We start from the raw sequence: 144,179 nt of genomic DNA, 5'->3' as shown, positions 1-144,179 counted from the left end.
TTGACAGCAGACTGGATAATAATAATAATAATAATAATAATAATAATAATAATAATAATAATAATAACAATAATTCAAAGTGAGAGTCCAAGTTTTACAACCATAAAGAACAACCGGTAATATAACTGTTTCCATAAATTCTAACTTTCAGATTTTTTGACAGCAGACTGGATAATAATAATAATAATAATAATAATAATAATAATAATAACAATAATAATAATAATAATGATGATGATGATAAGCCAGGGCGTAGCTCAGTCGGCTGAGACACTTGCCTGCCTATCCGGAGTTGCGCTCGGGAGTGGGTTCGATTTTCGCTTTGGCTGATTACTTTGTTTGACTTTTTCCGAGGTTTTCCCCAACCGTAAGGCAAATCTTAGATAATCTATGTCGAATCCTCGGCCTCATCTCCCTATCACCAATTTTATCGACGTTAAATAACCTCGAAGTTGATACAGATCGTTAAATAACCAAGTAAAAGAAGCAATAATAACAATAACAATATATGTAAGGTTTACAAATTGAAAATCGGCATGTAACAAGCCGAAACCAATTCGTTAACTAATGACTTGTCCGGAAATGTGCAGTGGAAAGCAATGAAGTAACTTTCATATTATCACAAATATTTACTACTAATGTTATTCTTTTATCTTATTTAGTTTTTTGCGTTCCATAATGATGTTTTATGCGTGTACGAGTATAACTATTGTGGCATATTAAACAATGTATTGATATAGTTATGAATCTGAACTAGATTGAACATTTTTGTGCTACAGTATATACTCTATATGTATGTGTGTATGTATGTATGTATGTATGTATGTATGTATGTATGTATGTATGTATGTATGTATGTATGTATGTATGTGTGTATGTATGTAATATGTATGCATGTGTGTATTAGCACTGTAATTGGGTGTACTCCCGGTGCAGTGATATATAATATACAATAACATTGCAGCGGCAAACACAACATTAATTGTTTTTATTCTAAACTATTTGAATATTATGATTTGACTCTATTATTCTAACTGAGATATGCCTATTATACATCTTGAAAACCATATGAAATGTTACAGGTGATAGCAAATTGAATTTTAAAACTTATCTTACGGCATATAAAGTTTATATTCTCTACAGTTTTAATTAGATTATGTATTTACATGAACATATTTCATTCCAAAATAAAGTAATTCATTTTGTGTTATTTGTATTATTAATTTTTGTTACTCACACGGAAATCTTGTGTAACTGCCACCCGTTTGTACAGCCTGCACGCAGAGCAATGTGCAGGATATCACATAATAAGAAAGCACAACATCTCCCTTCTCTAAAACGAAGCTGATAATGGACTTGTTGAACAACACAATATACCGTTCAGAGATTTTAATGGTTGGATAAACAAGTACAAGCACGCTCATATTATGAGGAATGGTATTTTCAGATTAATCCACGATTTAGCTCGTGTTTCGGGCATTGTTTTGACACATATGCCCAGTGGGTTCTCAATTAAATTATTTGAAAGAAAAGGAGATAGTGCTTCAATTGTACAGGAAATTCGTAGAAAGTTCTTGTTATTCATTTTGATAAGGGATATTTCTTTACGCAAACAATGTGATCAGCAGTATATGCGGATAATAAAGTCGGACTATTTTTGGCTAGAATTTGAAGTTTTCATTGTCATTTTGCATGCATTGTGAAGGAATTCGAATAACGCGTTTCACGTTAGCTATTTATTAGTTTTAGCGAAAAAATTTAATATAGGGTAAGCAAGGGTGAATAGGGTCAAAATTCATATTTACTCTAATAACTCACATAACTTAACATCAAAGCTAAAGTGTGATACTTCGTCAGACAGATTGTTGTTTTAGCTATAAGTTTAAATGTCTATATTAGATTTAACTCTGCAATAATTTAGCGTATTTAGAAATTAAGCGAAGTACTGCATGACCCTTTTCACCCTAAGCAGCCAGGATGAATAGGGTCATCAATAAGGGCAAATGGAAACATTCTTACTTTTCATTTTTATTCGTAAGCTTGTACAATTTAAAATACTTATGAAGATTCAGATCCAGACAAATTGTACAGAGTGAGTCATAAGTATGTTTGGAAAACGCGTGAGCGTGCTCCTGGATCAAAAATAAGAACAATTCCTTACATGAAAATTTGTCGGAAAATGTTTCTTTAGTAGAGAAATGGTCATACTTTGTTTTTGTTCTTTGTTTGTTGTGACACAAGTACATGTTGGGAAACTTGTCATTTAACGTTTACAAAAGGCGCTCAGTGTGCCGCCCTCCACTCTTTCACATGCCTGAGCACGATGTACACACGACTGGCGAGTTCGATCAAACACCATGTTGACATCACGGATCAATTGGTATGATTTTCAACACGTTGCAATAGCTCCTGTGCATTATTCACTGGTGTTGAATAGACGACAGACTTCAAGTGACATCAAAGGTAAAAATGTAATGGGGTGAAGTCGGGTAATCTGGGTGGCCAAGGCACCGCGCCAATCAAAACAAAAACAATGTGCTACTGTCTTGTTACTGTGTTTGTAAACAAACACTGGTACAAAATCAAAACAAAAAAACACAATGATATGATCAGATGATTATGAAAACAAAAATCACTGTTTCCGTCAAATTTCCATATAAGGAATTGTTCTTATTTTTTATCTAGGAGCACGCTCACACGTTTTCCAAACATACTTATGGCTCACCTTGTATATTTAATACTAATTCCTCATCACAAGCGACAAATGTCTGTTTTAATTATTCAATGAACATCTTCCACAAATAAATCTCTTCTTACTTTCAGCTCCAACACAATTTTCATGATACCACTCATTCCCCGTTCCCATGCGTTGTACACAGTTTCCGAGCTTAGAGAAGCAGGATCACTCTATTTAACATTGCACATGCAGTGTCACATTCATCTGATGATTCATCTCCTACGACGATGATGATGATGGGCACCTTTTCGAACATCGAACATTCAGGTCAAACCTACAAGCTGAAAATTTAGGCCTAAATATTCTCTTTACAAATTGCTTTTATTGGTCAACTGAGAACACAGTTTGTCCTCCCCTATTCTTTACCACTTGGCTCACCTCATTTTCCAGACGTCTTTTTAGGCAGTAATGTGGTACATTGAAGAGCGCCGCAGCGTGGCGCTGGCTTCCTACTTCACGATAAGCTTTTATTGTCCCTACATATACTCCTCCAATCATGAAAACTGCGTCTTTCTTCTGTATTTCCCCATTTAGGACAAATATAAACCCTATTTCAGTGAAATCAGAAATATTCTGACCCTTTTCACCCTTAAAATAGTGACCCGAATCACCCAAAGAGCAGTAATATTTTGCATCGTAAGGTTTGCCATACTGATTGGTCTTAGAAGCTCAACATATGGGTAACCTGTCCTTTAAGAGTCCACTTTCAACTTAATTACTAAATCATGTAAGTATCACAATAATAACTGGTAAAACGCAGATTAAATAAACACTACAATTCAAGAAATTAAATAAAATATTGCTACTTATCGTTACAATAACAATTTTCTACTTCAAACACCGCACCGAAAACAATGCAGTTATATTGCTTTCCCGCCTTTTTGCATTGAAGAAGTTCCCAACTTCAACGCTAGCTAGCGCACAATCCAGTATTCTTTGCTCTTTGGCTTACAGAGCGGTGTTTTCAAAACTGACCCGATTCATCTGGTGACCCGTTTCACCCTTGTTTACCCTAGTAGCTGTGATGTTTTAAACACATTATCTCCACTAGAAATATCATATTAGGAGAGTTACACCATAATCACTTAGTCACCGCACATAGATATATTATAAAATCTCCCCCATTAACCACTTAGTCTACCAAAGATTTAATATCATATAAATCTCTCCCACAACCACCTAATTCGCCGCAAATATCATATTAGAAGATATTCCCCACAACTACTTCCGTAGCGCTACAGCCCACGAAGGGCCAAGACGACCAGCCGGCTCCTGGCCTCACGCCCACATGTCGAAGCAGAGGTGGACGATCATCCAACCAGAATGGAGGTATCGTGTGGTTAGCACGATGAGGCCCCCAGCCGTTATAACTGGTTTGCGTAACCGGATTTCCCTATCTATCGTAGCTTCCCAAGTGCATCACGATCACAACCACTTAGTCCACCATAAATATCATATTGGAAAATCTTCACCACAATCACTTAGTTCACTACAAACATCTTCTCCACAGTCACTTAGTTCACTACAAACATATTGAAAGATCTTCTGCACAACCACTTAATCCACTACAAACATCATATTGGAAAATCTTCCACACGGGCGAGCATTGTCATGGAGAATCAGTGGCCCACCCTCGAGCAACTGAAGTCGGTTTTTGTGCATTTTTGTGTGCAGATTTTGCATGAAGTTACGATAATACACTGCTGCGACACTTGTTCCACATGAGACTCTGTCATGATGATTCCTTAGATATAATAAGCAAAGATCATCATTTTCTCAATGTCTCTAACCCAAGTTTCACCAATAGAGAGAATTCGACGCAAGAATGCTTGACCTTCAACATCGAATCTTTGTTTCAGCGAGGTTGCAATGTCCACGCGTTTCTGCTTTTGTTCAGGAGTCAAGCTGTGAATCCACCGTTCAGAATTTTTCTCTTCTTTAGATCGTTTGTCAGAATACGGAATACTGACGTTGGTGGAATCCCCGTGGCTACAGAAAGTATCCCACATGTCGCACAACGATCTTCTTCAAGAGCATCTGCCGCAAGTTTCACACTTCGTTCATCTGTTGATGTTTTCAGCCTTCCTGGTCTTGGATCATCGTCTATGCTCATACGACCACCACGAAAACGATTAATCCAACGAGAAACTGTGCTACAGCCCACTGTCAACTCACCACAAACTTCACTTAATGCACTGATGATATCTATATCTGGGGGGTTTTGTCATGTAAAGTTTCGATCTTAATGTACGACCTTTGATCTTCAACAGTAACAGTATCCGAGACACGTGCAGGCTCCATTTCCTGCTCTCATTATTTAAACACTGAGTACGCTATGGATGAAACAAAACACGTTCTTCTTCATGAAGTTTTCAATTACAACTGACGTAATTTTCACTGTTGTTTCATCGCTCAATCTGCTAGTACTGCCAACCTGTGCATTATTTATGAAATGACCTTGTGTTATAAAATTTTCTCCACAGCCACTTAGTCCATCATAAATATCATATTAGAAAATCTTCCCCACAACCACTTAGTCCGCCACAAATATTCTCCGCAATAACTTAGTCCACTACAAATATCAAATTAAAAAATCTTCTCCACAACCACTCAGTTTATCACAAATAATATATTAGAAAATCTTTCCCGCAACTACTTTGTTCACCACAAATATCATCTTCCCAACAACCACTCACTCAACCTCAAGTTTTGTTGCCCTTAACCTCTTCTCAAAAGTACTAATTTGGTAATGTTTTATCGTAATGGTCGCAAAAACCATCGTTAGAATTATTACAAATTTGTACTGCAGTCAATATGGAATACTAAGTAGTACCACTTAATTTTGAATATTTAGAGAATTATGAATTTGAAACACTGATTTTGGACTATATTTACCTATTGCTTCCAAGTCTTCATAAATAGAAATTTAAAGAATCTTGAAATAAATTTTAACCCACTGACAAATGAAATGGTATAATATACAATTTAATGTTTACTTCGACAAATGTTAATAATTTTAGTTGTTACTTATAAGATGCATTCGATAATATGCAAAATCGTTGTATTCAACATTTGGAGAGAAATCTTGTGACTGGCACAAATAAAGAACCAATTGGAACCCAAATTCTCAAATTGTAGACACCCAGTAATGGATTGGAAAGACACAGTTTAATAAACATAAAGAACATTCGTGCCATTGAGGATTGAACATTGTGTTATATTAGCGAAAGCGAAAAGAAACAAATAAATTGTAGCGTAGAATAGCGAAAAAGAAAAGAAAGACGCGAAGTCCATTGCTATACCAAAAAACAAAGCACGCTTGTGATGATCCACAGAGCCTTTATAAAATTAGATTAAGTTTGAGATTAGGCCTATAAAGCATAAAGAAAAAAAAAATTTAAGTAAAGTAACGTATTATTACAATTCTGGTTCAAATTATATAGTCATGTTAGTACGAAAGTATTTATTGCCAAGTTGAACCTTCTAATAGTTACTTACACAGGTGGTACATACAGACACATGGATGGCCAACGTCATAGCTACAGTAGGTAGCATCTGAATTATTCTTCGTTGTTATGAACGCTCAAGATGTGTTTTCTGACACAGTCGTGGAATTTATTTTAACCGTAACTTTGTTAATATATAAATTATAAAAGTACTATGCAACTTTCTTATATTATGATACCGTCATGAGCAGAAATTTCACCAAGAAGAAAAGACCGTATAACGTTCAGACGAAATTATACTAACTTGAAACTTTAGAAATCTTGAAGGTAATAAAACATGGTCACACTCCTTTATATTACAAAATATTTCCCTTCTAGAACTTATGTGTGCAGAAAACATGTGATATGGTAGCGACGTAGCGCACTTTGATATCAATTTGATAATGGAACATGGAACTAACGATTGAGGCATTTATTAAATTGGTGGGGGTTTGCGTTTAACGAGTTTTTGTAAATATAAAGAAAATTATTAGCTACAGCATTTATGAACCCAGTTTCAAACATATCCATAATAATAATAATAATAATAATAATAATAATAATAATAATAATAATGGTGGTGGTGGTGATGGTGGCGGTAGTGCCAAGATAAGTTTGGAATAAATACCTAAATCATACCTGTTATTTTGTCTCTTCACAAGAGCCTTCGAGATTGATGGAATAACTGTTTGAGTTCGAAGACTGTTTCCCAGGTGTGCCGTAGATATAGCCGATTTGAAAGAAAATATACGGAAAATTTGACTAATCTCATTTTGAGCACTAGCCCACAAAACATAATATTGCCCGTGATTAAGGTCAGCGATTCTGACTATTAGAGAAGGTAGTTAGGAGAGGCAATATTCACTCCTTTAGATTGAAATACTATATGCATTTTAGGTACATCACTCAGAGAAAAGAAAATAGTTTGATAAGCTCAACAATTCTTCGTTATTATACTTTCAGTAGCACCACTAGTGAGCGAAGAGTTTCATTAGGGGAGAGTCGGGTAGTATCGGACATCGGGTAATATCGGACAGTGCGTTTCTTTCATCTATCACCATATGGTACGTTTCTCTATGCGACATCACAGGAACGTAACCATGTCAATCAGGTACTATCATCGTGTGGTAGATGAAAGAAACTCACTGTCCGATATTACCCGATGTCCGATACTACCCGACTCTCCCCTACTCATAAAAGCAATAGCTTCCTGAATACCGTAGATACCAATTACTCATTGTAACATCTTTAGTTCAGGGTCGAATCGCTTCTAGAATGTAGGCCTAAGTGGATAGCGCCATCAATCACAGTCACAAGAACTTAAAGAACCGAAATTCGACTTGCGACTCTTGCGAACACTGCGTTAAGCTCAAGGATCTAATAGCCGAAAGAAGTGAATGAAAGCTTTATATAGAAATATGTCTATAGCCAGCTTCTTCTTATTTTTCTTTCGACATTTACCTATGTGCACCATGGAAAACCGCGGAAGCAACCGGCATAGCTCCTGCAGTAGCACGTTTGTCTGTTGATGCGAAGTTGCGCTGGGGTGTGTGTTCGATTCCCTCTTCGGCTGATTACCTGGTTAGGTTTCCAACTGTAAAGCGAATATCAGGTAACTATGGTGAATCTTCGGCTTCATCTCGCCAAATATCATCTCGCTGTCACCAAATCTATCCACGCTAAATAACTAAATAATCCAGTAATCGATACAGCATCGTTAAATAATCAAGTAAAAAAAAATAAAGAAAGAAAAGAAAACCGCGGAGTAACATTAGCAGATTGTGATTCAGTAAAGGTGTTCCTAATGCTTTACGTGTACCAAGACCGGCATAATTTATTTCTGCAGGTAATAATTAAAATCAAGTATTGTGATTCATTTTAATATAAAAAATTCAGTAATACATAACATTGATAGATTTAAGTTGTATTCATCTAAAGTTCTTTCCAGAAGACCGAAAAAATTGAATGTTACAAATGAGATGCAAATAATAGCAAATAAAACTGAAAAATTGAAATAAGATAATGCCAAGTGATTCTAATGTCAATGTATTTGATAAAACTAATAATGCATTGGACAATTTGGCAGATAAGACAGAATATGAATCAAAACTAATGTTATCCAATATAAAGACCCCATTATTCAATTTAGTAGCAAATTTCAATCTTTCAAAAATCAGTTTAATTATCACTGCCGTGACAATAATTCACTTTGACTTTAATGAGGAAAAACCATCCGTAGGTAATAAATACCAAGTCGATAGTGAGACATTTTGATAGCGCGCGTGTTAGTATTATCCTCAAAATTATCGCACTAGCATGACAATAGCTGCGCTCGCTATCAAATACTTTTATAGCCTAGTTTTTATCGTTTCACCGAAACCGCCATGTGAATGTCAGTATCGTTTTATAGGTCAGAAATGTATACAACAGCCCAGAGAGATAATTCTACACAGCGATCAGAGAGAGAAACATTATTAACCCTTTCGTTCACTGCGTCCTCTACAGAGGACAGCAACTTCAATACCGCTTCATGGACACTTGTCGACATGTCCTTTTAGCCACATTATTCTCTTAAGTGGACAGTTCATATCTGGAAATCTAGTCATCATAATGTAAAAATGAGACTGTGGGCAATTCACAAAACCTTAAAAGGAGTCAAGAACAAACTATTAGACTTTTCTAAACAAAAATCGTAATTCGTGACTGAGTTAATTAAAGTTGTCTGCCTGGCATAACAAGTGACCGTAAAAAGATCCAGAAAGAAAAGTAAATAGAAAAATTCCACTTTAAAGAAGAAAAACATAATACAATTTAAGAACTGTTTAAGTTTTGAACGATACAATTAAAACAGATGAGCGATCCATTTTAAACAATATTTCCTTACGCACGTAACCATAAAAATTAACCAATTTTCACATATGTATTAATCTGAAGTCATCATTGCATCTTTGATCGTATTGTTAATCCTGTTTGTTACATTTCACTACTCAATGTGATGTATTTTCCTGTCTCCACAAACTTCTTAAATTTAAGACGCTGTTTTAAACTGCAAAAGATATCCAAAGCTGAAGGGATGCATCTACTAAGATTCTTGGTACGCTACTCTAAAATAAACACCCATAAGAAACCAGCAAAGAAAAAACTTTGATCGTCACTTGAAGAGGTGAACGGAACATTTGACTAGGATGTTTTGACGTGACTATGTCTTTATTGGAGGCATAAAAACGTTAAAGTTGTCACGTTTTATGTGTAACAGGAAGCAATGACGTCATGCAGGGATACGTTATCAGCGCAAATGTAGGCCTAGTACTGTTGTTGTCGGATTATGTAACAGGAGGCAGTGACGTCATTTACTGAACAAACAAAATATAAAAGTATCTAAGATAGAACGAGTCTATATCAAACGAGGGAAGTATCGTCGAAACAAATAAAAGCATAGAACGAGTCCATCACATACCAGGGGAGAAGTCTCTAGTGGCTCAATAAGTGAAGTATAAATTTATTAGACGAACATATTATATCTGTGCAATTATAACATAGTATCAATAAATAATCTACATCAGGGCATTGTACTAGGAGGCTATCATTTAACCCTCATAATTGTCTCACTAAAATTAAATAAAATTTTTATTCAATAAAAACAAAAAATTGAAACTCAGCACGAAATAAATAGAATTTAAAAATTCCCTATCTATACATTTAATAAAATCTTTATTATCATCATCATTAATGTGATACCTATAAACTGCGTTGGCTTACGTAACAAAGATTCTGAAGTGAGCATTTCTCTTTCTTAGTCTTCTAACATTCAAGAAGACGAGTAGTCTTAACGCTATCTATATGATTACTTCAGCTTTGTCTGGTGATTTATTGCCTAAAGTACTTAGTAGATTTATAGTTGCTGTCTAATTTTTATTGGGTTTGACCCATGAAGTACCCTTTACATGATCATTAACTTAGACTATATTACTGTCATTATAGATGTCAGCAGTATTTCATTTAAACAGGCTTTCAACTTCAGAGTTTTGTGTCGAAAGACAACGTGGATGACAAACAGCCCGGCCAATAAATTTTTCCCGAAGATCTCTGTCAGAAAGTGGATTACATTTCTTGCCTTATATCTCCGAGATGATTTCCCAGCATCTCTTCTCTTCCAAAGGAAGCCATGCTAAGGATATTATCGCCCTTCAAAATCTATAGCCTCGACAAGGACTGAACCCACGAACCTCGGAGTCGACGCCTAACGTGACGAGTACTGGTCCACTGAGATTGATGCCATGATATTAGGAACTGAAATATCAAAACTGGCAAATCGAAGTGCGAATCCAGGAAGAAAATAATTTAAAAACAATTCCTCTGGTTGATAGAACGAAATCTGGAAGTGGCACCACTAATGATAGTAACACTGCAAAAAGATTTTTTAATGCCGCCCAGTGTACCAAAATAACACTAATAAATTAAGAACTCGTCCAGTTATTCTGTGCACATCGTACGTATTTGACATAAGTGTACCTTCTACAAATACTTCCTCCACTTATCCTGCATGTGGAGGAAATTATTATACTGAGCAAAATGGAGGAAAGTGAGTACAGTGTGAAGGATCATGCGCTTTCTGGTACAATGAAGAATGTGTTGAGATGGAAAGTGATTCATTTTTCTGTGATGACTTCATGAAATAAATTTAGAGCATTATTTTGGCTTCTTTTGCTTTTGTTCTTAATTTTTTAGGGTTTTATACCATTTGAAATAGCATTTGTCACTACTTAAACTATTTTTCAGTCTTTCTTTCTCATTGAGTGTGTTAAATCAAGTTTAATCTAGTCTCAGTGTTTACTTAAATATTAGTCTTTTTTTTAATTTTCTCAGTGTTCTGTTACTTCACCAATAACTTTATTCTATGAATGGTTAGTGGAGGAAGCATGAAATAAATGTTTTTTGTATTAAATATATGCTTGAAAATTTAAAATGCATTTAATTCCTATACTGCCCCTATTACCAACATATGTGCCCATATTATTCTTACAATAATCCGTGGCGCTACAGCCCGTGAAGGGCCTAGACCGACCAGCCGGTTGCTGACCTCACGCCCACATGTCGAAGCAGAGGTGGACGATCATCCAACCAGAATGGAGTATCGTGTGGTTAGCTTGATGATCCCCCCAGCCGTTACAGCTGGCATTCGCTTCCGGATTTCGCTACGTATCGTAGCTCCCCAAGTGCATCACGATGCTGGGTGGCCATCGGTCTCATACACTGGCCGAAATTTCATGAGAAAATTTCTTCCCCCATGAGGATTCGAACCAGCGCGCATTCCGTAACTCGAGCCCTAGGCAGGATGCCTCAGACCGCGACGCCACGGCGCGGGACATATTATTGTTACAATGCAGATAATATGCCACTTGTAAGGCTCTAGTAAAAAGCTTATATATACGACATAAAATAATAATTTTAACATTTGAATTAATTATATTTTTAGAAAAATAGATATACTCTAAAATGCTTTAGGTTTGTAAGCTGTTATCATTACTGAAGTGCAAGATATAGAGTAAAATGTCTTATGGAGCCCATATTTGCCTAACTTCCTCTATAAGTATCTTCTGTTTCACGATTTTATAACAATGAAATGGTTACAGGAAATGTACCTGTTGAAAACAATAGCATAATTATTTTCTTTATCTCAGATAAGAGAATAACAGCACCTGACTACAGTCCGGTATCGAGATAAAGAAAGCTAGTTTGCTTAGTGCTGGACTGCATACTTCCATAACGAATAAAAGTTTAGTTTTGCTCACAACCCAAGTAATAAGGAATATTACGAAGTCTTTACTTGAAATATAATATTTCCAGACCATTTAACAGACAACCGTCCACACCTGTGGAGTAACAGTTAGCGCGTCTAGCCGCGAAGCCCGGGTTCGATTCCCGGTCGGGGCAAGTTACCTGGTTGAGGTTTTTCCGGGGTTTTCCCTCAACCCAATACGAGCAAATGCTGGGTAACTTTCGGTGTTGGACCCCGGACTCATTTCACCGGCATTATCACCTTCATCTCATTCAGACGCTAAATAACCTAAGCTGTTGATAAAGCGTCGTAAAATAACCTACTTAAAAAAACAGACAACCTTGATATTGAACTTCACACATGATTGACGAATCAGCTATCTGCCTAATAGCCTTAAGTAGAAAGCTTCTGTCAGTTTACATTAAAACTGTGTCCTTGTTCTTGTGAGTTACTGATTACCTTTTTTGCACAATACAGCACGTAATCAGTTAACAAGAATATTCAGGTTGCCATGATGGTTAGATTATTATTATTTTGTAAATATTTTCATGGGTTCAAATCCTAATTGATCCGACTGGATATTTTCCAAGGTTCTTCCAAACTGTAAGACAAATGTTGTGTGACCCCATGGAAAATCGCAGGACTCGCCTCGCCAAATAACAATCCACAACCACCAATTCCATCGACACTAGATTCACTGAGAGTTAATGCAGTATCGTTAAATGAAAAATAGAAAACGGTAAGTAAGTCTATTTATTCGTGTAGTGAAAGGAGAGATAGTTTTCTTCATCGCTAGGTTGAAAATCCAAGAACTACACACTGGAAGTCAGTGAGACTGAAATATAATTTAACCCCTATTGCTATATTAAAAAGTTAAACCTACATATTTAGAGATATCTCACTCTTACAAAAACCATATCTTTTTCTGTTAGTTAATAATAATAATAATAATAATAATAATAATAATAATAATAATAATAATAATAATAAAGAAGTCGTTTTTCAAAAGATTGATTTATTTGTCATGCTAACCATAATTCGTAAAAGTCACATTATTCCACAAAATAATCTGTCAGAAATAAAGTTCTGCAGAAATTTTGGATGCAAAATTGGACGAATGTTTCCTCATCCTTCTCGAGTAACACACCCACAAATTCCACATAAAATTCACACATACAGCCGTCAATTGAAAAATATTATCAACTTCATTACGTGGCCTCAAATAGTGCGTTATCGCCTAAATTGCAATAAATTCTCCATAAAGTTTCTTTAAGAGCAAAAGTAAAAACGAAAAATAAAAACTACGACAATATAACATCATATTTATGCAGTGCTATAAAGTAGTAACAAGAGTACAACTGTGTTATAGCCTATCTGCCGCATTTTTTCTTTGTCATTGTAAGAATAATGTAATGTTGCAAAGCAATCGACTTCGAGGTTTTTGCGGAACTACATGTCTTAATTGTGGTTTTTATATGCTCTCTGTCTGTCTGTCTGTCCATCCTTTCACAGCTATTTGAATAACTTTGTATGCATTGTATCAAAATTCAGTACATACGAGTCAATTTATGGACAAATGGTACACACGAAAAACGATATTTTTATTAAAAAATCTTTTTTTTTTAATCAAAAGCCTTCTCTTCCTCTCAACCAGAGGAATACATAATGATACAATGTCATCACAACAAAAAACTATTATATACCTAAGACAAAAACAAAGTAGCAAAATATGGATAAGCTAGAATACAGATTAATGTCAAGAACTCAAATACTTAAATTCGGTTACAGATTAAATTGAGTCCTCTAGATTCATAACTGACAATATCCAAAAATCTTGTTGTTTGGCAAGTAAACAAAACTTACATCTCATTAATTAACATTTAACAGAATTATTTTAAATGTCCCATCTACCATATTTCTAAATATTAATTACTATTTTTAAGTAAAGTCGTTTGTTCTATACAAGTTTATAAATTTAAAGAATAAGTAATTTTTTTTGGATATTGTGAGTTATGACTCTAGAGACCTCAATTATACAATCGCTTGACAAACTAGTTACAATAATGAATTAGAAGTGGACAGACAGAATAAGAAATGAAGTTGTGTTGGAAAGAGTGGGTGAAGAAAGAATGATGTAGACACTGATCAGGAAGAGAAAAAAGAATTGGTTGGGTCATTGACTGAGAAGAAACTGCCTACTGAAGGATGCACTGGAAGGAATGGTGAACGATAGAAGAGTTCGGGGCAGAAGAAGGTATTAGAGCATAGACGATATTAAGATATAAATAAGAATCATATGCGGAGACTAAGAGGAAGACAGAAAATAGTAAAGATTGGAGAATGCCGGTTTTGCAGTGCAAGACTTGCCCATGTGCACAACACATATGTATGTATGTATACATGTATGTATGTATTTATGTATGTATGTATGTATACCATGGGACGACATTATGCGATGTGAAATAAGACTATTCACTCTGCACTTGAAAGCGTTTAAAGGGTTAGGTACAGCTTAAAGCAGTAAAATTCTTTGGAAATATTCAACATTTTTTCTCTCCATTACTGTATCTTGTACTTAATGGAAATTGGCATGTGTAAAACACTGCTCTTCTGCTATTTGAAAAAAAAAATATTTTACGATTTAAAAATTATTTATATATATATATATATATATATATTTTTTTTTTTTTTTTCAAAATTCAGAATGTTGGTAGTTTACTGTACAGTGCATAACTCATACACTTGTTAACTTTTTCATGTTCTCTATCTTTCAGTTTATTACTGAAACTCATGTTTACAATATCTTGCTCTTTCAACTACATTCCTTAATATATTTTTTTTTATTTTATGTTAGAAGAAAATACTGATATTTGACCATTTTTGAAATGAATTCAATTTTTATTAGAGAATCTGTCAAAGGTAGAAAAGTGATCTTGCATCACATTGTAGATATGACATGCGTAAATGCACACAAAAAATTTTATCACAGAATGTTGGATAGTTTGTGAGTTATGTGGGAAACGCTTCATCACTGCACAGTGAATTGAATTATTAAAAAAATGTAAATAATTTTTTTTAAATCGTAAAAATATTTTTTTCATATAGCAGAAGGACAGTGTTTTATATATAATAATTTTCATTAATGTACAAGATACAGTAATGGAGGAAAAAATGTTGAATATTTCCAAAATTTTACTGCTGTAGGCTGAACCTAACCCCTTAAATCGAAAAATCCCTAACATCTGTAGGTAATGAATTAATGAATTATGTTTTATTTAACAACGCTCGCAACTGCCGAGATAATATCAGAGTCGCCGGTGTACTGGAATTTTGTCCGTAGGAGTTCTTTTACATGTCAGTAAATCTACTGACATGAACTGTCGCATTTAAGCACACTTAAATTGTCGCACTTAAGGATGCTTAAATGTCATTGACCTGAGCCGGGATCGAACCCACAACCTCGAGCACAGAAAGCCAGCACTATACTGACTGCGTCACTCGGGCCGACTAGATAATAAATACCATAGCGTCTATTGTAAAATATTAAGAATACAGAGGGTCTGACAATAGTGTGTCGTGTTGTGACCGAGTGTACAGATTGTGATGTGTTGATAGATTATAGAATCTTGATGTAAGATATTCAGGGTTTGTTGCATGCAAAATGTGATACAGCAGAGAAAAAGAATACAAACTGCCAGCCAACCGAAACCAAGACAATTAGGACATATCAGAGAAACGAATAATATTGTAATATAAAACGAACACAAGCATTGTGAACATGCTGTAATTTTTGGAACAGATCATAGCTCACGTCACTTCATAGAACGTCGCAGTAGTCAAACTGTGGCGTGATAGTGTCTGAAATTATATTTATTTTAATTTGGTGGTAAGAAAGTTGTTTATGCGTCTAAGTCAGTGCATTACAGAAAATTGCTTCTTTCTATACATGTTTAGTCTCTGTAGCATATTTTATCTTATGAATACCCAGATTTTTCAAACTTGCACTAAACGGAATTTCAGTGTCATTTACAACTACGGCTGGAGGAACAGATTTTTTTAAATTTCTGTAGAAATCGCTGATTTCCCCAGTAAGATAGACTATGATTTTTCAGTCAGAATGAATTCAAATTTCTGTGATCAAGAGGTTAGGGATTTTAAATCTGAATTTAATTCAGTTACAGTGACTACTTAACATACAAACTGAGAGAAAAGCAATCCAATTTCCAAATATCCCCTCAAATATGACCGTATTACCCTAGATCATTATATACCCAGATAGCTCGGCCTTATAGGGTTTGACGTTACATTTTGTCAGGTTTACTATGCTGCCATCTAGTTGTTACATAATGAGTCACGTCATAATTCCCATTTGAATTCCATTAGCGACTGTACTGCCATCTCGTGTTCGTTTACGACGGACGGGTGGCGATCCTGGCGGTTGTTCTCTTCAAAGTACTACCAAATTTTAACATAGGGATCGGCTATCTGTTACATATATGATCTAGGATATTACCTACTCAAGACACAGTAATCTCTGCCAGAAACATTTGTCCTCATCAAAAAGTAGTGAATTAAATAAAAATCCTAGTGCTTCTCAAAAGTCCGCGTATCCTATATTTTCAACATTCTGGTTTCAGAAATTGTGACGATGTATTCACGAAATTTTAAAGTAGGTGGAAAATCACACTCTTTTTCTGAACCTATTAAATCTTTCTACATTGAATGTGAACTGCTGTGCTGATTTTTTATTCGCGAGTTCATGTCTAGATATCTGAGCAGGATTTTTTAGAGTGAATAAAGTTTTCGTGAATTTCAAATATCAAAATAATATTGTGTTGAACGAAATGCACAGATTTAAATAAATAATTTTAATAGATAGAATATATCTGTGCGCGTATGTGTGTGCATATGCGCTTGTAACTACATAACTCGTTTTGCTTAAAAAGTATTTACAGGCTTACCAAATTATTAATATAAATGCCTCATTGCATGGATTAATTTACTTTAAACTTCTTTGCATTCCCATTTAAGGAAGTAAACAGAGATAAAAATATTGTGACTCTGCAAAAAATCGATTGCGTGATTTTCGTGATTATAATTTACATGTTTTCATCATCACTGATACCAGAAAAGTGGTTTTGGCCATGCAACCTCTTTGTCTATCTACTACGGCTTCTCCTAAGCGATTGGTAGGAATTTCTTCATATTCGGCATCTACAAGTCGATATTTCTAGCAAATTTTCAAATGAAATACAATAATTATAGTACAAAAATTAATGGATCTTTATTTGAAAACAAAAGCACACAATGACATTCAACTTCAAGATTCTTGAAACTGTTTTCTTTGTCATTGTTTTTGTATTAGACCTATGTATAATTAAATGACAAGTGAGCTAGTACCCTCTGCGAAACTTGTTTATAAGAGAAATGAATGATTGCAGTTATAAACTTATTACATTTCTATTTTTGGTTGCAAATTCATCAAAGTCCATACTACAGAGCAAGTAAAAGAGACGGCTTCTTATCACCGTATTGTTAAGAAGATTACAGTTACTAGTCGTTAAAACATTTGATACGCTTGATAAAACTGTGCCAAAGTATTAAAATGAAATTAAAATTGTAGTATTCTACCTGATGACCACATTGACAGAATCTCGAAAAAATTTGGACTTCATCTCTTTTTTTTTTTTTTCGTCCAAACTTTTCCTCGATTCTATAACAGCACACTTATCACACTTGTAAAGCCCTACCAAGATACTATTTCCTATAATTTAAACTCTTCCAGTAATAAGTGAAATGTACACAGATGAGAAGACTATACACCCCCAAATAATTTTCTTTATATGAAACGATTTAAATTGAGTAATTCAGTATAAATTTCCTAACGTAATTTTCGGACGATTTCAATTTTCTTTCTTCATTTTTTTCTTACGAAAACATAAAATTTATGAGAAGTGAACTGTGCACTGGTGAAGAGACAGATGATTATACAGCTCAAATGACTTCCCCTCCATGAGACATTTTAAAGAATACTATCGTAAACATTTCCAAATGTAATTTTCGGACGATTTCAATTTTCATTCTTCTTATTCTTTTTTCTTATGAAAACAGAAAATTTATGAGAAGTAAACTGTGTAGAGGCAAAGAGACAGAAGACTACACATCACAAATGACTTTCCCTCCATGAGACATTTTAAAATGTATACTACCGTAAACATTTCTAAGTGTAATTTTCGGACATTTTGAGTTCATTCTTCACTTTTTTGTTATTAAAGCAGAAAATTTATAAAGTAAAGATTTCCCATTAAATTTCTTTAATTTTTGTGAAGATATTGAAAGTAATGCCACATTTTCATGAAGTCAGCATTATTAGTGGTTATCTTCATATTCTGTCTTTTTCTTCTACAGCAATCGTCGCTAATCATATGCTGCTGATAAAAGAGTTGAGGAAATTAAAGATACAGTAAATTTTAGTCTCGTCTCGAGATCGGATCTTCATCCATCAGTTCCAAGTTGCCACCTGATATGACTTAAATATCCCTAGAATTTTATTAATGTTCTCTATATTTAATCAAATATTCCTGAACTTCAATAATAGGTTCGGAAAAGTAAGTATAATATTCATTGAAAAATATGCATCAGTTATTTCATTTATCCTACAACAATTATGTTGGCTTAAGACGACCGGAAATCCAAGTTCAATTCTTGGCGAGGCGGGAGTTGTTTTTGTGATGAGAAAAACCAACAATGTGCGTGTTTTACATCAGGTTCTCTCATTTTCCCTTGTCATTCTACCAAAACTCTCCCCCAGTTCCCTTCCTTATAAATTCTGTCTCACCTGTATATTATTGTAATTTTTTTACTTGGTTATGTAACGACACTGTGTCAACTGCTGGATTATTTAGCATTGTTGGGATTGATGATAGCAAGATGGTATTTGGCGAGACGAGACCGAGGTTTTACAATAGATTCCCTGACATTCGCCTTACGGTTGGGAAAAACCTTGGAAAAAACTCAACCATGTAATCAACTCAAGCAGAAATCGAACCAACGTCCGAGCGCTACTCCGCAATAGCAGCAAAATGTTTCATCACACTGAGCTACGCCGGTGACTATTTATTATTGTAATATCAACCAAAATATTCGTACATTATATTTTTTTTTACAGCTTGCATGCTCCATTATTGTAGAGGAATACTAACTTACGTGCTTTGATTTATCTTAAACTATGTACATATAATTACTTTATATTATTCTAAGAGTTATTTTATAGACAATATAGATGGATGAATTTTGTACTTTTCTTTCATTGTAATTTGTCAAATTGTACTATTGTTAGTAAATCTGATCAAGTTCTTCTGGTATTTGTGCACTAGTTTGTCTTTATTCACTGACCAGTTTCCAGTCTTGAGATATGCCGCTTTCAGAATGTCTCTTTCTCTCTGAAGTAATTTACAGTTGTATAACAAATTATGTGTCGTTTGTTCTTCATTGCTGAATGGACATAATGAGTTATCTATAATTTCATATTAATGTAGATAAGATTTTATATTTCCGTGTCTTGTTATTATACTTGTGAACTTTGGGGTTATAAACTTCAATTTTAATAGCAATATTTTAGATGGTGAAACAATGGATCTAAAATAATAATGAATTTTCAGAAACACGAGCCTTTTAAGTAATACAACTAGCCTAGCTGACGTGACCGACAGAGAGGGTGGATGTCATTTAAAATAAAATACAAGTATTTTCTGGAAAAAAAATTCTCGGATTTAGAAATTACAAATTCCACTAAGAGCAGGATAGAGAGGATGGCATACATATAGAGTAAATACTTTTCTCATGGAGACATTATTATTATGCCCAATCATATTCATATAAAACCATGGAATAAAGCATAATAATTATTGTTAACAATTGTCGCTTTTCATATGTTGCAGAACATTGTGCAATGATATAAATTCTGTACAGAAATCCGAAATCAATTAATAATATATTGTAGGAATAGTAGCATGGCTGATAAGATGGCGCATTATTTGCATAAACCTATTAATAGCATTAAAGTGACGAAAGATTGCGGCATGATATAATGCTAAAAAAAAGGGGAAAAAAATTAAAACTAATCGTAGTTTGGTATTTATGTGTTTTGAAGTTAACCGTTACAGTTACTATCTGGAGCTCTTCGCAGAAATGATTATGACGATGTTTGACTTAAAACTATAATCCTTTGTCTTTAATCCTTCCTTTACATGTTTACCCTCGGTGAACATTGGACTGGAGATAAATATAATTCGAAATAAATCGCTGACTCATGAACCACATAAAAATGTTTCTACATTGAGCTCGATGAAATGTGTAAATTTGAGACATATCGTATCTCTGAGTGAATTTATATGCTAATGGGACTTGTAGGGATTTTAATATTGCATTATTTGAATTAAACGTGAAAACATATTTCTCGTGAGATAAATGATATTTCTCCAGTAAATCAAACTTTATATAGAACAATATTTTGCCCCCAATAGAAAATGCATAAACTATTGATCACCCGTAAGGAATACATGCAATGTGAGCTTAGACCTATATTGTTCTTTGGAATTACCCGCAGAGGAAGTGGGCATTCGGCGATAGCCGTGTATATTCGCAGAACAAAGTAGAAAATATAATATGCCAATTAATTTCTTCACCCCGCCATGGAGCTTAAACAATGAAATGAGGCTACTCCTAGCCACAGTCTAGGTTCACACTCCATATAAAGACTAAAACGTAATTTAGGCGTTGAGTTGAAGTTAAGGCCATGATTTCAAATTCAGGCTTTTTTTTTTCGAGGACCTGATCGGAACAGATATTTACATTTGGAGTTGCTTTTCATCACACTTCCATCTCCGGCTTGATCGTGATGGAATTTTTGTCAACAGAGCAGTTAGTTTCTCTCGGGGTACTCCCTCTTCTCTCTTTCATTTCACTAACACTTCTGCCGTCCTCTTATTTCAGCTATCATCTGCAATAATTAAAAATAGACTGGGGTGAAGACTTGGAGTTAGTATGAGTTTCCGTTGCTTGTATGGGAAGTGCCCGGGCTCCGCGTCTTTGGGCTTATAAAGTATTAGTCTGAGGATGGGACCTGTCAACATCTTATTCGCATGTTACCCAAGCTACTTGTTTTAATTCAACAATCATTGTATGTATATATATATGCCTATTTCGCACAATGGACCACCGTAAGCCTAAGACTACGGATCAAACTAAGCTCGGATAGTATCTCCGTCCACATGTCACCCTGCCAAATTTTCTTATGTTCCCTCTAAGAACCAGTTTCCTAGAAATATTTGTTGAATGTCACATAGGCCTACGACAGTGCACTCGCTTATGACGCTTTTGAAATCCGGCGACTTGATTACACTCGTAATACAGTGTGTTCGTAGCTCGGCCGGACCCTTCCGCGGCGGCCTTGGACTAGGTGAAGATTGGCTCGTCTGTCGCCAGAGTTACACGTAAACGAGCGGCAAGTCATGGGTACGGAAGGAACGCTAACTACTCTACTAACATTAGGCTTACTTTTTTTTTTTTTTTTTCGACCGTCCAGAGGCCGTTTTCCAAAGTTATCTATTTTTGTTTTCTGTTTGTTTTACCTTTGGTTCCTTTGTTTTTTACTTATACTAATACAATCACAACACCCATGCCCGAGGCGGGACTCGAACCCACAACCCTTCGGACCAAGCGATAGGGACATACCGTGCCCCTACCGCTTGAGCCATCCGGGCCGGCTACTTGCATCACAACAGATGTTGAAAGTGATGACCTTGAACTCGAACACATTTCCTGTATCTCCGAAAACAATTCTGGTTCACTCGCAAAAGTTCATGTTGACTGATTGCCTCTATTTCTCTAGTGATGTTGTCCTTCAATTCTTTTAACGTGTTCGGATTTGATGCCTACACTTTATTCTTTAACGTTCCCCATAAATAAAAATCGCATGGAGATTGGTCAGGGAAACGAGGTGGCCACAATCCTCGACTAATTATTCTGTGACCAAACACACTTCGCATTTCATGCATAGAATTCGCAGCGGTATGCGCTGTAGCTAAATCCTGCTGAAACCAGCCACTCAATCGTTCACTTCTTGTTAGTAGTGGAAAAAAATTGTGTAAAATTGAAGTTACATAAACGTGTGAATCAACTGTTGTGTCGAAAAATATGAGACCGATAATTCTACTCGCACTCACTGCACATGAAACCCCAACCTTTGCAGCATGGTGAGGAAGTTCATGAAATTTATGGGGATTTTCGGTAGCTCAGTATCTGTTGTTCTGAGTAGAAAGTGACCGTGAAGATGAAACCACGCTTCATCAGTGAAGAACGTTAAAAGTGGGTCCACATCGCCATTATGAACGGACTGCAAAAACTAATTGCAATGATTAACTCTACTTACAGGATCTTGCGGTTGTAAAGCATGAACTACAGTTACTCTGTACGGCTTAAATTTCAGAAGTTTCGTTGCCACAAAAGCTGACGTCTTGGAAATGTTAACCTCTTGTGCTAAACGTCGCAGTGATTTGCGGGGTGAGTGCTCTAACCGGGCCCCTACTTCATTAAGCTTCTCTTCTGTCAGTATACGGCTTTATTGAACACATTTTTGTTCAAAAAATCCTATACGTGTGACTTTATTGACAAGGTCATGAATAGTTGACCTGCTAGAAGTTCGAACACCTGCAAACCTATGTTCAAATTCTCTTCGATAGCTTCTTGCAGAAGAGTATTTCATATATTCATCATAGAGAAAAATACGTTGTTCTAAAGTGTAATCAACCATTATTAATAGACACTTTATTACCACGAGATAACACAATTTTACTCACAACACGCGCACAGACGTCTTTTCCCTTACGACAGAGCCAACTCGACTGACTGGTGCGTCAGCGGTAACTACAGCACTACTCGGGGGGCAGGCGCGCCAATCTTCACCAATTCCAAGGCCACCGCGGAACGGTCAGGCCGAGCTACGAACGCATTGTATATTGAATACCACGTGGAGATAGTATAAACGGAACTTCTAACATTAATTTTAATAACAATTACTACTACTACTACTACTACTACTACTACTACTACTACTACTACTACTACTACTACTATTGATACTGTCACCACTACCTCTACTACAGCTATCACAACCACTAATGTGTACAACATTGATTATGCGTGCAGAATTCAGCTCTCAACCTCTCCTACCTGCCCTGCTTTCACTGACAAGGCTCTTGCGACCGATTCATAGGGGCATACTTAAAATATTACTTATTTAACGACATACGAGGCTGAAACTACACAAAATCCTGGTCAGGCCCAATCTTGTGTATGGCAGTCAAGCGTGGACCCTCCGTAGAGTAGATGGAAAGAGACTAACAACTGCAGAAACGAACTTTACTGTCAGAACATCTGACTACACACTTTTGGACAGGAAAAATCTGAAAACATCTTAAAAACCCTGTAGAATGTGTAATAGATTAATAGTCAGGTATGCCCCTTCTAGCCAAAAGAAGTGTGGGGTAACAGCACGACGATAGATTGAGACCATAACAGACCAATGAAGACTGAAGGTAGAAAGTGTCGTACTACTATGAATAGTTCAGAGATAGAACTGAATTATCATAGGAGTCAAATATGTAAGACGTGAGTTGATTGAGAGCACAATTAGTTGAGAGTTTAAGAGTAATAGATGGTTGTCTTCAGTGAATTCCTACATTTTCCAGCCCTGAATATATGTCAGGGCACTTTTTTTTTTTCAAATTTATCGTGAATTAAAATTTTTCAATTTTAAAGAAGCGTTCTTTATTCTCTATTGCAGTAAAATTCGCACTAGATAAGTTAACTTCGAGAAGTTGGCATGTAACTGAGCCCGATTTTCTTTCCGTAAAATACAGGCATGTTCCTTAATTAAAGCAAACGATGTTATTCGTTAATATTATCTGTATATTACACGAATTTATTAATGTGTGTAGCACATTTTTGCTCCATTGAATTTCAAATACATCTTCGTAAAAATATTTCATCTATTATGTTGACACACGTCGCTACTTTTATTAAATAGGTTTCAAAGTAACAGCTTTATTAATATTTGACAATCCACACAATGCTTGTATTCCTAAACAGTGGATTTTAGATTTTCGTCGCATTGTTATTTAACTAATCTCGTCCACTACTTATGGACTTATAGATATGTACGCATACAAACCTTGAAACGCACCGAAATTTAGCGCAATGTGATAATGAGAAGGAAGTTAGATGAAAAATTGAATTATGGTTTATTTAACGATGCTCGTAACTGCCGAGGTTATATCAGCGTCGCCAGTGTGTCGGAAAGTTGTCCGGCAGGAGTTCTTTTACAATCCAGTAAATTACTGTCATGAGACTGTCGCATTTAAGCACACTTAAATGCCATCGACCTGGGCCGGGATCGAACCCGCAACCTCGATCACAGAAGGCTAGCGCTATACCAACTGCGCTACCGAGGCCGACAGTTAGATGGAAATGTTACATAAATATATAGCAGACATTTCTTTCGTTAGTATTTGTTTTCGTATTGTACGAGACATCAACATATATAAATATGTCATTGTAATAATTAGCAGCATTTAAATTAATACCCACAAAATTAATTTCATGATAACTATCCATAAACAGAAAATATCCTAATCATGTAGGACGTTAGGATTATTTAATGTTGTAGGTACTTAAGCTTATGACTATAGCAACAAATTATAGGAATAATTCGCGGGTGCTGTGTAAAGGGTGTTAAGTCAAATTGTAAGGTATGTAACCTTTTCTTCCCTGGTACTGAACAAAACCTCTTTGTCACAAAATATGGAGCACTGTAGCTGCATCATAGATGGAAGCATGACTTAACCCCTTTAACACAAGAGAAATGTAATTTTGGATAGTTCAAATCTGTACTTATTCCAGTTTAGCCAAATCATACTTAACCCACTTTAAACGAGCACCCGCAAATTATCCATATATTAAATTATATGTAAGGTATATACTAGTGAACAAAATTGTATTTATTACAGTATTTACATACAGAGTTCAATCTCATACATGTAAATGCAATAATACAGGAAGTAATAGTGCATATTAAATGTTATTCTTGTTATTTAGCTGAAATATAACATTTATAATCCAATACACCTTTATCTAAAAACAGACGAAATATAGATTTCCAATAATTACAAACAAATTTTCATAGAATAAGCAGTAAATAGTGCTAATACAACCAACATTCTCAAGTTACGTCTATATTGTGAATTATGTTCAATACTTAAATCCATATTTATTCTAAAATGTAGATTCCTGAACAGAATATCTTCACAAGATCATTCAGATCTTTAACTGTCTTCACTCTCTGACGTATTTTAATTTCTCCTGTAGACTCAGAATTTCTTTTGGTGGATCTTCAATCTGGGGCAGATTTGTTTCGACTGGAGGATCTGGAGAATTTCTTTTGGGGGCTCTTCAATGACTGGTGGATTCGTTCTAAAGAGTTCTTCAGATGTGGTGGCTGTGTTTCAGTAGGTTTCCCACTTTCTATTGAAGTCATTTCGTCGGGGTTCTTCATTCTGTAATGGTTGTGGTTCAGCAATTTCTTCAGTGTCCGGTGTATACATTACAGCAGGTTCTTCCATGAATGGTGGATTTGTTTTGGGAGTCTTTTCATTAGCTCTTGTAGTCCTTTCGGTGTCTGGTGTATTCGATATAGCAGGATCTTCCGTCTGTTGCGAATTTACTTCGGCAGTCTCTTCAGAACCTGGTGGAGTCGTTTCGGTGAGTCCTCGGTCTCTGGTAGTTGTGTTTCAGCAGGTTCTCCTGAGTCCGGTGTATTGGTTATAGCAGAATCTTCTCTCAGTGGTGGTTATGTTTGCGAAGTCTCTCCAGTGGTAAGTTGAGTTGTTTTGGTGGATTCTTCAGCCTTGGTGGTTGTGTTTCAGCAGTATCTCCAGTATCCGGTGTATTCTTTACAGCGGAAACTTCCCTCTGTGATGGACGGATTCGGCAGTTTCTGCAGTGGCTGATGGAGTCCTTTTGGTGGGTTTTCAACCTGTGATGGTTGTGCTTTAGCAGATTCTCTTTCACGCCCTGTTTGTTTATTAGAGAAGGATCTTCTGTCTGATGGGGTTTTGTTTCGGCAGTCTCTTCAGTACCTGGTGGAGTCGTTTGGTGGATTCTCAGTCTGTGGTAGTTGTGTTTCAGCAGGATCTCCTATGTCTGGTGTATTCATTACAGTAGGATCTCACGTCTGTAGTAGATTTGTTTCGGTAGTCTTTTCATTGGTAGGTGGAGACGTTTGGGTGAATTCTTTAGTCTGTGGTGGTTGCGATTCTGTAATTTATCCAGTGTCCGGTGTACCCGTTACAGCAGAATTTTCCGTCTGGTTGACTTGTTTCGGCAGTCTCTTCAGTAGTCGCTGGAGTTCTTTTGTTGGTTCTTCAACCTGTGATGATTGTGCTTTAGCAAGTTCTCCAGTGTCCGGCTTATTTATTAGAGCAGGATCTACTTCATTGATGGCTGTGTTTCGGCAGGCACTCCAGTACCTGATGGAGACTTTTAGTGGATTCTTCAGTTTGTTGTGGTTGTGTTTCAGCAGATTCACCAGTGTGCGATGTGTTCATTACAGCAGGATCTCCCGTCTGTGGTGGATTTGTTTCTGAAGTCTGTTCAGTGGTTGTAGAGACGTTTAGGAGGGTTTTTTTTTCGTCTGTTGTGGTTGCGTTTCAGCAGTTTGTCCAGTGTCTTTTGTATTCGTTACAGCGGGATCTTTCGTCTGTTATGGATTTGTTTGGATAGTCTGTTCAGTATCTAATGGAGTCATTTCGTTAGTTTCTTCAGGCTGTGATGGTTGTGTTTGAGCAGATTTTTATAGTACGATGTATTAATTACAGCAGGACTCTTCTTGATTCATTTCACCGGTTTTGTTTGCAGGACAGTCAACATTGTACGGCCAATCACAAACTAAGAACTTCTGGTTCCAGTACGTCCCTGGTCCGCAGAACTTCTGCACGGCTCCTCCGTGATCACACTGGTAAAATTTGGTGCAGTCCGTCTCATCTGGTAAGTAGAGTGTTCCTGGTTGCCGGCATCTCTCGTGATAACTAGTTGCCTGCGTTCTCCCAGACCCAATATTCGCAGCCAAGAGTGTGGTTACAATTAGAATTGCGTGGATGTTTTCTATTCCTACGCAATCAAATGAAGAATCATGTTACACATTTTGATATACAGCTATAATAATTGTAATATAATTATTAGAAGAGTGCCCTACTGTATAAATTTCTGAGTTCCGAATCCCCGTCCTATTTATTATGTCACCTACAGTACCGACTAGGTCGCAAAGAGGCCTTTGTGCTGACTGCCTTTGCCTCCAAGAAAACACCTTTGTATTGATTTGTGTTGCAGCAAGAGTGACCCCAGAGCTACTATATAACGAAAGAATTTAATAAACGTGAAAAATTCATGATCTCATCAGTAATCGAATCATTAACCATCTGCGTTCCCCTAATATTTTTGCACAATCCAAAATAATAACGCGATATTATAATCCTTGCACTCTGACAGAGAATATGGCTTAATTAATCTATTTAGTAATTTACTTATTTATTTGTTTATTTATTTATTCATTTATGTATATATTTATTATTTTCACTTACTTATTTGTTTACATTTTTATTTATTCACTTACATGATTATTTATTTATATATTTATTTACTTATTTATTTTGATGTAATTAAGATCTTCAAGCGTTCTCATCCACAGCACCATAAATACAAATACAGTAATAGAAAAATCAAACTAAAAAAAAAGAAAAACCTGACGAAAATATATAGTCACACGAACTTGAATGAGTGAATAAGTGTCATAATTATATCCTAGTTCACTAACAAAGCTTATTTACTAACGAATATAAACAACAAACTTGCCATTTTAAATGTAGAGGAAAACACTAATCCACACATAGAAACCATGAAACGAAATTTTCCTATTTACTTTTATATTGTGATAATGTCCGGCAATCACTGACGTCAGTAGGTTAAGAATTCTAAAGTCGAGGTATTTATATGTTAAATATTATAGAAATTACAAAATTTTTCTATGAGCGAGCTATCTTATTTTATATTCTGATACGACATAACGTGTAATATAGAAATAGACAGTGACTGACAGCGTTTTGTTTATGCTGTACGCATTCCTTAAAAGATATGAATCTCCAATTTATATAATAATAATATTCATACCATATTACTCCATTCATTAATGTAGATATAATGTGTAATAACACATTAAGTACAGAGTAAAAGAACTCGATGCACAAACTGATTCGACTGATAGAAGAGCAAAAAAATAATGAAGCACAACACACAAACACAGTCAACAATCTGTTCCTAAGACTTTGTTGTAATTTTGATCTGAAGGCAGGCCCCTTCTAGAGTGAAGCTGAAAGGTCTCATCCTTAAATATGTAACTTCTCAAAAATGGAGATTCCTAGTTAGCTTGGTGCAAAACTCAACGCAAAAACTCAGTTCAAGTTGAATGGTCTTCGGATTCAACGTCCATAGTCTGCACTCTTATATAATACACAGTTTGCAACTTTAATAATGGCAACTATTTATTTATTATAAAAATAAAAGTGATACATCTGTGAAACTTCTACAGTCCTTCAATGTATTAACTAGCATTGTCTACAACTCGTTGCCAGCGATGTGGGAGTCGTAGTATCCTTGTAGCAGCTCCTCTTCTAGTTATGTTTCTGATAGACCGCCCTACTGCCTGCAGAATATCGGGAACAGTCCGGAATCGAACGTCACGAAGTGGTTCCTTCATCTTTGGGATTAAATCATAATCACAAGGGCTTAAGTCCGGTGAATATGGTGGATGGAAAAGCACTTCCCACCCCCAGCGACGTTACAAATGAACTACAGAGTGCGCCGTGTGCGCCCTTGCATTATCCTGCAAAATGATGGGAGGGTTCTGCAAAACGTGTGGCTCCTTTCTTCGCAACGCTGGTCTCAGTTTATGCTAAAAATGACGGAAATACTGTGCATTAACATTCTGTCTTTGCGGAATGGTATGTGATAGGATGGCGCCATCACAGTCGTACACAACAATCAGCATAACTTTCATATTCGTGGGGGTACGACTCATCACTGTTTTGCGTGGTGACCCGTAATGACGCCACTCATTTGATTGGCGCTTAGTAGAGGTTCGTATGACCTGGCCCATGTCTCATCAATCGCAACAATACGCCGTAAGAAGTCGTCTCCTTCACGATCATAACGCTCCAAGTGAGTTTGAGCGGTTTCATATCGTATCCATCGCTGTGCCTCCCTGAAATCCCAGGGAACCCACCGAGATGCAATTTTTCTCATTTTTAGGCGATTCTTTAGAATATGAAACACAGTCATATGCGATATTCCTAAATCCTGGGCTAACTCACGTACCGTCTGTCGTCGATCGTTGTCTAATAGCGCGGAAACAGCTTGAACTTCCTCTTCACTATAGTATAGAATTCTTTAGTTGGCAGAGAAATTTAGACAGAGAAAGATATATTTCTTACCTCTCACTCACTCAGTGGCTGACCGGAACTCTGCGGGGGGGATGGTGGCAAGAGACAGACACCCTCCATGAAACTGTTTGTATGTGCAGTGGCGGATTCTTCTACTTCTACTTCCATGTTGTCGTCACCGTCATCGTCGTCACTATCAGAGTCCAAACTTATTACGAAACGATCCACCGCCTTGTCAATCATTCCATCCCTTTCCCAATAAAAATCCTCTTCCTTTTTAATATGTTCACACGCATTTTTCCAATTCTCTGGTGTAACCTTGGACAACGCTTCTTCAAATAATTTTATAACTTCACTGGATTTGAAAGATACATTGTGTTTAGCGACATCATTTTTCACTTGAGCCCAGATGAACTCAATGGCACTAAAATTGCAGTGGTATGGTGGCAGTCGTACTACGGTATGACGGTGTGGTTCACTTTGAGCTAATGTATCCAGTTCGTACCTTACCATTTTTTCCTTTTTCAATTTTATTATGTCGTACAGTACGATTTTTGTCGCCTTTGGGTCGTACTCTGTGTTGTTCTGACGTAACCAAGACTGCATGTCTGATTTAGAAGATGCAGAAGTGGGAGCTTTATTTAACTGTACAGAATGGTAAGAGGCGTTATCCATTACTATAATGCTGTTTTGTGGAATGTTCGGAAGGAGTTTGTTTTCGAACCAATGTTTGAAATTAACGGCGTTCATTTCCTCATGAGGATCGTTGGTAGATTTGGACTTAAAACTGTGATAGGCTCCTGGTATAAATCCAGAAGAAGATCCAGCATGCACAATAATAAATCGTCCTCCTTTTCCTAGGGGCACGTTCAGAGGGATGTCACCATCTTCACAAATCCAAATTTTGCTCTTCGTGTGATTGATGTTTATCCATGTTTCGTCTAGGTAAACGATAGGGCGGCCGGTTATTCTTAAGTCGCGCATCCTCCTTAAGAAATGGAATCGCTTAGCAATTATGTCGGGTTTCTCTAGCAGAAGCTTCCGTCCGAAGTTATTCTTAGCGTAACGGAAATTAAGTTTTTTTTAATAATTCCCGGACCGACCATTTACTGCCAGAAAATAAGCCAGACTTATCGAGAGCATCACGAATATCTTCCACACTCGGAATGAAATCAGCCTTATACAAAGAATAAATCTGCCTCTTGATGGCGGCAGCAGTGAATGAGTCTATATTGGTTTTCGTGGGCGTTCTTTGCGGCCGCTTTTTGCCCGGAGTTGAAACTCTTCTTCCTGATTCATCTGCTTCTCTCTTTTCATTTAGGATACGGTAAACAGTGCGTTCAGATACTCCACACGCAACAGCAGTTCGCTTTGCTACTTCGACTACGCTTATTGTAGGATTTCCGACTTTCAAGGCATCGTACTCCTCTACGAAAAACTTATGTACATTGCACACTATTTCCCTGGCGTCAGACTGCAGTGGCTTTCCTCTTGTTCCTACACCAAGAATCACAAACACTAGGACAAGTAGGCCTAATATAAAGCACAATACTTCTAACATTTTAATTATAAAATGATTATAGGCACCTTCTCAAACTACACTGAAAAATGTTAACACACAGTTGTAATAACATCCACCACTGACAACGTCTCCAGATGGACTGGTTTGGTGAGGGAGAGGGAGGAAAGAAAGAGGAAAATACTGTTATATAAGTGTCTGTGTCCCAGGATTAGTTCAACTCACCCTCCCTGACCCTTCCCAAGGCATCAGGTAGCTCTGCCAACATAGACCTTCCCAAGTATAACACTCCGACGGCTCGGTCGAGCCATTTTTTCACACGGTCACGCTTCTCGTGGAAGGCTCGAACCCACCTCGCCACAGTCCTGTACGGTAACACCGTCTCTACACATGCCTCAACAAGACCGTCATGACATTGTCGTGCTGTACGACCACGGAAATATTGAATTTTCAGCAAGCATTTCTGTTCCTGCTTTGTAAACATGGCGAAACAAACGCTTAGCGCTGTAACTAAAGGAGACTAACTTCAATTCTCCATTGCGCATGCGCTTAAGACGGACGGAAGAGTCCTTTTAGGGAGTAGGAGGGCAGACACATACTAACCTGTGGTAGAAGTGACAACAATTAACTCCGTCTCGTTTCGCTTTTAGAGCAGTGTTGCCACTATTAAAGTTACACCCCACTCATATTTCATAGAAAGTGTTACTGAATACCGAGTTTCGTAATAAAATTGAAGACTGAACATAAAAAAGACTATGAGTGTCAGTATCTATGAAAATTAATTTTTCCAAAATAGAGTCTATTTTTCCGGCTCAATCCAGTTAGAAAAAAGGGTAGGACCAATTTTAATTTCTTTTAGAATCTAGCTTCTTCCACAGCAGTGCAAAATACAATGATATTTCATTACTATTTGCACAAGAAAACTCTTTTTCCTATGGTTTTTCTCTTTGGAATTTAGAACGCTTTTTATGTCCAGTCTTCAATTGTATGGAATTTGTTCAAAACGTGACAATTACTCCTCAAACTGAGGTCGTCGTCATCATTATCATCATCATCACCGTCATCATCTTCCTTGCCCCTATTAGGCCATGTGGTCTGTTACTGTCTCAGTCAATCTCTTCCTTGACCTTCCCAAATGTTTTTTTGTCCTGTAGGTATATAGCGTATAAGTTGCTTTGGAATTCTGTGAGTATTCATTCGTTGTACATGCTACGTCCATTTTAATCTGTAATCCTGAATGTATCCTAACACTGGTTCCATATATAATTCATCCAACATTTCCGAGCTCCTTTCATGGTCTAGAAGTGAGTACCCAGCTGCTTTCGCATATATCTCATTTCTGAGGCTGTGAGTCGTCTTTCATCTGATTTGAAGCACCTATCATGATCGATGTAAATTGGACTGGGTAAGCTTAAGTGCGCCAGTGCCCTGTGGGTTTAATCGAAATTAAGGTAATGCAAACATACTTTTTCCGGGTTCGGAGCACATTCTCCTACCGTAGCACCATAGACAAAGTGCACGTCCATAATTTTTCTCCATTATAAGTCCCAAAAGTTCCCGTGTGCTCCAAGCATGAATTTCAAACTCGTGATTGTTTAATACAGCGTGAAAAGTAATTAAACCGACAAACTCCGGGACGTTGTATGGGACACCAAAACAAATACTTTTCTCTAAAGACATATTGTGCTATGAGATACTATTTCGCGAAGACACCAGATCTTAATGTAATAAAACCATTGTCATGCTTTATTGCTTGAGTCTCTTATAAAACATCTACACACCGAAATCTCTGCAAAAAGTGTTCGAAACATTATTTACACACTAAAATCACTGCAAAAGATGTTCAAAAATACCTTCATTGACCTGTACACAAAGGTTACATTGGCGGGACATGGATTGTCTAACGCGATGAAAGACTTCATGATTATCATTTAATTCCTCTACTGCAGCAAATATCAGAGCCATCAGAACAGTTTAAGGAGTTAGGTACAGCTTACAGCAGTAAAATTTTGGAAATATTCAACATGTTTTTTCCTTCATTACCGTATCTTCTAAAATAATGAAAATCAGTATGTGTAAAACATTGTCCTTCTGCTATAAGAGAAAAATTTTATATTAACGATTTTAAAAAGTAACTTACATTCTTTTAAAATTCAGTTCACTGTGCAGTAATGAAGCTTTTCCCATATAACAAAAAAAAACTATACAACATTCTGTGATGGCATCTTTTGTATGTATTTATACATGTCATATCTACAATATGATGCAAGATCACTTCTCTACCTTTGATAGATTGTCTGTTAAGAAATAAATTCATTAAAAGAATGATCAAATATAAGTATTTTCTTCTATAGCAAAATAAAAATAAAATATTATTTATTAAGGAGTGTAGTTGAAACAGCATGATATTGTAATATGAGTTTCAGCAATAAAATAAAAGAGAGAGAACATGAAAAAGTTAACGAGTTTATGAGTTATGAGAGAAACGCTTCATCACTGCATAGTTAAATACCACTATTATGAATTTAAAAAAAATATATATATAAATCATGTTTTTTAATCGTAAGAATATGTTTTCATATAGCAGAAGGACAGTGTTTTACACATACCAATTTTTATTATTGTATAAGATACAGTAATGGAGGAAAGAAACGTTGAATATTTCCAAAACTTTTACTGCCGTAAGCTGTACCTAATCCCTAAGGGTGCGGGGTCGTTATTGAGGCCCCACGTTGGAGACCATTTGAGGATGGGGTGCGTCTCGGTGTTGCGTGCGATTCACTCAGGGTAGCCGAGGTACTGTTGTGGTATAGGATGATGTCGGGAATAATACCAAGCCGGCTACTTATATAAAAGGCAGTGTAAACTCCAAAACTATAAGTTTATTGTCGTATTCACTTGGTAAACCCTAGAGTATGTATTTCCGGCTGACTGATAATTCAATCGTTGGTCGCACTTCTGTATCGACTCTATGGCGGCTCTGAATAAGCTCTATCCGATACTACAAATTCAATACTCTGTCCAGTACACTATGATCGAAGCTCCTAAACGTTGACGAGTGGTCTCGCCGATGACAAAGTTCTATCTATCGAGTCTTCGCCGGAAGAAAGACTATTAAGTTGGGCCGCCGACACGAAAAAAAAAAGATGTCGCGATGTCTACACGAAGAAAAGTAGTTATCCTGTCGACACGAAACGAAGTAGTTATTCTGCCCGGTATGTAGGGCCGTCGACACGAAAAGGAGTAGTGATTGTGCCCTGTATGTAGGGCCGCCGACACGATGAGATGTTGTCATTGTCTCCGCTCCCCGTCACCCTTATTTATAAAAACCTATCCTATGCTAAAACTAACTATCCTATTGGTTAAAAACTACGTCACTCAACCGGCCTAAAATCTATTCTCTATTGGTCCAAAGTGACCTCATAAGCTAAACCAAGATCTCTTCTTATTGGGCGCGAAATATGTCATCTCTAAATTTAAACTTTGGATTTCCCATAACATCTAATTAGTTTGTATATCTCACAAGAATACCCGTTCTTTGGAAAACCCAAGCTTGGCAGTATCTTTCCCACGGGTCTAGTCCGACTTTAGGATTTTACGCTTGAAAGGATGTCTATGCAAAACCCTGCCCAAGGTGGCCCTAAATCTGTCCGATGCTGACAGGTGACGAAAAGATGCGAAACATTTGTGTGGGAAGCTAATTCTAACGAAGTCGCCAGAACATCCCCGCGAATACATGTAATAGAAATATGGAGATATCACTTCGCTAATAAATCGGTCTCTCCCTCTCCTAATTACTGCTTCATCCCTTAAAAGCACTGCACTGGGTCAACACGTACAACAAAATGTGAATTTGTAGAGTCGTCATGAATTGAAGAACGCATACGCCTTCTGCCGGTTTAATGAAGCCTCTGAGGAAAATATGACATTAAAGAAAACCCTTTGTTTTGGTGCCCAATAGACCCTCCCGGAGTTTATCGGTTTAATTTCTTTTCACCCTGTACGTTAGAATCTCTTATCATGCTATAGAATCTTGGACTTCGAATTTTTGTATGCTATGTATATTACTGCATGTATGTATGTGTGTGCGTGCGTGTATATGTGCACGTGAGACTTTTTAATCAGTTATTTAACGACGGCGCTAGAGTAATACTGTCTGAAGAAACGAGGCCGTAAGATTACCTAATATTCATCTTATAATTGGATAAAGTATCTGAAGAAATCCGACCATGTAATCGCCCTAAGCAGGATTCGGACCCACACTCAATTACAATCTGGGATTATGAATTCCATGCGTTAATCCAAGACGACGACGGTGGCAAATGTATGTATGTATGTATGTATGTATGTATGTATGTATGTATGTATGTATGTATGTATGTATGTATGTATGTATGTATGTATCAATACAGTTTGAATGTAAGTGTATAAGTAGCACAGAAATGTAACAGTAAATTGCGTATTTTATCTATCTAGGGTTCTATTCATAGACATTTCGCAGCACGCGCTACGAGCGTAATAAGCTAGACCCGGCTATCTACTGGTTTATGAATACGAAAAACGCTGATCATCCACCGGAAACCCGCGCTAAAAGTGTCTATGAATACGGCCCTAAGGTTTATTTTTTAAGTGTATCGATATATTATCGTTTTTATTTAGAGAATTAAGTATCAAGTTGTTCTACTATTTTCCAACCGCAAGTTTGATATTTGATATTTGACTTAGTGTCTCACTCTAAATACTGTGGTTCCCAAATGTGCGTCATGACGCCTTTGGGGAGGTCGTGTAAAGAGCTAAGGGGGTAGCGAGATGATTTAAAAACAAATAAAACTAAACCATCCCTTATTAACATATTTGTTTTTAGAAACATAAAGAACGTTTTACATAAAAAATAAAATAACGTTTCAGCAGTTATTAAGTAAAAACTTGTTGATGAGAAAAATGTGACCTTTTTTAAGGCCTTTGTTTTGATGGCAGTCATAGACGAGAAATTTATTTTGCTTAAATTCGAGAGCATTTAAGAGCATCTTTTGCAAACTCGAAGTATTCTTTTATTCTTTTGATAGAAAACTGGTCTATGCTCTGCGAAAAAAATAGGCTATCGTTTTAAGATTTCATTGGTAGGTGGCTACTTAATTTCAATTAGTCTTTACTTTTCCTTTTGTTTTCTTCTTTTGGACTTCCAGACAATTGAACAAAATGATCTAAAAGGGATTCAATATCCATTTGTCACTATCGTAAGCCTAATTGTTCTGAATTTCTTCTGTAAAATATTCAAAAAAGGTTTTTTTAACCTGTGCAATCTTAATTCTATGTCCGCGATATCAAACTCAGTATTTGTCATAACATGCAGTATGTAGCTTCATTTTCCATGAGTTTTTATACAATGGATTAAATCAAACTGATTTTAGTCAAGTGATGTCGATCAGAAAACTAGTTTTCTAATAAATCCGTCGATTGTATCTGTGGCTGTTATTGTGTTAACATCTTGGCCTTGCAAACTACTATTCATAGTTGTGTTCGAAAAATATATCACTAAAGAAGAACAGACCATGATATCAAAGAGAATGGGAAAGTAAGTTTGCATATTCCCATTTCTCGTCTCTTAGATATTGGGTGGTATCCATTGATTTTGCGTAAAATTACCGTTGTTTTCGATTTTACAAAGATTTATATCTTTCGGTATGGTAACGGCGGTCCAAATAAAAGTCTCACCCAAAAGTGGGTCCCGTCTTCAAAGCGTTTAGGAACCACTAGGCCTAATCTTAGAAGCAATTTTCATCTTCGACTTTGCCTTTGTTCATATTGAGAGCTGTATTTAGGCCTATAGTACATTACATGATGATGTCTGTGATTAATGGACAAATTCTGACAGATGAAGAAAAAAATTCGCGAAACCCGTTTTGACTACGGCTTTTGTCTATTACAAATTCAATGTGAATTCCCCAAATTTTTCACCGGGATCTCTTACGTGATTAGTGGACATTTGAACAGTTCAGCTAACTGTGCGACATGACGATTGTTTTAATTGTTATCATTACGCCTACTTCTGTTACTATGGGATTATTATTATTATTATTATTATTATTATTATTATTATTATTATTATTATTATTACTTTTGTTATTGTTGTTGTTGTTGTTGTTTAGTCAAGTGTCCGAAGATAAGTCTGACCCTCACAATTGATACCAAAAATCACCACTTATAAGGCAACTAGGCCAGGAGATATAGGGTAGGATGGCCAGTTCCTTTCCCCCTCCATTGCATACATCGCCAATTAGCTACATGTTGCACTTATCAGATTTCAAACGGATACAAACAATTCTTCTTCCTCTGACACATTATTATTATTATTATTATTATTATTATTATTATTATTATTATTATTATTATTATTATTATTATTATTATCATCATCATCATCATCATCACCGTCATGTGGAAGTAAATGAGCATTAATGAAGTCTGTTAATGATGAATATCGCTTATACCTGTATCATAAAGCTGAATAGAACATTACACCAACTGTATTAACTTACTTGCCATGTTCTCTTAGTATCGCAGTAGAAAATAGTAACAGTGCCTTGGAAGTAAGTTACCAAACGCTAAATCTTGACTCTTGAACTGCATATAAAGCATCGTGGGTGTCCATGCCATTAACACGTTTATTGCATAAAAGAAATTAATAATTTTTTTAATGATTTATGACTCAATAAATGGGACATCAAATAGTGCTTGATTTATAATATCTTCGTCCTAAGTAATGATAATATTAACAATACCGGTAACTGATTTCACTTAGTAACGTGTTGCAATTCAAATGTAAAGAAACATTTCTGTTTCTACCACGTATGTCATTTTAGTTTTTCCCACCGGCTTGAAGTGGAAGGCAATATTGATTTAATTTGACATATATCTATAAGGACATAGGAACCAAATCCCCTGACATTCTTAGCATAATTAAATAACTTTAAAATGTAATGTTTTACTTTATCGTTTATTTTTTAAACAAATAAATAAATAACATAAGAAGAAAAATGAATATTAATCAAATTAAACTATTATCGGATGAATAGATAATGCTGTATTTCTATATAGTCGCCCAGTACAAAATAACAGACTAGTTACAGCAATATCCTCTCAATTTTTAAACTAAATTAATTATAAGGTAGGATGTATTTAATCAATATTTATTAAATGATCTGTGAAAAAGCAGGCATAGTTTAAGAGTGATTTATTCTATCTTCAGTTTGTGAATTAGTATGTTCTGTTTTGGTCACTGCTTTAAGTTTTCATTATGGTGTTTCTTGTAGCAATATGTCATATATTCACCGTCTGCATATTCAACTAAGATACATTTTATGCTTATGGTACTTTATTTATTTATTTATTTATTTATTTATTTATTTATTTATTTATTTATTTATTTATTTATTTATTTATTTATTTATTTATTCATTCATTCACTCATTTAGGCATTTATTCATTGATTCTTTGATTGATTCATTCATCCATCCACCCATCCATCCATCCATTTATTTATTTATTCATTCATTTATTTATTCATTTATTTACCATCTGTATAATTTTGACCTTAACGGTTGAAGACACACTGTAAATGCATTCACCAAAAGTGAAAAAAAAAGTTCCCCAGAAAATTACTATAATGTTACAGGACGTTACCTACACACTGTCCGTGGTATCTGTGAAGTGGCACTGAAAAACACAAGCCTTTCGAGCATGTAGCGTTGCGAAATATATTTTGTAGTAGAAGGTACATAATTGTCTTGGAGAAAAAGAAAGTAAAGGGAATGGAGCAGACGCTGACAGATTCTGCCTTCTACCGAGTGACGTTATGCGCGAACATACTTCACAGATTCTACGGACGGTGTTCCGACGTCATCATGGAAACAACAAAGCTGAAAATCCAATAGCGTACCTCAGGGAGTAATGTGTTTGCATAATAATTCAAGATTTCACTACTGCTTGAGTTGTTTATCTGGTTGGGATTTATTCTAGATTTCCCTCAATTGTAAGGCAAATGTCAAGTAATCTCCTGGCGATGATCTCGCTGTCACCAATTCCATCAATACTATAAAAGTAATGTATAAATTGATATAGTGTTGTTAATTCATCTATCTAAAAACGGACAGTGAAGCCAAAGACATATCGAAGTGTTAGTGGGAAGGACTTGTGCTATGTGGCTGCGCTTGGATTTGGATTCGAATCCCGCTTCATCGGAATACTTGATTGGGTTTTTCTGAAGTTTTTCCAAAGTGGAGGACTATTACCAATTCTGTAGACGCTAGATAGCTGAGCAGTTGATACAACTTCGTTAAATAATTGGACAAACACACAAGTATTGAACTATTGAACCCTTAAAATTTCTTCTGTTGATGAAATAACTAAAGAAAGTAAACGGTTCTTCGGTAGCACAGTCGTTCACGAATTCCGTACTTACACCTTGCCCAGAATATAATATGTAGACTGAAACCGTCCTACTTCCCGTCACGGCCGTTGCTATCTATATGAAGAAGGTTGTTGGAGTATTAAAACTTCTCTTCCTGTATATAATCTTCACTTCTGCAGAAGTCAGAATGCAGTATTTAATTTCCACAAAAAATATTTCATGGTAACTATGCCTGAACAGAAAACATCCTGTTCATGTACGAGATAAGGATTGTTTAAATATTGTAGGTATTTATAAAGATCGTAAGAAATTTTAGCAATAATATCCATATATTATAAGTTTATGCTAGTGAACAAAATTGTATTTATTACAATAATTATGTACAGAATTGCATCACATATATATATATATATATATATATATATATATATATATATATATATATATATATATATATACAATAGTATACCAAGTAAAAGTTAATTTAAAGTATTATTCTCGTTACTTAAAAATATTATTCTCTATAGTTAACTAAAATATACTCCCTCTGTCGCATAATAATTGTCCGGTACGCTTTTATTTCTTGTCCCATAATAATTGTCCGATGTCCATAATTTTACACTGGCGTTTACATAGGAGCAAAATGAAACACACGAATGAATAATACAACTGTATTACTCCAGAATCAGTACAAATTGTCACTCATTTAGCAAAAGAAAAAAATTATTAGTCCGGGATCTGTATAAATTGGCCAATCATTCAACCAAAAAAAGAACATGAATACTACTTATACAACTTTATGACTCCAGGATCAGTAAAAATTGGCTAGTCATTGAGCCGAAAATAAATACTTCTAGGATTACAACTTTATTAACTCCAGGAGTAGTACAACCAAGAAGTGAAACAAAGAAAAACAATCTCCTACGAGTAAAGACGAAAAAACTGCCTGTTAGACCGGGAAGGTTGTCATTCTAACAGTTTGCCTAGAACCACTGACCTATTGCTGCAGTGCTACTATAGCCTCGTCGTAAATGTTCCGAGGACACTCCAAGCGAGATGGCAGGACGTTGAGGTGGTCCAGGTGCCCCTTTTGCATATGGGGAATCTTGTTGTTCCTGTCATTGACTTTCATTATTTCAATGAGATTGGACTGCAAAGTGTTGAAGACGTTGTTGTGCTTGTCGCGTGTGAGCTGAGAGAAAGCTGTTTCAATGACGGCGGTCAACTCCTGAATAGTTTGTGGAGCTGCCTGATGCTAGAGAGACTGAATTTCCCGGAAGTAACCCAGATCTAAAACATTCATATCCAGACTGTTGGCGGTTGGCACACGAGTTCCAAAGTGATTCCACTGGTTGTTGCAGCGTCCATCCAGGTGCGCTCATTGGGAGCGATATGCGGACGCGCATTGTCCTGCTGAACTGACACCTGAATTATCCCTGTGCGCGGTCCAGGAGGCCATTTTGAATTTATTGCTGGGATTAATTTGGTGATGAGCATGGATCCACTTTCCAAAGATTGCCGCCCCCGTTGCCAAATGCAGCGTGCTGTTCTTTTACTGGCATGACATTACTCGGCCGCACCTGTTATGGCACCTTTCTTCACTACATCAGCCGTAGGCTAGTGTTTTTCAACAAAAACTCCTATAGCCCCTCCCTTCACTGTCTATAAGGTTCTTGCTACCCTAGTCACTCACTACCGCCAGTTGTGTTCCCAGGATGTCCATGTCTGTTCAAATGTACGTACTCACTGCAGGAGTGTGCTCTACTAACGATTTCCAGCTTGCTTTGCTACACTGGTTTGCATACAGTGCCATACCGGTGAGTTGAAAACCAATTCCCACTTTCGGTAATCTTCTGGGTGGTGTGCGTTGCTTGTCTCGATAAGATCACGTTATTCCTCTGCATAAACTTGTGCACTGATCTACTGCGCTTCTCCTCATGCATGCACTTCTCATTTACCCCGTCGTCTGTAATTACTGTAATACCATTTCGGGGTACCGGACAATTATTATGGGACAGAGGGAGTAACGTTTATTATCCAAAATACCTTTATCTAGAAGTATAGCTGTAGATTTTCAATTATTAAAACCCATATAATATAAAAAAATAACTGCAATAAAACAACTATATTCAGTTATATTGATATGGTGAAATTTACACTATAATGTAGGTTCCTGAACAGAATGTGTACATGATCACTCGGAACTATTACTATCTTCGCTCTCTGACGTATCCTTACTATCTTCTGAAGACTCGGGATTTGTTTCGGCTGATTCTTCAGGATCTGGAGCATTTGTTTCGGAGGATTCTTCAGGGTCTAGTGTATTTGTTTCGTCGGGTTCTTCAGTCTGTGGTGTTTGGGTTTCAGCAGGTTCTCCAATATCGGGTGTATTCGTTACAAGAGGATCTTCTGTCTGTGGTGGATTTGTTTCAGTAGGTTCATCAGTGTCCGGTGGATTCGTTTCAGTTGGTTCTTTCGTTTGTGGTGGATTTGTTTCAACGGGTTCGTCAGTGTCCGGTGGATTCGTTTCAGTTGGTTCTTCCGTTTGTGGTGGATTTGTTTCAAGAGGTTCGTCAGTGTCCGGTGGATTCGTTTCATTTGGTTCTTCGGTTTGTGGTGGATTTGTTTCAAGAGGTTCGTCAGTGTCCGGTGGATTCGTTTCAGTTGGTTCTTCGGTTTGTGGTGGATTTGTTTCAGTTGGTTCTTCGGTTTGTGGTGGATTTGTTTCAGTTGGTTCTTCGGTTTGTGGTGGATTTGTTTCAACAGGTTCGTCAGTGTCCGGTGGATTCGTTTCAGTTGGTTCTTCAGTTTGTGGTGGATTTGTTTCAACAGGTTCGTCAGTGTCCGGTGGATTCGTTTCAGTTGGTTCTTCAGTTTGTGGTGGATTTGTTTCAACAGGTTCGTCAGTGTCCGGTGGATTCGTTTCAGTTGGTTCTTCGGTTTGTGGTGGATTTGTTTCAGTTGGTTCTTGGGTTTGTGGTGGATTTGTTTCTACTGGGTCCTCAGTTTCTGGTGTATTCGTTTCTGTGGTTTCTTCAGTTTGTGGTGGATTTGTTTCAACAGGTTCTTCAGTTTGTGGCGGAATCGTTTCGGTGGGCTCTTCAGTTTGTGGTGGATTTGGTTCGGAAGAAGTTTCTGGGGAATTCGTTTCGGTAGGTTCTTCCGGTTTTGTGGTTGTTGGAATTGTCGTAGGTCTTGTAGTTGTACTCTCTGTGGTTGTACTGGGTTGTCCTGGTACGCACCCAGAATTGTAAGGCCAATCGCAGGTATTTAGCGTGGGATTCCAGTATAAATTAGAAGGACAATGTTGCAATTTGGGCACACCGTTGTCACATATGTAGTAGGCATTGCAGTCTGTTGGATGGGGGTGGAACACTGCATGATCTATTGGGTCAGGATATGGACATGAAGGTAAAGAGTATGCAGTTCGCTCATTCCATGTAGAGGGACGGGCATGTCCCGGCAATGCGCCTAGTCCAACTAATGATGAGACAAGAAGTATGACGTGACCTGGAACATAATCACAGCAGTAAATTAATATTACTTGCTATCTCTAATTTCATAGATAGGAAAGATTGCGGTAACAATGTAAGGGAAGCATTCGTGTGTATAAGAGGTGTGTAAATAAAGAAATGAGACTGGTCGTGTAGTGTTCGATCAAGGAACACTGGTGACGTGGGACTTAAAGGGGTGGCAGGTGGACATGTGATGCACCATCAGTGCAAGTTGGACCTCGCTAAAGTCACGTTGGTTGTCCGTAGTGCGTGTTTTAGTGAAGCAGGTTTTACTTGTACGTTCTGACAAGGAGTGACACGAATTTCGAGCAATGGTGTGCTATCAGGTTTTGCTTCAGACTTGGACACAGTGGAACGGGAAAGATGTAAAGCTTCGGTAGGCCTACGGATACAGTGTTTTGTCAAGGGCTCAGGTGTTTCGGTGGCTTGAGGCACTTGCAGACCGAAGAGAGTCAATTGAAGATGATCCTCGCAGCGGAAGGGAATCGGTTGCAATAACTGATGCAAATGTCGACAGAGTCCGGGATATTGTTCATGCAGATCATAGGTTGACAGTCAGAATGATTGGAGCAGAGTTGAATTTGAGTCACACGACCGTTCGTCAGATCTTGACAAGTGGATTTGGCATAAGAAAATCTGCTCAAAACTGGTTCCGACAAACCTTCAAGTAGGACCAAAAGGACATGAGAAGGGATATGTGCGTTGACTTTTTGGAATCGATTAAAAATCATCCTCATTTTCTAGAACGTGTCATTACCGGTGACGAGACTTGGGTGTTTGAGTACGACCCTGAAACAAAGCGCCAGAGAATGGAATGGTACATTCAAAGCTCTCCAAGTCCAAAAAAAAAAAAAAAAGCACGAATGAGCAAATAAAAGATCATAAGCATGGTCATGTGTTTTTTGATAGCCGGGGAATCGTTCACAAAGAGTTTGTGCTTCCACGCCAAGGGGTTAATCATCACTTTTACCGAGAGGTTTTTGAAAGGCTTCGCAAAAGGGTCATGCGTCAATAACAAATGGGTGTTGCATCACGACAACGCGCCTTGTCACATAGTAATTTCAGTAAACCGTTTTTTGGCCAGTAAGAACATTTCTGTGGCTCCTATGCCTCCTCATTCCCCCCGACTTGAGTCCTTGTGACTTTTCTCTCTTCCTGAGATTGAAAACACACCTCAAGGGACGTCGTTTTAGGGCCCTGAACAACATTAAAAAAAGCTGTAACCGCTCAGCTGACGGCTATTCCAGTATCCGAGTTCCAGCCCAACTGTGAGGGGTGGAAGAACTGTCTCCAGCGCTGTGTGGCTTCCCAAGGCAATTACTTTGAAGGGGACAATGTTCAATTGTAATGTTGTTGGAATAAAACAGGTGAAAAAAGTCTCATTACTTTACTTACACAACTCGTACGTTCAGTTTTTCAAATATTTTAATCGATGTTTGGATTCTTTTTGACATAAAGATAATGTCATGCCAAAATGTCATTGAAATAGATTTTTTTAGTTGGTTATTTATCGACTCTGTATCAACTACGAGGTTATTTAGCGTCGATGAGATTGGTGATAGCGAGATAGTATTTGGCGAGGTGAGGCCGAGGATTTGCCATAGATTACCTGGCATTCACCTTACGGTTGGGAAAAACCTCGAAAGAAACCAACCAGGTAATCAGCCCAAGCGGGAATCGAACCCGCGCCCGAGCGCAACTTTAGACCGGCAGGCAAGCGCCTTAACCGACTGAGCCACGCTAGTGATTATTGAGATCGGTAATAGTGCAGTGATGAAATGGATATGGCAGTGAAGCTGAAGTGATCGGAGAAAATATCTCACAGTCCCATTTTCTAAAATATATACGACAATTTTTTGCCCATCATCAGTCTGATTTATCGTAATGTAGGCCTACATAACTAAATTAGCACAATACACAAATATGTATAGTACGTCCGCTCAAATGAGGGCCACTTGGAACGTGCGATTGGACACACTTACTGCAGGGAGCAAGTAGGCAAGCGACTCCGAGCAGGTTCCATGTAAACAATGCTGCGTTGCCATCTCTTCCTTGTGAAGGCTAAAGTGAACCTTCGTGTGCGTCTTATAATACAGAACTAAAACACGAACACCTATTCAGAGTCCGTTGAGTCACTATTTAAATCAGTTACTCAAGATTCCAAGCTAGCTTCTAAGGAGCGATAATCACTTTCTTTTGTCTTTACATATTCGATAATGCTTTTTATTATTAATGTCATCCATCACATTTGCTATTAAAGCACATACTTCTTGAACAGATTTATTTCCCAATGTATTTTCTGACCGGAGATTTCTCTTCAGTTCCGAACAAACGAATTCTATGACATTGAGACAACAATGGTAAGGGGGGGGGGGCAGTCGTAGTACAACATGGCCATATTTTGATGATAGTTCGTCAATTACATACATCTTTTTCTATGACGGCAATGTTTTTTTGTTGCGCGAGTTACTTCTGTAGCGGCACTGATATTTTTCAATGGTGTCCGGCACTTACCAGCATCGTCTTTAAAATACATGTAAATACTAATAATAATTAACACTGTTTGCTCTTGTACAATATTACCGCGTCCTAATGGCGATTGTGTGGATTTACGTATACGACTATTGTTATTATCCGTTTTCCAAAAACGCCACATTATAAATACAATCACAATGTATGGAACACAAAAGCCACAATATACATTTACGGTCTTCTGCCTTGTTCTGAGCTAGCTGCATTATATTTGCGGGCTCGTCTGAAACTGAATACTGTATGAACTTGTTCTCGGAGCACCGACTTAGATCTGTCAACAGCGCTGGCGTACCAACAACCAGCCGCGTGCGTCAAGATTGAAACACCTGACGCCTTCCGCTCAAGGTAGGTGCAATTGGCTCTCATTTGAGCGGACGTACTATACATATAGGTAAACCATTATTAGCATTTACATAACAACCAAATAAAAACTACTCTGTAGTACTTACTGATGAGCAGTCAGTATTAGATTTATTGGAGATAAACTATCAGATACGTTGTTTATATATAATTACCGGTATATATATAGCATAGCCAGGAACTTTGGAATTGAAATATCCTTCATAACGCTAAGTGATGTCAATCATTAAACAATTAAGTGGAAATATTATTGTCATTGAAATGAACATAGAATGTAGGGAGTTCAAATTTTATTCATGCTTTGTTAATTTGTGAACGTAACATAACACATAAAAATTCGAATCGTGATTATTTTCAAAGTACCTTCCTTATCTATGCACTTCTGACAACGACCAGTAAACTTTTTTATTCCTACCTGAGAGAACACCTTTTGTTGGCTGTGCAGCCATTTCCTTACTTCCTTCATCACTAAGTCATTCGCCTCCAATTTTTCGCATCATAAGTCTTATTCAGTTGTCTAAACAAGTGCTACTAGCACATGGAGAAAGGTTGTGACAGTACTTTCCAACCAAGTTTATTACCGATATCTTGTGTCATTCTTGCGCAGTGAAGACTGGCATTGTAATAGAGGATGAACCTAAAGTCTTGTTTCGGTTTTATATTTCAAAAGATTACAATATCACGCTGCATTCATTATATATCGATTTATGAAGTACATTAATATTGTAAATTCTACGTTCAAAAAAACCGTATATACCTTTTACTGAGATTATTTCACATTAACCATTTGGTGATGGCGAATCTGAATGTTTCCATTCCTTGCTACCAAAATTGATTTTAGAGGTTATTGACATATTCAAGAAGTTTCCTTGATTTTTACAATTCAATTCAGAACTTGTGATCCTCACCTAGTACGCTGAAGGCCTGAAGATGTTAATAACGAAGATCAACTCATCTTACTTTATATTAAAAGTATTTATTTCTGTCACTGACTTCACAATATATGTTTAAGGTGTCAAACCTTTACATTACATGTTTAAAAGATGTATAAACGTTTTCGTTGGTCAGGGCCAACATCATCAGATACGAAGTATATTTCGGTAATATCAATAATCTCTACATAATTTCTACAAATACAATACATATTTAGTGACGTGCAAACTGAACCTTATTAAAATCAACATGGTTATAATACATTTTGACATTCTTATATGACAGCCCTTATTGTCAATTATTTAAAATACATGTGTAAGTTGCAAAGTATATATGTTTGCAAGTCTTCACACATGGAATAATGAAGTAACTTGATGTAAAAGAATGAGAAATAAAAATAACAAAATATAAAACTAAAGTAGAAATGTTGTGAATGTGAAGAGTTGCAAATTACTGTATTTGAATACATTTATTGTGTTCATATTTCTGTTTCCCATTAATGCACATATTTTAACCATTCAAACGTATGTATCATGGTGTGTGTCTCATATTTTATCTTGATTGTTATTTCAAATTAATATGATTGTCTTATAAATGCTAATATTATAAATTGGGTTGTTTAATGTTGATAGTAATATACATTTAATTTGACGATGATGCTGTTCTTCCAATCTGGAAATAATTGAATTCAATCTTACTTTGTTTTCCTTAATATGCCTAAGATTTCTGTAAGTTTACCATGTAAACATTTTTGAAACTTCAGGTGTTGATTAATTTTTTTCTATGTTAACAGCCTAAATCTGATATTTATCGTACTTCCTCGGCCAATTCACGGACACTTATTTGTTGTTTTCCAGAATATGTTCTTTTATACGTTGAATCTTTTGTGTTTCGGATGACAGAGGAAGTGCAGCATGTGGCATATTAGAAATTATAGTGCGCCCATCTTCAAATGACTTGAACCTCTCGAAGACTGCCGAACGAGAAGGAAACAGTTTTTCTGGGTCTGATCTAGAAATCTTGTTTAAATTTCAGCACCATGGAATCCTTCCGCATTCAAAAGCTTGTTGATAATTCACTGTACAAATGCATTCAAGACACATAGTTCATGTTCCATGTTTGGTTTCTCCTGTTAGTTGTTTACAGAAGTAAAAGAAGGGCAATCAAAAACTGAAAATGAATTACTACGTATACCATAAATATTACTTTAAACCCAAGAGAAAATAATGCCCACATCAAATTTGGAGCCATCCACTTAGAACAGTTGTTCAATCACCTGTGTTTTTTTTATTTTACGACGCTTTATCAATTGCAATGGTTACGTAGAATCTGAGTGCAATGAAGGTAATAATGCCAGCGAAATGAGTCCAGGGTCCAATTTCGAGAGTTACCCAGCATTTACTCTTAATGGGTTGGGGAAAACTCCGAAAGAAATCTCAGTCAGGTAACTTGTCCCAACCAGGATTAGAACTCGTTCCTGCTCGTTTCACGGTCAGACATGCTAACTGTTACTCCACAGCGGTAGACTTACCTGTGCTGTTACCATCCATTTAGTGATGGTAATTTTTCAACTGGAGAGGAGACATACTAAGAGGAGTTATACATAATATAAATAAGGTTTTCAAATTTAGTCACAAAGTTATTCTATAATAATACTTAAAATACACATTTGTATATAACTTGGATTTACCTACATTTTCATATGGATGTGAGATTCGGGCAATAAGAGGACAAGATAAATCCAGGATAAGAGCAGCAGAAAGAAAACTGCAAAATGTACATACCAGCGCTACAAAATAAATCAAGAAATGTCAGCAGAACTCAAAGTCAACCAAGTTTTGGACAAAAAATTCTAAGTTATCGTATTAATTAGACTCAACGCATTCACCGAATGAACTGAAGTAGATTATTACGTTTAATAATGAAATATCACCCTCGTGAACGAAGAAGTCAGGTTAGACCACTCGGGAAACTTGCAGTCTGAGATATTAAAATATCAGAACAGGTCATTGACACTACAACCCTGATTGCTTGATGATGACGATGATGGTCTTTGTAGAATGGTGGAATACGTATATAGGTACACATACCATTCCACGTTAGCGAAGCATGAATGATAAAAAGAGCGAATTGCAGAAAATAAAATTTTAAGAGAAGTAATTACAGCCTATATGGGCTAAAAAAATAAATAAAACACTCATATACTTGACAAATAATTGAAGATAGATTAAGTAATAGGCACGATTTATAAATAAGACAATTAATTGATGGATGTAACCAGCAAGGCTACACAGAAAATATTAAAGTAATTTTATTTCAACTGTTAGCACTTGTATTAAAAAAATGAAATTGTTTTCAATAAATTAAAGGAAAAAATTAATTCTCAAGAAAATACATATAAAAAGCTATTAATATTAAATAGAAACGCATGATTTGGCCCAAATTCTTCACAGGGTATTACGATGGTGATAATCCAATTTAACTTTCTTAAATTTATGAGAACCGTGAGAGTGAGCTATGTTAGCACTTCATTTTACATGAAGATGTGCTCGAATTGTTACTCTGATTTATGTCGTACTGGATACAACTTTATGGAACACATTAACACATTGCAATGTGCAGTTGTTATTCCTCCACGCTTTTGATTAAGAATTTACAAAATCATTAGCAGGCCTAGGTCCTAATAGCAAACAGCGAATGTGAAATTATAGATTAGTTTGATCATAACAATATTAACTAATAATAATAACATAGTAATAATAATAGTATTAATAATAATAATAATAATAACAATAATATTATTGTTATTATTATTAATAATTCAGAACGAATATGTTAGACAGTTTGGACACATTTGGGTTATACTATGCAGAAAATTAGAAAATTAAACTGTTACTTTTTGTTTTTAATGCCTGCAAATTCATATCTTTATGGGCTTTCACAGTGAATGTGATTATAAATATATTTTGGGTATTCCACTGTGCCCTGAATCTTAACAATATTTGCCCTGATGATGGAACCTGCATGTAGTTCTGGAATGTTATAAGTGTTAAGTCGCGTGGATGATCCAAAAATCTGATTCTGACCTTCAAGTGTGAATTACCATTTACGATCTTCTTTCAAATATTCTACTATAGAAATATCAAGCTCTGTTTCTGAGAAAGGGTACCTGTAGGATGAAATATATTAAATCCAATCCTAATTATCATAGGTATAATAAATGAGAACACTGACTAACAAGCCTTAATTTTTGAAATGGTGAGAAATAACTGGAAAAGTGTCCATGGAGCTTTAATTATACAATATGAAGTTTCCAGCTTGATTTTATTTCGAAAGATTCTGAACTAAATATTTTATTCCCCTTAAAATGAATTGCTTCCAGCCAGACTTGAATCCACAAAATTCGAACCTAGTGAGACAAGCATTGCCAGTACTCGGTCACAAACAGCGATTTGTTTGATGATGTCTTCAGTTAAGAAAATTATTCAGATTTTGAAATGAATTGAATTGGAAGTTGCTTACCTCTCATAACTTTCGATTAACCCAAACGTTCGGTCACAAAAATCACTCCACATTAATGAGAGTAAATAGACTCTCTTAACTTTATATAGCATCCAAGTTTTCACCTTCGGCCAGATTAATCCTTTGGTTTAGGCATTCAGCGTTGATATGCGTAGTAGGCCTAATCTGGCATCTCAAGCTCTGAATAAGTCGATTATCTCTCTCTCTTGATGTGTAAGTAAAAATATAACTTAATTTTGTTATCTACTACTTCTCCATGCGTATAAATCCATCGAATCCCAAAGTCATAAATTACAGGAATAATTTATTTAGATGCTCTACAGGACTTTATCAACGAAATTCAATCTTATTAATCGGTCGCTTATTTGACACTTTCCTCACTTAATAGAATTGAACCTTAATAATTTACTTTTCAATTTCAAACTTAACGAAAAGTCGATTGACGCACAGTGAGGTGGCGTGAAAATAGCACATACTGCATTTAGTAATATCATATAATTTAAACGTCTGTTTGCAGAAAATTTGTCTTTTGTAATTTTATTGTATTGTATTGTAATATATATATACATATATATACAGTATATCCCATGGTATTCGTACATCGCTTCACAGTTAGAATACGGAACATGTGAAAAAAATCTTAGTAATATTACAAAGCCATAATTCATAGTTACAGTCTATTTGAAATATATAGAGTTATTCACGACGTTCTCCTCCTGTTTATGGAGCTGATTTCTGAGGTTATTTGGAACAAATACGCAAATAAATTAATGGGATTACATTCATAATTACGGTAATTGGAAAACAGCAGAAAAAACTTTTATTTCAGGATTTCACTAACAAAAATGCAAAAAGTAATTAAAATACAAACAATTGATTCTTTACGATCAGAGTCTTTCATTTAGAGTGGATTAAAATAACATTTTCGAAAATGCCTCCCTGAAAATCAAGGCAACGGTTCGCACGGATGTGAACCGCACGTGTAACATTTCGCAGCTTCACACGTTAGTTCTTTATTGTCGCCGCGGCATCCAGAATGCACCCAAGCAACTCTTCTAGCTTAATAAATAGCGACTAGTAATAACGTGCACGTAGTTATGGCAACAAACATTTTTTATACTTGGTTATTTAACGACACCGTATCAACTATGAGGTTATTTAGTGTCGATGGGATTGGTGATAGCGAGATGGTATTTGACTAGATGAGGCCGAAGATTCGCCATAGATTGCCCGACATTCACCTTACGGTTGGGGAAAACCACGGAAAAAACCCAAACAGGTAGAAAATATAATATGCCAGTTAATTTCTTCACTCCGCCATGGAGCTTAAACTCCTAGCCATAGTGTAGATTCACACTCCATATAAAGACTAAAACATAATTTAGGAGTCGAGTTGAAGTTAAGGCCGTGATTTCAAATTCAGGCTTTCTTGGCTTTTCGAGGGCCTGATAAGGACAGATCTTTACATTGGAGTTGCTTTTGATCAGAGTTCCATCTCCGGCTGGATTGTGATGGAATATTTTTCGACAAAGCAGTTAGTTTCTCTTGGGGTACTCCCTCTTCTCTCTTTCATTCCACTAACACTTTCTGTTCTCCCCTTATTTCATCTATCATCTGCAATAATTAAAAATAGACTGAGGTGAAGTCTTAGAGGTGGTACGGGTTTCCGATGCTCATATGGGAAGTGCCTGGGCTCCGGAACTTAGGGCTAATAAGGTATTAGCACAGTCCAGTATATACAGTCACGAAGCTCAATACGTAGTAAATATTAATCCATAGATAGTTGCTGACCACTAGGATCGCTACTATCGCCTCATTACAGACAATGCGAAATAGTACTTGCACAGTCTATTGTTCCTAGTACCCTCATAAACTCAAGCTTCGTAACTGTATATACTAGACTGTGGTATTAGTCTGAGGATGGGGTCTAGCTTTGTCATGATCCAAGCAGGATAGCCCACCTATCAACATCTTATTCACGAATGCTGCATATATAGGCCTATTTCGCATAATGAGCCACTGTAAGCCTAACAGTACGGATCAAACTAAGCTCGGACAGTATCTCCGTTGACAATTTCATGCTGCCAAATTTTCTTACGTTCCCTTTAAGAACCAGTTTTCTAGAAATAGTTGTTGAATGTCATAAAGGCCTACAACAGTGGAGTCGCTTATCACGCTTTTGAAATCCGGCGACTTGAATACACTCGTAATATAATAAATAGCACGCGACTTACTATAAATAGTATAAAAGGGAACTTCTAACATGAATATTAATAACAATTACTACTATTCTACTACTATTGATACTGTCACCACTACTTCTACTACAGCCATGATAATCACTAATGTGTAGAACATTGATTATACGTACAGAATTGTAGGTAATTGTTAATTATAAGTAATCAAATGAGAAAAGATGCGCCTCAAACATCCTCTCTATTCAGCTCTCACCCTCTCCTACCTAACCTGCTTTCACTGACAAGGCTCTTGCGACCGATTCATAGGGGAATACTTAAAATATTACTTATTAAACGACATACGAGGCTGAAACTACACAAAATCCTGGTCAGGCCCAATCTTGTCTATGGCAGTCAAGCGTGGACCCTCCGTAGAGTAGATGGCAGGAACTAACAACTGCAGAAACGAACTTTACGGTCAGAACATCTGACTACACACTTCTGGACAAGAAAAATCTGAAAACACCTTAAAAACTCTGTAGAATGTGTAATAGATTAATACATCAATATAGGAAATCCTAGAAAGAACATATTCTCGGAATGAACAACAGGAGAGCATCAAAGGTGCTCAGATATGCTCCTTCTAGCCAAAAGAAGTGTGAGGTAACAACCACGACGATACATTCAGACCATAACAGAACAATGAAGACTGAATGGTAGAAAGTGTCGTACTATTATGAATAGTTCAGAGACAGAACTGAATTATCATTGGAGTAAAATATGTAAGATGTGAGTTGATGGAGAACACGATTAGTTAAGAGTTTAAGAGTAATAGATGGTTGTCTGAAGTGAATTCTTAGTTTTTCCGGGGCACATTATTTTTCAAACTTATCGTGAACTAAAATTTTTCAATGTTCCAGAACTACTGTATTTGCTATTCCCATATTCACGGCCACAGATTAAAGAGGCGTTGTTTATTCTTTATTACAGTAAAACTCGCAGTGGATAAGTTAACTTTGAGAAGTTGGCATGAAACTGAGCCCGATTTTATTTCCGTAAAATATAGGTATTTTTCCTTAATTCAAGCAAACCGATGTTAGCCATTAATATTATGTGCATATTCTAAGAATTTATTAATGTGTGCATAGCATTGTTTTATTCCACTGAATTTGAAATAAGTCTATAAGTCTTCGCAAAAATATTTCAGCTATTATGTTGACACATACGTCGCTACCTTTATTAAATAGCTTTCAAAGTAAGAGTTTTATTAATATTTAACAATCTACATAATGCTTCTATTCCTGAACAGTGGGTTTTACATTTTCGTCGCATTATTGTTTAACTAATCTCGTCCACTTCTTATGGACTTATCGATATGTACGCATACAAACCTTAAAAAAGCGTCGCCGGTGTGCCGGAATTTTGTCCGGCAGGAGTTCTTTTACATGCCAATAAATCTACTGACATGGGCCTGTCGCATTTAAGCACACTTAAATGCCATCGACCTGAGCCGGCATCGAACCCGCAACCTCGAGCACAGCTGTACCAACTGCCGACAGTTAGATGGAAGTATTACATAAATATATAGCCGACATTTCTTTCGTTAGTGTTTATGTTTTCGTATTGTACGAGACATCAACACACTTAATTATGTCATTGTAATAATTAGCAGCATTTAAGTTAATACCCACAAAATTAATTTCGTGATAACTATACATAAACAGAAAATATCCTAATCATGTAGGACATAAGGATTGTTTAATGTTGTAGGTATAGTCGCGACGCTGTTATTACCGGCGTGACTCCTCCTCTTTGCTTACGTCTTAGGAAGTGAAGGCTCTATAAAGTCTAGGTAGGTAGAATCGTTCGCCATTTTTGTCCTTTCGTTGCCGAGCTACCATACGAGGAATCTATTTTCCACACCGTTAAACATTATCATGCCGTAGTTCCTATGATAATAAATCAAACGCACTGTAATTCAGCAAATAATTGAGCGGCAAACAACGTCTTCGTGTGCTTTCTCCGAACGCAATGGAAGAGCCAAAATGGCGGGCGATTATATTAAATATTTATCGAGCCTTAAAAAATGAATAACGTCTTCTTCAGCGAATCACAAGACGCACATGTTTAAATGTAGCCGACCTGCAACTTGATTGACTGTCGGAAATTAGAGCGACGGGACTATAGTTAAGCTTATAAATATAGCAACAAATTATAGGAATAAATATCCATATATTATATTATATGTAAGGTATGTGCTAGTAAACAAAATTGTATTTATTACAGTATTTACATATAGAGTTACATCTCATACATGTAAATATGATAATACACCAGGTAATAGTGAATTTTAAATATTATTCTTGTTTCTTAGCTGAAATATAATATTTATTATCCAATATACCTTTATCTAAAAATAGAAGAAATATAGATTTTCAATATTTGCAACCCAATTTTCATAGAATAAGCAGTAAATAATGATATTACAAGCAACATTCTCAAGTTATGTCTATGTGATGAATTTTGTTTAATACTTAAATCCATATATTTATTCTAAAATGTAGATTCCTGAACAGAATGTCTTAACAAGATCACTCAGAACTTTAACTGTCTTCACTCTCTGCCGTATCCTTAATTTCTCCTGTAGACTCAGAATGTGTTTTGGTGGATCTTCAATATGCGGCGGATTTGTTTCGACTGGAGGATTTGTTTTGGGGGCTCTTCAGTGACTGGTGGATTCAGATGTGGTGGTTGTGTTTTAATAGGTTTTCCACTTTCTATTGAAGTCATTTCGTCGGGGTTCTTCATTCTGTGATGATTGTGGTTCAGCAGGTTCTCCAGTATCAGCAGGTTGTTCCATGTGTGGTGGATTTGTTTTGGAAGTCTTTCCATTAGCTTGTGTAGTCCTTTCGGTTAGTTTTTCAATCTGTAGTGGTTGTTTTTCAGCAGGTTCTCCAGTGAACAGTGTATTCGTTACAGCAGGATCTTCTGTCAATGGTGGTTTTTTTTCGGCAATCTCTTCAGTAGCTAGTGGAGTTGTTTTGGTAGGCTTTTCAGTGTGTCGTGGTTGCATTTCAGAAGTTTCTCCAGTATCCGATGTGTTTGTTAGACACGATTTTCCGTCTGTGGTGGATTTGTTATCGCAGCTCTTCAGTAGCTGATGGAGTTGTTTTTGGTAGGTTCTTCAGTCTGTGGTGGTTGCGTTTCAACAGTTTCTGCAGTGTCCGGTGTACTACTTACAACAGGATCGTCCGTCTGAAGTAGAATTTTGCCGGCAGTCTCTTCAGTTGCTGGTGGTGTCGTTTCGATAGTTTCTTCAAACTGTAAGGTTGTGTTCAGAATTTTCTCCTGTGTCTGGTGTATTCGTAACAGCAGTATTTTCTGTCGGTGATGAATTTATTTCGGCAGGTTATTTCATTAGCTGGTGGAATCGTTTTGATGGGCTTCTCAGTCTGTGACGGTTGTGTTCAGAAGTTTCTTTAGTATCTGGTATATTCGCTATAGCATGATCTTCTCTTAGTGGTGGATTTGTTTCGGAAAATTCTGCAGTAGCTGGTGGAATCGTTTTGGTGGGTTCTTCATCCTGTGGTGGTTGTGTTCAGAAGTTTCTCCAGTACCCGGTGTATTCGTTACAGCAAGATCTTCTGTCAGTGGTGGATTTGTTTCGGCAGGTTCTTCAGTAGCTGGTTGAATCATTTCAGTGGATTCTTCAGTCTCTGGTGAGTGTGTTTCAATAATTTTATCCAGTGTCTGGTGTATTCGTTACAGCCGAATCTACCGTCTGTGGTGGATTTCTGTCACCAGTCCCTTCAGTAGCTGATGGAGTCGTTTCGGTAGGTTATTTAGTCTGTGGTAGTTGTGTTCAGCAGTTCTCCAATGTCCGGACGATTTATTATAGCAGAATATCCTGTCTGTGGTGGATTTGTTCCGGCAGGCTCTTGAGTAGCTGGTGTAATCGTTTCTGTGGATACTTCGATCTGTAGTGGTTGTGTTTCAGCAATTTCTTCAGAGTCTGGTGTATTCGTTACATTAGGGTCTTCCGTCTGTGGTGGATATGTATCGCCAGACTTTTCAGTAGCTAGTGGAATCGTTTTGGTGGGGGTTTCAGTTTGTGTTGATTGTGTTTCAGCAAGTTCTGTAGTGGCTGGTGTATTCATTACAGCAAGATCTGTCAATGGTGGCTTTTGTTGCGACATCCTCTTCAGTAGATTGTGGAGTCGTTTCGGTGTGTTCTTCAGTCTGTGGTGGTTGTGTTTCACCAGTTCCCCTAGTGTCCGGTGTATTCGGTATAGCAGGATTTTCCGTCTGTTGTGAATTTACTTCGGCATTCTCTTCAGTACCTGGTGGAGTCGTTTCGGTGAGTCTTCGGTCTCTGGTAGTTGTGTTTCAGCAGGTTCTCCAGATTCCGGTGTATTGGTTATTGCAGGATCTTCTGTCAGTGGTGGTTTTGTTCGCGTAGTCTCTTCAGTGGTTGGTGGAATCTTTTTGGTGGATTCTTCAGTCTTGGTGGTTGTGTTCCATCAGTATCTCCAGTATCCGGTGTATCCTTTATGACGGAATATTCCGTCTGTGGTGGACTGGATTCGGCAGTCTCTGCAGTAACTGATGGAGTCCTTTTGGTGGGTTCTTCAACCTGTGATGGTTGTGCCTTAGCAGATTCTCCCTTGCCCGGTTTATTTATTAGAGCAGGATCTTCTGTCTGATGTGGTTTTGTTTCGGTAATCTCTTCAGTACCTGGTGGAATCGTTTTGGTGGATTCTTCAGTCTGTGGTGGTTGTGTTTCAGCAGGATCTCCTATGTCCGGTGCATTCATTACAGCAGAATCTCACGTCTGTAGTGGATTTGTTTCGACAGTATTTTCAGTGATGGGTGAGACGTTTGGGTCGACACTTTGGTCTGTGGTGGTTACGATTCTGCAATTTTTCCAGTGTCCGGTGTACCCGTTATAGCAGAATTTTCCGTCTGTTGTTGACTTTTTTCGGCAGTCTCTTCAGTAGTCGCTGTATTTCCTTTGGTGGTTCTTCAATCTGTGATGGTTATGTTTTAGCAAGTTATCCAGTTTCCGGTTTATTTATTAGAGCAGGATCTTCTGTCATTGTTTTATTTTGGCAGGCACTCCAGTACCTGGTGGAGACGATTTAGTGGATTCTTCAGTTTGATGTGGTTGTGTTTCAGCAGGTTCTCCAGTGTCCGAGGATCTCCCGTTTGTGGTGGATTTGTTTCGGAAGTCTGTTCAGTGGTTGTAGAGACGTTTAGGAGGGGTTTTTCGTCTTGTGGTTGCGTTTCAGCAGTTTGTCCAGTGTCTGGACATACATCTTTCGTCTGTTTTGTATGTTTCAACAGTCTGTTCAATATCTGATGGAGTCATTTCGTTAGTTTCTTCAGGCTGTGATGGTTGTGTTTCAGAAGATTTTTAGTGTACGATGTATTAATTACAGCATGAGTCTTCTTGAGTGTCCGGTGGATTCATTTCAGCGAATTTTGCAGTTGGTGATAGATTATTTTTTCTGGAGGACAGTTAACATTGTACGGCCAATCACAAACTAATAACTTCTGGTTCCAGTATGTCCCTGGTCCGCAGATCTTCTGCACGGCTCTTCCGTTGTCACAATGGTAAAATATGGTGCAGTCCGTCTCCTCTGGAAAGTAGGATACTCCTGGTTGCTGGCATCTGTCGTGAAAGCTAGTTGGCTGCGTTCTCCCAGACCCAATATACGCAGCCAGGAATGTGGTTACAATTACAATTTTGTGGATGTTTTCTATTCCTAAACAATCAAGTGAAGAATCACGTTACACATTTTGATATACAACTATAATAATTATAATGTGGTTATTAGAAGAGTGCCCTACTGTATAAGTTTCTGAATCCAAATCCCCGTCATATTTATTATGTCACCTGCAGTACCGACTAGATCGCAAAGAGGTCTTTGTGCTGACTGCCTTTGCCTCTAAGAAAACACCTTTGTATTGATTTGTGTTGCAGGGAAAGTGACCCCAGAGCCAGTATGTAGTGAAAGAATTAAATAAACGTGAAAAATTCATGATTTCATCAGCAATCGAATCATCAACCCTCTGCGTTCCCCTAATACTTTTGCACAATGCAAAATAATAACGCGATATTGTAACTCCAACACTCTGACACAGAAGATGACTTAATTAATCTATGTATTAATTCACTTATTTATTTGTTTATTTATTCATTGTTTACTTATATATTTATTTAGGTATTTATGTATATTTATTTATTTCCATTTACTTATTTGTTTATATTTTTGTTTATTCAGTTAAAATGTATTTATTTATATATTTAGTTACTTATTTATTTTGATATAATTAAGATCTTCAAGCGTTCTCATCCACACCACCATAAATACAAATACAGTTATAGCAAAAACAAACTAAAAAAAAAAAAGAAAACCCTCACGAAGATATATATTGGCTACAGTCACACGAACTTCAATAAGTGAATAAGTGTCATAATTATATCGTAGTTCACTAACAAGGCTTATATACTAACGAATATAACAAGAAACTTGCCTATTTTAAATCGAGAGAAAAAAAGACAAATCCACACATAGAAACCATGGAACGAAATTTTCCCATTTACTTTTATATTGTGATAATGTCCGACAATCCCTGATGTTAGTACGTTAAGAATTCCAAATTCGAAATATTTCTATGTTAAATATTATAGAAATTACAACATTTTTCTATGAGCGAGCTATCTTATTTTAGATTCTAATACGACAAAACGAATAATATAGAAATAGGCAGTGACTGACACAATATTGTTTTTGCTTTACACATTCCTTAAAGATCTGAACCTTCAATTTATATATAATAATATTCATACCACATTACTGCATTCATTAATGTAGATTATGTAATGACACATTAAGTACAGAGTAAAAGAACTCGATGCACAAACTGATTCAACTAATAGAAGAGCAAAACAATAATGAAGAACAATACACAAACACAGTCAACAATCTGCTCCTAAGACTTTGTTGTAACTATAAGCTGTTTTGATCTGAACATACTTTTTCCGGGTTCGTGGCACATTCTCCTACCTTAGCATCATAGACAAAGTGCACGTCCGTAATTTTTCTCCATTACAAGTCCGAAAGGTTCCTGTGTACTCCAAGAATGAATTTCAAACTCGTGATTGTTTAATACAGTGTGAAAAGTAATTAAACCGACAAACTCAGGGAAGTTGTATGGAACACCAAAACAAACACTTTTCACTAATGTCATATTCTGCTATGAGGTACTATTTCGCGAGATCACCAGATCTTAAAGTAACAAAAACCGTTGCCGTGATTTATTGCTCTGCAATAGATGTTCAAAAATATCTCCATTGACCTGTACACAAAGTTTGCATGGGCTGAACATGGATTGTCTAACGCGGTGAAAGACTTCTGGATTATCGTTTATTTCCTCTGCTGCAGCAAATATCAGAGCCATCAGAACGGTTTAATAAAGCACTGCACTGGATCAACACGTACAAGAAAATGTGAATTTGTAGAGTCGTCATGAACTGAAGAACGCATACGCCTTCTGCCGGTTTACATATATAATAAAACCTCTGAGGAAAATATGACATTAGAGAAAACCGTTTGTTTTAGTGTCCCATACAACTTCCCGGAGTTTGTCGATTTAATTTCTTTTCACCCTATAGATCAGGATATCTAATTATGCTACAGAATTTTGGACCTTGAATATATGTATGTATGTATGTATGTATGTATGTATGTATGTATGTATGTATGTATGTATGTATGTATGTATGTATGTATGTATGTATGTATGTATGTATGTATGTATGTATGTATGTATGTATGTATACAGTTTAAATATAAGTGTGTAAGTAGCACAGAAATGTAACAGTAAATTGAGTATTTTATCTATCTAATGTTTATTTTTTAAGTGTGTGGATATATTATCGTTTTTATTTAGAGAATCAAGACAAGTATCAAGTTGTTCTACTGTTCTCCAACTGCAAGTACTTTTATGTTTTTGATATTAGACTTAGTGTCACACTCTAAATGCTGTAGTTCTCAAATGTGCGTCGTGACCCCTTTGGGGAGGTCGTGTAAAGAGCTAAGGGGGTCGCGCGAGATGATTTAAACATAAAACTAAACCATTCCTTATTAACATATTTGTTTTTTTAGAAACATAAAGAACGTTTAACATAAAAATATATAAAAATATTTCAGCAGTTATTAAGTAAAAACTTGTTTATGCGAAAAATGTGACCTTTTCTTTAAGCTTCTGAAATCTGAGGCTTTTGTTTTGATGGCAATCATAGATGAGAAATTTATTTTGCTAAATGCGAGAGCATTTAAGAGCATCTTTTGCAAACTCGAGGTATTATTTTATTCTTCATTGGTAAGTAGCTACTTAATTTCAATTAGTCTTTCCTTAATTTTTTTTTCTTTTGGACTTTCAGACAATTGAACAAAATGATCTAAAACGAATTCAATATCCATTTTTGACTACCGCAGGCCTAATTGTTCTTAATTTTTTCTATAAAATATTCAAAAAAGGTTTTTTAAACCTTTGCAATCTTAATTGCATGTTCCCGAGAATAAACTCAGTATGTGTCATAACATGCAGTACGTAGCTTTGTTTTCCATCAGTTTTCATACAATGTATTAAATCAAACTGATTTTTGTCAAGCGATGTCGATCAGAAAACTAGTTTCCTTATAAATCCGTCGATTTTATCTGTGGTTGTTATTATGTTAACATCTTGGTCTTGCAAACTGGAATTCATAGTTGTGTTCGAAAAATATATCACTAAAGAAGACCAGACCATGATATCAAAGAGAATGGGAAAATAAGTTTGCATATTCCCATTTCTCGTCTCTTAGATATTGGGTGGTATCCATTGATTTTGAGTAAAATTACCGTTGTTTTTTATTTTACAGGGATTTGTATTTTTCAGTATGTTAATGGGGATCCAAATAAAAGTCCCACCCAAAAGTGGGGAACCACTAGGCCTAATCTAGAAGTAATTTTCATTTTCGTCTTTGCCTTTGTTCTCAATGAGAGCTGTATACAGATCTACGGTATATTACATGGTGATGATTGTGATTAATGGATAAATTATGACAGATGAAAAGAAAATACTTCACGAGATCCTTTGTGGCTACGGCTTTTGTCTATTAAAATTCAATGTGAATTCCCCAAATTTTTCACCCGGATCTCTTACGTGATTAGTCGACATTTGAACAGGTCAGCCAACTGTGCGACATGACGATTGTTTTCATTGTTATCATTACTATGATTGTTGTTACCATTACGCCTACTTCTGTTACTATGGGATTATTATTATTATTATTATTATTATTATTATTATTATTATTGTTGTTGTTGTTGTTGTTGTTGTTGTTTAGTCAACTGTCCGAAGACAGGTCTGACCCTCACAAGTGATACCAAAAAGTACCACTTATAAGGCAACTAAACCAGGAGATAATAGGGTAGGATGGCAGTTCCTTTCCCCCTCCATTGCATACATCGCCAATTAGCTACATGTTACACTAGTCAGACTTCAGATGCATACAAACAATTGTTCTTCCTCTGACACATTATTATTATTATTATTATTATTATTATTATTATTATTATTATTATTATTATTATCACCATCATCTGGAAATAAATGAGCATTAATGAAGTCTGTTAATGATGAATATCGCTTATACCTGTATCATAAATGTGAACAGAACATTACACCAACTGTATTAACTTACTGGCCATATTCTCTTAGTATCGCAGTAGAAAATAGTAGCATTACCCTGGAAGTAAACTACCAAACGCTAAATATTGACTCTTGCACTGCATATAAACCATCGTTGGTGTCCATACCATTAACACGTTTATCGCGTAAAAGCAATTAATAATTTTTTAATGATTTATAACTCATGAAATGGGACATCAAAAAGTGCTTGATTTATAGTATCTTCGTCCTAAGTAATGATAATATTGAGAATACCGGTAACTACTTTAACTTAGTAAAGTTTTGCAATTCAAATGTAAGGAAACATTTCTGTTTCTACCACGTATATCAGTTTTGTTTTTCCAAGAGGCATGAAACGGAAGGCAATATTGATTTAATTTGTCAGATATAAGAACATAGGAGCCAAATCCCCTGACATTCTTAGCATACTTAAATAACTTTAAAATTTAATGTTTTACTTTATCGTTTATTTTTTTAAATAAATAACATAACATAAGAAGAAAGCGGAATATTAATCGAATTAAACTATTATCGGATGAATAGATAATGTTGTATTTATATATAGTCGCCCAGTACAAGATAGCAGACTGGTTACAGCAATATGCTCTCAATTTTTAAATTAGAATAAATTATTAGGTAGATATATTCAGCTAATAGTTATTAAAAGACCTGTGAAAAAGCACGCTATTAATATTTTGTTTCAGAGTGATTTATTCTATCCTCAATTTGTGAATTAATATGTTCTGTTTTGATCACTGCTTTAAGTTTTCATTATGGTGTCTCTGGTAGCAATATGTCATATATTCACTGTCTGCGTATTCAACTAAGATACCTTTTCGCTGATGATTATTTATTTATTTATTTATTTATTTATTTATTCATTTATTTACTTACTTAGTTACTTACTTATTTATTAATTATTCATTTATTTATTTATTTATTCATTCATTCATTTTATTTATTTTATTTATTTTATTCATTCATTTATTCATTTATTCATTCATTCATTTATTCATTTATTTATTTATTTATCCAGGAAGACTGCGTAATGGAGCGACCATTCTTGTCATTTTGATCATATCTCTCCATTCAGAATTACTCAAACCTTGCTTTTTCTTACTTCAGCTATTTGCCACAGATACTTCAGCAAATAGTTTAACACCCGTGCCTCTGTGTGGGTAAGAAAACCAGACAGAGTATTCTAATCAGTGGCATGCGGGGAAATTTTATGTGAGGGAAGCAATAATAAAATCTGTTATATGTACAGTACAAAACTGATATCAGCCAACTAACCTAAATATATTTGAAGACCAGTGCAATTCTCCTCTCTTTAGCAGAAAAATAATTGATGACCTGGGCATAAAAGTCCTCATGACTGCGAATGGTTTCCAGTAATTTCTTCTGTATATAGAGTAATGATAATAATCTGGATAGTCTATCTTCCGTCTCGACCAAGACAGGCGCTCAGAGAAAGAATTTTGTGACATTTTAAGATTAGAGAATTCATAGTTCTCACTGTTAAAATATAACTTTCGCAATAAATTTCTTCTTTTTCGCCTCATGAACATGGGAAGCAATACTTCCCTTGTCTTCCGTGTGCGACACGCCACTGGTATTCTTTATCCCGCAGAAGTTGCCGAACTTGCATGACTGTCTTCTTTCCTTCATATTTATGTAATTGCAGTTCTGAAAGGTATTCATATTGAATTTGATCGTACATTGACATGTGACTCACTTATAAACTTTAAGGGTGATATTCATAGATATTTCACTAGCCCGCGCTACGAGCGTGCTAAACAGGATTCATATTAAGTTAGGTATGGCCATGCTAAGGTTTGAGAATTTTTCTAGCCGCCATTTTGAAAAAAATGTAAACCACTTTTTTCTTACTCATTCTCAGTTTAATGGACTTTCTTAAATCAATTTCCTTTCCCCATAAAACTAGCTTTAATTGTCCAAAAAGTCCAAAATTCCAAAAGTTTACCTAGTGGCCATATCAGGAACATGTGCACATGATATGGCCACCCTTGTTCCATGTTCTACAAATCGTGATTGTTTTCAGTCTGATAGCGCAGTTGTACTAAAATTAAATAATTTTGGTGTAAAATGAATAAAAATGACACTTAATAATCTTTTTTATAATTCAAAAGTGTAGTCAAAACAGGTTTTTCCATAAAAAAATAAGTTGTTTTTCTTAAAATACAAAATTTTTGCGTAATCCCAGTTATAAGGCATGTAAATTTGTCAGGTGAAAAAATAAAAGTGAAATGAACTTGATATGGCCATGGTGCATTTGATATGGTCATGGTACATTTGATATGACCATATCAGGAGCAGGTAAGCTTTCACGAAAATCGTTTAATTATGAACAACTCGTAACAGATACGCCATCAACGATAACACCAATCAACAGAACATTAAAAACTGAATGGAGTACGATGGTTTTCATTAAACAAGTCTTTGAAAAACATGCATAAAACAAAGGAGACACCAGAGAAAAATAAGAAGAGGTCACATGAAAACCGCAAAACAGGCAACTGACGCCATATTGCTCAACCTGACTGGATGGAAAACGATCAAGTGACATACCAGGATGTCCTTTCACTGGATGCTGCTGCAATTTAACGGATTTTTTGGTTAACTAACTCACAATAGGGGGGTGGCCATATCAGGAACATGGCCATAACAGGAGCACCCACCTTATATCATATCGCTAACACTGGTTTATGAATACGAAAAACATTAGTTCGCTGATCATCCACCGAAAGCCCGCGCTAAGAATGTCTATGAATACGGCCCTAGATGTTTATTGATGTTTTACTATTGAAGAACAGCTGAAACTTTAGGCTATATTTACTCATGGAGTAAATCATGCTGTTGGGAATGTCACTGGGAAGTGGGAAAACTTCCTTAACACAGCTACAAGATCATGTCATCTGCCTTTACAGGGAAAGTCCTGGGAATTATATCTGTAGGATCCATTTGTAAGGGATAAAGTAATGTGAGGCCGATGAATGAATAACGGCCAATTTTTGGTGATGCTGCAGAAGATGAGTAGATGGCAATTTATCTAACTATATTTTAAGTTTGCTTAAGACTTCACTGGAGTCAAAAATCATTTAAGTTTGCTTAAGACTTCACTGGAGTTAAAAATCAAAATTGATCGAAAGATACTACCAGACTAGGTATTTGACTTTTTCATCGGCAGAAATACTTTCTATGTCACCAGAGACAGTTTTAATTACACCTTTTCTCAGTTCACCATGATTAATTAATATAGCATATCACTTCTGACGATTTATGTTTAGTCCTAGTTCTTATACAAGGTTTATAATTAAGGTGACTAAGACTGTAACGACATCATTATGCTTTCCAATAATCATAAGATTGTCGGCAAAGTATAGTAGCCTACAGTGTTTTATTTTCCGTTTCTGTCTTGAAACCCTCATGTGATCTTCGTTGTTTAGTCTATAGCCAAATAACTCCACATTTTCCTGCCTATCGTTTGTCATGCAAGCAGATTTAGCTCTTTGTATTGAACACAGTGAGTAGGATTTCTTTCTTCCCTTATTTGTTGTTCACTTGAAGATGAAAATAAAGCCAATATCTGAAATGTTATTTCCTAAAAATTTGCTATCAACATCACTTATAAGCATTTTCCTGCCTAGACGCTAGACAGATACATTTCAATATTGGGATATTAAAGAAATACCTTACCATTATGTGCAACGAAGAAGGCAAAGAAAAGTAAAATTTTTTTCAGTATGTTATAATTTTGAATTACACTTAAAAAATATGAAATATTTATTCGCCATCTTCTAAACTTGTGATTTTTTCTAAAATATCTGTCATGTTTTTTTTTTTTTTTTTTTTTTTTTTTTTTCAGTGAACGCATGTCAGTGACTTATTTACCTGCCTCTTTGACCGAAATAAGTGCGTGAACTTCAGGATCTAATGATTACTTTCCTCAGTAATTAACAATGCAATCATTACAAAAAATTAAGTATATCAGATACAAACTATCTTATTCATCTATAATGTCTGAATATCAAAAGAAAATAATAATGTATGCAGCGTTGTATTACACTACTGAGTTCGAAATAGGTATCTCTTTGCATAAATATATATATATATATATATATATATGCTATGTTCACACTTACGTCGCTATTTTGTATTAAATAGCTTTGGACGTAACTTACTTGTCTTTGTGAACATTTAATAATCCACATAATGATTTTTATTTCTAAACAGTGGATTTCACTTTTTCGACGCATTGTTATTTGACTAATCTCATCCATTATTTCGTGCTCATCCATAAGTACGCATACAAATCTTAAAAATAATCTTTATTTAGCGCAAAATTATAATGGGAAGAAAGTTATATAAATATCTTAAATAAATATAGGCTACAGAAGACATTTCGTTTATAACAGTTTGTGTTGTCCTATCACACGAGTCATCAACAAACACAGAATTAACATGTGACTGTAACAGCAGTATTTGTTTAAATCCTACAAAATTAATTTCATGATTACTATACCTAAACAGAAAACATCCTAATCATGTACAACATGAGGGTTGTGAAAGTTTTGGAATAAATATCCATATATTATATTATATTATATTATATTATATTATATTATATTATATTATATTATATTATATTATATTATATTATATTATATTATATTATGTTATATTATATTATATGCTCGACCATGCCGAAATCTACTAATTATACACCCGGTAGCAGTCCTTTAATGCATGTCATTAAAGTACACCTACTCATTAAAGTACAGGTCTTCAGCCAATGATAACTCAGCTTACAGGTGTTCAGCCAATGACAAGTCAGCTTTGTACCGTTATAAAACCGCAAGTATCGATTATTCTCGGATATGCAATCGAAAGAGAATTAGCGAAAAGTCACGGAGGCTGGAAATCCAATACTGTCGCAGAAGGTTATGTTCTATTACTATAATAATTAGCGTTAATTGTAAATAATATTCAAATAAATTCAATTTGTCATCTCGTTTTTCAATGTCGAATTCAATAATCAAGGTTATAATATTATAATATTATCAAGTTTAAAGGGACTACGTCAAGGTCAATGACATTATTGTTCCTCGGAAAAAATCAATACTTTCGCGTCTGCGCACATCTCACAATTCACGACCTAGAACAAGGTCACTTCCGATCTTGTCAGATACCTACGAAAAAAATGTATACATCTGAATACCGGTAATTTCAAGTTAGAAATATGGTCGAGCATAAAAAGTCGTATGAAACTCGTCTATAATGGTAATTAAGAAGCTCGTATGAAAATTATGAAATGAGCGCAAGCGAGTTTCATAAATATCCATACTCGATTCTTAATTACTATCATTATAGGCTCATTGCATAATGTACTAATATTATATTATATTATATTATATTATATTATATTATATTATATTATATTATATTATATTATATTATATTATATTATATTATATTATATTATATTATATTATATTACATTATATTATATTATATTATATTATATTATATTATATTATATTATATTATATTATATTATATTATATTATATTATATTATATTATATGCTAGTGAACAAAATTGTATTTATTACAATAATTATGTACAGAGTTGCACCTCACATATACAGTATAAATACTATAGTATACCAAGTAAAAGTTAATTTGAAGTGTCATTCTCGTTACTTTAAAGTATTATTCTCGTTACTTAACTGAAATATAACGTTTATTATCCCTAATACCTTTATCTAGAAGTATACATGTACGTAGATTTTCAATGATTATAACCCGTAAAATCTATAGGCTACTAGGGCACCACTTCAGCATTTATAATTTTTATTGAACAATACAGTTTTTATTTTCTGCATTCCTTTACACAGATACATTCCCAGAACATTTACTTTTGATGTAAAAAAGAATCCTTGAATTTGATTTAATATTTTTTAATTAAAATGACATTTTCGAAACACATGTCAGTGGTGCCATTTAGGCAACTAGTTTCCTAAATAACACCTGCGATTTCTTAAATCACACCTCTTTATCTGCAAGGAACAGGATGAAGGAAAGCTTTTAATATTGAACATATTGAAAAGTATTTGAATGAATAATGTAATAAATGCAAATTACAAGTTTATTGAAATTAATGAAAGAGAGTAACGCGTCTTCAAATGAAATTGAAAAAATAGAGCGTAAATTACATAACATTTAAACTTTCTGAATGCGTTTTTTATTGTTATACATTTGCCATGTGCTTCACCAGGCAGTTCAGACTGTAAACTGCGTCACCTTTTCTCTACGATTATCTCGAAGCCACCTAAGAGCTGCTTCATGATATAGCTGTCTGAAATGATTTGAAGATAGAAACATCTAAAGGTGGGCCTATGAGTATTATGACGAGGAAGCTGAAACAGGAGCATACCATTTTCCCGAGATGATCTAGCTTATACATTTTTGGAATGGGTCGTAAAGGTGGACATACAGAAACCGCACTTTTTTCTATGGCAAATAAAATGTTTGAGCTATTCGACAAATAGTTCACTGTTGATGTAACCTGACTCAGAGCAAACAAATAACGATCCTGGAGGAGCACCAGCTGATAATAAAGGATGCACTGTTTGACGTTTAAAAATTATCACAGGTGGCACAAAATATCTGGTGCGCTTGTACAACACACACTTGTTGTATTAACGCCCTTTTCACCACTTGATATTGCACACACCTGATGCATTCCTAGTTCAGTTAACATTTTTGGGGCCTTCTTTTGTACGGTTAGAATTGATACAGTTGCTCATATCGCACCGGTGCGAATTAGGCACCTACAAAGTGGTGCGAATTGAGAAACTACGTCATGAGTTATTATTTCCTTCATTCTAGCTTATAATCACCACATGTTCGAAAATCCTACTAAGTTAAATGTTCTTTAATACCTCTTTAAACGAATAACATCTTAAGATTATGGATTCCTTTGCATACAAATCCGTTATTGAGTTACAAAATGTTAGCTAAATATACATCCACCTGAGCGATTATATTAGATACACTATTACCACGCTGCTGACACAAAGAAGTGGCAGAAATCAAGTGACATGGTGGAAGTTCATATGGTAGATTGTAACACTACCACTAGATGCCACACTACTACAGTAATTTATTTTAAACTAGCAGTGGTGCGATTTAGGAAGCTGTGCTCTCTACCCTAATAATAAATCTGTAGCCAAAATTTTTCTGGTAATTTTCGATTTTCCAAAAATAATTGGTGTTAACATGTATAATTAACCGTCCTGAAACCGAAAATCGCTTTTTTGAAATTTTTGTTTGTATGTCTGTCTGTCTGTCTGGAAGTTTGTTACCTTTTCACGCGATAATGGCTGAACGGATTTCGATGAAAATTGGAATATAAATTAAGTTCATTGTAACTTAGATTTTAGGCTATATGGCATTCAAAATACGTTATTTAAAAGGGGGGTTATAAGGGGGCCTGAATTAAATAAATCGAAATATCTTGCTTATTATAGCTTTTTGTGAAAATGTTACATAACAAACGTTTCTTTAAAAATGATTTCTGATAAGTTTTACTCTTTGAAAAATGTTGATAGGACTGATATTTAATGAGATAAATGAGTTTTAAAATTAAAATAACTAACATCTAAGGTGGTGCAATGGAATAAAAAACAAATGACTTCGTCTGTAAGGGGCCTTGGACAACAACAATCGAATGCTATGAAACATAGCCAACAGAGAATGTTTCTGTGTTTCTATGAAGTAATATCGGAAGCTAAATTAACCGATTTGTATAATTCATTATTATTTCACCATTGGAAAGTGTAGTTTCTCTAGATGGACATGATGCTATAATGTTATTACAGTAACTTCTGGGTGGATCGAGGACAGGTAAGATTAAAATAGCTTCTTATGCACAGAAAACTTGATAGGCTATTCTGTACATTCGTTTTCTGTATTTCCTAAAATAATTTTTATGTACACATTCATTTTCATCTCAGAGAATTAACGAACGAGAGTGTATTGATTTAGTATGCAGTAATATTACGTTAACTTAGCAATCCATTATTTTATGATTCTAATTTTAACAATTGCTCAATTGAATCGTGTTAAAATACATAATATATATATGCAATAAATGCAATACAAAAAAATTGTCTAATGAGCCAAGCAGATTATGTTGCGCTGTTGTAAAAGTTGCTCCTCCTGAAATTCAAGAGCCTCCACAACAAATTAAAAACTTACTTATTGGAGTACATCCGTTATCAACACACTTTTTATATAATATAATATAATATAATATAATATAATATAATATAATATAATATAATATAATATAATATATGAGGCACTCAGAAGCAAAGTAATATAAGTGACATTTTTTTTTAAAGTGAGATAAGTATATATTCTAAATCTTTAACGTCACTTCTGTTCAGATAAAAAGTAATATAAGTGCAGTTCCAGTCAGTGCTGCTCCATGTTGGCCTTACACTTGTATTACAATGCATACAGAGTTTTGACTGAGAGGCAAACTAATACAAGTGCGTTGTTTGCATATTGTTGTTGCGTTTCTTCTGTGTATGACTAATTCATTTGCCATAATGGAGACAGGTAATAGATTACATATTCGAAACATCTACGTGGAAGACCTGCACACATTGAGCTGGACCAACTATACAGTGATCAAATAAGGATAACTTTTGCTAAGTGGAGCAACTTGCAATAGCTAAAGAAATTCATCCCACTCATACACCACTCATTCCTTGATGACCTGAAGCATTAGGATGGTCCTATAATAAGGACTGTAGGACGTGGAAAAGTTGCCTGGAAGAGGAAGTTGAAGGAATATTCGCGGTAGGAGCACTACAGATGCACTTCATGACAAACACATACAGTATGCTTCAGCAGAGAGAGATATGACTTCATTAGATGAGGCTAGTGACGTAATGAACAGCGACTAAGGCTGAATTTCATTTAAAATTTGAAATTTTCTTAGCCCTCTTCTTTCGGAGTACCAAAAACCGCATCAACTTTTGCATTGAATATAATATTCAACCAATCAGACACTATGTATTTAAAAAGGATCTAAAAATACATTTAAAATTGCAAGCCTCATCCAGATCTCAGATGTTCTTCAAACTGTCAGATAATATCCTATGTACTTTCTACAAAATAATCAAAGAAGAAATACCAGTCTATATCACAGACACACTCATTGCTAAAACTCCCATTGTAAATGAAATTCCTCCATGAAAATGGATAATTCCAGAACATAGCCTACAAATTCCACGAAGTCATTTCAAAAATGATCCTCCATACATTCTTAAGTTAGATGCCATGGAACTACTCTGCAGCACATATAAGGATTACCTTCAAATTTATACAGATGAATCTCTAAATCCTAATAATGGAACATCAGGAGCAGGGTATTATATTCCAAAATATCAAAAAAATTACTTCATACCATGTTCAGCTTCCTCCAGTCTTGACACTGAATTGCTAGCTATTGATGCTGCTCTTCAGTGTGTTACTCAAATTACTGAAAGATCTATTTGAATACTTACCGACTCCAAGGGGGCTATATTTAATATAATTAAATATGTACCACACCTATAGGCACATAGAATTATTCCAATTCAGAAACAACTAAGTGAACTAAAAAAACTCCAAAAGGAAATAACATTTCAATGGATACCTAGTCATTGTGCTCTACCTGGAAACGAGAAAGTCGATAACGTTGCTAAACAGGCAACATATTTGCAACCAAGACCTCTTCAAGTGACATCTCTATTCAATGCTTTTACTTCAGTAAAGTTTCATTTTATAAACTTATGGAGCAACAATTGGCTCTCTTCTGACAAAGGAAAAATTTTACAGTTCGTTAAAAAGAAACCCAATGACCTGGAAATGTACAAAAACTTGCCCAGACATGTTCAAACATTTTTAACAAGAGTCAGAGCAGGTCACATTGTCACACAATTACCTACACCGATTTCACATTTCTGATACTCCTACTTTTCTGTGGTGTAATAATCATGATGAAGATCTGAAACACATTCTTCTATACTGTCCATCCATAAACCACGAAAGAAGTAAATTAAAATCATCAGTATCAGTTGCAGAAGACACATCTCTGCAGTATATATTGACTACACCCCAACTCTGGCTACTAGCAACATGCGTCTATAATGAACACCGATCAAAATACCCCTAATTTACTATGAAAAAGAAGAACTGAATATACTACAGTGGACTATAGTTGACTTTATGTTGTTTGCAAACAACTGGATACATTAAGAAGTTTGATTGATTGAGTCTTTCGGTTATACAGACATATTTTTTGTTATAATATGGTAATAAGAAAGCTCAAGTGCTGTTAAGACAGAACTGTTTCAATGTTCTAAGCAATGTCCTTGTTCTTGTTTTAAATAATATAAAAATACTGAAAACCCTTGCACTTATAGGGTAAACATTGGTAATTTCGTGGCAGTGGTTATTTCGTGATACTTTTTCTTTGCTCTTTCCTGAACTAACCAATGGTGTTACGAGATTCAAATTTCCGCCAAGGGATTGCATATGTTGTCCAGTTTCCAGAAACATACAGCTAAGCTTTGTGTGACTATTGTAGTTGCTTCAGTGAGCTTTTATGTTTGGAGAGAGCAAGTTTGCGTCGATTTCTCAGGCATACAAATTTTGTGGATGTTTGTAACTACATTACAGGCTTATTACTAAAGGTAAGCATATGATATTTGGTACAAAGATTTATTGTATCTTCATTAAATTTTAGGAAATGTTTTTGGAATTTTATATACATCTGTAGTCACCATATAGGCTTAGCTTTACTGATAGAAATCTTAGCTGTTTGAGGCGAAATTTTGTTGAGCATTAAGTGTTACAATTTTTTAAATAGCATAAAATGTATTACAATAGGAATTTTAGAAATCTGAAGACAAGATGTGATAACAAAAAAGAAAACGGAGACGCAATGGGTTCAGTGTAGCTTCTGTTTGATTTGTTATCATGCTAAATGTCAATGATAAGTGTTAGATGACTTACTTGCAATAATTGTGACAGAAGATGGAACATGGCTCCACCATTTTGGACCGGAGACAGAGGTAGACAATGGAGTGGCATCATGCAAAATCACCAAAGAAATATACATTCAAAAGTACACCTTCGGCAGGAAACGTTATGGCTACTGTGTTTTTCGATTCAGAAGAACACTTGCTTGTGGATATCATGCCACACGGAACTACCATTAATTCTGACGGGTATGTTGCAACTCTCAAGAAACTCCAAGTTAGACTGAGTCGTGTTCGACGACATCGGGAGAAGCAGGATGGTCTGCTATTGCACGACAACGCACAGCCATATGTCAGTCACAAGACCACAGACCAGATCAGAAAATTCGGATAGAAACACTGAAACATCCGCCTTACAGTCCTGAACTGGCACCGTGCGATTACCATCTCTTTGGTAAACTGAAGGATCCCTTCGCAGAACGAGGTTAGAAGATGACTCCCTTGTGCACGCTGCTAAAGAGTGGCTCAGACGTGTTGGTCCAGACTTTTACCGTGCTGGTCTACAGGCCCTCGTTCCTAGGTTACGTAAGGCAGTTGAAAGGGACGGGGATTATGTGGAAAAGTGACATTTTGTTCCTTAAGGATGCATCTACATTTTGTGAAAATAGCAAAGCTGTAGGATAAAAATATAATTTTTAAACAAACGTTATGCATTACTTTTGGAGTTACCCTAGTAATATAACCTATAGTCCGTAATAAAAGTGTTCACCCTTTCAGGGCAAAGAAGATCCCTTTTCAATTTCAATTTTTACTTTGATTTCATTCTTATTATGTGTTGATATGTATTTCTATGTTTTCTTGCTATGAATATTAGACGGAATTACTATGTTTGAAGTCTTGTAACAATAAATGAGAATTTCATTTGACTTTAATGAATTTTTCCACAATTCTTCTACCTCTTACGAAATTATCAATGCAATATCACGAAATTACCAAGGTTATCACGAAATAACCAACCCTTCAGCTTAAGTTGTAAAAGTGGTTTTTGGCACATATTCAAGAACGTATTCAATCTTTTATATCTAGAGATTTGTATAGCAAGTTATCGTCTTTTAGATGAAAAAATCGGAATAAGGATATATTTACACATTTGCATTTTAAATTAGTTTTCATGAAATTATCACGAAATTACCAATGTTTACCCTATTACTTTTCCACAAAAATATTTTCGTGGCAAAATAATACAAGTGACTTTAGGGCCCTATTTTACCTAAACTGTTTTAGAATAGATAATTTCTATTTAGAAGTTAAAAAATATAGGTACGAACATATACAACTGTAAATTTACAGCAACATAGTCCTGTAACAGATTTTTTAATTTCCGTTTTAACTTCAAAGTCACTTATCTCAAAACTTACTAAATTTCACTTGTATCACTTTGCTCCTGAGTGCCTCATATAATATATTTAATATAATATAATATAACATAACATAATAATAAATCTGTAGCCAAAATTTTTCTGGTAATTTTCGCTTTTCCGAAAATAATTGGTGTTAACATGTATAATTATTCATCATGAGAACGTAAAACACTTTTTTGAAATTTTTGTTTGTATGTCTGTCTGTCTGTCTGTCTGTCTGTCTGTCTAGATGTTTGTTACCCTTTCACTCGATAATGGCTGAACGGATTTCGATGAAAATTGAAATATAAAGTTCGTTGTAATTTAGATTTTGGGTTATATGGTATTCAAAATACTTCATTTAACGGGGCCTGAATTAAATAAATCGAAATATCTCGCTTATTATTGCTTTTTTTTCTGAAAAGTGTTACAGAACAAAAGTTTCTTTAAAAATGATTTCCGATAAGTTTTATTCTATGCAAAATTTTGATAGGACTGATATTTAAGGATATACAAGACTTTTAAAATAACAATACAATACATTTTCACCGCCGCCTCAGATTGTAGCGTTGTTGTTCCTGCAGTAACTCCTATGTGCAAAATGTACAATTTTTGAATAGGAAGAAAAAATACATTTATTCATTCCATGGCAATGGTACATAGGAGATCGTGAATTCTTACATTTTCGAAAGAAAGAAATATAATTACATATCACTATATATGCTGTATCACTATTTAAGTTATTACAAGGATTCAGAATCATAGTAGGCCAAGCGCCATTTACTGAAGATATAAAAAAACAAGGGTTAAAATTAAGTTATTACCATAATTCAATGGAAACATATAACAAGTAATATAAAGTATACACAGTCAATCTTCTTTAAACTGTGGTCGCATATAATAACAATTAAGAAACATGTTAAAGGAATTGTTATTGCACCAAATGAGTGGTCTCTGGATCAAAATGATCGCATTTTCATTTTTTAAATACAATTTAAATTAAGTAACATATTAAATGATTTATTCTTCTATCAAACACGAATGTTCTCAGGATCAAATGTCCTATTTTAATTGTGTAATTACTTTATATTTATTTGTAACGGATAGAGCGGAGCGCACGGGTAAGGCTAGTATGAAATAAATAACGACAATCCAACAACTACATTAAGTTTTATGTATTTATATGGTGAAATTTGCACTATACTGTAAGTTTCTGAACAGAATATCTCCCCATATATGATCACTCGGAACTATCACTGTCCGCGCTCTCTGATGTATCCTTACTATCCTCCGTAGACCCAGGATTTGTTTCGGCTGGTTCTTCACGATCTACAGGATTTGTTTCGGAAGGTCCTTCAGTAGGTGGTGGATTTTCGTTTGATCCTTAAGTAGGTGGTGGATTATTTTCGGTGGGTCATTCAGTAGATTGTGGATTATTTTCGGTGGGTCCTTCAGTAGATGGTGGATTATTTTCGGTGGGTCCTTCAGTAGGTGGTGGAGTATTATCGGTGGGTGCTTCAGTAGATGGTGGATTATTTTCGGTGGGTCCTTCAGTAGGTGGTGGAGTATTATCGGTGGGTGCTTCAGTAGATGGTGGAGTATTTTCGGTGGGTCCTTCAGTAGATGGTGGATTATTTTCGGTTGGTCCTTCAGTAGATAGTGGATTATTTTCGGTGGGTCCTTCAGTAGATTGTGGATTATTTTCTGTGGGTCCTTCAGTAGATGGAGGGTTATTTTCGGTGGGTCCTTCAGTAGATGGTGGATTATTTTCGGTGGGTCCTTCAGTAGGTGGTGGAATATTATCGGTAGGTCCTTCAGTATTTGCTGGAGTATTTTCGGTTGGTCCTTCAGTAGATGGTGGATTATTTTCGGTGGGTCCTTCAGTATTTGCTGGAGTATTTTCGGTGGGTCCTTCAGTAGATGGTGGATTATTTTCGGTTGGTCCTTCAGTAGATGGTGGATTATTTTCGGTGGGTCCTTCAGTAGATTGTGGATTATTTTCGGTGGGTCCTTCAGTAGATGGTGGATTATTATCGGTGGGACCTTCAGTAGGTGGTGGATTATTTTCGGTTGGTCCTTCAGTAGATGGTGGATTATTTTCGGTGGGTCCTTCAGTAGATTGTGGATTATTTTCGGTGGGTCCTTCAGTAGATGGTGGATTATTATCGGTGGGACCTTCAGTAGGTGGTGGAGTATTTTCTGTGGGTCCTTCAGTAGATGGTGGAGTATTTTTGGTGGGTCCTTCAGTAGGTGGTGTAGTATTTTCTGTGGGTCCTTCAGTAGGTAGTGGAGTATTATCAGTGGGTCCTTCAGTAGGTGGTGGAGTATTTTCTGAGGGTCCTTCAGTAGGTGGTGGAGTATTTTCGGTGGGTCCTCCAGTAGGTAGTGGAGTATTATCGGTGGGTCCTTCAGTAGGTGGTGGGGTGTTTTCGGTGGGTCCTTCAGTAGGTGGTGTAGTATTTTCGGTGGGTCCTCCAGTAGGTGGTGGAGTATTTTCGGTGGGTCCTTCAGTAGGTGGTGGAGTATTTTCGGTGGGTTCTTCAGTAGGTGGTGGAGTATTTTCGGTGGGTTCTTCAGTAGGTGGTGGAGTATTTTCGGTGGGTTTTTCAGTAGGTGGTGGAGTATTTTCGGTGGGTTCTTCAGTAGGTGGTGGAGTATTTTCGGTGGGTTCTTCAGTAGGTGGTGGAGTATTTTCGGTGGGTTCTTCAGTAGGTGGTGGAGTAATTTCGGTGGGTCCTCCAGTAGGTGGTGGAGTATTTTCGGTGGGTTCTTCAGTAGGTGGTGGAGTATTTTCGGTAGGTCCTTCAGTAGGTGGTGGAGTATTTTCGGTGGGTTCTTCAGTAGGTGGTGGAGTATTTTCGGTGGGTTCTTCAGTAGGTGGTGGAGTATTTTCGGTGGGTTCTTCAGTAGGTGGTGGAGTATTTTCGGTGGGTTCTTCAGTAGGTGGTGGAGTATTTTCGGTGGGTTCTTCAGTAGGTGGTGGAGTATTTTCGGTGGGTTCTTCAGTAGGTAGTGAAGTATTTTCGGTGGGTCCTCCAGTAGGTGGTGGAGTATTTTCGGTGGGTTCTTCAGTAGGTGGTGGAGTATTTTCGGTGGGTCCTTCAGTAGGTGGTGGAGTATTTTCGGTGGGTTCTTCAGTAGGTGGTGGAGTATTTTCGGTGGGTTCTTCAGTAGGTGGTGGAGTATTTTCGGTGGGTTCTTCAGTAGGTGGTGGAGTATTTTCGGTGGATTCTTCAGTAGGTGGTGGAGTATTTTCGGTGGGTCCTTCAGTAGGTGGTGGAGTATTATCGGTGGGTCCTTCAGTAGGTGGTGAAGTATTATCGGTGGGTCCTTTAGTAGGTGACGGAGTATTTTCGGTGGGTCCTTCCGTAGGTGGTGAAGTATTTTCGGTGGGTTCTTCAGTTTGTGGTGGATCTGGTTCGGAAGAAGTTTCTGGGGAATTCGTTTCGGTAGGTTCTTCCGGTTTTGTGGTTGTTGGAATTGTCGTATGTCTTGTAGTTGTACTTTCTGTTGTTGTGCTGGGTTGCCCTGGTACGCACCCAGAGTTGTAAGGCCAATCGCAGGTATTCAGCGTGGGATTCCAGTATAGATTAGATGAACAATGTTGCAATTTGGGCACACCGTTGTCACATATGTAGTAGGCATTGCAGTCTGTTGGATGGGGGTGGAACACTGCATGATCTATTGGGTCAGGATATGGACATGAAGGTAAAGAGTATGCAGTTCGCTCATTCCATGTAGAGGGGCGGGCATGTCCCGGTAATGCGCCTAGTCCAACTAATGATGAGACAAGAAGTATGACGTGACCTGGAACATAATCACAGCAGTAAATTATTATTACTTGCTATCTTTAATTGCATACATAGGAAAGATTGTAGTAACAGTAAAAGCAAAGTATTGATATGTATTCGTTCACTTTTCTTCAACATTTTAATCAATGTTTGAATTCTTTTGAACATGAAGAAGACAAGCCCAATTGTTCTTGAGATCGCACAACATGGAAATATATACATGAAGGTAAACCATTATTAGCATTTACAGAACAACCAGATAAAAATTACTCTACAATGGTTACTGATGAGTAGTCAGTATTAGACTTATTGGAGATAAACTATTCGGTATTTTATATATATATATATATATATATATATATATATATATATATATATAATTATTTATGTACTTACAGAATAGCCGGCAACTTTGTAATTGAAATATCCTCCGTAACAGTAAGTGATGTTGTTTATGTAAAACAACTAAGTGGAAACATTATTGTCATTGAAATCAATATAGAATGTAGGGAGTTCAAATTTTATCCCTATTTTGTTAATTTGTGAACGTAATATAACACATAAAAATTCAGATCGTGGTTATTTTCAAATGACTCTCCTTATCTATGCACTTCTGTCAACGACCAGTAAACGTCTTTAATCCTACTTCAGAGAACACCTTTTGTTTGCTGTGCAGCCATTTCGTTACTTCTTTCATCACTAAGACATTCGTCTCCAAATTTTCGCATCTGAAGCATTTAGTTGTTGAAACAAGTGCTACTAGCACGGGGATAAGTCCGGGCTACATGGAGAAAGATTGTGACTACTTTACCAGGGGCGATTTCTCAGGGCATGCTATGCTTGCTGCGCAAGCCCAATATTTTCGTAGAATGTGTATTTCTCAAAATGGCGTTACGTACATTAAAATTTATTTTGATTTTTGGAATACTGTATAGGCTTAATACCATCCGCAGGTTGCACACCGCAAGTATCGCAACGCTTGCTCGTTTCTTGGAGCTACAGAAAAGACGTAGAAATAGCGAGAATATGATGCGCGCGCAAGTGCCTTCCTTCTTAGTCCGTTCTAGGCGCACATGCTTCTGTTATGTGTTGTTTGAAGCTCTGGTCCGAGAGCTACACCAACGACTATTTAACGTTATACAGAGCAGTATTGACAGCGGGAATGTGCTGTGATTTGCGAGTGCAATGTAATTGTATGAGCGGAATGCATGTGTTAGCTGCTGCATGTATTATTTAATTCTTAAACATTAATTTGAAGTATTGCAATGAGTTCGGAATTGTGTGTAATTGAAACATTATTAAGTCCATTTTCCCGAAGGACTATTCAAGAGAAGACAGACATTATAGAGAATATGTGCGCTCGTTCAGTGCAGCTCAATACAACAATATGCATTGGTTGGCAGGGTCGAAAAAACTAAATAAACTGTTTTGTTGGCCATGTTTGTTATATTATATCGAACTTCTACATCTGATAAGCGAATATGACCCATGACTCATAATGATTTCATAATTATAAAATAAATTATTATGTGGGTCTGATTATTTTTATTAATTATGAATTATTATATCCTCCCATCTTCCCCTATGAATAAAAGAGCAAGCCTAACTTTCGTGACTAGCATTCGCCCCTGCTTTACAGCCAAGTTCATTCTTGCGCAGCGAAGACTGGCATTGTAATAGAGGATGAACCTTACGTCTTCTTTCAGTTTTCTATTTCAAAATATCACAATAGCACGCTGCATTCATTATATAGGGAAGAATCGGCTAATTCCCCAATATTAAGAAAAGAATCTATCATATTTTTATCAAAATGTTTATATTGAAAAATATTATCAATGTATGTATACATGGACGACACCTTTCATTATCAAATGAGATAAACAGACCTATTAAAATGAAAATATATTTAGTTGTACATACATTACAGTTGAAAAAGAACATCTCGAGTAATTCCGCAACAGTGAGGATAAATCCGCAATAGAACTTGGCTAATACAGCAGTAGTAAATAATTATGAAATACATTATGAAAGTAACATAAAAGAAACAATTTATATGTAACAATACTCACTTTCTTCACAGCTGTGTAGCAAAACACGAAAAACAGCCAACTCTCGATGTTTCACTGTATTGCCGGCAGAGGTGTCGATCAATATCCTTGATTTTTTTTCTACAGCACTGCAGAGGACATGCCTTCTGTTGACAGTCTCTCAAAACTTACGTTCATGCTATTGTAAAGCCGCAGTAAAATCATTTACTCACTACTGCGAAATTACCCGTACTGCGGAATTAGCCGAGTTTCCCCTATTGATTTGTGACGTACATTAATATTGTAAAATCTACGTTCAAAAAATCCTGTATATCTGAATGTTTCCATTTATTGCTAGCAAAATTGATTTTAGGGGTGTATTGATGTATTGACATATTCAAGAAGTTGCCTTGATTGTCACAATTCAATTCAAAACTTGTGATCCACACCTAGTATGCGCTGAAGCGCTGAAGATGTAGTGCTGAAAATGTTGAGAACGAAGATAAACTCGTCTTGCTTTGTTTTCCTTAATAAGATTTCTGTAAGCTGACCATGTAAACACTTTTGAAACTTCAGGTGTTGATTAATGTGTTAATGAAGCTGATATTTATCGTACTTTCTCGTCCAATTCACGGACACTTATTCGTTGCTTTCCAGAATATGTTCTTCTGTACGTTGAATCTTTTGTGCTTTGGTAGACAGAGTAAGTTAAGCATGTGGCATATTATAAACTATAGTGCACCCATCTTTAAATGACTTGAAGTCCTCGAAGACTGCCTAACCAGAAGGAAAAAGTTTTGCCGGATCTGTGCTACAAATCTTGTTTAAATTTCAGCACCATGGATTTCTTCCGCATTTAAACAGCATTCACTGTACAAATGCATGTTCCATGTTTGGTTTCTCCTGTTAGTTGTTGACAGAAATAAAAGATTGTTAATGAAAAACTGAAAACGAATATAATAGGCTAAGCCTACTTAGAATTATTATGTATGACTATTATTTTATACCCAGGAAACAAACATGCCCAGATCAAATTTGGAGCTTTCCACTTAGAAAAAGTTGTTCAATTGCCTATCTTTTTTTTATTTTGTTTATTTTACGACGCTTTATCAATTGCGATTCTTATGTAGCGTCTGAGTGAAATGAAGGTAATAATGCCAGCGAAATGACTTCAGGGTCCAGCTCTGAGGGTTTTCTTAATGGGTTGGGGGAAAACCCCTAAAAGAAACCGCAGCCAAGTAACTTGTCCCAACCAGGATCTGAACCCGGGCCTGCTCGTTACAAGGTCAGACATGCTAACCGTTACTCCACAGCGGTGAACTCACGTGTGCTGTTACCACCTGCTGTATTTATTGATGGTAATGTTGCAACTGGAAAGCAGACAGCTTTTATTAAGAGGAGTTATACTTAATATAAATCACATTTACAAATTTAGTTACAAAGATATTGTGTAATAATACATAATTACACATTTGTATATAACTTTAAATTTACCTACACCTTTATATGGATGTTAGAGTGGGGCAATAATAGGTAAAGATAAATCCAGGATAAGAGCAGCAGAAAGAAAACTGCAAAATGTGCATGTCAACGCTATGAAATAAATCAAGAAATGTTACCAGAACTCAAAGTCAACCAAGTTTTGGACAAAATAATTCAAAGTTATCGGTTTAATTAATTTAGATTCAACACATTCATCGAATAAACTGAAGTAGATTATTACGTTTAATACTGAAATATCACCCTCGTGAACGAAAAAGTCAAGTTCGACCACTCAGGACACATATAGTCTGAGACATTAAAACATCAGAACAGATCATTGAGACTTCAACCCTGATTACTTGATGATGACAATGATGACGGTCTTCGTAGAATGGTGGAATACTATGTAGGTACATATACCATTCTATGTTAGCGAAGCATGAACGATAAAAAGAGCGACTTGCAGAAAATAAAATTTTAAGAGAAACAAGTATAGCCTATATTGACTAAAAAGATAAATAAAAACACTCGTATACTATACAAAAATAATTGAAGGTAGATTTAGTAATAGACACGATTTATAAATAAGACAATTACTTGATGGATGGTAACCACCAAGGCTACATAGGAAATATTGAAGTACGTATATCTCAACTCGAAAAATTAATTTGAGCCAATCCAAAAAGCTATTAATATTAAATCGAAACACATGATTTGGCCCAAAATCTTCACGGGGTGTGACGGTGGTGATAATAATCGAATTTAACTTTCTTAAATTTATGAGAACCTTCAGAGTGAGCTATGTTTGCATTTCATTTTACAGGAAGATGTGCTCGAACTATTACTCAGATTTATGTCGTACTGGATACAACTTGATGGAACACGTTAACACATTGCAGTGTGACGTTGTTATTCCTCCACGCTTTTGATTAAGAATTTCCAAAATCATTAGTAGGTCTAGGTCCTAATAACAAACAGCGAATGTGAAATTATAGATAAGCTTCATCATAATAATATTAACTAATAATAATAATAATAATAATAATAATAATAATTCAGAACAAATATGTTAGACAATTTGGACACATATGGGTTATACTATGCAGAAAATTAGACTATTGTTTTTTGTTTTTAATGCTTGCAAATTTATATCTTTTTTGGCTTTCGCAGTAAATGTGATTAGAAATAGATTTCGAGTGTTCCACCGTGTCCTGAATCTTAACATTTTTTTGCCCTGATGATGGAACCTGTATGTAGTTCTGAAACGTTAGGAGTGTTAAGTCGGGTTGATTATCCGAAATTCTATTTCTGTCCTTCAAGTGTGAATTACCATTTACGATTTTCTTTCAAATATGCTACTATAGAAATATCAAGTTCTCTTTCTTGGAGTGGGTACCTGTAGGATTGAATATATTAAGTCCAATCCTAATTATCATAGGTAATAAGTGATAACAATGACTAACAAGCCTTAATTTTTGAAAGGTTGAGAAATAACCGGAAAGGTTTCCACTGAGCTTTAATTATACAATATGAATTTTCCAGCTTAGTTTTATTCCGAAAGATTCTGAACTAAATATTTTATTTCCCTTAAAATGTATTGCTTCCAGCCAGACTTGAACCCACAAAATTGTAATCTAGTGAGACAAGCACTGCCAGTACTCAGTCACAAACAGCGGCTTAAGGATATTATTCAGATATTGAAATGAATTGAATTGGAAGTTGCTTACCTCTCATAACTTTAGATTAACCCAAACGTTCGGTCACAAATTAATCCACACTAATGAGAGTGAAAAGTGTCGTACATACAAGTCTGTTCTCATCAAACTTGGCTGTTTCTGCAACAGCCGCGGTACTCTTATTTAGAGCCTATGGGTAATATTTACTGTAATTTACATGAAACTGGTGTGCGTTACTAGCATTTCTCCATTATCGACCGTAGTTGTTACTGCCCGTGAATGTCCAGCTGAGGAAGCCCTGTATATATACTATATCTCTCACAATCATAAAAATGCTGAATCCCCACAGTCACGTAGAGGTTCAAATACCAATGATAATTTTTTGCGAGGATTAAGCAAGTTTGGCAACTTAATCATACGATTAAATGGGATTCGCAACTAGACTTTTGGAATTTCATCGGAGTTGTGAAATTAAACATATAACTTACAAGTGAATGGTGTAGTTCACCAGTGTTATTAATGGGATAGGCAGTATTAATCTCTTTGATTTAAATAGCGAAGTAGCGACAATAACCGTACCAACAGTCATCACCAGTTTTATTGTTAATGATATAATTTTGTTCTTATATGTTATTACGCAATCAAATAATATAGAATACCGCTGATTGAAATTCTGACTGATTTGTACAGCTGTAAAAAAAAATTGACCGCTCATTAGCATCTACGTTCCCTTCTGGTATTTCCACTATAATTCGGAGACAGGCGATCTTACATGTTGTTAGACTACGTGGCCTGATATCTACAGTTAATTTAAATGTGCTATATGTTACTATTGAAATATAGTGGTAGCGTTCCGGGCTAGTATACGTGAGGTTGTGCGTTCGAACACACCTAGTGCTTTTTATTTTGTTTTTATTTTCTAAGAGAGAGAGAGAGAAATAATTTCTCCTGTCTCTTTTATGACTGTTTTAATAATTAATATGAGGTTCATAAATGTTTTATGTCATGGCTGTATCATTTATTATGATATTATGGCTACAAATGGAAAGAAAGAAATATTTTATTCTCAACAAAATTACTGGTGTTTTCCTTAGAAAATTCAAACAATTAAAAGTTAAAACAAATAGGCACGATTCAATATTTAGTCCATCTTCCTCCCAACTCGATGACATCTTGTAGTCGAGTGGACATGGAATCGACTATTCTTTTCAAATAACGACTTTTCTCAGTCAAGGTATCCCAGGCATCCTGGACGAGCTTCCATAAATCATCAGGATGTCTTAGAGGGGGATTGGGCCAATTTTTCTGCATATGCTTTTTTACTTGTGTGTTGAAACTTTGTGCATACAACACTGAAAGATGCATCGTGTCATCTTCCCATAAAGGGTAAAGGAGTTTCTACATTAATAATTGCAGATGACCGTAAGGGTAATAAATGAATGAGTAATAAAAATGCTTATTTTCGTCGGAATGGAATAATGTAATTAAACTATCGTGCAATACAGCAGCTGCTGCTGTATTGCACAGTTTCAGGCAGATCTTCAGGTTCTACTTGTTGTCGTCATCCAGGATGCAAAGAGTCAAACACACTTGGGCATGTTCTCGGTTTTTGTCTAAAGGGAGAATTCTTACGAAATAAACTTTACCATCTAGTCCGGTTCATGATTGCAACTCACCTACGGACACTCGATTGGGAAGTACATAAGGAGGTTCATTGTCTTTCATCAGATGGTAGCAATAGACGTGCTGACATTGTTGCCATAAACAGGAAACTTAGTAAAGGGCTTATTTTGGATCCCACTAAGGATGGAAATAAACGATTATTATCAGTCTCAGAAAGTGAATGAAAAAGGAAGAAAGTTTATGAACTCTGTATTCCTCACTTAAGTGAGAGTTGTAACTGTGTCGGAGCTAGAGGCACATCGTTTCCCTTCTCTAAAAATGTACATTCCAACCATTAAAAATGCGAAGAAGTACGATCATTCTTGGTGTGCTAAGGTAGACTATACAGAATGTTAGGAGTTTGAGTGCACAAATATTAACAGGAGGTCCTTTGTATGAAATAGAACCAATACTTCTAATGAGATATTTTTCTACATAGTATAGTTCAAGCAATAAAAAATTAATTGTGTGGAAAGTTTCGTTGCCGATGTTTTGATATCTCTTTAAAATGTTAAGGCTTACTATGAATGTCGCGGTAGATATTGAAAAGATGAACAATTTGTGTATTTGTCTCTTTGCATAAAGTGAACCGTTTTTTCACAAATGAATGCTCAAATTTTATTGTCTGTACATTCCGTGTAACTAAACCATTTGTATTGTACGTGGTATTAATTTCTGAATAAACGGTTCACTTTATGCAAAAAAGACAAAGACATAAATTTTTCATTTTTTTATATCTATCGCGACATTCATAGTTGTTGTTTAGTCAACTGTCCGAAAACAGGTCTGAACTTCAGAAATGATACCAAGAAGGCACCACTTATGAGGCAACTAGGCCAGGAGATAATGGGCCAGTTCCTTTCCCCCTCTATTGCATACATCACCGACTACAGTAGCTACATGTTTCACTAATCAGACGTCAGATGCATACAAACAATTGTTCTTCCTCTGACACATATCGTCAAGTGAGATGTACTGCCTGATCATAGATATACCAATCAGCCAGAACTTCAATCAGAGGATACATTCATAGTAAACCTTAAAATTTGAAAGAAAGATGAAAACATCGACACCGAAACTTTCCACGCAATTTATTTTTTATTAGTTGAAATATGCATTGTAGAAAAATGTTTCATCAGAAGTATTGGTTCTATTTCATACAAAGGACCTCCTGTTAAAATTTGTTCACTCAAACCTCTAACACTCTGCATGTACAATAATATCTTTATCACTTCTACTATAAATAACCAGTGTACTTAAAAAATTATTAAATTATATAAGTTTAAAATTGTTAGTTTTATGAAATATTGTTGTGTAACTCTTTTGTGATTCTAGTGGTCGCCTTCTCCTTTTTGTGGAGTATATATATATATATATATATATATATATATATATTTCGTCACTAAACTTATATTTAAATTTGTGTATATGTAAACCGATAGCATTAACTGTATATAGACCTAATTCATAATCATAAATAATTATTTGAACTTAGTGAAGTAAACTCTACTTCTTCATGTGGCAGGGACCTGGGGACTGCTAATATTGTATGTTCTGCAAATTATTAATCCGTTGCATAAAGAATAGGCCGCTTTTTCTCATTTAGTCTTGTTCAAGACGGTTCGAGTAAGACATGCTTTCAGTATAGGCTATTGCGGAGCGATCGTGTTTAGTAAACAGTGTTTATTACTAGTTGCAGTGCCTTGTGTTCTTGTTTTTTTTTCTTTTGCTTGCACAGTGCTTATTTCTTTACTTACTTACAAATGGCTTTTAAGAAACCCGCAGATTCGTTGCCGCCCTCACATAAGCCCGCCATCGTCCTATCCTATGCAAGATTAATCCAGTTTCTATCATCATATCCCACCTCACTCATATCCATTTTAATATTATCCTCCCATCTACGTCTCGGCATCCCCTAAGGTCTTTTCCCCTCCGGCCTCCCAACTAACACTCTATATGTATTTCTGGAATCGTCATACGTGCTACATGCCTGCCTATCTCAAACGTCTTGATTTAATGTTCCTAATTATGTTAGGTAAAGAATACAATGCTTGCAGTTCTGCGTTGTGTAACTTTCTCCATTCTCCTGTAACTTCATCCCTCTTAGCACCAAATATTTCCTAATCATCTTATTCTCAAAGACTCTTAATCTCTGTTCCTCTATCAAAGTGAGAGTCCAAGTTTCACAACCATACAGACAAATCGGTAATATAACTGTTTTATAGATTCTAACTTCTAGATTTTTTGACAGCAAATTAGATGACAAAAGCTTCCCAACCGAATAATAACGCATTTCTCATATTTATTCTGCGTTTAATTTCCTCCCGAGTCTCATTTATATTTGTTACTGTTGCTCCAAGATATTTGAATTTTTCCACCTCTTCGAAGAATAAATCTCCAATTTTTATACTTCCTTCTCGTACAATATTCTGGCCACGAGACATAATTATATAATTTTTCTTCACTTCCAAACCTATCGCTTTACTTGCTTCAAGTAAAATTTCCGTGTTTTCCCCAATCGTTTGTGGAATTTCCCTTAACCTATTCACGTCATTCGCATACACTGATGTAACCCGTTCAATTCCAAACCCTGTCTGTTATCCTGAACTTTCCTAATGGCATATTCTAGAGCAAAGTTAAAAAGTAAAGGTGATAGTGCATCTCCTTGCTTTAGTCGCGCAGTGAATTGGAAAAGCATCAGATAGAAACTAGCCTATACAGGCTCTGCTGTAAGTTTCACCGAGACAAATTTTACGTCAGAAATTACGCAAATAACTAATTTAAATTATATTAGAAAGAGTGGCACATCCGCTAATAAAACGCGTATATACCCAATAGCATTTTCTAAACTCCGATCGCTATAATAGTATGGATTCGAATAATACATATTGGAGAGGAGTTGCGCAGGTTCCTTTACCCAGGATATAGATTGGAAAGAAAAATATTCCTTTCTTGAAGTAGATGAACGATCGAGATGCCTGATATGTGATGCTTTTGTGGCCAATATAATGTGGAGCGCCATAGAAGTATATCTATTCAATTTATTCGGTTATTGGAAATACAAATAACGTAACATATATGCCTAAGTTTATTTAGGCTATAAGTAATATAAAGCTTTTATATTTGAAGCAATGCTTACAGTGTATTTTGATTTACGTCTGTTGTTTTATATTACGTTATAAAATACGTAGGCCTAAATAACTTATTTTGGGCAGGGCTGGGGTAGAGAATTGTAAACGAATTACGCTTTCCTTCTGGAGTGCTTCTTGATCTGCTATACGTTTGGAATTAATTTTATCGGTAACTTTATTACAAGACTGAATGCAATTTAAAATAATGACATAATTCTTGCCATTTAATCCCACAAAACGAAATCTAGGACCCACTTGCAGCAGCAACAGTAAGTCGAGACAAACTTCGAGACTTCAAGAATTTATGTTCATTTTCACTGACTGTTAATTTAAATATTTTCTATTGTATATAACAATTAATTATTTCTTAAACATTTACATCAGAATAATCACACACTCAGGAATAATATGAAATTGAAAAGAGTAATACTTTTTCCATTGAACTTGACAGCGAAAACAGTTTTATTAACAATATATTTTACAAGCAAATTAAATTATTTTTAATTTACAAAACTTAACGATATTCTTGAATCATAATAACTTACACAATGATAAATTAGGAATAAAACATATAAGCGTGGTCTAATAAAATTAAAAGTAACAAACAGTAAACTTAGGTCTGTAAACATCAGATTGGTAGCAGTAACTTTTTGCGGTTGTAAACATCAAGTAATTATAACTGGGAAGATTAGACATGAACTAAACACGTGTCACTACTTCCTTCCTTCCGCCAACCGCTACAGTGAATATATCATAGTATACTGCGCAAACATGGTTTGACTCAGGTGCAGGCCTAATCAACCACACCCAGAGGAGAAGACATCTACACCCTTCCGACAGCCTCTACAAAGAAAATGATGTCATCTTAGTTTAGTGCTCATATCAATGTTTGACCCATGTCTTACCTTCCCAGCTGAAGCCTACACTACTTCGGTCCAATTCGCTCTTATCTAATAAATCTTTCCTCTTAAGCTACTGCGACTAAGGACTAATTTAGTCCCGGTAATTCCTTTGCGTACAATTACTCTGAAACCACCGTATTTTTATACCAAAATTAATAACTTGGATTGGTTTTTCGAGGACTGGGCGAGACACTTAATTATGTTTATCCTATTGCGCGCCCTAAATATGCAACGATTGTCCAGTTCCGCTAGGCAGCCGAGATGGCATTCTTGAATCCGATGCTGACAGATGGGGCATCCTGCCTCAGTTCCTGATAGAGCCAGATCCCATCCGCACACCAATAGACTGCTAAGCCCCAGGGACCCAGAGCTCTAATCCTTTCTTATAATACCATCGGATATCCATACAATTCCTAAGAATTCACCCCAGCCTATTTTTACTATTGCAGATGATATATGAAATGAGGAGGTAAAGAGTGTTGGTGGAATTATAGAAAATAAATTAGAGTACTCCGAGAAAATCCTTTGCAACATCTGCTTTGTCCATCACAAATTTACATCACGACCTCGGACCAGCGCTCTAGTACTTGAGTCACAGATGCGGCTAAAATTAGTACTACATGTGTTGAATTTGTATTGAGGACATTAAATGAACTTTGTAACAATTTTATTACTTTCCATGAAAAATAAACAAAGTAGATCCACAAAATTCACGAATTTTAAAGAATAACGTTCATGCAAAAAAACGAACAAAGTGTCAGTAAACTTTTCACTTTCTTTCAGTTTATGAAGGGATATCTGAAAAGGAAAGTAAAGAAGTAAAGATATCCTTCCACTTCGCGTAAAACACATAACGTTTTTCCATTATTGTCCAACATTTTCGCAATTGGAAGATTACAGAAGTAAATAAAGGCTCTCAAAAATACTCAACAGAAGCAGCCATTATTTAGTTTTATATAATACAGACACTCAATATTTCAAACGTTTTGAGATGTTGGTATAGTTTTTCAGATGATGAAGTATTGTAGTCTAATCTGAAAACATATAGTTCCTTATTAAATACTTCATACACAAAATCCGCAGTCGTCGTTATTCCCTAAATTCATTATTGTTTTTCACACCTGTTTCCAGTTTTTAACAATTATTTGTGAAATGTTCGTTGTATCTACTGTATATTATTTTGTATCTTTAATATTGCTAGGATCAATATTAGTAGGCCAATCAGATGCAATGGTGATCACAATTCTGTATTCTCGTGTATTGCTGTTGGGATATGTATTTCTAAATGACGTAGTGCTGGTCACAATTATTGTATTTTTACATCTGATGTAGCGCTGCTGGAATCAGTACTTCCATTGCATGTAAGTTTGTTCGTCGGATCGCTGTTTATATCTCATGTGGCGCTGATCGATGAGCACTTATATTCAATGGTACTTGAATCAGTATTTATATCCGGATTAGTGCGGATATCATTTATATCCGATTTATATCTGATATAGTGCTGGTAGTATCAGTATTTATATCCGATTTAATCCTGGTTGAATCAGTATTTATGTCTGATATAGTGCTGGTAGTATCAGTATTTATATCCGATATAGGGTCCCAAGTAGTGCTGGTAGGATAACTACTATTTATATCCTATATTGTAATTGTTAAAATAATATCCCGATGTATACTGCAGATCGGATCAGTATATTCGATTTGGTCCAGGTCAGATCACTGTTTATATCAGACGTAGTAGGCCTACTGCTCATATCAGTATTCATATCCTATATAGTAAGTTAATGAATATGGTGTAATGGTCGTCTGATCGTTGTAGTACTGGTCGGATCAGTATTTATAGGCCTATTCGTTGTACTGTTGGTCGGATCAGTATGTATAGGTCTATTCGTTGTAGTACTGATCGGATCAGTATGTATAGGCCTATTCGATGTAGTACTGGTAGGATAAGCATTTATAGGCCTATTCATTGTAGTACTGGTTGCATCACTATTTATAGGCTTATTCGATGTACTGCCGGTCGGATCAGTAGGCCTAATATCCGATGGAGTACTGGGAGGGTCAGTATTTATAATATCTGGTGTAATACTGGGTGGATCAGTATTTATGTCCGATGTAATGCTTGTTGGATCAGTATGTATATCCGATGTAGCGCCAGTGGAATCAGTATTTTTATCAGGTGTAATGCCGGTCGGATCAGTATTTACATCGGAAGCAGTACCGTCGGATCAGTATTAATAACTGCTGTAGTACCGATAGGATCTGTATTTATATCCAATGAAGTTCTGGTGGGATCAGTGTTTATATCTGATGTAGTGGTAGCAGAATCGGTTTTGTATCTTATGTATCGCTGGGTGGAGTGGTCGTTTTCGTAGTATTACTTGTAGTTGTAGTTTGTTAGGTAGGTGTAGTTGTACTTATTTGCTCTGTTGTAGTTGATTTTGTTGTGCTTTGTGTAGCCCTTGGTTTTGTTGTGCTTTCTGTTGTGGTTTCTGTTGTTGGTTTTGTTGTACTTTCTGTTGGTCTTGTTGGGTTTTCAGTTGGTTTTGTTGTACTTTCTGTTGTAGTTGGATTTGTTGTGGTTTCTGTTGGTTTCGTTGTACTTTCTGTTGAGGTTGATTTTGTTGCGCTTTCTGTTGTTGGTTTTGTTGTACTTTCTGTTGTCGTTGGTTTTGTTGTACTTTCAGTTTTTGTTGTGCTTTCTGTTGGTTTTGTTGGACTTTCTGTTGTTTTTGTTGTGCTTTCTGTTGGTTTTGTTATGCTTTCTGTTGTACTTTCTTGTGTTGCTTTTGTTGTAGTTTCTGTTGTTGGTTTTGTTGTACTTTCTGGTGTGGTTGGTTTTGTTGTGCTTTCTGTTGTTGGTTTCGCTGTACTTCCTGTTGTAGTTGGTTTTGTTGTGCTTTCTGTTGTTGGTTTTGTTGTACTTTCTGTTGGTTTTGTTGTGCTTTCTGTTAGTTTTGTTGTACTTTCTGTTGTAGTTGATTTTGTTGTGCTTTCTGTTGTTGGTTTTGTTGTACTTTCCGTCGGTTTTGTTGTGCTTTCTGTTGGTTTTTTTGTGCTTTCTGTTGTTTGTTTTGTTGTACTTTCTGTTGTTGGTTTTGTTGTACTTTCTGTTGTGGTTGATTTTGTTGTGCTTTCTGTTGTTGGTTCTGGTGCACTTTCTGTTGCGGTTGTTCCTGTTGTGCTTTCTGTTGCTTTTGTTGTGCTTTCTATTGTACTTTCTGTTGTTGGTTTTGTTGGACTTTCTGTTGTTGGTTTTGTTGTACTTTCTGTTGTTGATTTTGTTGTGCTTTCTGTTGGTTTTATTGTGCTTTCTGTTGTTTCTTTTGTTGTACTTTCTGTTGTGGTTGGTTTTGTTGTGCTTTCTGTTGTTGATTTTGCTGTACTTTCTGTTGTGGTTGGTTTTATTGTGCTTTCTGTTGTTGGTTTTGTTGTGCTTTCTGTTGCACTTTCTGTTGTTGGTTTTGTTGTACTTTCTGTTGGTTTTGTTGTGCTTTCTGTTAGTTTTGTTGTACTTTCTGTTGTAGTTGGTTTTGTTGTGCTTTCTGTTGTTGGTTTTGTTGTGCTTTCTGTTGGTTTTGTTGTGCTTTCTGTTGGTTTTGTTGTACTTTCTGTTGTAGTTGGTTTTGTTGTGCTTTCTGTTGTTGGTCTTGTTGTGATTTCTGTTGTTGGTTTTGTTGTACTTTCTGTTGTGGCTGGTTTTGTTGTGATTTCGATTGGTTTTGTTGTACTTTCTGTTGTGGTTGGGTTTGTTGTGCTTTCTGTTGTTGGTTCTGGTGTACTTTCTGTTGTGGTTGTTTGTGTTGTGCTTTCTGTTGCTTTTGATGTGCTTTCTATTGTACTTTCTGTTGTTGGTTTTGATGTACTTTCTGTTGATTTTGATGTACTTTCTGTTGTTGGTTTTGTTGTACTTTCTGTTGGTTTTGTTGTACTTTCTGTTGTGGTTGACTTTGTTGTGCTTTCTGTTGTTGGTTTTGTTGGACTTTCTGTTGTTGGTTTTGTTGTACTTTCTGTTGTTGGTTTTGTTGTACTTTCTGTTGTGGTTGTTTCTGTTGTCCTTTCCGTTGCTTTTGTTGTGCTTTCTATTGTACTTTCTGTTGTTGGTTTTGATGTACTTTCTGTTGTTGATTTTGATATACTTTCTGTTGTTGGTTTTGTTGTACTTTCTGTTGTGGTTGATTTTGTTGTGCTTTCTGTTGTTGGTTTTGTTGGACTTTCTATTGTTGGTTTTGTTGTGCTTTCTGTTGTTGGTTTTATTGTACTTTCTGTTGTTGGTTTTGTTGTGCTTTCTGTTGTTGGTTTTATTGTACTTTCTGTCGTTGGTTTTGTTGTGCTTTCTGTTGTTTGTTTTGTTGTACTTTCTGTTGTGGTTGATTTTGTTGTGCTTTCTGTTGTTGATTTTGCTGTACTTTCTATTGTGGTTCGTTTTGTTGTGCTTTCTGTTGTTGGTTTTGTTGTGCTTTCTGTTGTTGGTTTTGTTGTGCTTTCTGTTGCACTTTCTGTTGTTGGTTTCATTGTACTTTCCGTTGGTTTTGTTGTGCTTTCTGTTAGTTTTGTTGTACTTTGTGTTGTAGTTGGTTTTGTTGTTCTTTCTGCTGGTTTTGTTGTACTTTCTGTTGTTGGTTTTGTTGTGCTTTCTGTTGTTGGTTTTGTTGTGATTTCTGTTGTTGGTTTTGTTGTACTTTCCGTTGGTTTTGTTGTGCTTTCTGTTGTTGGTTTTGTTATACTTTCTGTTGTGACTGGTTTTGTTGTGATTTCTGTTGGTTTTGTTGTACTTTCAGTTGTAGTTGGTTTTGTTGTGTTTTCTGTTGTTGCTCCTGGTGTACTTTCTGTTGTGGTTGTTTCTGCTGTGCTTTCTGTTGCTTTTGTTGTGCTTTCTATTGTACTTTCTGTTGATGGTTTTGATGTACTTTCTGTTGTTGGTTTTGTTGTACTTTCTGTTGTGGTTGTTTGTGTTGTCCTTTCCGTTGCTTTTGTTGTGCTTTCTATTGTACTTTCTGTTGTTGGTTTTGATGTACTTTCTGTTGTTGGTTTTGTTGTGCTTTCTGTTGTTGGTTTTGTTGTACTTTGTGTTGTGGTTGATTTTGTTGTGCTTTCTGTTGTTGGTTTTGTTGTGCTTTCTATTGTTGGTTTTGTTGTACTTTCTGTTGTTGGTTTTGTTGTGCTTTCTGTTGTTGCTTTTATTGTACTTTCTGTTGTTGGTTTTGTTGTGCCTTCTGTTGTTGGTTTTGTTGTGCTTGCTGTTGTTCTTTCTGTTGCTGGTTTTGTTGTGCTTTCTGTTGTTGATTTTGTAGTACTTTCTGTTGTGGTTGGTTTTTGTGTGCTTTCTGTAGGTTTTGGCGTTGTTGTACTCTTCCCTCCAGGTACACAACCAGAACTGTAGGGCCAGTCACATGTGTTGAGGTTTGAGTTCCAATATAGTGTCGGTGAGCATCTCTGCAGTTTGGCTACTCCGTTGTCACATATATAATAAGCGTTGCAGTCTGTCGGGTGTGGATAGAACACTGCATGATCAATTGGATCAGGGAATGGACAGGTTGGTAAGTCATTTTCTGTTCTTCGCTTTCTCTGAAGGCACATTGAATTTTGAGGCAATTCACAGGAATTTGTGGGAGCGTTCCAATATAATCCATTCATGCAATTTCGTAAGAGCATTTCTCCTTGAAAACATTCGTAGTATTTGTTGCAGTCACTTTCGTAGGGAAGAAATGTTTGAGGGGTACACTGCTTTTGATATTCAGATGGTCTACTCTTTCCCGGCACCACACAGAGTAGCAGAAGAATTGGTATGACAGCAGTTTCTCGAACTCGAATAAAATACAAATGACGTGTTGATTATATTATTAAAATAAGCATACTTGTCCACTATAATGTTAAGGAAAACATCACGATTAATTTGCATTTACAATTTATTATCAATTTTTGAAAGAGAGAATTTAGTTAGGTCTATCAATTATTTATTATCTATTTTTGAAAGAGAGAATTTATCTAGTTCTATCAATTATTAAACGATGGATTGGCTGAATTCATTTTTAAGTATGCCATAATTCTCTTCACCTTATGCCTAAACACAATTAATTTGTTATTTTATGTGCTTTTATTTACAAACGCTTTAGCATCTATGGCAGAGATGACCAACCTCTGCTCTTTGCACACTGCACATGAGCAGTTTGCGAGAGCAGATCCAAGGACATTTCAGGGGTAAATAGAATACTGTTCCTAACAACGAGTTAGAAGAGATCTAACTCGTTGGTTCCTAAACCTTGAAGCATCTCTGTTTCCACTCCTTTCCCTCAAATACGCTATTAGACTGTATTATACTCTATTCTTTCCGAGTGTCAATGCTATTTACGTTTTATATTTATTAACTTTTATTGGTTGTATAAATAAGAGACTAGCATAAAATCTAAAATTATACAATATATGGAAGATATGTTTTAATGAATTGAGAAACAGTTAAAGTATGTAATTAGTAGAGTCCTGCGTTTGATTATCTAAAGCCTTCAAGCGATCCGGAACAGTGTAGGTATGCAAGGAGTATGGCTCGGCGACATCCAACAGTTCAGGTCTGCTGTTCAGTGAACATGCGGAAACAAAACTTGGAGAGCAATGTTCTAATTGAAGAATTTGGTAGTGAGCACTTCATTAGGAAGTAAGAAAATATATTTTATCAGAATGAAGGAAACATTTTTCAATTGAAACACTTATAATGTGTAGAGACTCGTAAAGCACACGGTCATAATTTGTTTTATTTTTAAGTTTCTGTGACATTTATGTTTTTGCATTTGTTGATTCTAACCTTTAATTAGATCTAACTTTAATTAGGTTATTTTTGAATTTCTATTTCTGTTTTCGTGTGTTATAGACGGCTTGTCTTCATATAACTGATTTAGATCTTATTTTTAATATTTATGCTGTTGATGATTAATGTGGTGTTGGATCATAGTTATGTAATTAAATTTCCAATCTGGGATTTGTCTTTGTGACTGATGGAAACCATGAAAAACTCCATTCCGATTGGCCGTTCGCGGGGTTTGAACTCGGGACCTTCCGAATGCGAGTTTAAACGTTATCGTATGTACTACCTCGCTCGGTGAACATTTGTTGTAGAGATTAAGGTCTAGAAATAAGTACATAAATAAATAATTTGAAGGTTGATGCTTCACAGTACCGGTAATACAAAGAATCGGCTTTGGTAACTAACACAATTATTTTTATCGGGTCATGGGAAATTTGGGTCTTATCTAGAACGATTTAAATTACACAAGGACAATGGCTATTTATGTATCTGTGAGGAAGAGCAAACTGTGGATCACCTTTTGTTTCATTGTCCAGTGTTCGAAAACAAAAGATATATTTTGGTCAGACATTTACATTTTTTTAATATAATGTATGACAAACCACTATTCAATGTATTCAGAAAAACGTGCTGTTATAAACAGTTTTGTAATTTTATATGTAATATATTTAAGAACTTGTAAATAATTCAAATTATTGTAGTAGATATAAGTGTTAATTTTAAGTAGCAAGACTGGGTTACCCACGTCAATGTAATTTTATATGTAATATTTTTAAGTACTTGTAAATAATACAAATTATTGTAGTAGATATAAGTGTTAATTTTAAGTAGCAAGACTGGGTTACCCACGTCAATGTAATTTTATATGTAATATTTTTTAAGAACTTGTAAATAATTCAAATTATTGTAGTAGATATAAGTGTTAATTTTAAGTAGCAAGACTAGGTTACCCACGTCAAATGAATTCTCATTATAATAATATAAACTCAGGCTATAACTATAACCCTAATGTACTTTCAGGTAAAATAAGGTTCAAGAAATTGTATATTCAAATAAATAAATAACTCAGCGGGGAGAACGTTGACCGTCCACACCTGTGGAGTAACGGTCAGCGCGTCTGCCCGTGATACCAGGTGGCCCGGGTTCGATTTCCGGTCGGGACAAGTTATCTGGTTGAGGTTTTTCCGGGGTTTTCCCTCAACTCAATATGAGCACATGCTGGGTAACTTTCGGTGCTGGACCCCGGACTCATTTCACCGGCATTATCACCTTCATCTCATTCAGACGCTAAATAAGCTGAGATGTTGATAAAGCGTAGTAAAACAACCTACTAAAAAAAAAAGAACGTTGACCAGGGACACGTGTTCAAATCTCGACGATGGCGATATTGTATAAAATCAATGTTGTGGTTTTTTCCGAGTTCTCCCATTTTCCCTCGTCATTTCACCAACATTTTCTACAATTTCCCTTTCAGTATTATCTCCATCTCAGAAATTAGGGCACCACTTGTGTTTGCGTGACACCTTATAGATCGTGGGTTTGTGGGTTTTCCTTGCGATTTGTTCAAAAAATTGTAAATAGCAGTGATGATGAATTGATATCCGTAAGGAGCACCGGAGAACTCCTGATTCTTTCTTTCCTGAGGATACATGATGACTCGTGTAGATGTGAGTTACTGGAGGTCGTCAATGGGAATATGACATACGGATTTAATGGCTAGAGAGAAATGCGTGTTGTTGCAGATGTTGCAACTGGTTTGGCACGTAATTCATTCTATCGTTGGTGAACAAAAAGCCTATTTTGTCTGAAGTGCTTAGGAATGGTGCATGTGGCTCCCGATAACCAGCTTTGCCTCTATCTTTACTACAAAGAAATAATAATAATAATAATAATAATAATAATAATAATAATTTATTACGAGAATCTAGCGAGCACTGTGATCCTTCATAAGAAAACTTTTGGGTTTTCCCCCAAATGCTGGGCCTAAAATATCTTAAACTTATAGGTTTCATCACCATAGTCAGATAGTATAAAACCTGAAGGATCACTTTTTTACTGTTTGGTTTGTTATGCCTGAAAATGAAATAGCTTGAGTTTAGTGAGGAATGTAACGAGAATATGAGTCACTCGTTTCTTATTGGAAGTTGTTCCAATTTGCGAATGTTACGTTGTGTTCTTCTTCCACAGATAATAATGATATGTAGACAGCGAAAAAAAAAGTCGTTCGGATGTGAAGGTAACTACAACGCGAGTAGTTTGTCTCGTCAGAGGGTTGTTATTTACGTAAGCACAGTAGGTACACTAGAGGCGCGTGTAGGTAAGAACTGTTCTCGAATCGATGATTCAGAAGGTGCCTGATATTTTGTGTACATTTCTATGAATCCTTTAACGTGAGGATTGTCCAACGTTTTGAATAGAGTATTGCAACTTATCATCATTCAACACAAATCCTGCAAAAGTCATATTTCATATTTGAGGCGGAATTTGAACTAACCCATAGTTTCTTCTAACATAGAGCTACATTTTTCATGTGTTTCTGTGTATTACATTGATGTTCTATCGGTTGTTTTGTTATCTTTTTTAATCACATATACTTAACCAATATTTAATTGTTTCACCAGTATCACTACTAAAAATATGGACATCATATTCTTGTATTAAATAATACACCCTATGTTTTTTAACATCTGTCTTCGACATTATGATCACTTGACCGAATAATATGTTGACATATCTCCATGTTCTCTGTTCACGTACGGACGAGGACTGACTGAGAACGCAGAGTGGCAGTTGTTTTCGGTGTTCGCGTGGTGCTCTCTGCGGACGGTACCGTGTTGTAGCTGCCTACTTGGAAAGCGTGCACTCCTCATGCCATAGTCTATGCGTACAGTACTTGTAAACCGTAAACATGACTTTTATTTGACTTTTTTTCCGCTGTTTAATGATATTGTATACTTTCACAGTAATTATGTTCAGAAGAAAAGTTTTCAGTTTTACACCATGTGTTGGAATAATAATACGTTCGGATTTCAATATCCGGGTTACCTTAGTAGTAAACACAGCGATCTATGTAAACCTTCACAATTTTAATAACTTATAACTTCTAAACCAATAATAGCAAACGTGTGCAATCTGTTCTGAATTAAAGAGTAACTGTGAGAAATTCCTCAGAGTAAATGTTGAAAATGTCTTCCACCTGCACTCGTCGCACCATATTGTGATGTTCTCTGAAGTGTATCCTCGTCAAGTTCCTGATTTAATTTCTGTTGGTCCCACGGAGCTCAACAAATGATCGCGGTCTGATTGGTGTGTATTCTATCCTTAAGAAGAAGTCCGGACAGATTAGGTCAAGTGATCTGGCGGCCACAGATTTTTTGAGATTAGGCGATCACCGAAGAAGCTGGCTCTAAATTTCACGGAATCGTTAGGCGTATGATATGAGTAGCTTTTCTCCTGGCTCAATCGGAGCAATAATTTCTTTGGTGAGTTCACTAAACGTCCTTGAACATCATCAACACAATCTTGACTCATTGCAGATCTGTGTTTTTCACTCTCATTGAGGAGCGAGTCATTCTCCTGATTTCTTGCCATCGATAAAATTTTGGCCTGGTTGAGACATTGCGCATACCGAATTCTCTTGGAAATACCCGTTGTGTTTGAATGAAGCAATTTGTATTCCAATGTATTTTCACAATAAAAACAGGCTGCTGAATTGAGAACCACATGTTATGACTGCAAAAACTAGAGACTGCGAAGTAATTACTAATAGCCAACTTTAGTCATAATAGTCAAGAATGGATGGTACCAATATAGATTCTCTAAGAGTCACTGAGATCATTCAACCCAATTTCAAGTTTATTCTAGCTTTCAGAAAGAAATTATAACTCGTTAAAATAGTAGTTGTATATTACGATACAAAGTTGGAAATTGTTTTTTACAAAATCGAGGAAAAATTTGAAAACGAGCAGAGTAAGTTTTTAGATTTCCGAGATTTTGTAATCCACTTCACAAACATGTATTTAACAACATTTTTTATACAATCACATGTTTAAAATTTCAAATACGATGTATTTTGCATTGAAAATTTAGAGCACTATTATTCCAAAGCCTTCGCAAAACTATACTGTAGTGGTACTAAGTAATAATAAATGCACTGTAATGGGTGTATTTCAATATAGTTTTATGTTATGTAGAATGGTTTCCCTAGCAACACGTTTCTGAGTGAGAATTCTAACTTTCAAGGCAAAAACGTATATTTTGATCGCTCTGCATTACTTTAAGCGATGCCGAAATATCGGACTATTCTCATCACACAATGAAAGATCCAGAACTTATATTTTAAACATAATCATAGTGACAGCATAAATGTCATAACTCACATATCACGCTATCAGCAAAGAGTTAAGAATACGCTAATTGCCTTAATTAATTCATAGATTAGAACCATTGTCTAAAAAATTCACGGTTGAAGACATCTCATGTCATAATGATACAGTTCAACACGCCCTATATGAAATAATAAAAAATAAAAAAAATTATAATAATAAATACTCCGACGAAAGATCTGGGTAATGACATTGTAAAAACATTTTGGTCTGTATTGCCTATCCTATCTGTCACTTTGTATTATATGTGAAAAATATTCGAGCATATCTCCATTTCGTCTTACAGCTTTCAATTAAAATGCATTATTTAATCAGTGAACAATAATCTGTTTCATCATCATAGTCATCATGAATTGAACCTTTCGATCCGTTGTCACCACATTAAAAGCTAAAGCTCCTCGGCTTAGTGCATACATTTTATCTTTCCATGCACGCGGATGAGACAGTGTACAGCGCTGCTGCACACGTGAGAGAGCGGAAAGATAAAATGTATACACTGTGTTTGTAAACTTTAAGTGGAATAGCTCTTTGTTTCATTCGTTTTCTGTACTCGTCTATCCTGTGTAGTATATTTGAAGTGTTTAATTCTTAGCGTATTGATTCATTTGTTTTATGGTCCCGAAAATAATAGCTTACAAAAGATCAATATAATTTAATCTTTGCTGCTTGAATTCTTTGCCTCTATGGGATTCTCTAAACCCAACATTCTGACGCATATAAAATGTAGGTAAGATCAAAGTTTTATATGATTTTAAAATAGTTATTTTTTTTTAACTTTTCTGAAAATTGTGCTTTTAACTGTAGGCCTACCAACAGAAGCTAAAAAAACAACCATTGTCTAAAAACATAAATTTTCAGGAGAAACAAAACACTTTCTGGCATGGATGTTGTTGACACTTCAAGTATGAAATTCATCATACCATTTCTTATATTATAACAATTCACGTGTCAAAGTATTTTTATCTGAGGTATCTTTTGCCGCGTATGTAAGAAGCGGTACTGCCAATCTACTAAGATTAAAATTGTAATGGATAAATGTTTTAAGATGGTATGGATGGGATATTTGTAAATGGTACCATCGTCCTGGCTCGACAACGACTGTTTTCACAAAAAAAGTCTTTCGACTATGGTTGTCTTATGAAAACCACTGAAAATTTCCACTCCTATAACATAGGCCTATGGTGATTTTTTTCCCTAACAACTAATTCAGTAGATGGCCGCTACAATACTCTCATCATACGATTAATATCTCAATCTTGCATTTTTTTAACTATAGTTCTTTTTTTTAACCTTCAATTAATTGTAATAATTTGGTCAGTTTGGATTCTACATCATACGAAGATAAATTGTATATATAGCGTAGGTAAGTAAAGTGATAGACTTGTTCAAAAGTTTTATTAGGCTATTTATAACGGATTTTGTTCTAATGTGATCTATGCCAATAATAATCTATTTTGTGTACATTATTTATTAACCTGTAGAGTTATACTTATAATGAATAAATTTTAATTTCATGTAATTGATGAAACCTCTGTACACAGACAATAATAGACAGAAGGAACTTCAATATTCCTTTTCCTTTCTTTTTTCCAGAGATGCTGAAGGTTATACGAGTATTTCTGCTAAAATATTGAAATATACTCATGATACTTTCTGTTCAAATCCAGTATAGCGAATATACTGTATAATATAAAGAAATACCTTGAACACTCAACTGAAGGTATTCTTTGTCATGAGAATGACAAACTCAAGATGTGTAGATAATTTTCTAAGTAGGCGACGTCAAGACAATACTCGACTGAAAATTGGCGCAACGCGTACTTGAGGAAAGAATATACTACGAATAGATCAAAGATAATTTAATATTGTTTAATACCAGTAAATAAAATAGCCTACATTTTTTGAATTCAGAATTTCATTATTAGACCTATTCTACTTTTTCACAACACGTAATAATTCAGAAAGTCTGCTACACCTCTAACTTTTTGAACCGCATACCTCTTTCTTTGCCGATCATGTTCGTTTTCCTAGTAGGTTTTTAACTTAGTCCATATCATGGTATTCTCTTCTGATTCTATAGTTTTTTTTTGTATAAATCGAACTGGTCGTCCACACCTGTAGAGTAATGGCTAGCGCGTCTGGCCGCGAAACCAGGTGGCCCGGGTTCGATTCCCGGTCGGGACAAGTTACATAGTTGAGGTTTTTCCGGAGTTTTCTCTCAATCCATTATGAGCAAATGCTGGGAAACTTGCGGTGCTGGACCCCGGACTCATTTCACCGGCATTATCACCATCATCACATTCAGACTCTAAATAACCTAAAGCGTCGTAAAATGACCTACTAAAATTTAAAAACTCATAGCTTGTTTTTTGTTAAATACCTTTATGTTCAGCAGTTAAAACTTGGTCGTCGGCAAATACTGTAATCAGTAATCTATTAGATCATCTTAAAAGCATTTATAACAGTGCTTCGACCATTCATACGGATCTAATCATCGCTATTTAGGTATAGTTCAAATCCAGTTCAATGTGACGATTGACTATGACATTAGAAGCTCCAGAACTTGCTGGAAATTCACTGCTACTACCAATAGCGAGTCACTGTTCTTACAGCTTATAAGTTGCCTTTTGTCGAATATCGTCTGGTTCAGCAGTTAAAACATGATCGTCATCAAATGCTGTAATCAGGAATATGGAATCAACTTTTTTTTGGATAACTGTGCTTCGGTCAATTCGTACAGATCTAAGCCGTTTAGACACAAAATCCAATCTAAATTCGTGGAGATGGCGAGTGACTGAGGCCTTATAAATACAAAGAATTGCTGATAATATACTGCTACTGCCGTACGAGTGGCTACTCTTCCAGTTTGGTTGAAATAGTCTCATTCTCTAGAATAGGTGATGTTCCCAGGGAAGGTTCATCTTTGAATGATGAAAGATGAGTGGAACAGAGAAAAATTCTCTCCGGCACGGGGATTTCAGCTTTGCGTGCTGACGCTCTATCCACTAAGCCACACCGGATTCCCATCCCGATGTCGGATTGAATCCTCTCAGTTTAAGTTCCACCTCTTGGGTCCCCTCTAGTGGCCTACCCTCATGCACTGTGTCATACACCTATATGTATGACAGTGGCACAATGTTCACACATGTGCAGAGGTGCACTCGTTATGAGTGACTAACTGGCCGGGATCCGACGGATAAGCGCCGTCTTTTAATCACTAAGTGATTATTTTTCGCATATCATATATTATTACGATGTACCTCGGTACATATGATATTTCCGTGCAGAAATTCTTCGTCATCATATGATGAAAGATGAGTGGAACAAATAAAAATTCTCTCCGGCACCGGAATTTGAATCCAGGTTTTCAGCTCTACGTGCTGACACTCTAGCCACTAAGCTACACCGGATTCCCATCCCCGGATTGAATCCTCTCTAAACGGAACCCAAGAGGTGGAACTTAAACTGAGAAGATTCAATCCGAGGATTACTTCCCTATCATATCTATCTGAGTTGAATTATTAACATGTATATCAATCCTCTAGTTTCAAAACCCCCTAAAGACTATTTTATTCATAAATGAGTTATACCCAAATATTGCTTGCTAATAATGAATTTAAATCATATAATATATACTGTAGTTTGAATTCAAGAAGCCACTAAAACAAAAGTTTGTTAAAAGTTAGTGTTAGGTCGAAAATTCCCTGTATTTGCTACCGGTTACTATCAAAATTCTTCAATTCATGAAAGTGGATATAGGGGATTTTGAATATATATATATATATATATATATATATATATATATATATATATATAATGTTTAAATGGGTTAATTTACAGTATTTCAATTTATTATCACAGAAGATTATACTCGTTGCTATAGCAATAATTAGATCGTGTGAACGAACAATTTTTCACTCCTTGCCTTTTCTCTTCATTTACAATAATTTCAGTTGTTTTATTGTGAAGGAGGCCTATATGTATTCTATTAATGGAAAAAAATGCTAAGATACAGCTGGAGACATGTTCGAAAGCTAACTAGACATTTTCCTTTTGGTTATGTTTAAGTAAGAAATGTGATATTTTAACTATTATTGTTATTATTATTATTATTATTATTACTATTGATATTATTTATTTATTTATTTATTTATTTATTTATTTATTTATTTATTTATTTATTTATTTATTTATTTATTTATCATTATTACTATTATTTTGAAGATATTATATGGGCCTAGCTCACATTGAGACTGGATATTTATCCCTAGTCTTATATTTGTCCTGCGTTATTCCTATTGGTAGTCTTTCGTCATGCTGATCTAACAAGCTCACAACATACACTGTGCTATGCAAATCTTGCTTTCAAGTAAAGCTTCCTGTGAAGCAGATTTGAATAATATAAAGGCAAAATTGAGTTTTCAGATAAAGCTCCCTGTGAAGCATATTGAGTAATAATTGTATACTAAGTATAATATATGCGTTACTGTAGGTACGTTAACAAAAAACCACAAGTCACACAGAGTTTGTGTGCACTTGATGTGAGTTTCTGGCCAGTCGAGGTGTGTGGATATAAAGGGAAAAATTGAGACCAATTTTTCCCTTGAAATTATACACTGTGCTGTACGTAATTACGTCTTACGTTGGTTAGTAGTCTTTACCGAAGTGAAAGTGAATGGATCAAAGATTCCATTCCATGAAAGTAAATGTTGATTGTAATTATTATTGTCAATATTTATAATACCAATTGTATTATCATTATTGCTATTGTTATCATCATCATCATCACCACCACCACCGCCACCACCGCCACCACCAAATAACAATAGACACCGAGTAAAATATCTGACGTAACTATGCAAATTGAAGTTTCACAACTTAAGACATAATTTACTATTCATATTGGGAAGGCTCAGATAAGTCTATGATCAAGATTCATATAAAGGTGTGTTTAATTCCGTCAATGACTTATCAAAATTATAATATCTTAAAGACAAAACTCTTTATAATGTTATATACTGTGCATATTTTTATTAACGTTTTCACCAAACCTTATGGCGTCATCAGATACTTTTGTTTGCAATAACATAACCTCATTTGTGTGCATGTGATAAGCTGGTTCTAAAGTGTAATCATATAAAATAATTGAAGCTGAAATTAATATTAAGACTTTAAAATTATTAAACTAAAACTATCTACGTGCTTTCATTTACTTAAAGTGTAAACATCTATTTAACTTGAATCTTAAATATAGATTTGCTTTATAAATTATGATTATAATGTGTGTTTATAATTCTTGACAAATTTTTGGAATGATTGAGATATTGTGTGTAAGTGAAAACTCGTTTACAAGGAATATTTACACGTTTTTCAACATTAGATGCATCAATTGTTCTTTGATCATTTCAAATTATATTATGTCTTACTAATGATTTAATATTTATAATGATATAATATGTGTACATTAAAAGTCAAGTTATAAAATTGTGTTTATTTATATAAAGACATTTGAGATTCAATTATTCATGTGCATATTAGTTTACGTGTTCTTAGGATGTTATAATTTGGTAAGTCATTGACGGAATTAAAAATATCTTTTTATGAATCTTATGAGATAATGCTCGCAACTCAAAAATATGTTAAAATAAAAAATATGTAAATTTTAATATATTATACTTTATATAGCTACGTGATATACCTAATGAAAGTCACTTTGAAACAAACCGTCTGTTATTCACTGTATTAAATGTTTAATTTTAAATTATGTGTCATTCGTTTTTATAAAGTATATACTAGGGTCTATTATAAATTATCTTACCTTTCATTTTGTATAAAATTCACAAATGTCCAGTTAAAGAAATCTGACTTGCTAATTGAGCGTCTTGACAAACGACAGACTTTATATAGGCTTAACCTGCGAGGCATTCACCTTGGGACGGATTAATCTCCCATTTGAGGATTTACACGTAATTTTGCAGTAATCGCAGCTATCGTTTTCTGGAAAAATCATTATCACTTCGGATGATAATGAATTATGAATATAATAAAGAATCTCAATGTAATTGGAAGCGAAATTCACAAACCTGGAATTTCCATATTTGCGGCTTTATATTTCGACAGGTTTTGCAAGGTTATGTGAGATTCATATTCTGTAAATTTAGCATATATACTAGGCCTATATATGGCAAAAATCATCATCATCATCATCATCGGCACCATCATCATCATCACATTTTTTCATAAGTTTTTATGTGCGTTATCTCTTTTAATCGCCAAATGAATTTCGTTAGTCTAGGGTGACCAGATGTTCTCTTCTGTCCGGACATGTCCTCCTTTTTTAGGCCTTTGTCCAGGGTCCGTATTGATTTTTAAAAAATCATAATTATTTTGCAATAAAATAGATATTAACATATTTTAAGTATAATATAAGCCTAAATCTGTACTGTAAATAGTTTGTAATAAAATGGATATTGACGTAATTTAAAGTATAATATAGGCCCAAGCGTAAATCTAAGTGCATATTTTCTGTCCTCTTTTTTCGAACAATGTCTTCCTTTTTAAAGCTTTGTGTCCTCTTTTTTGTTGATGTGAATCTAGTCACCCTACGTTAGTCACATCAGCAAAATGTATCAAATCTTCTTCCCTCTCCGAATATTTCCCGCAAATTTTTGTGGTGGACTTTTTAATTATTAATTACAGATGTGTAGGCCTATTAAAAATCGTTTTATTTTATATATTTTTAATAGAATCATATTAGTTTATTATTCTTATGTGACGTGACCCATAGACTACGTAGTATTGTCTATTGCTCGTTGGTTATTATCCTAAAATAAATTTCAAAATAATTAAAATAAACCTAATCCACCCGTATTTATGTTTAATCTATTTTCATGTACCATTAAACATAAACGGCAGATTAAAATTCCTGTACGTAGAATATATTGTTATAATTTTGTGTTTAATATTATACGAGGACGATCCCAGAAGTAATGCACATTGCGCATGCGCTCCCATATCCATGATATGCATGGTTGTAATTTATTCCGTTAAAAGTAACAGTTATTCCGAACGATTCTGTGCAAGTCCAATTAAGTTGCTTTAAAACTGTTTTGCGTAAAAGCGATTGAAATGGACGATGAAAATCAGTCAGGTCACGTTATTATCTGAGATCAAAGTTCATTCTTTGAAACAGAAATTTTACGTGGACGTACGGTGCAGGAAATTCATGAATTGCCTCGAGGTGACTCTACAGTAGACAGTAGTACTATTTCCCGAAGGTCTCGACGTTTCCGCGAAGGTTATATTGGCTGCAGAAGACAACCAACGCACTAGAAGACCGAAATAATCACCGGACTTCACTACAGAGATAATTAATGTTGCCAATGTTTTGGAAGAAGACAGCCGGATGGCATGTGCAGACATAGCCCAAAAATTCACCAGAACGACTACAGCTATTGGAGTCTGGTGTGCTGCTTCTCTACGATAATGCAAGACCGCAAATCGCCGAGCTAGTGAATGCCGTATGACCGATTACAAGTGGGAAACATTCCCTCAACCAACTTACAGTCCAGATATGAATCCACTTGACTATGGTGTTTTCCCGAAAAAGAAAAATTCACTTTGGAGTCAACATTTTGCAATGTTAAATAGCCTTAATACAATTGCGACCCAACGCATCCGACACCTAAACTTCAAAGGAGAATTAAGCGCCATCCAAAAGCTACCATAACGTTGGGAAGCAGTCATAACTATGGTTCGGATAAAGTAGCTGTATCAGGATAGGCATTCTTGGTCCGTGCGTTTGTTTACAAACATGAACTGCTGAGAAGAGCGCTCCACACCCCCTAGCAGCTAAAATATCAATGAATGGACAGTACAGTCCTAGTTAATATTTGTAAACAAAACGCACGGACCAAGGATGCCTATCCTGATACAACTACTTTGTCCCAACCGTAGTCATAACACTTCAAGGGGACTATTTACTTGATACACTGGGATATTTTTTAGCTGTGAATGATTCTCATTTTGAGCACCTGAGATAAAGTTTGGTTAGTCATGGTGTTTTGTTCAGTTTTATGGCCTACTAAACATGATTTTGCATACTTATTTGTCTCAAGTTTAAAGTTCACGAAACAAGTTTAACAAACAGTTAGAAACATCAGATGGATGAATGGGTAAAATTTCTACACATTCGTACGTAAAATTTAATGGAGATTCGGAATATGTAAATTTTAATATAGGATCCCAAAAAATAATGTTTACTGTCACTCCCTTTATACCTGAATAGCTAATTAACTTTTCTGAACCAATGGTATGATATTGTATGGTTGATCTCCAACAGCTTTTGTATAAAAAAGTTTAGTTATTAGCAATAATTCATACTTATTATTCACTCTGTATATCATATTAAACAATCTCTGATACGCGACTACCCATAATTTCATACAACAGAAGTTATGAGATAACCTAAATAATATAAACAAGATAAATGATAGAAAAGTTTTGATTAAGGATAAAGAAATAAACATGAATCATTTTAAAATGTGCAATTACTGTAAGTATAATGTTGGCAAACAAAGAAACAAGTACTAGGGAGGTGATAAAAATTATAGGATAAGCAGCCATGTTTGGTTGAAACACGTTATTCCGTACCGTTTTATTGGTCAAAAGTAGTATGACGTAGTAAAAGTGTAATAGTTAATATAATCCATACAGGGTGTTAGAAAATCATTAAGGAGGGATCTACAAGGATAGAAATATATTAACAGATGGAACAGTTAGGCATAAGAGAACATATCCTACTTAACAAAAAAAGTTTTTATTTTTAACTGCAAAAAAAAAATAAATAAAAAACTTAAAATTTTCAATCTATATTTACGAATGCAAACAAAACATTGAATTATACGCAATAGGTTTTGAAATTACGCAACTTTGGAGTCCTATCAGTAACAGGTGTAATGCTACATATTCTACGTATTGTTCAGGAGACTTTAAATACCTAGAATTCATGCTATTGCAGAAGGTTGTGCTGTTGAGTATATGCAACATCATCCGGGATTCTTTAGCAAAACTTATCGACAATAGTCAGCAAACAAACTTCACTCAATATTAGGAGTACCTTATTTATTGAAACCCGTGAAACAGAATCTCTGAAAAGTTATGTTAATCTGCAAATAATAATAATAATAATAATAATAATAATAATAATAATAGCAATAATATTAATCATCATGATATTAGCCATAACTCTAAAATTTAACATGAAACTTTAAGAAAATTAATAATGCAAACGCAAGTGGAAAGGAGACTAGGAAGATCTCTGAAATGTTTAACATACGATTTTCATTTGATTACCGAAATGGATCATTTGATATAGAACCACCATTCGTGAAAAATTATTATGCTAATGACAATGATGACGACGACGATGACGGTATTTTAAAGATTTCCATGACGTGTAATCGGCGTGTTTAAACTTGCGTCAACAGGAGTAACAAGTGTACAATCTAATCAAGGAAGGTATTAGCGTGATTTTTTTTCTTGTGAGACTTTTTTTATTATATAATGACATCTGCTATCATTGACCATATTTAAGTGTTTCATATTTTCAACGTATAAAAGTGCTATTATTTTATGGTAATAATCCACTAGTGTCTTCTATTATTTTACACGAAGAGCACACTTTTGGATATTTTATCACTATGCTTCCCCCATATATATATATATATATATATATATATATATATATACACACACACACACATACATACATAGGTCTATATACATACGTACGTACGTACATACATACATACATACATACATCCATGCATGCATACATACATACATACATACATACATACATACATACATACATACAGTCCACACCTGTGGAGTAACGGTTAGCGCGTCTAGCCGCGAAACCAGGTGGCCCGGGTTCGATTCCCTGTCGGGGCAAGTTACCTGGTTGAGGTTTTTTCCGGGGTTTTCCCTCAACCCAATATGAGCAAATGCTGGGTAACTTTCGGTATTGGACCCCGGACTCATTTCACCGGCATTATCACCTTCATCTCATTCAGACGCTAAATAACCTAAGCTGTTGATAAAGCCTCGTAAAATAACCTACTAAAAAAATACATACATATAGGGTGGAAGTGAAATAACCTTTGCAGATTGAAAAGGACGATAGGGTACACGTAAATGAAACCAAAACCTATATTACGTTTTATGATGAAATGCACGGTTAATTAGGAAATTAAGTTTGAAGTTTCAGCAGTCTGACAACATCGTCGCTAATACGCTCTACTCGTGATACAGACGAAAGAGTTCAACGAACTCGGTGAATCTCGGTACGTAATCTGCTTTCTGCCAAGACGTTGCTTCATGCAAATGACTTGAATTTAGGAGTTTTTAAAATTAAATTTACACGAAAACCGTGCATGCTGTTGAAATACGGCAGGGGAGTAAATCATTCTTTATTAGATTTCTTATCGATATGGGAAAAAATCACGATCCTACTCTCAATAGTTACCGAATAAGAGATTGTTAAACATTTGGAAAAAAAAAAAAAGCATTTTTTTTTCTGAAAAAAAAAACTATGAACTTTTCACCAATATTATATTATTAAATTTTTTGTTACATACAACATGAGCTATTCGCTCTGGAAATCTGCAAGGCTATTTCACTTCCACTCTGTATACGTATTCCGAATTCAAGTTAATGAAAATAATACGCTCACATCACAGTTGTACTTTTTTCTAAATAGTCTGTGATACGTATTTCGTCTTTGTCCCAGAAAAACTGATGCGAGGGCCTTTCCTGCTAATTTTTGAACACGCTTTAGAAGGGAAGAACCATTGTTATTTTTGGTTCTGTATCGTAATGATGGGTTCCGCGCCATGGCATTGTGGTCTGAAGTTTCATGCCTAGGACTAGTGTTACGGAATGCGCGCTGGTTTGAATCTTCATGGGAGAAGAAATGTTCTCATGAAATTTCGGCCAGTGTATGGGACCAATGCTCACCCAGCATCGTGATGCATTTGGGGAGCTACGACAGTAAGCGAAGTCTGGTTACGACAATCAGCTACAACTGTTGGGGAAATCCGTTCTGGTTGGATGATCGTTCACATCTGCGGAAACATACGGACGTAAGGCAAGCAGTTGGGTTGTCGGCCCTGCCTGTCAATGGACTGTTGCGCCGCAATTTATTATTTTCTATCGTAATGATGAATCCATGTTTCATCCATAATTATACTATCCAAAAAATCAAACTAATAGACTTGGATATTGTCACTTCAAGACGTTTCTGAACAGAATGCAAGCATTTAGGGATCCATTTATTAGTGACAATTTTCTCATACCGAAATCACGGTGAATTGTGTAGAAGAGCCATTCGTAGGAAATTTTCAAGGTATCTAATAACTTATAACTTATCTAATAACTCTAACGTTTGAGCCCAGTTCGTCTATCCTCCAAAACCATGTCATGCACGACATCGCTGTTAACTGGAATGGTCCAGAAACAGGTCCTCCAACATGGTGTTCACCTTAAATATTTGTTCTGCCTCTCTTAAATTCCCCAAACCAATTTTTTTATGTTTGCGTACGAAAGACAATGATACCTCTATGTGTCCGTATCCGCATAAAATTTCTTGGCGGGCAACTATTTTAATAACGGAAGCACTTATCACCGCCCCATACGCCTACTAACTTTTATCAAAATTGAATTTTTTTTAACTTATCTGACTGGGGTTTTCCATGGTTTCCATCAGTCACAAAGGCAAATTCCGGATTGGAAATTTATAAACCAAGATTAATCATCGCCTGAATCACCAATATCATAAACATTAATCAAAATATAAAATCGGTTACATGAATACAAGCATCTATAACATCATATCTATATATATAATTTGAACTGGTAATGGAAATTACGGGAAAACGGCTGAACGGATTTTAATAACTGGCCCCTCATTTTGAAGCTTGGAACCCAAAGTTTTTCGGAAAAATAGTAGTTTTTAGTGAAATGTCAATTTTCCTACATAATTTCCCTATTTTCCAAAATCCATCTGTCGTCAGTTTTGAGAACTAGCTAATTGCATTCAGGAGAAGCGAAGCGAGCATCAAGTCGGCCGTGTTGCATTTCAGATTAAAACAAAACACACACTACAGTAAACAATATTACACGAAGGTCATGATTTGCAAGAATGCTGACATATTTAGAGCTCAAATAAATTGGTTATTAAAAACTTCACGACTTGCTAAAATAATTTACAGGTCTGATTCTGTGATGTGTAATTTTCTGAGTACAGCTGTGCATTGGATATTAAAAACTACAAAACTTGAGGTGGTTTGATGAAATTATTACAATTAGAAATGAAATATTATTATGGTTAATGCCATGCTGTGACTATTTTTCATTAATTAAATATATTAATGCTATATTGATATGAAAGTGAAACGTTTTGGTGTTATACAGTATAAGTAGATGTAGAGAATATCTTAAATTAGATCTTGATTTCTATAGTTTACTGAGTGGCGGCTATATAGAATATGTTACTGAAAACTATAAAACTTAAGTAAGATAGTAATATTGTTATTAAAAATCAAATAATTTTATAGTTATTAATCAAGTGGGGTTGGGTCTTTTTCATATATTTAATGGCGGTGTGGTGTAGATATTTTTATATACGTGATTCTCTTCAGTATTGGCTCGAGAGAGCGCAAAAATTAGAGTTCCTAAGGAAAGACCGAAAGGTATTACTTAATGATAAAATAAGAGGCCTACAAGATTTTGTAGTCTCCCGATCATTTCAGTAAGATCTCTTAGCAGGATAAAATGATTCTACCCTCTACATTTCAAGGTAGTTCACGAAACATGCAGCAGCTATACCAAGATGCTATGTCTATTGTTGGAAAGCATAGCAAACTGATATTTTTTTTTTTACTATCACCTACAATCCACAATGACCTGAATCAGCTATTGCTTTACTCCCACATGGAAAACCGACTGATCGTCCTGACATTGGTACTTGCGTTTTCACGTTCAAACTTAAAAACTGAAGGTGTATAGGTTCAAGAAAAAGTATTTGGCATAAAAAAAACATTCAGAGGGAGTATGTTACATTATTATGGAAGAAAATAACTTTCAGAATGTCTTTTATTCTTCATTGAAAATAAATCTGAAAAATGTTCATTTGAACGTCTAATGAACTTAGTTCGCAGCATTTGCTGCACAAGCCACTAGTAAAATAGAAACGGGAACTCAACCACAGTAAAAACGACCTACTAATATACTCAAAGATCCTACACACGCGATTTGCCCACAGATGTGAAAGCGTGTATAAATAAACCTAATAAAAAAAAATATATCCCCAAACACGGATTAACAATTTATCAAACATTGTACTCATCCATGGTAATTAGTTTAGCTTCTGTTTATAACTAATGTCCTGTGATAACTACATATCAGTATCTCTTGGCGTACATTAAGCAAGTAATAATAATAATAATAATAATAATAATAATAATAATAATAATAATAATAATAATAATAATAATAATTGATATTTATAATTATCATCGTGGTAGCAATGTCCACCACTGTGGAGTAAAACGGTTAGTATGTCTGATCGTGAAACGAGCGAGCCCTGGTTCAAATCCTGGTTGGGACAAGTTAACTGGTTGAAGTTTTTCCCGAGGTTTTCCCTCAACCAATTGAATCAGAATTGCTGGGTAACTTTCGGCGTTGGACCTCGGACTCATTTCGCCATCATAATTAGACTTCCCTCTTTCATCATCATCATCATCATCATCATCATCATCATCATCATCTCCGTTTCTCTCCTATAATTTATTCGGGTTTGCTCCGATGTGGAGTCGGCTGCGAGCCTCTACCGACCGAACTTTGACCCCGTGACATGTGGTAATTAGTTGCTGGTGATAGTGCTATGTACCATGGGCTCTCTCCTGGGACTCATGGCAGTTTGTGAGACCGGCGTTGAGGGACAACGGCGATGCCTACGCGGAAAGGTGAAAAGGGATTCTGTAGGCTGTAGGGGAATTCGGAGTTCGGAGCGGCCGTCAGGGTAATCTGTAGCGTGGGGACCCTTAGGGCATAACTTACACACCATTCCATTCCGGATAGTACAATGGGCCCGTCCAAGCTGTCTACGTGCGAGGGCAGTCTCCTGTCCGTGCCTCACTGCGTAAGGGGGACTAGTGTAATAGAATAGAGATAGCAGCACATCAGCTACAAGATTTAAGATAGGCTGTGGATGCACGTTAAAGTCCCTTAGAACATGATGTGTTATTTCACTTTCCATCCCTGATGCATATACTATAGATTCTACTCGTCAAAGAATATTTTGTTTCATTATAAAGTTGTCCTACGCAATTTTTTTTAACTCGCAATGTTTAATTTTACCATCGATTTATTATGTGCCAATATTAGTTTCTCTAATTACTTATTTATGTAATCGGTTGTTCAACTACACTGTACCAACTACTAGGTTATTTAGCGTCGATAGAATTTGGTGATAGCGAGATAGTGTTTCGCGAGATGAGGCCTGGTATTCGCTTTGGGATTACCTAGCATTCGTCATAGAGTTCGGGGAAACCTCAGACAAAACCTACCAGGCCGGACAGGAATCGAACTGAAGCCCGAGGGCAGCTATAGATCAGTAGGCAAACGCGCTGCCGCCTGAGTAATTGAATTCTAGTTACTATTGTAATATATAATTATTGCATCATTGATATAAACTTTAAATTATTATACGCAATGTTTCTGTGAACGAGGAATGTCTTTATCTTGAAGTTACGGATATCATATCGATAAGTCGGTGCTATATTAATTTTAATTCTACGTTGGATTAAATATTTTCGCACATCAATGGGAAGATCAATCAATACAGACAACTAAAAAAATTACAGTTTCACCAAAGTTTTAATATTCAAGATAAAATATTTAATGCATTACTTGATATTGTTCAGTATGTTGAAGCGTTGAAATCTGTCCAAATGTTGGGAGCGGGGAACCTTGTATTATTTGCGAAATAATTATCCAACATGTAACCATTGCAATCGATAACTGAAGGAGTCTATCATATTGAGGTTGTAATAGTATGATGTTATATGTAGACATGGCGTCCACTTAGAATAATTTTAAGAACTGTCCTATTGGATCTATATTCTTTTTCAAGACCAAGAGCTTGAATTTCGTGCCACCAGCACTACTTAAGTTGAAAGGGACAGCCCTTTATTTCTATCTCAGGCAATAAGGCCTATACAGAGTGAATCGTAAGTAATATCATTAATAATTTCAGAGGGTTATTCTTTGAGATATTTACAACAAAAAGTTTTGTACAATTTTTCTCGTTTTCACTTCCTTTTGAAGATAAAAATTGCTTTATATGAAATATTTCATAGAGTCTTTTGATAAAAACATTGATTTAATCTCAATACGCTCAGTCAATTTTAGATGGCAATGTATTATGATAATATATAATTGAAAGAATTTTAGTTTTGTCCTTTAAATGTGCAGAAAAGGAATTTTTAAATGTTGGATTTGTTCGGATCAAATTTCTGCACATTTACAGGACAAAAATAAAATTCTTTCCATCATTTATTACCATAATACACTTCTCTCTTAAATTGTCTGAGTGTATTTGGAATTAAATCAATGGCTTTCCCAAAACACGCTATGAAATGTTTTGTGCGAGATCGTGCGTATTTGCTTGTTTTCCGCACAGAACCAATACGCGGTAAGTGTGAAATACCACATTCAGTATTCCCAACGTAACACACATAACAATTTCCCTCTTCTTACCGCTTAAGCGCGACATTCATTTTACTGCTTTAGGCTATTAACATATTATTTTTAGAGACGTTTAACATAGTAATAATTATAAATTGGAAACTTACCACTGCAATTTCACCTAAATTGCAATGTTAATTATTGTTTTTAAATATTTGCAAAAATTAAGTAAAGTCTACTACTCCACGAAACTTATTGCATTCCTGATACAAGTAACATTAAGGAAGCCGTGAAAAAATCAACAAGATTCCAGATGCCGATGTTATTACTGCAATATGTTATATAAATAATATTGTTAAAATATTAAAATGAAAAATAAATCATTACATAACCTTACCGTTTGTTTTAAGTTCGCATTTATAGACTGGGGGAGAAAAAGACAGACGTATATCACGGCCTGCTGGAGTATAGTGAACACAGAAAACATTTTATAGCAACAATGTTGAAGAAAGATATTTTGGTTTTCCGAAGTTTCCGTCATTAAACAGAAACCAACATGGAGATTTCATTGCAACTAGTTAGAAATTCGTCTTTCAGGTATGTAATAAACGATCTTCGCACAAAATAATGTACGATACACGAGCGGTATGTTTGTTTTCATGTTCTCGGAAATTAAAAAAGCTCAACTACGTTTCGCTTTTTCAGTCTTTTCCTCGAACATGAAAACGTCAACATACCGCTCTTGTAACGTATATTACTATTACATAAAACAATTTTTAACTCGGAAAGGAAGCAAAAACAAGCATAATTGTATTAAACTTTTTTGTTTGAAATATCTCAAAGAATAACTCTCTGAAATGAATTACATTACTTACGGCTCACTCTGCATATTTGTTAACGCTGCATGGATGTTGGGTTCAAAATCAACATAAATGCGTACCATCGCTGTAGGAATAGTGAGGGTAGCTGAAACAGAAAAATCTAGATGTGGCTGCACATTGCACCGTGTAATAAAATATCCCGGGCTGCACTTGGACATCTTTGTCTGGTCAACTTTTCTTCTGGGTTCTTTTTAAATATAAGCGAATGTCAGGTAATCCATGGCGAAACATTGTAACTTGGAAAATATTTAGCTTTGCATTTAGTCATTTCAGCCAAATATTAGTACAAACGAGCCTCTTCTATCATTACACAGTTGGCATCACTGCTCGTAAAAGTAGAAACTTGATTGAACATGAAAGTTAAGATAACGTTCTATATATATAGGCAAAGTTACCGACACACAGGGTAATCCCAGTAACTAATCCGCCTAGTCCTAAGGTCAAACTATTTAATCATGTTGTTCGACCATTTCATTTATAATGAAACGTCAAAACACAGAAGCTTTGGTCCTACGTGACAGGACATTTATTTTGTTAAATAATTGCATGTTACAGAATCAGTTTTGCTTTATCATTCTTTCTTTTATTTGTGAAAATACTGGAATATGCAGGGCTTTCATTTCAAAACTTACCAGTCTAAATAATTATTTAAATGGAATTCAATTTAAACACAAAAGACGTCAATTTAGATATTGAGGGGGAAGTCTGAAACCAGGCTTAATTGCATTTTAGATTTCACCCCCCCCCCCCCATCCCCAGCCATCCCATTTTGAAATTTCAAATGGCATCCCTATATTTTTATACTTAAATATGAAAGAGCATTAAATTGTTTATACACCCCATTCATTTATTTCAAATTTTTTATTTTATATCGTTGCTTGGCAACCTCGATTATTGTTATTGTTGATTAGAGCTGAAGCTACAAATACCATTGAACATTTCTTGTAATAATTGTGTTCGTGTGTTAAATTATTGTAAAATGACGTATACCCTTCAAGAGAGAACAGAAATTATATTTATTTATGGAGCTGAAAGCCGTTGTGCTCGAAAACTGCTAGAGATTTCAACGAGAGACATCCTGAGAAAAACCTAAATCACCGATATGTCATAGATGTAACAAGTAAATTTGAAGAAACTGGTTCTGTGTGCAATAAAGCAAATGACGAATGTAGAAAACTCGATGAAACTTCGCATATTGAAATACTAGGTAATTTCATTAATGAAGCCACCATCTTCATTCCAAAAGTAGCTGCTGTAACAAACATTTCGTTTGGTTCCATACATAAAGTGCTGAAAATGAAAAAAAAAATTTCCCCTACAAAATACAAAGTCACCAACAGCTCAGCGGAGACGATTTTGGTAGAAGAATTGAAGATGATCCAAATTTGACCCAAAATATTTGCTTTGGTGATGAAGCGACTTTTTTCTTAAATGGGTTTGTCAACAAACACAATTGTAGGTACTAGGACATTGAAAATCCTCATGTGTTTCATGAAGATAGTATCCAGTTTCCTCAGAAGATCAATGTGTGGGCTGGAATTTTTGGGGATGATATTGTTACACCGATTTTCATTGAAGAAAACCTAACTGAAGAATTGTATCTGAACATATTATAAAATATAATTGATCAACTTATCACACTGTCGCTAGAGAACCAAGACAATGAAGGAAATTGGTGTTGGACGAACAAAATTTGCATTTTCAACAGGACGGATCTCCTCCACACTATGCAGTAATTGTGCAACAATGGCTGGATAGAAGATTTCCTGGAAAATGGATTGGTAGGATAGGTGCTGTAGAATGGCCAATTATATCTCCAGACCTGACTCCGCTTGACTTCTTCCTATGGGGTCCTTTGAAATCAGTTGTTTATACTCCTCCGCCTGAGAATATTCAAGAACTGAAAAATAGAATAACCCAAGAATTTAATTGGATTAGTAAAGAAACACACAAAACGTTCGCGAGGAGTTCCAAAATAGACTGTATTACTGTTTATCCAACAATGGAGCACATTTTGAACACTTGATTTAGTGCAAAATAAACTGTTTCTTGTCAGGTTGCCAGGCAAAATATGTGAAATAAATGAATCAGGTGTATAAACAACTGAATGCTCTTTCATATTTAAGTATAAAAATATAGGGATGCCACTTAAAATTTCAAAGTGGGGGGGGGGGGGGGGTTTGAAATCTAAAATGCACTTAAGCCTGGTTTTCAGATTTCCCCATGAATATCTAAATTGACGTGTTTTTGTTTAAATTGAATTCAATTTAAATAATTAGTTATTTAGGCTGGGAAGTTTTGAAATGCAGGTCCTGTATATATTTTCAGTTTCTGTGACAGTAGTGACAGTAGTTAATAGTTACGTTTGTGTTCGTACACTTTTTTGTTCATACACTCTCCTTTCTCTTGTAGGTTATACTTGATCATTATAATATAAATTCATCAAGTATAGCCATATTCAGACGGAAGTCAAGTCTCTGAAGTCTGCATTTGAAGTCCTCATTTCCAATCACTAGAGCAAGGAAGTTTAGGGACTAAAAATCCATGAAATAGGCAAGCAAATACAATTTTGAACAGCTGAAATAGGCAAGAAGAGACATAAAAATTTGTAAGTGATAAACTATTTTGTACTTTTATGGGATCTATTAACATTTTTACACACAGGTAACTTTAGATACTATGGAATAAAAATGTCAAGTTAAATTTTATTACAACATTTTGATTCCACTTACTGCTATTACTACAAACCTACTGGTTACACTTTATAACAAAGTGTTTTTAGATTCTGTGTTGTATTACGCCTGCTACCAGAAGGCACAGTGTTCAGATTAAAGAACTCTCAACATAACGGAGATTTCTGGGAAACCTTAATAGCACAACAGAGGGGTCAATTTCTACTTCAACAAAATTGTTACTCTATAGAAGTTGGAAATATTTGAAGTGGCCTTTATGTTAATTAATAATAATAATAATAATAATAATAATAATAATAATAATAATCGTAATCATCATCATCATCTTCCTAATAGGTAATAACCCTAAAAAGAACTGTTGAAAGTAACTACTGTACAACCCCTATTGTAAGTCATAAACATTCTCTATTTAGCAGCCTCCCTATTGTAAGTTATAAAACCATTTTAGAGTATGTCTTAATAGGAATTAAGAGCTTAGGTGCAGTTTATGATTCGGTAAGATGAATTACATTTATATTTATTATTGGTTGAAATTTTGATATGGATTTGAATTTGACTGTCATTTTTGTAAGGTTTCTTTTCCTTGACAGTTCTTAATTTATTACGAATATACATATTTTCATCATGAATTTGCAAGAGACAATTTCATCTGCAATATCTGTAGACCTACTGTTGTTGAATTGCAATGTTAAAATTCCCTTTTGTTATTAAATAAAATTATTTCTGATCTTTTAGTATCAAATCTATTGTTCGTATAAAGAATGAATAGGCATTTATCAGTCTCCATTAATTCCTTTTCCGAAGTTCAAGGTTATTGCTCATCCAATCTTTTTGTGATTTTGAAGGATTATATTGATAAAGTTTTTAGGTTGTATCTGCTCTTTTAGAATTCAAGGAGAACTAACACAAAGTGCGCATAATACAGTACCTATTTCTTTCCACTGGGAGACAATAGTAAACTCTCCGAAAACTGGTTAGAACTCCATAACACCAATAAAGTATCACTCATGGGACAACTAAGCCAGGAAATAATGGGGTGGGTAGCCAGTTCCTTTTCCCCTTCATTGCATACATCGCTGACTAGTAACATATTTCACATATCAGATTTAAGTTGTATACAAACAATTGTCCCTCCTCTGACACAATGTCAAGTGAGATGTATTGCCTGATAATAACAGGTAAGCCTATACAATATGGGAGATCATTATGTTATTGTAATATTATGTGTAAAATACTGTGTTGTGAAAGTTGTACGATCATGCTTTAAGTATTAAGACTGCTACTACGGACACATATTGTCATTTCTATTAATACTAATGTTACTGCTATTGCTATCGGTTTTATCCTCATTGTTCCGTATACACTAACGCTAATAATACTGGTACTACTGTCACTCCTACTGGTACTATTGCTATTAATACAGGAGCTACTGTTACAACTGATGTCATTGCTGTTATTAATGTTAGTGATATTATTAGTGCTACTGCTAATACTAGTGCTATTACTAGTTCCACTCTTACTGCTGCTAACAGGGCTACTGCTCCTAGCGCTGATATTAATAGCAGTACTAGTACTGCTACTTGTAGTAGTAATCCTATTGCTATTAAAACTGCTATTGTTACTAGCACTATTGCTAGAAGTAGTTTTCTACTGCTATTAATACAATTATTAGAGATAGTAGGCCCATTGCTGATACTTACTTACTTATTTACTTACTTACTTACTTACTTACTTACTTACTTACTTACTTACTTACTTACTTACTTACTTACTTACTTACTTACTTACTTACTTACTTACTTACTTACTTACTTACTTACTTACTGTCTTTTAAGGAACCCGGAGGTTCATTGCCGCCCTCACATAAGCCCACCATTGGTCCCTCTCCTCAGCAAGATTCATCCAGTCTCTATCATCATATCCCACCTCACTCAAATCCATTTTAATATTATCTTCCCATCTACGTCTCGGCCTCCCCAAAGGTCTTTTTCCGCCCGGCCTCCCAACTAACACTCTATATGCATTTCTGGATTCACCCATACGTGCTATATGCCCTGGCCATCTCAAAAGTCTTGATTTAATGTTCCTAATTATGTCAGGTGAAGAATACAATGCGTGCAGGTTCTTGTTGTGTAACTTCTCTATTCTCCTTAACTTCATCCCTCTTAGCCCCAAATATTTTTCTAAGCACCTTATTCTCAAACACCCTTAACCTATGTTCCTCTCTCAAATTAAAAGTCCAAGTTTCACTACCATACAGAACTACTGGTAATATAAATGTTTTATAAATTCTAACTTTCAGCTTTTTTGAGAGCAGACTGGGTGGAAAAAGCTTCTCAACCGAATAATAACAGGCATTTCCCATATTTATTCTGCGCTTAATTTCCTCTCGAGTGTCATTTATATTTGTTACCGTTGCTCCAAGATAATTGAATTTTTCCTCCTTTTCAAAGGATAAATTTCCAATTTTTATATTTCCATTTCGTACAATATTCTCGTCACGAGACATAATCATACTGCTACTATTAGTATTAATTCTACTACTCGACAGCCCATAAAGGGCCGAAGCCAAACTGCCGGCTGCTGGCCTCACGTTCACATACCTCAGCAGAGATGAACGACCATCCAACATGAACGGGAGTAATGTACGGCCAGCACGATGATCTCCCGAGCTTTTATATCATAATGTGTCCTTCCCCAGCATCCCCCTCTCAGATGTCCGAATGGGGGGATATTTTACGTCTGGAATCTTTTACCGCGAAAAGACTCATCATGCCATGTTTGCAGTTTTTCTTGGGAAGGATAAATGCGGTAGCTTCCCATTGCTTTGCGCACATCACTCTCTCTTTTGCATCTTAAAAAGATCCCAGGGAGGTGAGGAGAGTGGATTTGACTAATTAGGCTCTCCGGACTTCACCGAAATTCACCGCAAAGGTTAAATATCAGTTCTATCAGGATTTTTGACCCTATCAGAGACCGGGAAAATATACAGTATGTATGATAGAATTTATGTAACTCTACAAGGTGACTCAAAAGTCTGGAATCTTATAAATATCTTCCATGGCTTGATGATCGATTGCATAGGTGTTACCAGTACAGTATTTGTAAGACCAAATGTTCTACCAGTGACACATTCAATTCTAGCCTTCAGCTGTCTCAAAAGCCGCCATTTTGGATGCAATTTTGAAATTTTAAATGGAAAGGGGATCATGTAGATACTCAAAATCATGTGAAATTTTCTGAAAAAAAAATAGTGCAATCTATTTTGAGATATCTCTAATCGTTTTCAAGCTATTTAAAGATAACTGTCATAATGATACAAACATTAGTTACTGCATCTACTCACTGTAGTGACAACACTTTGGAGCAAAACACATAACAATTTTTCTTATTACGCTTCGCCTAGCAACGCAACAGAAAAGTTATTTGGAAACACGGCGCGCGGTTGCTAGGTGTGACGTTACTCTAATGTCGTCCATTGAGGCTCATACAAGTGTACAATCTCAACGATGTATTCTTCGTTGAAAAGCACGTTAGATTCAAAACTACATGATATATATATATATAGTCTGCGGCAAAACAAAGAACACTGAAATTAACGCTAACCTTCTGTTCATGTTTCCTCAACAACCAAGCATTTATTTATATTATATGATACTTTGACATATTATTTTATATTCAGTGTTGGGGTTAGTGCTGCAATTATGGTTCTCACAGCAGAGGAGAAAGTGTTTATTGTCGAGCATTATTTCCGGTCATATGGAGTACTGAAATTACGAACATACTCTGAAAATCAAGATAGGTCATTATAACATGCAAGGTGACATAAAAATGATTCCGCAAGACGAAACCTCTCGACGACAGCTAACATTGTTGCGTTATTTGTTGCCGCATTGTTAAATCGCTCCTGGTAGCTCTTTAACGTGGCGCAAGCTCGGTCCATTCAGGAAATAATGCTTGATACAGTAATAAACACCTCCCCGTTGTCAGAATCATAATTGCAGAAATCAACACAACACTGAATTCACAATATGTCAAGCTATTATATACAAAAAATAAATATTTCGTTGCTATGGAAATGTGGACAGCAGATGAGCAATAATTTCAGTGTCGTTTGTTTTGCTGCACACCGCATTTCTGACAACTTTTCCCTTTTGCATTTTATGCATATATTATTTATTATAATATTATTCAATGCAATTCTTAGGCCTTTACATACAAACAAGGAAATCTCCTTTTCCAGACACCAAATTTATGTTCAGTAATTCAAATTCAAATTTTCAAATTCAAATTTATTTACAATTTACATTTAAAATGAATACATATGTATGCATACCGGAAATGAGCATATGCTCGTGCTCGGGTACAGTCCAGTAGTCTACATAAATTTTACAGGGATCAAATAATAATGCTGATGATAGAAATAATAGTAACAATAATAATAATAATAATAATAATAATAATAATAATAATAATAATAATAATAGCATAATCGTGACAGAAATGATACAAAGATTGTAAAATACAAAATAATTCATTAATAATAATAATAATAATAATAATAATAATAATAATAATAGTGATAAAACAAAAATATTTACAATAATAAAATAAATACTAAGACGGATAAAATAAAATATAAAACCACTAGCGAGAGTTAACACAACTTAAATAAGCATATAATAACCGGAAAAAATAACGAACTCGAAAATCAACAGAAAAGTTTCTTGTATCGCAGACGACAGCAACCGCCGTATTGACATTGTGTTGTGCATTAATGGTAGTAGGGGGGAGCCGAAAGTCTACGTAACTGCCGTTCTCTTCGAATCTTCTCGTACAATCATGGGAAGTTAAAGCTGCAAAAACAGAATGTCTACGAGTCAAACTGTTCATTATTACCAGGATAAATACAAATAATACTGAAATATATTAATCTAGTTTCTGTTATAGATCTCCCCTTTTGTGAAAGAGATATCATATCAAAATATTTTATGAATGGCGGGGAAAATATAAATTTCAAGAACTCTCTTTTTCTAATCTGAACTTCATTATATCTTCAGTATTAGGATTTAGGATATTATTGGAATCATAAGGTATGAACGACAAGAATAAGCACTGTTACCGAGCAATATACCATCAAGTTCCTTAGCTTCAAATGTAGCTCTAATATAGGAACTATTGAAAATTATGCTATCATGAACAGATCCAGGGAATCGTGCAACAATATCTCTGAGTACAAGGAATGACCACACAGAACTTGAACGTTACGAGAAGAGAATCATTTTCTGTTTCAATAAAATTCACCTATATCTTTGCTCAGTGACTGAATTGGAATTTGACTTCCAACAACACAACCCAATACATTAGCAGTGATTCTAAACAAGGCTCCATGGCTCTCTGGGTGGCTATACTTAACACGTTTTTTCGTGGGCATAATGATGACATTTTTTCATACTTCTGCTATTACTGTGTTCTGGTTCGGCAACTTCTGTACTGTCAACCGCTGTGGAGTAATGGTTAGCATGCCTGACCGTGGAACGAGCTCGGGTTCAAATCCTGGTCGGGACAAGTTACCTGATTGAGGTTTTTCCGGGGTTTTCTCTCAACCCATTAAGAGCAAATGCTGGGTAACTTTCGGCGCCGGCATTATTACCTTCATACCATTCAGTCACTGGATAACCACAGCAGTTGATAAAGCGTCGTAAAATAATCCACTAAAAAAACTTCTGCAGGCCTACTTCGTATGTATGTATACTTTTTGCAGGTTGAGTGGAAGAGAAGGCCTTACGGCCTTAACTCTGCCAGCTAAAATAAATCATTATTATTATTATTATTATTATTATTATTATTATTATTATTATTATTATTATTATTACTTCGTGATCATTGTAATGAAAATGACACATCTCATGAATATTGTAACAAAAATGTTGAATTAGATAAGCTGTAACTCAATACAAAGAAGGAAATTTAGAGTGTTATTGGAAAATACAAAAAATCCGTTGCGTAGATACTGTCTCACACGTAAGTTGTATGAGCGAGAAGAGATAAGGTTCTCGGTATATTCATGAGGATCTCTAACACAGATAAAAATATTTTATCTGAAACACAAAAAGATAGGCCACTATTGCAAGAATGCATAAGAATATTGATTCCAGCGTTCCAGCATTTCTAACTATGTTGTTGTTTAGTCAACTGTCCGAAGACAGGTTTCAACCACGTAAATAACACAAATAAGGCATCACTCATGAGGAAAGTCTTCTGACTATAGGCCCTATTAAATAATTTAAATAGTGAACTTCAGTGGGAAAGCCGAACCATAATATATTTTATGTTGTCTTAAAATAATTTTATGAAGAACTTGAATTGTGGATAGTGCAAAGGCAGACAGACATATATTGTGAAACACTTTCCTAAGTCGATGCAAAACTCCCACAATAGCAGCCATTATTTGATCAGGAAGTTACGCAAGAACCTTGAGATAATCTTAAAGCGCTGAGGACAAAGGTTTGAAATTCGATTTTCGGGTTTCAAGATAATATATCCAGTAATAACATGTTTATTCCAATCTTTTCGACAAAAAGTTGTGGAAGAAATTTCAAGTGGAATAAGTTGCCCTTTCTTTTAGTGAGTCTCAGCTTTACAACGAAAGATAATATAATATTCGAAACAGAATACAAAGAATACAACTTCTGGAGTTTATTTTATAGCGTAAAATTACCTAAAGATTTTAAAATATGGCATCAGAATTCCTGATGTTCTGGTTGGGTAGGACTAGCACTGCCAAATTACTAATCGAAATAATTTTATTATTTTTTAATGCGCAAGGCAACTATCTCACACTTCATTACATGAATAAAATTTATATTCATAACATTTATTATGACAATTGTTATACTCGTATTTCCGTGTTTCCTAATGTTATAGTCTCCAGTTCATATGTTTTTGTACCTGTATTTACATATGCACCATATAAAAAGTTCAAAAATCGCAAACTGTGCAATATTGTGTAATGACAATTTCACTTATGCATTTTTCTTTACTGTAATTTTATTATTGCAATGTAATACATATTTGTATATGAGTCAACCTATCTTATATGTAAGTAAAGCCAAAGTGATTGTAATGATAAGGAAAGGAATCTACGCGTAAGTAGTGTTATCTATTGAATGTTGTTCGAACTTCCAATAGTTGATTGTGATTGCTATATGCAAGATGACGCTAATATTTTTCGGTTTCCAGTTATGTGGATTGATTTACTCCTATCTTTAAACCAAGAAAGCCACAGGCTACAGGGAAGACCGATGCTAAACTATAGGCTAGTCCTTTGTAACATCCCCCTGAGACTCAGGGATGGACTAGGTATTATCCGTTGAATGGTCATGTCGGTCGGGGACCGTCTGGATGGAGCTCTGCTGTGTTTTTGGGGAGATTTGTTATCTGGTGACCGTTAGAGATTACCCGTGTCGTGTCTATATGGTATCTCCGGTACTGAAGTTCCGTCTATAGGTCACTCGCTCATCTCATTTCTACCTCCTGAGGTTTGTACGCATAATGAACTTAATAACACGGTATGCGCCTTATTATACATTTACACACACACACTATCCCATTTGGAGAAAAGTTTAAGGGGAGGCAGAGGTGAATATTTCAAAATCCACAAAATTTATCCGATTTGTTTGAAATTGATCATGGATGCTAAGTATGTTATTAGTAATGGACATACCAAGTTTCAACTTTCTAAGTAAAATAGTTCTGTAAATATTAATAATTGTATAAAACTTTATATCGTTTGATATAAAATGCTCCATGCACCATATTGTAAGAAATTTTCAATATTTCTTTTTATTTGTATGTTCAGAGAAGGTATATAAATAATGATAAGTATTAGTTTATTATGGAAATAATATAGTAATACAGTTATCTTGGTTTTAATTTCATACTTTTAAAGGGCACAAGATCAAAAACTAACATCGGAATATGAAAATATAGTGTAGAAAAATAATAAAAAACAAATTTTCATTTTTTCTTCAGTTTTGTTCAAAATTTCACCTCTGCCTCCCCTTAATAACATTTACATATTTGTAACAATGCTTTATCGCTCGCTGATTACGTTACTGGAAATGTCTGTCATTTTATAACTTCCTTTGTAGATAGTCTTCATTCAAGTCATTTTTATTTCTGCCTAATGGCAGGGCCCTTAACTAGCCCTTATTCACCCCGACTCTACGAGCGCGCTCATAGAGGTCGTGACAGTGACGGCACTACACCATATCACCCACATGGATACATTGGAACTTTAGAATGTAGCAGAAAAGACGTTGTTTATTACTGAACCTTTATCTACAGAGATTATCTTTGTCACATAATCGAGCACACTTCTCTCGAGTAGGCCTACCTTCTATTTCCAATTATCTCAGTTTCAAGTGCACCTTTCAAGAGTCATCTAAGACAGTGGCCGTCATTATTCGCTGAAATGGGTAACGGATAAGCGATGCATCGTAATATGCCCCGTCGTGCAGCAGGAAGAAGGTGAGAGCATACCCGCCAGCAGCCACGGATGCACCATAGTGCAGTCTCTTATCCGCGGGCAAGAGACGCTAGCCCGAGGGTGCACTGTGCTGATGACCTCTGATCTAAGAAAACATATTTCTTGAAGATTAAAAGCTCTTTTTGAGTTAATATTAGGTGTATCAGTTTTGCGGTTGTTTTTTCTAAAACTTATTCCTTTATTTTCTTCCATGAATTTGTTTTGACTATTTCAAGTGAATGTCAGTTGACTTCTTGCCAAAAAAATTCTGATAGCCTTATTTTCGCGGAACTTCTTGTGAGATTTTTGGTAGATCTGAATAAAGCTTTTATACGACAATTTTTCTCGAGTATTCAGCCTTGTCGTAGCTTTGTCAATTTCCTAATAAAATCTTAATAAAAATTCGGAATTCGATCCCGATCTGAAATCTTCAACTTCGTCGGGTAAAAATGTCTGTTTTCCTAAAACAATGTGGCTTAATTTTATATAGATTGTTTTTTCTTTATTTAATGTACGCAATTATTTACTCGAAGTTGCTCATTTTAATGTACGACGTACATATAAATTATTACTGTTTTTTTTTTTTTTTTTTTTTTTTTTTTTTTTTTTTTTTTTTTTTTTTTTCCCATTAAAGGATATTTCACAAAATTTTCAAGTGGATGTCATGAGAGGGTTTATTAAATTTTCTTTTGAATATTTTGCTTCCTGGTTTTGGAGAATTTAAGCATATTGTTCTCATTATTATTTTATAAATATTGCAAATATTAAGGGCCCAGTTGGTAGTGAAATATTATTCGACTTTAATTGTAATTCATTTTTCATAAATGAACTTAAATTTATTATTTTCAGTATTTTCTACTTATATTATATTTATTGTGTCATTATTAATGTTAAGGAGTATAAAACCTTTAACTCATGATTAGAAATATATAACTGTTTTAATTCGGAATGTTGGTATTTTCTGGATACTTCCATTTTCCTAAACTACAGTGTGAATCAAAAGTTTGGAACCATATAAATATCTTCCATATGCTTGATTTTCGATTACTGTAGGTGTTACCAGTATTTGTAAGACCAAATGCTCTACCAGTAGCACATTCGATTCTAACCCTCAGCTATCTCAAAAGCTGCCATTTAGGATGTAACTTTGAAATTTTAAATGGAACGGGGATCATGTAGATACTCAAAATCATGTGAACTTTTCTGAAAAAATCAATCCATTTTGAGATATCTCTGTTCGTTTTCAAGTTATTTGAAGATAACTGTCATAATGACACAAACATTAGTTTCTGCATCTACATATATTTTGTAACATGGTATAGTATTAAGGAGGCTTTGGAAAAGGTATTTTTATGCAATTCTGGTAATTTATTTTTCCTGCTTTACTGTTTGGTTAACCTGTGACAGTTTCAATGCATTATTGTGATTATTTGAAGCTTTCCTATAACAAATTTCTTAATTTTCGTGATGGCATTATCGAAAAAGGAAATAATTGATATCATTCCTCATTCTGGTAGGTTAAGTCACAGAAATGTTGCAGCAGACTGAGCGACCAGTTCCCTGGACATTGGGTCGGTCGGCGTGGACCAGTATAATGGCCGGTCAGGTCTCCAGATTTAACACCCCTTGACTTTTTGGGGAGTTACCTAAAGAGCTTGGTATATAAATTGAGAATGTGGAACATTTAAGGCCGTAATCATAGATATTCTTAGCGCGGGCTTCCGGTGGATGATCAGCAAACTAACATTTTTCGTATCCATAAACCAGTGTTAGCGATATGATATGAATTCTGTACAAGTAACCAGTCGATAGCCGGGGCTAGTTTAGCATGCTCGTAGCGCGGGCTAGCGAAATGTCTATGAAGAGCACCCTTAAAGAACCGTATCATTGAAGCCTGTGCTAAAGTCACCCCTGAAATGCTATAAAATGTTCTCTTCACATTCTCCACATTTCACTGACACTATCCTGATTTCATTAACACTTCAAAAACATTTCACTGTTCAAATACTTAGCACTATCACTATAAACTATAAAACTTCACTGACAAAAACACACTTCGTACTTCACTGACACTGCACACTTCACTGGCACAACACACTTCTTCACTGATACAACACTTCAAATAACATAACATCAATTATTCCCTTTAAATAATGTGCATAATATACTACCGTCTTTTAGTAAAGTCCTTAAACCTATTTTAAATACATTTTTGGTTATTGGTAAAGCCTTTAGTAAATCTGCAGGTAAAGCATTCCAGTCCCTAATAGTACGATTGAGAAAAGAAAACTTTCCGGTGTCCGTTCTCTTCTTCTTTCCCTCAATTTAGACCTATGTGAGTGGTCGATCCTTGAAGAGTACTTTGACGGGTGCAACCTATTTTTTATTTCTCTCCAGGCAGGCTCACCTCTGTATGTTTTGAACATTGCGCATGATCGAATTCGCGTTCTTCTGTCCGTGAGTGTGTCCCATTTTAATGATGAATTATTACGACAACGCTTGCGAGCCCGTTTTTTAATCTTTTCCAATGTCTTAATATGTTCTAATCTGTAAGGATCCCAACATGCAGCACCATATTCCATTACTGGACGAACTAGTGACATATGCAATCTCTTTGGATTTATCAGAACCCTTTCTTAATACCCTCATCACAAAGTGTAACGCTCTCCATGTTTCTCCAGCTGTGCCAGTAACGTGTTCCTTTCAGCCGAGATCGCTGCTAAAAGTTATTTCTAGATATTTAAATTTATTAACTTCCGGAATGATTTAACTCCCTAAGGTATACGATGCGATTGTTCTATTATTATTATTATTATTATTGTTGTTGTTATTTTTGGGTGCATGAGAAATAAGTGATAAGCTATAATTAGAATATCATACAGAACTAATAACTGTTTAATATTCCTGTAAATTTTGAATTTTTAATTTTTAATCTTCTAATCTTGTTTTGTTCACTCTTAAATTACAAGCATAAAGTTTATCTCAACCTAACATGAATTACACCTTCTCTGTTTCTGTAAATATGTGTTCAAATTTGCTAACATTCTACAAATATTTTACTTGGTCATAATTTTATTATATTGACACATGTAAAGGCATGAGTTTAGTAGAAAGCAGTTTAGCGTTGAAGCAGTTCTGTTCAACCTTTCAAGGTCTTCGGGACGGATATAAGGCACGATATTTTTGCTGAGTGCGGATCGTAAGTAATAGGCCTAAAACATAATGTTTATATTATCTCTTTGAGGAGATAAAATAGTTTTTGAAGTGATATGCTGATGAAATCAATTTATAGCAAAACGCATTATAAAAATAACTGATTTACACCTAATGTAATTGCAAAATATTAGTAAGAAATCTGACATTGCATTTCTATATCAAATTGGATGAAAATTGACGTGTAACTTACTGGAACAGAATATTGCTATCGCATCAATTAGAATTATGCGTCACACATGCATGTGTTTTATCTCTGTCATAGTTAAGTTATAGATGAAAGTAATGCTTTGGAACGATAAGTAGAGTCGAAACGCGCATCACTTAAAAAATAACGCTACAAAGAAATATGAGTGTATTTATTCCTGCCAACAAAGTTCCAGAAATTGTTGTCTGTGACATGAGATTTCAGAAATTCTTCTTTACCTGTTTTACCTTCACTATTTTAGACTTACAAGCCTGTGCAATGTAGGGAAGGGAGGATTTTTCTATGACTCTACACTAGATACATTAATTCATTGCGGGCCACCACAGAAACATCGCAGAAAAAACACAACGAAACGGACAACTACCCAATCCAGTAGACAGAAAATAAATTTATCCATGCCTACGCCGAGAATCGAGGAGCAGCGCGCAGATATCTCAGAGCTACCTCGGCGGACGAGATATCAGAACGATGTTTCTAATTGAACCAAAACTAAAACGTACTTTAACTAGTCATTTTACTTACAGTAGCCTAAATTAATGAAGTCCTTTGCAAATGGCAGCATTGATTGCAGAAAACGTAACAGATACCGTCGGCTTCTAAAATCTCATAAGTCAATTTTTTCTCGAATATTGAAATCTGTGTATAATTTCGAAGTGGTCTTTTAATAACACCTCGTAAGTCTACAAATGTTTTATATTCTAAAAATAATAAATACTGTACAGAATAGTTGTTAAGTGGGGAATAAAAGGAGTAAGAAGTTATTTTGCTCGCCTATACATTTTCCTGAAACACAGTTACGAGATTTTAGAAGTAAGCCAACGATATACCAGATTTGTTAAAAGTCAGTTCAAATTTTAAACCACTTTAACAATATTATATTTGAGATAAAGAAAAACAAAAATGTCATTATCTTAGGTAAACTTTGGGAATTGTTTTACGTTATTCTTATCACTTCTGCGTTTCCGTGGCTCCCATTTGTTTATTGAAACGTTGTGAATGATTTCTTAGTATCACTACGATAATAATAAGTTGTAACTAAGTTTTGGCCTATCATTAAATGTTGGTATACAACTTGTTCAATGCTATTATGAAAGAAGTAGGGGAGAGTTGTCGAAATTGGACCGTTGCCTAAATTGGACCGCAGTTGTATTTCCATATATAGAAGTATTTTAAACATTTCGGTTGGCACCACTGCTTGTTAACGCTGCCTAAGGTACTAATCTTGAAGTTCAGTGAGCTGCAGCCATCTTAGTGAATAGGATTGCCGTTAATGTGTTTTGGTGTTTTCTCTTACAATTTTTACGCTACGTTTCTTAAGTTTCTGTATACAGTGGGGGTAAGTAATAACAATTTCTATATTATACATACCAAGTATTTTTCATTAGCTACTATCTGCGTGTATTAAAAGTAGTTTTTAATTTCATGTGTTTGTTTAGTGTCGTCCGTCTGCATACGTGAACAAGTTGCCTAGGTTGGACCTCTGCGCGTTGCCTGGATTGGACTGGTCCAATTTAGAAAACTCTTAGTATTTTTTTCAACATGAATATAAAACATCATATTATGGTCAACGTTAAGAAAAAGTAATGTATTGGGGGATTCTGTGTCTTTATGTTTGCAAGATGTCAAAAAGGGGATCCTACCGGAAATGAAATGATACTTTGAAGAAGGCAGTAGCAGCAGAAAGGAGTGGTGACTAGGGATTCAACGAGTGTGTTCGCGTATATGGAGTGCCATAGGCTACAGTAAAGAGACATGCTGATTGTAGAAACGCTTTCCAATGAAGTCCTTCGGTAGGCGAGCAAACTTTAATTGAGATGTGGAAAAACTTATTGCCGACCGCATTCTCTTATTTGAAGAAAGGTTTTATGGGATGACAATCAAAGATGTGCATAACCTTGCTTATGATGACGCAGAAAAATATGATGCTCCCTGCACCTTTAACGAGGAGAAAAAATGGCGGAAAGAAGTGATTCTGTGCTTCTATGAAGCGAAACTCAAAACTTTCTCTCCGTCACCCAGAAGGAACATCAATGGCCAGAGCTAAGGGGTTCAATAGGGAGAGTGTTAACCAGTTTTCCGATCTGCTGGAAAAAACTGTCGATGAGAATGGCATCACAGCAAATACTATGTTCAACGTTGACGAATCTGGTTTACAACGGTGCAAAACTGGCAACAGAAAGTTATAGCTCAGAAAGAGAAGCACCAAGTCGGAGCCGTAAGTGGTGAAATAGATGTAAACATCAAAGTAGTCTGCGTTGTCAATGCGGCGGGGTTCTTTATACTGCCACTGGTAACTTCCAAACGCAAGAGGAAATCAGGTCAACTTTTTATTTTTTTATGTCTACGTTTTCTTATTCACACGAGTTTCGTTGGCAAACAGGGAGCTTTCCAGTTCTATGTAACATTTTTGCATTTTTTTTTTTTTTTTTTTTTTTTTTTTTACTTTTCTTTGAGTTTTCCTGTAATTTTGAAATAGGCTATGTAACCGAAACAAGCAAATAATATAAAACTAATTCAATGCAAAAGAAATATTCTGAGTGTAACAATCAGCTTGAATGCAATAGTGTTTCTGTAATTAATTTATCTTGTTTTTCTTTAATTTTTCATCAAAGTTCAGGAGAATTGTGTAACTTCTTTCACTAAATGTTAATATCTGATACGTTTAAACGTAAAATTTAAAATAAATACCTTTCTTCTATTTATTTGTTTTCTATTACTAATGTATTTTTGCGAGGTCCAAATTGGGACACTATGAGTCCAAATTAAGCAACCGGTTTCCCAATTTGGACCATTTCCATGAGTTTGGTTTTACCTTTTTATATTTATTAGGAATTGTATAATTTAAAATATAACATTATAGGATGAAAGTACATAGAATGTAGAATGTACTATGATATATTTTGATTTAATTTAATCATTATTAAAGATATGGGATTAAAAAACAAAAAACTGGTCCAATATAGGCAGCCTTCCCCTACGTCTAAGAAAATTCAGTACACGTAATAAATTTAAAAAAAGCCCATGTTGCATTAACAATGGTATTTTAATCAGCAGGTTTGAGGAAACTGGTTTTCTTTCAGATAAGGAATCTGAAAAACTAAAGGTAATCAGTGTCGTTGCTGCTGAAGTGCTTCAGATAATTAATGAAATAAGTACGTAGAAATAATTATTATGGAATTAACAGTGCTAGCCAGATGTCAAAACAACTTGAAATGAGTTGTAGCACAGCTAGCAGAACTAAGAAATCATCTTAATATGCATTCATAAAAAGTGAAATCAGTGTTGCACTCAAAGAAAGTGTCAAGTAGATAAGATATGGTTTTGCCTTACGTGTATTTGCAGATAATAAAATTAATATTTATTGGCTAAAGAAAATTTTCTAGACAGACAAAGCACGCTTTCTTCTTAATGGCAGTGTTAACACACGCAACTGCAGAATTTTGTCGGAAAATTACCCCCAGGTTTAAATTCAACTGATTATTCATGATCCTGAAGTCCTGTGTGGCATGTCAACAAATTATTCATGATTCTAAAAGTCCTGTGTGGCATGGTTTTATTTTACAATTCATCAATGATCCGTATACCTTCAAAGGAGATAAAATAATATTTTAATGAAATAATAAAGACTGTTGCAGTAAACGGGAAGTGCTACTTGCGTATGTGTAGAATTTCAGTCTTCCTCAGACTGAAGAATCACGAGAGAGGAAACATAACTTCCGTGCAACAAGGCTCTTGCTCCACATCTACTGTACACCTCTGCGACACAATTAATTCTGGAGATCTTTTGAAATCGTGTCATCAGCAGTCAATTTCCAATAATCTGGCTGCTTGATTGCCAGATCTGAATTCCTGCCGATATTTTTTGTAGGATTATTTCAAAGAAATAGGTTTCGTAGGATATCCAACAACTCTACAGCAATTCAGCAATTGAAGGGTGTAATGTTGTAAAAAAAATAAGAATATTACAGTTTCTGTAAAATGATGGACGTGATGTGACAGAAAGAATTATTATGGAACAAGAGAACACGAGAATATATTCACAATGTCTTGTAATTATTGTAAAACAAACCTCAAAATTTACCTAACGACATTATGTAGTCTTTTTTCCGACTCAAACACAGGATTTATTATTTTTTTATAAAACTTTAAAATTTGTAATGAATTTTGAAAACATATTTTCGAATTCAGTTGCACTTATGAAATTTAACATGTCAAGATCTTTGTCTTGCAGTTCAAGATTTAGCTAATGTAATTTTATGATGATAGCATTATTTACAAAACCAAATCTAATAACCACATATTGCCACTAATCTTTCCACAGTGCCGGGCCGTAAAATCACGTATTCTCTAATTCCATTAAAGAAATAATATCTTTCTACTATGATCTTCCTGTTAACCCACCTTATTTCTCCGTAAATAATTATAACCCAATATTTGATGTTTGTGGTACTTCATGTGTGAAAGGGAACTTGCTGTATTTTACAATAAAATTCTGATCACCACTTTTATAACGAATTTTAATAACTTTACTCATAGAATTTTCTAATGGATAAAGCTATAATAAAATAGGGCTTTTCAATTGACTTATCTTCTACAAGTAGAGCAAAGAAGAATGTTGCTTCTATCAAACATTTGATAGTGCATCATCAGTTCCGACAAGGGAAAGTCAGTATCTGTTAGAAATAATGAAGGGGGCAATTAAAATATCTTAGAATGCTGAAGAGAAAAAATTCGCATGACTGCGAAACCATGCCTATCCCATTCAAGATTCCATATCATTAGAAATCGTATAATTCGAATGATAATAAAGGTTCTATTTGGATGGTTCTTCCTTATTACCATCTATACTAATAATAAATCTGTAGCCGAAATTTTTCTGGTAATTTTCGATTTTCCAAAAATAATTGGTCCTAACATATATAATTAACCACCCTGAAACCGAAAATCGCTTTTTTTAATTTTTGTTTGTATGTCTGTCTGTCTGTCTGGATGTTTGATACCTATTCACGCGATAATAGTTAAACGGATTTCGACGAAAATTGAAATATAAATTAAGTTCGTTGTAACTTAGATTTTAGGCTATATGGCATTCAAAATGCATTATTTATAAGGGGGTGTGAAAAATGTTACATAACAAAAGTTTCTTTAAAAATCATTTTCGATACGTTTTATTCTGTGAAAAATTTTGATAGGACTGTTATTTAATGAGATAAATGAGTTTTAAAATTAAAATAACTGCCATCTAAGGTGGTGTAATGAAATAAAAACAAATGACTTCGTCTATAAGGGGCCTTGGACAACAACAATCGAAAGCTATGAAAGATAGCCTACAGAGAATGTTTCTGTGTTTGTATGAAGTAACATCGGAAGCTAAATTAACCGATTTGTATAATTAATTATTATTTCACCATTGGAAAGTGTAGTTTCTCTAGATGGACATAATGCTATAATGTTATTACAGTAACTTCTGATATAATAATGTAATGTAATATAATATAATGTAATGTAATATTATATAATATAATATAATTTAAGTTATTTGAAGGGTTCGGAACCATAGTGGGCTAAGCGCCATTTACTGAATACGTAGAAAATAAGGGTTAAAATTAAGTTATTACCATAGTTCATGGAAACATATATCAAGTAAAATAAAGTATACACATTAAATCTAAATGATGTCAATGTTCATTAAACTATGGTTGCATGTAGGGTAAGGTTGCCATCAATGGACCACATAACTTCTTTATGGAATTTAAGAAAAACTATTGAGTCAAATATTATGATTTTAAATTTCATGAATTCGTGGTATGAAGGACTATCAACTGTATAATAATCAATATCGGAATACAACTCCGAAAAAAACAATAAACGATTTTAATTTTTCACCTAGCGGTCCATTCATGGAGACCTAGCTCCACCAATGGACCAGTTGGGTTCCATGAATGGACCATCGGGTTTCATGGAAACATTTCTTCCTAAACACACTCTGAATGATGTATGTAACAAAATATTTGACATTTGGTTTATTTTAAATGATACAGATGGTTAGATAAACAAATACAGTCATACCCAATGCAACTGAATTTTTAAAAGGTTCAAAGATGAATAAACCTGCATGTGTTCAGAAATATGGGTTATAAAATTATTGGTTTCACATCTCACAGTGGTAAACAACATGTTGTCACTGTAACTTGAATCATGTAGCAGGCAGTAAATAAATTCTATTTTTACCTTTATGTCTTGGACAGTTTTTCTAAATGCAATTCAAACAAAAATATGTTTTACAATATTTTCACGTTTGTACAGTTCTTTAAATGCAATTCAAACAAAAATATTTTTTCACATTCTTTTTCACTCCTGCACAGTTTTCATGTACCCACTGCCTGCATGTCATGCACTGGATCATGTCCTCCACTGACCGACTTTGACACATTTCACAATACCAGTCATTATTGGTACTCCGACGAACTTTCTTATCTTCACTTGAAGGATATGTTAATTTTTTTCTTTTCAAACCTGTAGATGATTTGCTTAACTGCTGCTTGTACGGAGAACTTGTCAGGACGAGAGCTTTTCGTGTGCCTTTCTTTCCTCTTGTGCTTGCAACAGTAGTAGCTGCTTTTGGTAAAGGAGATAATTCAGCGAGAGGAAAGGCCAAATTATAATTAGGCCTAGGTCTACTTGTTGTCGGAATACAAGAGTCAGTGAAATTGTTGTCCTTCTCTGGACCTTCGTTTGCGTTTATCTGCGTTGCTTCTCCTCCAGCTGATTCATTTCCTGTTACTTCTGCTCCTGGCACTTTCTCACACATCGGATTGATTGCTGCTGTATTTTTTGATGCTGCTTCTCCTACAGTCGATGTCTTCTGTGTTGATGTCGTTGCTTCTACTGCTGGAATTTTCTCTGTGATTGAACTGGTCGCTACTGTGGTTCTTGATGCTGTTGTTTTTGTTCCTTGTTGAAGTATCATTTGCTACTGGCACTTCCTCGACCACTGGATTGGATTGCAGTACAGTTGAAGTAGAAAAATGGTGATCTTTGAAGACATCTCTGTCTAGAGGCCACACTCCAGCACGGTCAAAACCATTAATTGCTGTCCCAACAGTAGCTGCTCTCCCATATGCCTTCCCAAATAATTCAGCCACCTGAAATTGGGTTACCGCTCGCCCTGGATGGAACCTCAACCATTTCTCCATTTCATCAATGTAGTAGCAGCTTAATGGCTTAAAGAAAGAGACGTCTAAGGGTTGGAGTCTGTGTGTTGTATGGCCTGGAAGGGAAAGTAGTACAACCCCACACTGTCGAGCAAGATCCAGTGCGTCAGGATTTTTAGTGTGTGTTGTATGACCATCCAAGGGAAGTAGTACTTTATGGTCATTCGATGGTTTTACAGTGTCTATAAAATGATGTAAATATTTTACAAACAACTCTTTGTTTATGTAGCCACTATCTGAGTTGAATGCAAACACTGTTCCCGGTGGTGCTCCATCCATTAGTTCATCCTTAGCTCGGGTACGCTTGAATATCAGCATCGGTGGAATATATTGGCCAGCAGCACTGGCACAACAGACAGCAGTAGTAGTCATACCTCTCTCTCCGCTTGCAATGGACCCGACTTGTTGTTTTCCTTTCTTGGCTATTACTTTTCTGGTCCTCTTCTGCACCGTAGAAAGGCCCGTTTCGTCCACATTAAAAATCCTTTTGGCGTCCAATTTATTCTGTTCAACGACTTTTGTTAAAATGTCAAAAAATTCGCCAACTCTTTCTCTATTGAAAGCACTTGCACGGGCAATGGAAGTAGCTTCTGGTTGTCTTAAAGAAAGATTTGTATGTCTTTTCATGAAATTGTAATACCACTTGTTACCCGCGATTTTTTTCTGTCGGTTGAATCTATGTGGTATGTTATTTTTTTCGGCAACTGCGAACGCTAGTTTTCTCAAGTCCTTCGGAGTGATGCCGAACATACATTCTTCTAACTGAAGTACATGCTGGCATATTTCCTCCTCCACGGCGGGTGGTAAATCATTCACGCTTCCCGTTATTTTTTTACTTTCTAGCGCGAACTAATTTCTCCCATCCAAATGGCGTTTCAGAGTAGCTTTGGGGACTGAATACTGTTTGGCTGCAGCATTTAAGCCCAAATCACCGTTCCTGACGAGCAGCAAGAGCTCGTTCCATATTTTCTTCTTCCCATTGCCCATATTTAATCCCCTTGGGCATCTTCAATTCTGCAATGTAGTAGCAATAATAATAATAATAATAATAATAATAATAATAATAATAATAATAATAATAATAACATATTTCACTCGTTTGGGATGAATGAGATGCAGCACCTACAATGCAGGTCAAGGAGCCGGCTGACCAGACCTGTCGAACCGTGCCAGGAACGGATGAAATGAAATAATTAGTGAAATTCATGACGCAATAATGGAAAAAACGGTGGATGAAATGTTTGGTTGGGGAAAACGGGAGAACCTCGCGAGAAACCTGGCCCTGACTACGGATTCATGTACCATGAGTGATCGAGACGCGAGCTCGGAACCCCAGCGGTAGAAGGTGCGCGTTCTAACCACTCTGCCACTGAGTGGACCACAACAAAATATATTTGTGTTTAATTATTAGTTAATAAGCTATATAAGTGAAGATAAAACTCAAATATACATGTTGTTCATTTATATTAAGGCGTGCCCATGGATGGACCAGTGGTCCATTCATGGAATCACTCAGTGGTCCAATGGTGGAAACAGTGCACGTTTCTACTCTCCGCTTGTGTATGGCAAAGCTGAAAATTCAACAACGTATCTAAATATATCAATGCAAAGCAGATAAATCACACTTACTAATGATGTAAGTAGAGCGCTATAAAAACGTGTATCTTCTTGTCGTATGAACTTTAAAATTATGCTCGACACAATATCACAATGTTGAAATAACTTTACGAACACAGCACGTGCGTCTGAACTCTTCTAGAACCTCGTAACTAACATGGCAGCTTCTTTGTACACGGAAGTACTAAATAAACTCATCAGATCGCAGCAATTATCAGAAGGACAAAAGTTACAGAAGTGGTCCATCCATGGCGCTGGTCCAATGATGGCAACCTTACCCTAATAAAAATTAAGAAACATATTGTCATTGCACCAAATGAGTGCTCTCTGGACCAAAATGATCGCATTTTAATTATTTGGATACAATTTAAATTAGGTAACATATTAAACGATTTATCCTTCTATCAAACACGAATGTTCCCTGGATCAAATGTCCTATTTTAATTATGATACTTATTTCTAATGGGTGCAGCGGAGCGCACGGTACGGCTAGTCGAAAATAAATTGAAAAGAAAGTAATATAGCTTCCTTAGCAACACCCCCATCATTGAAAAATATTTTTCTTTTATCGTAGCTAAAATATGACTGATTTCATAACATGTAATAGTTAATCTATATTGCTTGATTACCAAATTGATTTTATAAATACGTTTTCTTGGAAAGAAACCTTGACTTAGCTCCTTTTCGTTTCTTCCCTTTTTACTTTGGATTTCACTAGAAAATTTTATCCATAGCTTTCCGTCCATCTTAATTTTATAAAGTATGTATTTGGAAAGCGTGGTTTATCTGCAAGTTCTCAAAATGCATTTTAAAATAACAGGTATCTTACCACAAGAATTGGAAGAAGAGCTAAAGAGGAAAGGAATAAATATAGCAACTATAACTAACTTGCTTGCTTGCTTTGCTTGCTTTGCTTGCTTTGCTTGCTAGAAACAAGAAATAAACTTAAAGGAACAAAAGATATGAATCATTATACAATGATATATAGCGGAGTAGAACAGAAAGACAGAGCTCGATGTGGAGTAGATATATTAGTAGATCAAAAATGGAAGAAGAAGCTTGAAAGCTATACATATATAAATGAAGGAATAGTAACAGCCAAGATTCAGAATAGAACTAGGACACATGACAATAATAGCTTATATGACCCAGAGGAAGAGAGAAAAGACGAAACAAAACAATTCTATAAAATATTACAATCTGTAATAAACAAACCAAAAAATGACCAACTGATTATAAGCGGAGACTTGAATGCTTAGGTGGAGAAGAAACTTATCCCAAATGTTATTGAAAAACTTGGAGAATACATAATTAATAAAAATGGAGGGGCATTGAGACAATTCGCTATCTTCAATCAGTTAAATTTCCCGTAAGAAAGACATACATAAATACACGTGGAATAGACGAGACCTTAGATCACTAATAGAATATGTAATAGTTAATAATAAATTAAGTTCTATGGTACAAGGTGTTACAGTGCATAGAGTAAGTGACATATCACTACCTAGTAATTTCAAAAATAAAGATAATTGCAAGATGGAAGAAATTAAATTTAAAACATAGATATAACGAAGTAACTGTGTACAAAGTGTATTTATTACAAGAGGGATGTCTAAGATATTGTATGAGAACAGAAATACAAAATGTATAACCGAAATAAATACAGAAGATGTAAATAAATAATGGAACAATAGGCCTATATTATAAGTAATTGATAAAACAGCAAGTGAATAATAATAATAATAATAATAATAATAATAATAATTTATTTAACCTGGCAGAGTTAAGGCCATACGGCCTTCTCTAACACTCAACCAGGGGTACTAGTTAAAAAGAGGAAGATGAGGAAAAGGACTGTGTTAATAAAATGGATTCCAGGTATAAAAAAATGGCGATTAAAGAAAAGCAGAAAGCATATAAAATATACCCATAACAGAAACAACATATGGAATATATATAAAGAGAAAAGGAAAATAGCCAAGACACTAATTAGAAACGCTCATGAAGAATCATGGAACAAATTTATAAGCGAAGTGGAACTTGACATCCATGCGAGACAGTTAATTGAATATAAATTAATTAAACATATAAATAAGTCGGAGAGAAATATTGAGAGATTGAATTTGTTAAACAAATAACAATGGATAAACCATAATAAAAACTTATAGTGTAATAAAGAACTAAACGAAACAGAACCAGATGATAAATGTGTAGATAATGTAATAAAAGCTGACCAAATAACTGTCCAAGAGCCAGAGCTTATATTAAAATACATAAAAATATCGAAAAGCAGCTGGATTGGATGAAGTGAATGCAGAACTCATAAAATATAGTGGTATATGTAAATTAAGAATACTACACCTAATTACCAGATGTTGGAATAATTGCCAAATCTCCGACTCTTAGTCAGCAGCTTTAGTTAAAAATATATTTAAAAAAGGAGATCGCGATAATTGCGAAAACTATAGAGGAATAAGTCTCATGAACACAGGATTTAAAATACTCGTATATGCAAAAATAATAAATAATAATAGAGAACAGCATAGCGGCTTTAGAAAACAACGATCGTGCACTGACAGTATATATATTATTAAACAGATAAGGGAAACTTAATAGAATACAGGAGAGAATAGTTATTTATGCAACAAGTGGGTAATCTTGATAATTATGGCATGAGTGAATGTTTTTCGCACGACAGTTTTCACGAGTGTCATAATAAGATTATCCACGAGTTGGATACAATACTTTATGGCATCTTAGCATTATAAATTGTAGGAAATAAATTATGAAATAAGGGTCCCTAACTGACAAAGTCTTCATATGCAAATCTAGTATTTCAGGTGAAGCTCCCTGTAAAGCAGATTTGAATAATTTCAAGGGAAAAATTGTTCCGGGGCCGGGTATCGATCCCGGGACCTCTGGTTGAACGTACCAGCGCTCCACCACTGAGCTACCCGGGAACTCCACCCGACATCGTCTCAACTTTTCCCTTTATATCCACACAACTCGCGTGGGCTGACGAAACGCCAGAGACCCACAACGAGTGCACACAATCTCTGTGTGACTTGGAATTGTGGTTTTCTGTTAACGTACACAGTAACGTATATATTATGCAAATCTAGTCTTTCAGGTGAAGCTCCCTGTAAAGCAGATTTGAATAATTTCAAGGGAAAAATTGTTCCGGGGCCGGTTATCGATCCCGGGACCTCTGGTTGAACGTACCAGCGCTCTACCACTGAGCTACCCGGGAACTCCACCCGACACCGTCTCAACTTTTCCCTTTATAGCCACACAACTCGCGTGGGCTGACGAAACGCCAGAGACCTACAAAGTTGAGACGGTGTCGGGTGGAGTTCCCGGGTAGCTCAGTGGTGGAGCGCTGGTACGTTCAACCAGAGGTCCCGGGATCGATACCCGGCCCCGGAACAATTTTTCCCTTGAAATTATTCAAAGTCTTCATATGTTCGTATCGATTAGTTGCGCCTGGCATTGACACTGAA

General features: G+C 35.4%; 3 protein-coding genes across 3 annotated transcripts in view; all 3 read right to left on the bottom strand.

Annotated features, from left to right (window-relative positions):
• The window catches only part of LOC138706019 (uncharacterized), a 6,562-nt gene extending 5,273 nt beyond the window's left edge, over positions 1-1,289 (bottom strand). The window contains exon 1 of the mRNA XM_069834911.1: positions 1,238-1,289. The gene's annotated coding sequence lies outside the window, so the exon portion shown is untranslated. The remainder of the gene's footprint in view (positions 1-1,237) is intronic.
• Positions 1,290-39,789: 38,500 nt separating this feature from the next.
• On the bottom strand, positions 39,790-106,467 carry LOC138705590 (uncharacterized). Its single transcript, XM_069834192.1, has 5 exons — positions 106,392-106,467; positions 91,789-95,196; positions 57,643-57,747; positions 56,974-57,312; positions 39,790-42,989 (listed from the first exon to the last, which is right to left on the bottom strand). The coding sequence occupies exons 1-5, from the start codon at positions 106,396-106,398 to the stop codon at positions 41,674-41,676; spliced, it is 5,175 nt and encodes a 1,724-aa protein (XP_069690293.1). The 5' UTR covers positions 106,399-106,467; the 3' UTR covers positions 39,790-41,673.
• LOC138706017 (uncharacterized) lies at positions 75,336-83,885 on the bottom strand. Its single transcript, XM_069834909.1, has 2 exons — positions 83,746-83,885; positions 75,336-78,525 (listed from the first exon to the last, which is right to left on the bottom strand). Exons 1-2 carry the CDS (start codon positions 83,750-83,752, stop codon positions 76,133-76,135), a joined length of 2,400 nt encoding a protein of 799 aa, XP_069691010.1. The 5' UTR covers positions 83,753-83,885; the 3' UTR covers positions 75,336-76,132.
• Positions 106,468-144,179: the final 37,712 nt, after the last annotated feature.

Source organism: Periplaneta americana, chromosome 9, assembly GCF_040183065.1.
Source record: "Periplaneta americana isolate PAMFEO1 chromosome 9, P.americana_PAMFEO1_priV1, whole genome shotgun sequence".
Classification (NCBI taxonomy): Eukaryota; Metazoa; Arthropoda; class Insecta; order Blattodea; family Blattidae; genus Periplaneta; species Periplaneta americana.
The sequence above is the reverse complement of the archived record's forward strand: the minus strand, read 5'-3'. Positions and strand labels throughout refer to the sequence as shown.

Coding starts and splice junctions, on each gene's coding strand:
- LOC138705590 (XM_069834192.1), bottom strand. Junction 57,748..91,788: donor AAGTACAACTACACCTACCT/AACAAACTACAA, acceptor ACCACTGAACAG/ACTTCCGAAACAAATCCACC. Junction 57,313..57,642: donor CACTAAATCGTCTCCACCAG/GTACTGGAGTGC, acceptor CACCGGACATAG/GAGATCCTGCTGAAACACAA.